This window comes from Palaemon carinicauda, chromosome 31 (assembly GCF_036898095.1).
Source record: "Palaemon carinicauda isolate YSFRI2023 chromosome 31, ASM3689809v2, whole genome shotgun sequence".
NCBI lineage: Eukaryota > Metazoa > Arthropoda > Malacostraca > Decapoda > Palaemonidae > Palaemon > Palaemon carinicauda.
In genome coordinates this window covers 14,737,583-14,881,761 of record NC_090755.1, presented here as the reverse complement: position 1 = coordinate 14,881,761, position 144,179 = coordinate 14,737,583, and the positions used below count along the sequence as shown (strand labels likewise).

The 144,179-nt window shown below is 42.7% G+C and overlaps 1 protein-coding gene and 1 pseudogene across 1 annotated transcript; both read right to left on the bottom strand.

The window, feature by feature from the left end:
* Positions 1–25,843: 25,843 nt before the first annotated feature.
* Positions 25,844–138,411, bottom strand: LOC137624319 (tyrosine-protein phosphatase 10D-like). Its single transcript, XM_068354981.1, has 12 exons — positions 138,224–138,411; positions 122,269–122,382; positions 121,765–121,924; positions 98,202–98,419; positions 97,859–98,054; positions 96,626–96,779; positions 96,201–96,453; positions 95,258–95,386; positions 95,018–95,146; positions 94,582–94,730; positions 53,464–53,699; positions 25,844–26,345 (listed from the first exon to the last, which is right to left on the bottom strand). The coding sequence occupies exons 1-12, from the start codon at positions 138,281–138,283 to the stop codon at positions 26,314–26,316; spliced, it is 1,830 nt and encodes a 609-aa protein (XP_068211082.1). The 5' UTR covers positions 138,284–138,411; the 3' UTR covers positions 25,844–26,313.
* A 4,097-nt stretch (positions 138,412–142,508) lies between these two features.
* On the bottom strand, positions 142,509–142,627 carry LOC137625117 (5S ribosomal RNA; annotated as a pseudogene).
* Positions 142,628–144,179: the final 1,552 nt, after the last annotated feature.

Here is a 144,179-nt window from a genome sequence, read left to right as displayed (position 1 = left end):
TTCTTTAAGTTAAAATTAATGATTAATCTTAACTTAGCTTAAGAACCACTCTTATGACTCCCCCCATACTCATTTTCTCTTTCTTCCACAGGAGGAGCAGATGAAGTGTGACTTCGACTTCTGCGCTGTGAAACGCCCGCACTTCTACGGGCATACGGCTTGCAGGACTCACGCCCCTTGTGCTAACAAGAAAGGGGATCTGAAGTTTTGGGACCCACTGAATTGTACGGTCTGCCAGGCTCAACTAGTTGATGCCTTCCATAACCCTCCCTCAGCGGAGGTCAGGGACACTTCTCGGGAGAAGCTACGCAAGTGGGTGCGTGGCTTCCAGAAGAATGCCACCGGACCGTACCTGGCCACTGAAGAAATGAGGTCACTCCTGTTCCCTAAGGCCTCCCCTGATTCAGTGGTACCCAAGGATGTGATCCCCACTGTCCAAATTACAGTGGAACCTGATGTTGTCATGGCCCAGTCCATGCACGAGTGTCGCCTGGATTCCGAAGATGACGAACATATGTCGGATGTCTCGGAAGACACGGAGAAGACCCTTATGGCTCAAGGAGCTGAAGATGACGAAGACCAGGTGGAATACGCCGAGTCGGAGCAAGAGGTCGCTCCTCCTTCCATCTCCGCTCCTACTCCTACACCGACGGAAGTATCTATCCCGTCTACCTCCACGACCCCGGATCCCTCTTCATCCACTCAAGAAATGATCCGGTTGATTAGAGCCGTCATGGACGACAGGTTAAAGGAGAATCAGGAGTTCATCAGGTCCATGATGGGATCCAGAGAACCGAAGAGGATTTCGGTTAAGGATCTCCCCGCTTGCTCACATGCCAACCCATGGAGGTATGCTGAGCATATGATTATCGCGACCGGCAGGATCTTCGTCAGCGACAAGATCGGCACGGTCCCTTTGGAAGACGTGGAGTTCTTCCCAAACTTCGAGGCCTACCCGGACTGTTACGTCCGACTTCGTTCTGAACCTGCCTCTAAAGAAGAGACCGAACCGAAGGAAGAGATAGTGTTCGATCTCGCGAAGGCCCAGGCTATGCTAGCCAACACGTTCAAGAGTAGGGGTTTTACCTGCTCTAAGCTTCCGGCCCTGAGCAAGAAGCACCCTACTTATGTCGCACCTGAAAATGCGGTACTTCCATTCTTGGAAAAGGCCTTCACTGCGTGCCTTAAAGCTGTGGAAGAGGGGAAAGCCTGCCCTGCACTGGAGGAGTGCAGACCCTTCTCCATAGTTACTCCCCCTGACGCTCGACACTGGAAGGACATCCAGCATACGTTCGTCGTGGGAAAGCTAGATCCTGACGTCGCCGGACGTCAGTTTAACGAAGACCTCCCGAAGCTCAACGATCACCTCCTTCGTCGGGAACAAGATACGAAGGAGAGGCTCGCAGCATCCATGTCCCACCAAGTCCAACTTGAAATTATGGCCTGTGACACCAGAGTACCAGACCACTACATGGTACTTTCCAAATCCCACATGGCAACCGTGATGAAGGACTTGTACCACTTCATGAAGGCTCGGAGAGCCTGTCGTGAATTCGTGTTCGCAGGTGCCACTGTGAAACACGAACCCCGGAGGCTGATTTCCTCCAACATCTGGGGCAGACACCTCTTTCCTTCTGACCTTGTGAAGGAAATCACCGACAAAGCCGCCACGGAGAATAGGAACCTTCTCCACAAGTGGGGCATGTCAAGGAAGAGGAAACCCTCTCAGGACGACGGACCTCAACCTAAGAGGAAGTCCTCAAAACAGAAACCCCAGCAACGTCAACCAAGACGTCAGTTTCCGGGACCCGCTACCTCCCAAGTGGCAGCTCAGCCACAACAGACCTTTCAATTGGTCACCCAACCGGTGTTGTCACAGTCACCGGTCTTCACCCCTGCTTTCGAGCAACAGACGACTACCTTTCGTCCCAAAGGTAGAGGCTCAAACAGAGGTGCAGGCAGAGACGCGTCTCGCCGTCCCTCCAGAGGCAGAGGAGGAAAGGGAGCTAGCGGCCGAGGCAGCAAGCCCTCGGGACACCAGAAGCAATGAAGTGCTTCCGGTGGGAGGAATTCTCCGCCAATTCCAGGATCGTTGGACCTTCGATCCCTGGGCACACAGCATCGTCAAGAAGGGTCTAGGCTGGAGTTGGACTCAACCACCCCCAACATTCCAGCAGTTCTTCCAACAATCAACCCCCCTTCTGGAAGAATATGTCCTAGATCTCTTGAACAAGAAGGTGATAAGGAGGGTAAAGTCCACCAGGTTCCAAGGAAGACTGTTTTGTGTCCCCAAGAAAGACTCCGACAAACTCAGAGTCATTCTGGACTTATCCCCCCTCAACAAGTTCATAGCGAACGACAAGTTCAAGATGCTGACTCTTCAACAAATAAGGACCCTTCTGCCTCGAGGTTCCTACACGGTCTCCATAGACCTGGCGGATGCCTACTGGCACGTTCCAATGAACCATCACGCTTCCTCCTACCTAGGATTTCGACTCCAAAGGAAAAGCTACGCCTTCCGGGCCATGCCCTTCGGCCTCAATGTGGCCCCTCGGATCTTCACAAAGCTGGCGGACGCCATAGTACAACAGCTCCGCCTCCGAAACGTCCAGGTGATGGCCTACCTCGACGACTGGCTAGTCTGGGCTCCATCGCCCGAAGATTGTGTAAAATCTTGCAACAAAGTCACCCAGTACCTAGAACACCTGGGATTCAAGATCAACGAGAAAAAATCTCGCCTCTCTCCAGCTCAGAAGTTCCAGTGGTTAGGAATCCAATGGAACCTTCAGTCACACTGCCTTTCCATCCCCCAGAAGAAAAGGAAGGAAATAGCAGGGTCTGTCAAGCGACTACTGAAATCCAAACGAATTTCAAGACGCCAGCAGGAACGAGTTCTAGGCTCTCTACAGTTCGCCTCAGTAACAAACCCAGTGCTTCGTGCACAGCTAAAGGATGCCGCGGGAGTCTGGAGACGTTCTGCATCCATCGCTCGAAGAGACCTCAAGAGACGGCTCCCAAACAGACTTCGACTTCTCCTCAAGCCGTGGTCGGAAGCAAAGGCCCTGAAAAGGTCCATTCCTCTTCAACACCCTCCTCCATCACTCAACATCCACACGGACGCTTCGCTGGAGGGTTGGGGAGGTCACTCCCACCAAAAACAGGCTCAAGGCACCTGGTCTCCCCTGTTCAAGACGTTCCACATAAACATCTTGGAGGCCATGGCGGTCCTTCTAACTCTGAAGAAATTATCCCCGCCTCCCTCGATCCACATTCGTCTAACCCTAGACAACTCGGTGGTAGTTCGTTGTCTCAATCGCCAAGGCTCAAGATCGCCCCAGATAAATCAGGTGCTTCTCCCAATCTTCCGTCTGGCAGAGAAGAAGAAGTGGCACCTGTCTGCAGTTCACCTACAAGGATTCCGCAACGTGACAGCGGATGCTCTATCTCGAACAAACCCGATAGAGTCGGAATGGTCTCTAGACGCAAGATCGTTCTCCTTCATCTCTCACCAAGTCCCAGAACTTCAGATAGATCTCTTCACAACGAGCGACAACAATCAACTTCCTCTGTATGTGGCCCCGTACGAGGACCCCAAGGCAGAAGCAGTGGATGCCATGTCACTGGACTGGAACAGATGGTCCAAGATCTACCTGTTCCCTCCCACCAACCTTCTGCTGAAAGTCCTCTCCAAACTGAGAACCTTCAAAGGGACAGCGGCCCTAGTGGCTCCCAAGTGGCCCCGGAGCAACTGGTACCCCCTGGTCCTGGAGCTGCAGCCCAAGCTGATCCCTCTCCCGGGCCCAGTTCTCTCCCAACAAGTACAGAAGTCGACTGTCTTCGCTTCATCATCGAAAATCAAGGACCTTCATCTCATGATTTTCTCTCCCTAGCCGCAAAGAAGAGGTTTGGGATCTCGAAGAAAAGTCTGGACTTCCTAGAGGAATACAAGACCGAATCCACAAGACGGCAATACGAATCATCCTGGAGGAAATGGGTCTCCTTCATCAAGACAAAAAATCCTAAAGAAATCACAATTGATTTCTGCATGTCCTTCTTTATTCACCTTCATGGACAGGGATTAGCAGCCAATACGATTTCAACCTGCAAATCGGCCTTGACCAGACCAATTCTATATGCCTTCCAAATTGATCTGTCCAGCGACATCTTCAACAAACTACCGAAAGCATGTGCTCGCCTACGCCCAGCACCCCCACCGAAACCGATCTCCTGGTCATTAGACAAGGTGCTCCATTTCGCCTCCAACTTGGATAATGATTCATGCCCTCTCAAGGATCTGACTCAGAAAGTTATATTTCTCTTTGCTCTTGCTTCGGGAGCTCGAGTCAGCGAAATAGTGACATTATCAAGAGAGGAAGGACACATCCTGTTTACCGATACAGGAGACGTTACCCTCTCCCCTGATCCGACGTTTCTCGCCAAAAATGAATTACCCACCAAAAGATGGGGCCCCTGGAGAATATGCCCCCTGAAGGAAGATGTCTCTCTATGCCCAGTAGAGAGCCTCAAGGTCTATCTTCGCAGAACTTCGAACTTTGGTGGAGGCCAACTCTTCAAAGGAGAAACATCGGGCAGCGACCTGTCACTGAAACAATTAAGAGCGAAAATCACCTACTTCATTCGCAGAGCGGATCCTGACAGTACACCCGCCGGTCATGATCCTAGGAAAGTTGCATCATCTCTGAATTTCTTTCAGAGTATGGACTTTGAAAGCCTTAAAAACTTCACAGGCTGGAAGTCCTCGCGCGTTTTCTTTAAACATTATGCGAAACAAGTGCACGAAGTCAAACATTTTGTGGTAGCCGCAGGTAGTGTTATGAAACCTGCACCTAACTCTGCATAGAACAGTGAGTTACTTGGGACTCTAACTCTTCGGGTGCCTATGTTGACCCTCGAGCGATACATAGTGATGTCGAAAACACTTAGTGCTTTTATAACTGTTCTTATCCCAGGTGAAATGTCATAGTTGTCACACAAGTGCCGCATGCCCTGAGCATGATGTGTTTTTAATCAAAGACTTACGTTCCTCGAGAACAAGTGCCTACTAATAAACTTGAAATTCCTTTTCAGATTCTAGAGCAAGTCTTTATTACTATGTACATTATAATTACTGTAAATGAACTTTACTTATTGCTGCAATTCATTTAATTTCTGCATTTGTGAAATAAAATTTCTATTTTATTACCTGTGCGTCTCAATCAGCTCCTACTTACTATGAAATACATGCCTGTCATAGTTTTATTATCCCCTTTTTTCCTTATGGTTATGGAGAAATTAAGATACTAACTCTTAATTTATATTCACTCTGATTATGTAATGTTCCAATACGAATACTTACTCTTCATACCCTGGAGATGAATCATCCTTCTCAGCACACAGTGCCCAACCACCACTGGTCTGCTTTTCAGAATGTTCCTTTACGAATACCAAACATTCGGCTTCGTCTCCAAGTTCTTCAAGTTTTTCTATCAGGATGAATAGCCCTTCAATACCACTTTGACGTCGGCATGGCCCGTGGGAACTTCACTGCCAAGGGGGGCAGGATGATTCTTCCCTACGGTTCTTTACTAAGATTACTATGCTATTTTGTCAATGCCTTGGCACTTACTAATAGGGGAAAATCTACCACGATACATTGATTCTCTGGTATTCTTCCATCAGGACGCCATGGCTTGAGCCCAAAAAACGGATTTTGAGCGAAGCGAAAAATCTATTTTTGGGTGAGATAGCCATGGCGTCCTGATGGACCCTCCCTGCTACTTCGTCCAGTTTTTTAGGTCCCACCCTGCTCTGCTGTACCATGGTGATGGGCAAGCAACTGGCTTCAGGATAAAGACGGACGTGACGTCATTTAAGCAATGGCGCCCGTTTGTTTACGTCTCGAGTATCAGTAGTAGCCACGAATGAGATTAGCTATGGAACGGCTCCCAGCTATTCTCAGCCCTTACACACCGAAGCATTAACTCTGTTCGGGGTGTAGATAGCTATGTGGCGCGTTAATACATGCGTCCCCTGTTGATATACGATGTCTTAAAGGGAAACCTTTAGGATACTCGCTCCAGAAGTTAGAATTCTGTGATAACCTGTGGTTAAATTCTCTGGGAATATCTTAGTAGTTATTTACCCAAGGAAGCTACCAAAAAGGAACCTTCCATCAGGACGCCATGGCTATCTCACCCAAAAATAGATTTTTCGCTTCGCTCAAAATCCGTTTATCAGGCCAGGCAGCGAAGCCAAGCGTCATGATCAGGCCAGGCGGTGAAGCCAAGCGTCATTATCAGGCCAGGCGGTTAAGCCAAGCGTCTTTATCAGGCCAGGCGGTTAAGCGAAGGGTCATTACAGTATTAGGCTGGGCGATTAAGCCAAGCATCATTATTAGGCCAGGCGGTTAAGCGAAGCGTCATTATTATGCCGAGCAATTAACCCAAGCATCATTATTAGGCCAGGCGGTTAAACCAAGCGTCATGATCAGGCCAGGCAGTTAAGCCAAGCGTCATGATCAGGTCAGGCAGTTAAGCCAAGCGTCATTATCAAGCCAGGCAGTTAAGCCAAGCGTCATGATCAGGTCAGGCGGTTAAGCCAAGCGTCATGATCAGGCCAGGCAGTTAAGCCAAGCGATATGATGAGGCCAGGCGGTTAAGGCAAGCGTCATTATCAGGCCAGGCAGTTAAGCCAAGCGTTATGATCAGGCCAGGCGATTGAGCCAAGTGTCATGATCAGGCCAGGCAGTTAAGCCAAGCGTCATTATCAGGCCAGACGGTTAAGCCAAGCGTTATGATCAGGCCAGGCGGTTAAGCCAAGCGTCATTATCAGGCCAGGCAGTTAAGCCAAGCGTTATGATCAGGCCATGCGGTTAAGCGAAGCGTCTTTATCAGGCCAGGTGTTTAAGCCAAGCGTCATGATCAGGCCAGGCGGTTAAGCCAAACGTCATTATCAGGACAGGCAGTGAAGCCAAGCGTCATGATCAGGCCAGGCGGTGAAGCCAAGCGTCTTTATCAGGCCAGGCGGTTAAGCCAAGCGTCATTATCAGGCCAGGCGGTTAAGCCAAGCGTTATGATCAGGCCAGGCGGTTAAGCCAAGCGTCATGATCAGGTCTGGCGGTGAACCTAAGCGTCATGATCAGGCCAGGCGGTTAAGCCAAGCGTCATGATCAGGCCAGGCGGTAAAGCCAAGCGTCATGATTAGGCCAGGCGGTTAAGCCAAGCGTCATTATCAGGCCAGGCGGTTAAGCCAAGCGTCATTATCAGGACAGGCAGTGAAGCCAAGCGTCATGATCAGGCCAGGCGGTGAAGCCAAGTGTCATTATCAGGCCAGGCGGTTAAGCCAAGCGTCATTATTAGGCCAGGCGGTTAATCCAAGCGTTATGATCAGGCCAGGCGGTTAAGCCAAGCGTCACGATCAGGCCAGGCGGTGAACCCAAGCGTCATGATCAGGCCAGGCGGTTAAGCCAAGCGTCATGATCAGGCCAGGCGGTTAAGCCAAGCGTCATTTTCAGGCCAGGCGGTTAAGCCAAGCGTCTTTATCAGGCCAGGCAGTTAAGCCAAGCGTCCTTATTAGGCCGGGTGATTAAGCCAAGCATTATTATTAGGCCGGGCGATTAAGCCAAGCGTCATGATCAGGCCAGGCGGTGAAGCCAAGCGTCATGATCAGGCCAGGGTTAAGGGTTAAGCCAAGCGTCTTTATCAGGCCAGGCGGTTAAGCCAAGTGTCATTATTAGGCCGGGCGATTAAGCCAAGCATCATTATTAGGCCGGGTGATTAAGCCAAGCGTCATGATCAGGCCAGGCGGTTAAGCTAAGCGTCATTATCAGGCCAGGCAGTTAAGCCAAGCGTCTTTATCAGGCCAGGCAGTTAAGCCAACGTCATTATTAGGCCAGGCGATTAAGCCAAGCATCATTATTAGGCCAGGCAGTTAAGCCAAGCGTCATTATTAGGCCGAGCAATTAACCCAAGCGTCATTATTAGGCCAGGCGGTTAAGCCAAGCGTCATGATCAGGCCAGGCGGTTACGCCAAGCCTCATGATCAGGCCAGGCAGTTAAGCCAAGCGTCTTTATCAGGCCAGGCAGTTAAGCCAAGCGTCATTATTAGGCCAGGTGGTTAAGCCAAGCGTCATTATTAGGCCGAGCAATTAACCCAAACGTCATTATTAGGCCAGGCGGTTAAGCCAAGCGTCATGATCAGGCCAGGCGGTTAAGCCAAGCGTCATGATCAGGCCAGGCGGTTAAGCTTAGCGTCTTTATCAGGCCAGGCAGTTAAGCCAAGCGTAATTATTAGGCCGAGCAATTAACCCAAGCATTATTATTAGGCCAGGCAGTTAAGCCAAGCGTCATGATCAAGCCAGGCGGTTAAGCCAAGCGTCATTATCAGGCCAGGCGGTTAAGCCAAGCGTCTTTATCAGGCCAGGCAGTTAAGCCAAGCGTCATTATTAGGCCTGGCGATAAAGCCAAGCATTATTATTAGGCCTGGCGATAAAGCCAAGCGTCATGATCAGGCCAGGTGGTTAAGCCAAGCGTCATGATCAGGCCAGGCAGTTAAGCCAAGCGTCTTTATCAGACCAGGCGGTTAAGCCAAGCGTCATTATTAGGCCGGGCGATTAAGCCAAGCGTCATGATCAGGCTTGGCGGTTAAGCCAAGCATCATTATTAGGCCGGGCGATTAAGCCAAGCGTCATTATCAGGCCAGGCGGTTAAGCCAAGCGTCTTTATCAGGCCAGGCGGTTAATCGAAGCGTCATTATTAGGCCGGGCGATTAGGCCAAGCATCATTATTAGGCCAGGCGGTTAAGCGAAGCGTCATTATTAAGCCGAGCAATTAACCCAAGCATCATTATTAGGCCAGGCGGTTAAGCCAAGCGTCATGATCAGGCCAGGCGGTTAAGCCAAGCGTCATGATCAGGTCTGGCAGTTAAGCCAAGCATCATTATCAGGCCAGGCAGTTAAGCCAAGCGTCATGATCAGGCCAGGCGGTTAAGCCAAGCGTCATGATCAGGCCAGGCAGTTAAGCCAAGCGTTATGATGAGGCCAGGCGGTTAAGCCAAGCGTCATTATCAGGCCGGGCAGTTAAGCCAAGCGTTATGATCAGGCCAGGCGATTAAGCCAAGCGTCATTATCAGGCCAGGCGGTTAAGCCAAGCGTTATGATCAGGCCAGGCGGTTAAGCCAAGCGTCATTATCAGGCCAGGCGATTAAGCCAAGCGTCATGATCAGGCCAGGCGGTTAAGCCAAGCGTCATTATCAGGCCAGGCAGTTAACCCAAGCGTTATGATCTGGCCAGGCGGTAAGCCAAGCGTCTTTATCAGGCCAGGTGGTTAAGCCAAGCGTCATGATCAGGCCAGGCGGTTAAGCCAAACGTCATTATCAGGCCAGGCAGTGAAGCCAAGCGTCATGATCAGGCCAGGTGGTGAAGCCAAGCGTCTTTATCAGGCCAGGCGGTTAAGCCAAGCGTCATTATTAGGCCAGGCGGTTAAGCCAAGCGTTATTATCAGGCCAGGCGGTTAAGCCAAGCGTCATGATCAGGCCAGGCGATTAAGCCAAGCGTCATGATCAGGCCAGGCGGTTAAACCAAGCGTCTTTATTGGGCCAGGGGGTTAAGCCAAGCGTCATTATTAGGCTGGGCGATTAAGCCAAGCATCATTATTAGGCCGGGCGATTAAGCCAAGCGTCATGATCAGGCCAGGCGGTTAAGCCAAGCGTCATTATTAGGCCGGGGAAGTAAGCCAAGCGTCATGATCAGGCCAGGCGGTTAAGCCAAGCGTCATTATCAGGCCAGGCAGTTAACCCAAGCGTTATGATCTGGCCAGGCGGTTAAGCGAAGCGTCTTTATCAGGCCAGGTGTTTAGGCCAAGCGTCATGATCAGGCCAGGCGGTTAAGCCAAACGTCATTATCAGGCCAGGCAGTGAAGCCAAGCGTCATGATCAGGCCAGGCGGTGAAGCCAAGCGTCTTTATCAGGCCAGGCGGTTAAGCCAAGCGTCATTATCAGGCCAGGCGGTTAAGCCAAGCGTTATGATCAGGCCAGGCGGTTAAGCCAAGCGTCATGATCAGGTCTGGCGGTGAACCTAAGCGTCATGATCAGGCCAGGCGGTTAAGCCAAGCGTCATTATCAGGCCAGGCGGTAAAGCCAAGCGTCATGATTAGGCCAGGCGGTTAAGCCAAGCGTCATTATCAGGCCAGGCGGTCAAGCCAAGCGTCATTATCAGGACAGGCAGTGAAGCCAAGCGTCATGATCAGGCCAGGCGGTGAAGCCAAGTGTCATTATCAGGCCAGGCGGTTAAGCCAAGCGTCTTTATTAGGCCAGGCGGTTAATCCAAGCGTTATGATAAGGCCAGGTGGTTAAGACAAGCGTCTCGATGAGGCCAGGCGGTGAACCCAAGCGTCATGATCAGGCCAGGCGGTTAAGCCAAGCGTCATGATCAGGCCAGGCGGTTAAGCCAAGCGTCATTATCAGGCCAGGCGGTTAAGCCAAGCGTCTTTATCAGGCCAGGCAGTTAAGCCAAGCGTCATTATTAGGCCGGGTGATTAAGCCAAGCATTATTATTAGGCCGGGCGATTAAGCCAAGCGTCATGATCAGGCCAGGCGGTGAAGCCAAGCGTCATGATCAGGCCAGGGTTAAGGGTTAAGCCAAGCGTCTTTATCAGGCCAGGCGGTTAAGCCAAGTGTCATTATTAGGCCGGGCGATTAAGCCAAGCATCATTATTAGGCCGGGCGATTAAGCCAAGCGTCATGATCAGGCCAGGCGGTTAAGCTAAGCGTCATTATCAGGCCAGGCAGTTAGGCCAAGCGTCTTTATCAGGCCAGGCAGTTAAGCCAACGTCATTATTAGGCCAGGCGATTAAGCCAAGCATCATTATTAGGCCAGGCAGTTAAGCCAAGCGTCATTATTAGGCCGAGCAATTAACCCAAGCGTCATTATTAGGCCAGGCGGTTAAGCCAAGCGTCATGATCAGGCCAGGCGGTTACGCCAAGCCTCATGATCAGGCCAGGCGGTTAAGCCAAGTGTCTTTATCAGGCCAGGCAGTTAAGCCAAGCGTCATTATTAGGCCAGGCGGTTAAGCCAAGCGTCATTATTAGGCCGAGCAATTAACCCAAACGTCATTATTAAGCCAGGCGGTTAAGCCAAGCGTCATGATCAGGCCAGGCGGTTAAGCCAAGCGTCATGATCAGGCCAGGCGGTTAAGCTTAGCGTCTTTATCAGGCCAGGCAGTTAAGCCAAGCGTAATTATTAGGCCGAGCAATTAACCCAAGCATTATTATTAGGCCAGGCGGTTAAGCCAAGCGTCATGATCAAGCCAGGCGGGTAAGCCAAGCGTCATTATCAGGCCAGGCGGTTAAGCCAAGCGTCTTTATCAGGCCAGGCAGTTAAGCCAAGCGTCATTATTAGGCTTGGTGATAAAGCCAAGCATTATTATTAGGCCTGGCGATAAAGCCAAGGCGTCATGATCAGGCCATGTGGTTAAGCCAAGCGTCATGATCAGGCCAGGCAGTTAAGCCAAGCGTCTTTATCAGACCAGGCGGTTAAGCCAAGCGTCATTATTAGGCCGGGCGATTAAGCCAAGCGTCATGATCAGGCTTGGCGGTTAAGCCAAGCATCATTATTAGGCCGGGCGATTAAGCCAAGCGTCATTATCAGGCCAGGCAGTTAAGCCAAGCGTCTTTATCAGGCCAGGCGGTTAATCGAAGCGTCATTATTAGGCTGGGCGATTAAGCCAAGCATCATTATTAGGCCAGGCGGTTAAGCGAAGCGTCATTATTAAGCCGAGCAATTAACCCAAGCATCATTATTAGGCCAGGCGGTTAAGCCAAGCGCCATGATCAAGCCAGGCGGTTAAGCCAAGCGTCATGATCAGGTCTGGCAGTTAAGCCAAGCATCATTATCAGGCCAGGCAGTTAAGCCAAGCGTCATGATCAGGCCAGGCGGTTAAGCCAAGCGTCATGATCAGGCCAGGCAGTTAAGCCAAGCGTTATGATGAGGCCAGGCGGTTAAGCCAAGCGTCATTATCAGGCCAGGCAGTTAAGCCAAGCGTTATGATCAGGCCAGGCGATTAAGCCAAGCGTCATTATCAGGCCAGGCAGTTAAGCCAAGCGTTATGATCAGGCCAGGCGGTTAAGCCAAGCGTCATTATCAGGCCAGGCGGTTAAGCCAAGCGTCATGATCAGGCCAGGCGGTTAAGCCAAGCGTCATTATCAGGCCAGGCAGTTAACCCAAGCGTTATGATCTGGCCAGGCGGTTAAGCCAAGCGTCTTTATCAGGCCAGGTGGTTAAGCCAAGCGTCATGATCAGGCCAGGCGGTTAAGCCAAACGTCATTATCAGGCCAGGCAGTGAAGCCAAGCGTCATGATCAGGCCAGGCGGTGAAGCCAAGCGTCTTTATCAGGCCAGGCGGTTAAGTCAAGCGTCATTATTAGGTCAGGCGGTTAAGCCAAGCGTTATGATCAGGCCAGGCGGTTAAGCCAAGCGTCATGATCAGGCTGGGCTGTGAACCTAAGCGTTATGATCAGGCCAGGCGGTTAAGCCAAGCGTTATGATCAGGCCAGGCGGTTAAGCCAAGCGTCATTATCAGGCCAGGCGGTTAAACCAAGCGTTTTCATTAGGCCAGGGGGTTAAGCCAAGCGTCATTATTAGGCTGGGTGATTAAGCCAAGCATCATTATTAGGCCGGGCGATTAAGCCAAGCGTCATGATCAGGCCAGGCGGTTAAGCCAAGCGTCATTATTAGGCCGGGGAATTAAGCCAAGCGTCATGATCAGGCCAGGCGGTTAAAGCCAAGCGTCATTATCAGGCCGAGCAATTAAGCCAAGCGTCATTATTAGGCAAGGCGGTTAAGCCAAGCGTCATGGACAGGCCAGGCGGTTAAGCCAAGCGTCATGATCAGGTCAGGCGGTTAAGCCTAGCGTCTTTATCAGGCCAGGCAGTTAAGCCAAGCGTCATTATCAGGCCAGTTATTTAAGCCAAGCGTCATGATCAGGCTAGGCGGTTAAGCCTAGCGTCATTATCATGCCATTTAGTTAAGCCAAGCGTCATGATCAGGCCAGGCGGTTAAGCCAAGCGTCATTATCAGGCCAGGCGGTTAAGCCTAGCGTCTTTATCAGGCCAGGCAGTTAAGCCAAGCGTCACTATCAGGCCAGTTAGTTAAGCCAAGCGTCATGATCAGGCTAGGCGGTTAAGCCAAGCGTCATGATCAGCCCAGGCAGTTAAGCCAAGCGTCATGATCAGGCCAGGCGGTTAAGCCAAGCGTCATTAGCAGGCTAAGCAGTTAAGCCAAGCGTCATTATTAGGCCAGGCAGTTAAGCCAAGCTTTATGATCAGGCCAGGCAGTTAAGCCATGCGTTATGATGAGGCCAGGCAGTGAAGCCAAGTGTTATGATGAGGCCAGGCGGTTAAGCCAAGCGTCATTATCAGGCCAGGCAGTTAAGCAAGCTTCATTATTAGGCCAGGCAGTTAAGCCAAGCGTTATGATCAGTCCAGGCGGTTAAGCCAAGTGTTATGATGAGGCCAGGCAGTTAAGCCAAGCGTCATTATCAGGCCAGGCAGTTAAGCCAAGCGTCATTTTTAGGCCAGTCAGTTAAGCCAAGTGTCATGATCAGGCCAGGCGGTTAAGCCAAGCGTCATGATCAGGCCAGGCCGTTAAGCCAAGCGTCATGATCAGGCCAGGCGGTTAAGCCAAGCGTCATTATCAGGCCAGGCGGTTAAGCCAAGCGTCATGATCAGGTCAGGCGGTTAAGCCAAGCGTCTTGATCAGGCCAGGCGGTTAAGCCAAGCGTCGTTATCAGGCCAGGCAGTGAAGCCAAGCGTCCTTACGAGGCCAGGCAGTGAAGTCAAGCGTCATTATCAGGCCAGGCAGTGAAGCCAAGTGTCCTTACGAGGCCAGGCAGTGAAGCCAAGCGTCATTATCAGGCCAGGCAGTGAAGCCAAGCGTCCTCACGAGGCCAGGCAGTGAAGCCAAGCGTCATTATCAGGCCATGCAGTGAAACCAAGCGTCCTTATCAGGAATAAAAGGAAAAGGTAGTCCTATAAGGACATCAAGAGAAGTAAGTACATTTCTTTACACTATAATAACGATAGAGAGTGCCTATGACGTTCCTTCATATTATTATATGTCGGATTTCATAGATCTATATTAAGTATAAATAAAGAAAGTAAAAAGTACCAAAATTTGACATTTTCAAGAAAGTAGTCTGAGGTGGTATGGTCATATCATGAGAAGAGATGAACAGTATGTTGGGAGGAGGGTGATGGAAATGGAGGTACAGGGAACGAGAAGGAGAGGGAGACCAAAGTGAAGGTGGATAGACTGTATCAAGGATGACCTCCGATCAAAGGGATTAACCGGTGATGAAGTGTGGGACAGAGGTAGATGGAGAAAGCTGGCCAGAAACATTGACCCCACTTAAAAGTGGGAAAAGATGCAGACAAAGAAGAAGGAGAAAAAAAATAGAAGAAGAAGAAGTTGTACCAATTGTAATTGATACCCCGTAATGTACCAAATGTGGTACACAAGTACCAAAAACGTAACCATGTAGGCCTAATACTGGGTGTCCAATACTCTTGAACTAAGCAGGCAAGTCCGTAGCGTGGGCATTTTACACCGGACAGGATCGCCGCTCCAGTCCAATAGGACAAGCCGTGCGGCCAGTCCTCTTCGTGTATGGCTGGCTTTGGAGACCGTAAGGTGTACCCACTTTTTATCATTCGATTTTACCACAATTTCCTCTCCCTTCCTTTCTTCCATCTTGTTTATCAGTCTCTTCTCTCTTTTACTTCTTCCCCCCTCCCCCACAGTTAGATCTCGGTACTGAATGACCTTCCCGGCCCCAATGCCAGGTCTTATGACTTGAATTCTTTTAATCCAATTCCAATAGCAATGAAAGGGTACTATAATTCTCCTACACGTTTGTTATACAAGAGAACTCTAACCCAAGGAAGTGGAAGACCATGTTACTGAGGCTATGGCACTACCCAAGACTAGAGAACAAAGGTTTGATTTTGGAGTACCCTTCTCTTAGAACAGCTTACCATAGCTAAAGAGTCTCTTCTACCCATAACAAGAGGAAAGTGGCCACTGAACAATTACAGCACAGTAACCCCTTGGATGAAGAAGAATTGTTTGGTAATTTCATTGTGGTCAGGTGTATGAGGACAGAGGAGAATCTGTAAAGAATGGGCCAGACTATTCAGTGTATGTGTAGGCAAAGGGAAAGTGAACCGTAACCAAAGAGAATGACCCAATTTAATACTGTCTGGCCAGTCAAAGGACCCCATAACTCTCTAGTGGTAGTATCTCCACGGATATCTGTTTGAGGCTTGAAGTGAGGATGGCAGGTTCATCCTTGCCAAGATTCTTGGGCAGGATGTGTTGTACTATGCTACCAGTATTTTTATTTCAGAAGCAGGTCTTCTGAAAGCTATTTAGATTTTATAAAGACATCTTAGGTTTTAAATTTAATCTTTTATTATTTATTCCTAACAAAGAATATATGCAGCAATGACTTTTGATGTCAGGATGCCAATCAATCAATCAATCAATTAACCGCTCCTTTTGATTGTTTGTTCAAATAAAAAAATCTTTAGTTCAGTCATGGTTACCAATTGTGATAGATGTGAATATTCCCCCACACGAAGCCATTAGATTATTTAAAACCAATGATGAAGAAGCTTTGAAATTTCCATGTAATCACTGAGTAATTCCCCAAAGAAATAGTGTTCCAAGCCTTGCACTTTACCTGCGGATCAACATTACTGGCAGTGACATGGTAAACTTAGAAAGCCCAAAACTATGAAGTTTGTCCAGTGCCATTTCTCTGAGCGATTATAAGGGTAATTTTATGCATAAGTGCAATTTTTAACCTTTGAATTTAATATTTTTTTTAACTAGTAGCTACAGAAGTTTTACTGGCTTGGACATTACCTGGAACCTAAAACTGTTAACTAGAGGAGTTTTTATTCTAAGGTAACTGAATATTTTGCAGATAACCAGCCACCAATTGGAGGACTAGACATTTTTGTAGAAATAGAAGAGTCAAAGTTTGGCAATTCTAAATACTATACGGACATGACAGGGAAGTTCCTGGTGTGTGGGTTTTTTGGTATTACTCCAACTAATTGTATTAAGGTAAGACAATACAGACTAAGAGCCCCCTGGGATCTAAGGATACAGTTCTTTGGTTAGGTAAGGTTAGGTTAGGTGGGGAACCACAGTTTGTCTATATTTTAGCATGACATAAATTCTGTTAGATTTTTTTGTTTGTTTCTGCTGTTATTATCTTCTGTAACTCTTTAGGTTTTAATTTTATCTCACCCACAACCCCATTCGCCCATTATTGTGTAGAGTTATGTAGGGTGGTGGTAATCAGAAAACGATACTTTTGTTGAAGATAATAACATCAGAATACAATATTACAACAAGAAAATTAACAGAAAAAAAATGGTTTGTCATGCAAAAATGCCTGGATGGGAGACAACTGAAATTTTATCTATTTATTTTTTGAAGTTAAAGAAAATGGGAAAATTTTAATATTGAAATTTTACAAGTAAATGTTGATTAAACTGGGCTTCTGGCAAAGAAACTATTATGAACATAAGGGAAGTATAGAAATGTAAAAATTAGGAAAATTATCTTTATTTGAAATAAATGCTTATTCGGAATTCATGGAGGAGTTTATTTTTTCATTGGTTGGTTATGCTGCAGATTATAAAGGATTGGGGCTGATAGAATTCTTTTTTCTTTTAATATTATGTAACTTTTCACTTCTTCACTTCTTCACAGGAATAGCAGTGAATCTTTGGTATCAGAATATATAACTCTATTTTCTGAAATTTATGTTTTTGGTACTAGGAACATGTACAGTATATTCTTATGAATCATTCATCTTTGGTTTTGTCCTTGTATTAGTGCTTTTATTAGCTTGTCTTTCATGAAAATCTCATTAATAATGTTGTAAAGTTTCAAATTTTTTGGCACAAATTATGTAACCTTGATCATTATTCATATCACCAAAGGTAAGAGTTGGACACTTTCATAATACATTTTTTTCAATATCAAACTTACCCGATGATCATATAGCTGCATCCCTGCTGCCCGACAGAAAAAACCTAAGGGAGGAATACGCCAGCGATCGCTATACAGGTGGGGGTGTACATCAACAGCGCCATCTGTCAAGTAGGTACTCAAGTACTCGATGTCAACAACGAACCAATTTTCCCTCTGTCGTGCCACAGGCAAGACCTACTAAATACGCCGTCCCTAACTGGATTTGTTTTCACAACGATTTGGTGAAGTACACTATTCCAGTTTTGAGCTTTCGCTATGCAGGGGTTTTATCTTCATTTCAAAACTTGAACTCGTTTTGGATAGATTTATTATGGTGACGAAGAGAGTATGGACTCTCTTTCACTTTTAAATGGCCGACCCTTCCCTTAGACGGAAGTGTTGGTGACGAAGAGAGTATGGACTCTCTTTCACTTTTTGCTTAACAAGTTATAGATCTATTTATTTTATATCTCTCCGCCTTTATAGGCCTCTTCGATTAACTTTCCATTTATTATAAACTTATAAAAAATTAATTTTTATGTTTGTTTACATGCGACCTTTCCTAATAGTAGGCGGTCCTTACTTGGAACCGAAGTTAATTAACATTGAGCCCGTCATATCGTATTTTCCTGTTAAGAATTTATACTTTTTTAATTTTAATGTTTTTGAAAGAATTTCTTTGATAGTCTCGTACTGTTTTCAAAGATGAACTAACGTTTAGTTTAGTCTCCGCAGTTGTTGACGTTCAGAACGTTCAACATGCGCTCTATCGTTACGATAGAGAGAGAGTATTTCACGGTTTCACGTTGCAGTAAGAGTAAACCGATTCTAGCGTTTCGTTCATTCTTTCTTAGCTTAAATGGTTTTGATTCTAATAAAGGAACTTTTTATTTGGGAAACCTTTCAGTTTTTTCCTTTAGCAAATAATATGTTTTAACGATATATAATTGGGCTCTTCTCTCAGGTTCTAAGTCAAGAGAGAAGAGAGAAAGATAGAGACGGAGGGAGAGAGAGGAGAATAAACGTTTCGTTCAAGCGGGTAACGTTGTTCTCGTTTTTTTTCTCTTCTCCCTAGTCGCTGTAGGGGAAGAAGGTAAAACGTTTCTAGAGTTTTATTCTTGTTCCCAGGCTTTATGCGGTGAGAGATTTTAAACGTAGTTTATTTGATCTAGTGTTTAGTCTCTTTTCCAGCCACTGAATTCTTTATCTTTCATTATGTTTTTCTGTTGCATTGTAAAACTGTTTTCGCAATTACTACCTTTTAATGAAGGATAGGATTGCGTGTTTTTCAGGTACAAATCACTTAAAGTTTCGATTTCAGTGAAATAAGTGCAAACAGAAAATCAAAAGTGATAAAGTGATATGCGCAAAGTGTTACAGTGTTGCGTTCGAGGGTTCGTCTGTTCGTGCCAGTTGTTCACCTAGTCCGATACCTCTTACAAGCTCCCAAGCCCAGGGGAGAAGTAATGTCGAAGGACTTATGGGTTCCACAGGCCTTGATCGACGAACAGACGTTTCCCTCGGTGGTTTCGGGTGTATCTACACACGTTGCCGACATGATCGCCCCACCCACATAAAGACGAGAGAGCCCATTTATTCCTCGTCTGCAGAAGAGGTTTCTCGCAGAAACCATGGACCAAATCTTGCAGCTTTAAGTGCAAGTCGGTCCCTTCCGCGCAAGTCCAACGGCCTAGGTGTAGCCACTGGGTCAGTTCGGACTCGCTGCAGTCATCCGACGACTGCACACCTCCCAAGAGAGGCAAGGTGGTACCGCAACAGGCAGTAACTCCGTCTGTTGCCGCACCAGCTGTTTTAGACCCTCAGTCACAACGGACAGTAGCTCCGTTTGTTGCCGTCTTTGGTAGACCCTAGTGGTCCATGCTGCAGACTATGCAGTCTCAGCTTGCTTCCTTCATGCAGGAGTATCGTGCTGAGAAGGTTGACACTGCACCTGTTAACCTACAACCTGCCACGGTTGTGCGCTCAGCAGATACTGCGGCTGCCAGCTCCCACACTCCACCTGTGAGAGCTCCACCACCGATGCGCAGTCGACCCTGCCAGACGCATGTTCATGCTGCACCCTCCGTTGACATGCGTGAGCTACCGCATCAGCAGTGGGAAGGTGCTGTCAAGCTGCCGTGTTTTGACGCAATGCGGCATGTTCCGCAACCCACGGCAGTCCCTCCCACGCACCAGCACTCCGCTTTTGTTGTTGCCAGCTCCCACACTCCGACTGCGGAGAAGGTTGACGATGCACCCGTTGGCCTACAGCCTACCACGGTTGTGCGCCCGGCATGGCTGCTTGCTCCCACACTCTTGTTGTGAGAGCTCCTCCACCCATGCGAAGTCGACCCTGCCAGACGTATGCTGACTCCCTCAGACACACGGAGCACTCCGTTGCCGTGCGTGAGCTACCACAAGCTGCCGTGTTTTGACACGGTGTGTCAGCCTCCGCAACACACTGTGGTTACCGCCACTCGCCCGCAGCAAACTAGTCAGTCAGGAGTTGAGGCTTCCCCACACAGCTTTGGTTGTTGCCAACTCACAGACTGTCAAACAGTTACATGACGTTGCCTTCTGGTCTGCTACTAATACACCAGTGCTGTATGTCCTCACGCACCTGTTGTGGTTGACAGTTCAGTTTTTGACAGTTCACAGACTGTCAAGCAGTTTCATAACATTGCCTTCTGGTCTGCTGCTTATGCACCAGTGAAACCCTCACTGAGATAACCTAGCTTTTCTCGGACATGGTTCCTGTAGATGAGAAAGTGCTGTTCTCCCTCCTTCTGATATTCCCTTGAGGACTCTGTCATTTGGAGAGGAGCCTTAAGCTGCTTAGCCTCCTATGGACTTTAATTAAAGCATAACATGCTTCCAGGGAGGGTAAATGGTTTCGCTTCAGTCGCTAACCCCGTCTGTTGCCACACCTGCTCCCATAGACCTTGGGCTTTGTTGCAAGACATGCAGTCCAAGCTTAGTCCTTGATAGAGGATTTTTTACGGAGAAGAACCTTCTTGCCAACAACCTTCCTACCGGTTGGTTGTACGCCCTGTTGACGCTGAGATATCCTACTCACGTCCGCCAGTTGAGATGGTTCCTCCTCCGGTGCGACCCAGTGTGGGTTGCCAGTCGCACGTTGACGTTAAGCGACTCTCGGAGGTGGTTGTGGACGTTCAGTGTGTCACTAGGAAGACGTTCAACAACCAGCAGAGGGGACTTGTTGTGACGCAGTGCGGCAACCTCAGCAACCCGATAAGGGGTTGTCTGCACAACCCATACAGTCTAGACAGTTTCGGGTTGTCGCTGTACTTCCTCGCTTCCCCATGGTTGACAGTTCACAGACTGTGCAGCAGTACCATGATCTTGTGTCCGGCTCCGTCACGCATCCACCAGTGCGACCGGATTCAGCGAGTCAGATGTTGCCCACTCCGTTGCCGTTTCCTCATCAGTTTCGGATGAGGAACCCTCTGATGAGGACATGGCTGAACAAGACGATCAACCCCCAGCCCTGCTATCCATCCAGAAGATGCTGAAGAAGGAACACGGCCCTGTCAGGCTGTGGATGAGTCTGGTTAAGACACTGTCATCCGTGGTTCAATTGGTGTCACTTGGAAGACTACACCTCCGTCCTCTTCGGTTTCATCTAGCTCTTCACTGGAAAAGGACAAGACGCTAGAAGCGGTCTCGATCCCGGTTTCCGGAAGATAAGTCTGGTCTGACTGGATGAAAGGACTTTATCAACCTTTGATAGGGTCTTCCCCTGACTGTTCAGACTCCCAACCACGTTCTCTTCTCAGACGCATCGGACGTAGGCTGGGGTGCGACCTTAGGCGGTAGGGAATGCTCGGGATTATGGAACTCGAGTCAAAGGACAATGCATTTCAACTGCAAGAAGCTTCTGGCAGTACGTCTGACCTGGAAAAGCTTCAGGTCTCTCCTTCAAGGCAAAGTAGTGGAGGTGAACACGGTCAACTCCCTGCTTTGATGTACATCTCCTAGCAAGGAGGGACCTACTCTCTGACATGGTACGAGTTCGCAAGTGACCTCCTCTCCTGTTCAACAGGTCTAGACTTTTCACTAGTAACAAGTTTCTTCCAAGGCAACTTGAATGTCTTAGCAGATTGTCTCAGTAGGAAGGGACAATAATTCCAACTTATTGGACCCTCCACAAGGATGTATGCAAGAGACTTTGGGTCACCTGGGGCCAGCCAACCATAGATCTCTTCGCAACCTCGATGTCCAAGAGGCTCTCAATACTTTGCTCACCTATCCCGGACCCAGCAGTAGTTCTTTTAGATGCCTTTCTACTTGATTGGTCTCATCTAGATCTATATGCATTCCCTCCGTTCTAGATTGTCAACAAGGTACTGCAGAAGTTCGCCTCTCACGAAGGGACAAGTGGACGCTAATTGCTTCCCTCTGGCCCGCGAGAGAATAACTTACCGAGGTACTTCGATGGCTAGTAGACGTTCCCAGAACTCTTCCCCTAAGGGTGGACCTGCTACGTCTGCCACGCGTAAAGAAGGTACTCCAAGGCCTCCACGCTCTTCGTCTCACTGCCTTCAGAGTATCGAAAGACTCTCGAGAACTATAGGTTTTTCGAAGGAGGCAACTAGAGCGATTGCTAGAGCAAGGAGAACATCCACCCTTAGAGTCTACCAATCGAAGTGGGAAATCTTTCGAAACTGGTGCAAGTCAGTATCCGTATCCTCGACCAGTACCTCTGTAACTCAAATAGCTGACTTCCTCTTATATCTGAGGAAAGAGCGATCTCTTTCAGCTCCCACTATCAAGGGTTACGGAAGCATGTTGGCATCAGTCTTCCGTCACAGAGGCTTAGATCTTTCCAACAATAAAGATCTACAGGACCTCCTTAAGTCTTTTGAGACCACGAAGGAGCGTCGTTTGGTTACACCTGGTTGGAATTTAGACGTGGTTCTAAGATTCCTTATGTTAGACAGGTTCGAACCACTTCAATCAGCCTCCCTGAAAGATCTCACCTTTAAGACTCTTTTCCTGATATGCTTAACCACAGCTAAAAGAGTCAGTGAGATTCATGCCTTCAGCAAGAACATCGGCTTCTCATCCGAAACGGCTACATGTTCTACATCTTGGTTTTCTAGCCAAACACGAGCTGCCTTCTCGGCCTTGACCAATATCGTTCGATATTCCAAACTTATCGTATGGTTGGAAATGAACTAAAAAGAGTATTATGTCCTGTAAGAGCTCTTAAGTTCTATTTTAAAACCTTTACGAGGCCCGTCTGAAGCTTTATGGTGTTCAGTTAAGAATTCATCTTTGCCTATGTCAGAGAATTCTTTATCCTATTTTTATCAGACTGTTAATACGAGAAGCTCATTCCCTTCTGAATGAGGAAGACCAAGCTTGGCTGAAGGTAAGGACACACGAAGTTAGAGCTGTCACAACTTCCGTGACCTTTAAACAAAATAGATCTCTGCAAAATATATTCGACGCAACCTATTGGAAAAGCAAATCAGTGTTCGCGTCTTTTATCTTAAGAATGTCCAGTCTCTTTACGAGAACTGCTACACTCTGGGACCATTCGTAGCAACGAGTGCAGTAGTGGTGGGGGCTCCACCACTACAATTCCCTAATTCCAGAACCTTTTTAATCTTTCTCTTGAAATATTTTTGGGTTGTCCGGAAGGCTAAGAAGCCTTTCGCATCCTACTTGATTTGGCGGGTGGTCAAAATCATTTCTTGAGAAGCGCCTAGATTAAAGGTTTTGATGAGGACCTTTAGTATGGGTAGCAACCCTTCATACTTCAGCTCCTAGGAGTCGCTCAGCATCCTATGAGGATCGCGAGGCTCAGTAAGGAAGACGTACTTAAAAAGGCAGAGTAATTGTTCAAGTCGTCTTCCTTACCAGGTACTTATTTATTTTATGCTTGTTATTTTGAATAACTGCTAAAATAAAATACGGAATACTTAGCTCATAATGTCAACTTGTTATGCTGGTCTCTACCCACCCCCCTGGGTGTGAATCAGCTATATGATCATCGGGTAAGTTTGATATTGAAAAATGTTATTTTCCTTAGTAAAATAAATTTTTGAATATACTTACCCGATGATCATAAATTAAAGGACCCACCCTTCCTCCCCAATAGAGAACCAGTGGGACAGAGGAGAAAATTGGTTCGTTGTTGACATCGAGTACTTGAGTACCTACTTGACAGATGGCGCTGTTGATGTACACCCCCACCTGTATAGCGATCGCTGGCGTATTCCTCCCGTAGGTTTTTTCTGTCGGGCAGCAGGGATGCAGCTATATGATCATCGGGTAAGTATATTCAAAAATTTATTTTACTAAGGAAAATAACATTTTATCAGCTTTCAGAGTTAGGTACCTGGGCATTTTCACTCTCCCTGTTAAAAACCATACTTAGTGTTTAAAGTTTTTAGTGTACATTACTTGGATAGGATAGTAAAGATAATTAGTAATCTAGCTGTCACATAGAGATACTGCTGTCTAGTGTTACATATTTATAGTATCATGAAAGCATATCAGGTCTTTACTCTTTAATTCAACTTGAATTTTTAAGGTATATACTAGACCCAAATGATAAATTATTAATGTCTTCATTTCATCCTTCATCTATTTATTTCTTCCAATCTTCTGGTCAAACTTACTGAGAGCAAAATCCAGCTATCTAAAAGTATATTTATAAACTAGTATATTCTTTATACTGTGGATCTTTCAAAATCGCATTATTGCTGTACCACTGAATTAATTTTGGCATATAATGAAGTCAAACCTTCAACAAAAATTTAAAAACACAATTTTAAGTAACATTTTTATTATCAACAATATGTATAAATATGACCATGTACATAGGAGAATCTGTTATATTTGGAAGTAAAGGTGTACATATAAACATGACTCAACTCAGTTATAACATGATATATACTTGATAAGTGAAGAAGTAAGGCTACAACTTCTTGGATCTAAGTTAAGTACCCACTTGTGACTTCTTATTTGAATTTACATAAAAATTTCTTAACTATAAACTAAGATTACTGTACAAATTTAGTCACTAAAATCAATTTATTTTATTATTTATTTAAGAAGGGGACACCCTATTTTTAGTCTTAAGTTATTAGTCCTAAAAACAAAATATCATAATGCTTCAGAACTTCATATTTCCAAATGTACACAAATGTTCTACAACTTCGAATCTCAGTTTATTGAATAACAAAACAATAATTTACAGATACCTCTACTGTACCTCTCGGGAGACATTGTTAATGCCTAATAATTCTTAAAATCTATTTGAAAGAAAGAAAAAATAATTTTGTATAAAAATAGCTTTTTACACTTACATAAACTAATACTTGTATGCCATAAAAATATAGCTAAGTATTTTGATATACATGACATTGCTATTTATCTCTTAGAATATTCATTCTCTTCTAAGTCAAAGGTGGAAAAAAAGAGATAAAGTATTACAGGAATAGAAAATAATGCAAAATATAGTGGCATTATGAAATAAGTAACAACTATACTCATTTTTTTTAATGAGGCACATTTGCACCGACTCGCAGCGGTGCCCTCTTTGCTCGGAAAAGTTTCCTGCTATCTGATTGGTTAGAATTATCTTCTCCAACCAATCAGCGAGCAGGAAACTTTCCCAAGCTAAAAGGGCACCCCTGTGAATCAGTACAAATCTGCCTTACTAAAAAGAATTGACTATAGAGCATTTCTATTTTAATACCACAGTAACAATTACTGTACAATTTTTTATATCAGATATACAATAATATACACCATATATAAAATAAAACTAATCAATAAAAGATTTACATTAATTTTTATTAAAATCATAGAAGCTTGTTTAAAAACTATTAAAATGTAAGTACATCATTTTAACTATATAATACAGCATGCGTTAGTACTGGTACAGTACAAGAAAGATAAAACACAGCCATTTATTTTGTGTTCAATTAACAATTTTATGAAAAAACTCTATTGCGACAATTCCATGAGCGAAAAAAAAAAATTAAATACACATAAACTTATCTTTTGTAAAATAACAACCTTCATACATCAAGTATTTACAATTTACAGTAACTTAAAGGACGGATTCTTTTCCCCACATGCCACAGGAGTGTAAATATGCTTTTGAATTGCACACCATAAATGGCACTTTTTTTGTGATTTTTTTTTCTTTCTAAATTTTGTACCATCTAAATCATTTGATATGTCATCAATGCAATACTAAATAGATCTTCAACAGTTAAGGCAATTTTGTTTCTTGGGATACTAAAAACAACTGAAACTCGGCGATAGCAGTCATGGATTTTTCATAAATTTTCTTAGAGTATATTTCTAGAAATTTTCATAAAATTAGCCATCCCCTGAGTCTGTATGTCTTGGCAATTGGTACTGATAAGGATATGCCTTGTCACATGAATGTTCACTCTTCTTGATTCTGAGTATTAAAGTATTTTATATTTACAAGGAAACTTGAATGATTTCTTATATGAAACAAATGTTAAAGTCCAGCTTAACCATGGTTTCATCTATACCTTACTGAAATGTATGATATCAATTGCTACCATGTGTATTTTAACTACTACAGTATTATTTTTAATACATGTGGAGACAATTTACAATGCATCTCAAAAGATTGATGTGTATTAATCAATATGATAAGTACAAAAATTATAGAAAATGGAACAACATTGAAAAGCTAACAACAGTATGAAATGTACAAAATTTTTGATATTGTGATACTAGTACAGTATTATAAAACTAAAAAATATTGCAACTCTCCATTTGAGATACAACTGCCTTTCAGAAATAAGTCTTATATCATGTAAAGTTAAAATTAGTTTCTATAGGCAAAAAAAAAATTAACATGAAAATTGTAAAATGTTTAAACTGCTACAAAAATATCAATTAGGTCTTACTTTCAGCTAAACTTATTGTTTTTTTCAGGAATGGACATGAAGCAAATGAAGAAAAGTGGAAAATCAACGTTCATATCACAACAGCTAAATTACCGCTGTACAAGTCCTCCATTGGTAAACAATCATTGTCATAGGGCAGGTTTACTTTTGCCCTTAGGTTAGAAGCATCTTCAAGGTAAGGTATATGCACGTTGCTTTTAAGTTGACAGCCATTGTCACTATATGGCTTATGCAACTTCCCAGAAGTTTGACCTTTTAGATTGTATGGATCCTGTGAACTGCCCAAGGGTGGTGAACCATTATCCATATAGGGATTCAATGGCTGCAAACCATAGGCCTCATGTCACATGCCTAAATCAACTATTCCTTCATCATCTGAAACAGGAAAAATTATTAGACTTGTACTGCTAAAAAGGTAGCTAATTCAATACCTAAACGTTCTGTAAAATGAAAAGAATTATGTAGATATTAGATTGCAATTTAGGCTCAAGGAGTAAGCAATTTTTTTCTCACATTAGCAGAGTCTGGCATATAAACCAAGGTATAGTGTATATTCAATATGATATATTTATTAATATAATCACCTAATAAGTTTTCAAGACATAAATGTAATATAATTGAATTTTATGAGTTAGAATGACTTGTGGGAAGGTAATGAACTTTGCTTCAAAAAAAAAAAAAAAAAAAAAAAAAAAAAAAAAAAAAAAAAAAAAAAAAAAAACAATGCCTCATTGACACATCTTAAGAAATTGAAAGATAAAAATTTCATGAACTACCAATTATTGTAATTCAAAGTACACAATATTTCCATAAAGAACACACTTCAGGCAGCATGCATAACTGTAAAAGCATAAACAATTATTAACAATATTTCAAACAATAAAATGGGTTTTGGAAATTCTACAGTTAGGAGGCATATCAAAATTAAAGGCCTATACAAGGTAATTAGATATGATATAAATCACATCAAACTTCTTTAAAACAGCATATAATGAAGCCACAGCAACAGAATTACAGTACAAACTACAGGTTAGGAATTCCACTGTTAATGCTCATTTACAGCTTTAGTGCCAATTATAAAGAGAGTTTCTGTTGGAGTACTATCCTAGTACAAAAAGAAAAAGAAAATTTTTGCAAATTCTACAAATACAAAAATTAACATTGTCACATAACTATGTTAACCTGAATATCAGTCTCTTCTGTATTAGCTATAGCTATGCTATTTGAATTAATTTATTTTATACTCACTAGTAATGCCTTTGCCAGTGGTTCAACTTTAAATATATTAAAACCTCCATTATTCTACATCACATAAATACAGTGGAAACTTTGTTTTGTTAAGAATAGTTATTCCTATGTGGACACAAACTTAAGAGTCATTTAAATGGGTTATTCCTAGTTCCATTTTCTACTTCCAGACAATAATAAAAGAAGGGCTCTGTGTTGCACCATGATTGGTTACTATAGTATCCCCACTGCTGGGCAGTGTTATGTGTGGCTGCTGGTAGGCTTCACTCACCTTCTGATCATTGTTAAGAAAAGAGGTCTTCCCTCTTCTCTTTATGATCAAGACTTGCATAACCACACTGGATTTCCACTTAGAGTGCATAGCGCTTAGTGTCTTCTCTTTATCATTTATTTGTGATACGCTTGTGCTTAACAGGGGCTAATGCCGTGGCAAACAATATTCTGTAGAATCTCCATGTGAGTATTGTAGAAAGTGGCCATACTCCCAGTGGGAGAGATTTATTTCTCGACACAAGAAACCGGCTAAGAGAGATCTTTCGCCTTTTGTCATCTTCTTCCAGTAATGGTAAGTGTAAGCTCTTTTCTGCATCGAAAGATATCCCCCTTCCTGCTCCGTCGTGTTTTGAGCCTTTTTAAGCTCCAGTTACAGAGGACAATGGCCATAATGATAATTTACTGATGATCTTAATTTTTATGCATATCACCTAATAGTGATCATGTGCCTAGTCATCCTGAGTTGATGCCTTTGACATCCATGGATATGGCTGCTGCACTCCCTGAGCCGGATCTAGTCCCAGTATCCTTGGTCCCCTATTATTCAGAAATCTCCCTCACCTCCCACTAGTGTATTGAGTGGTGACTATATGATTAATCTTATCTAGGGTTGACCTTTTGGTTTTTGAAATATCTCCCATCAAGGCGTCAAAAGTCCCGTTCCAGTACTGGGAACACTACAGTCGAGACTGTCATAACCCCCCCCCCAACAGAGGCACTGCTCTCCTTTATGAATTCTCTGGACTTGTCTCTGAACTCCCTAGTACAATGTATTGAGGTTAGTTGGACTGCTCCGGCTGTGGCCACAACCACAAGTTGTCCAGATCCTATTGTGTCTTCTCCTTTCAAGCAAACTACTTAGAAGTCAATAGCAACTAAAACACATTTACTAATTCTGACTCAGCCTGGACGTATTCTCACGCAACCAAGTCTGTGTACTCCATTGTGTCCACGCATGATGACGTCATGGAATGTGCCGCTGTGCCCACGAGTAATGACGTCGTTAAACATGCTGTTGTGCCCATGTTGGCAGTCTTTGATGACATCTTGATCCTTGGGTCTTCTTTCCAGGAACACCTGAAACTGCTAGAACAAATTCTGGCTACTCTCTTGAAGCGCGTACTCAAGATAAAACTCGGGAAGTGTTCTTGGGTTCAAGTGGAGGTTAAGTATCTTGGTCATATGTTTGGACGTTCTGGTATGCGTAAACTGTTAGCAGCTTACATCAAGAAAGTGGAGGACTTCCCTTAACCAACCACTGTGCATGAGCTATGGGGATTCCTGGGACTAATAAACTTCCAACAGAAATTTATCCCCATGTGCTTACAGATAGCCAAACTGTTATCTGCAAAGACTGAAGGATGTAAATCCCAAGGGACCAGAAAACTGAAATGGACTGCAGAAATAGACTATGCCTTTGTGTGCATGAAGGAGCTGATCAAGGAGGACATTATATTGTCATACCCTGACTACTTCGCTGATGTTAAATCCTTGGAGTTTTTCGTTGACACTTCGGGTGAAGGGGCTGGTGCTTGGCTATGTCAGGAGGCCTTGGAGCATTCAGGGGAGTGTAGGGTATGACTCCATGACCTTCCTTGATTGCGAGATCCGTTACTCAACCACTGAGCGTGAGTTGGCTGCGAGATCCGTTACTCAACCATTGAGCGTGAGTTGGCTGCGAGATCCGTTACTCAACCATTGAGCGTGAGTTGGCTACTCTGCGATGGGGAATAAAAACCTTCAGGGCCTTCCTCTATGTTCAGTTCTTCGTGATTCATTCAGATCACCGTCCCCTGATGTATCTTACGACATGAAAAGGATGGACAATCGCCTAGCATGGACACTTGAGGCCCTGTCCGAATTTAACTTTATTATTAAGTACAGTCCAGGTGATCAGAATGCAGCAGCAGACTGGTTATCCCACTGTCCTGCATTAACTGATTGTCTGCTTGCTACTAAACCTACCACTCCCCAAGTTGCCTTCTAGACTGGCCTTGTATAAGGAGGTTTGTGGTGGTCCAGATTTTCTCGTAGAATCCTTGGAGCTAGTCGTCAACTGCTGGATGAAAGGGTCAAGTCTTGCACCGGGCTCTCAGCTGAAGGGAACCAAGCTCCGAGAGGCCTTAGTTCAGCAGTTTCTGAAAGACTGGCCTACTAGGCTTCAAACTGGACAAGACTAGCAGGAATAGTATCAAGGCAATGTGTTTTCCAGGTATAGTCCCAGCTCTGGAGTTGCTCTTGGCAGCATCTATGCTATTGAACCTGGAAATCTGGGTCAATTGGGGTCCCACTTGTCCTGTAGTTTCTTGATCCATCCGTGACTGAGCCTCAGTGTGTGCATCTTCAGTGTCTGTCTGGAGTGCATTCTAACCCTCTGACTGAACTCCCTAATTATGTCCCTTCAACTGACCTGATTCTGGGCGATGAGGCGTAGGTGAAATCTTGTGTGCCTGACACTGAGGGCTTGGTCACTGATGATCAGGAAGCACCAGAGGATTGTCTTGTAATCCAGTATGTAGCTATAATGGCACCTTATCAGTCCAGTTGTACATATGTCTCAACATTCGGCAGTAGGTATAGTAATGATACAGGAAAACTTATTTTGTGCTCTTGTTGATACAGGGGCCCAGGTTTGTCTTGTAAATGAGTCTGTACTGAGCCAACTTGGTATAGAGTACTGTCAGGAGAACAGTTAGAAGAGTTGAATGGTTCCTGCACCAGCATTCTAGGTTACGTTCAGTTAGAGGTGAAGTGTTCTTCCGGATGGAGACTACCGCTGTTTAACCATGCGGTGGTAGCTGCCAAAGACATTAACTTTTGTTTTGTTCTTGGTAGGAATCTAATGGAAGCAGCTTAACTGGCACTAGATTCACCCCTTGAGCAGTTGGTGTATGACCACACTACTGTTCTTCAGTTGTCTCTCAAGGTGCTCTCAGTCCACCAATGCATAATGACACCAATTATGAAGGTGATTGACCCTGAACCTGATTGTGGAGTGTACTCCAGGGATGCTCTTCTATCCTTTTGTCAGGTGGCCAAGATCCAAGGAAATCATAAACAGATCCAAACTGTCATCAAGATGATCTACTCAGGGGTTCCTACATCTCAAGTTCCACACTCCTATCTACCCTATAGGAAATGTTGGTCTGACCTGGAAGTGCACCAGGGTTTGCTAGTGAAGCAGCGGAACCCAGATGGCTGGGTAGTCCCGGTAGTCACCTTCAATGTCCTGATAAATCTAGTTGCAGAGACACACCTCCAGAATGCTCACTGGGGGATCGGGAAAATTACTGCAATGGTCCATCGACTTGTTTGGCACAAATCTTATAAGTGTAATCGGGGATATGTGCCGGTGTTGGGAATGTCAGACTTGTAAGGTTTTGAGGGAGGGGGTTAACCCATTAACCTTGAAGATAGTGACCTCTTCTCCTTTTGAATTGGTTGCTATGGACCTTGTGAGTCTCACAACAACAAGTAATGGTTTTATTGGGTGTCTGATGGTAGTCGATCATTATTCCAAGTGGGTAACGTCAGTACCCATAAGGAATAAGAAGAGCAGTACAATATGACAGGCGCTTGAAGACTGAGTTTTTCCTGTTATTCCTCGTGTTCCAGTAGGGATATTGACTGATATTTCCCAGGAATTTACTGAGTTGTTGGAGTAGTACAATGTTGTATATGGGAAAACAACTCCATATAAACCCTCTAGTAATGGTGCAGTGGAGCGGGTAAACTGTACCATTGGTGAGTTACTGAGGTTGATTTCTGGGGAATCTCGGAAATGGGACCAGTATTTATCCCGAGAAGTTCTCGGCTACAACCATTCCCACCACACTGAGATTTTCTGTACTCCAGCTGAAAACATACTGAAGGGGGCTCATGATGTTGACAGTATCCCGTTGCTGTCAGCAGAAATGAGAGACCCATGGGGAGAAGGACATCCTCGGTACAAACCATTTAAGGAGGGTTCTCTGGTTCTTAAGAATGTGCGCCAGTTGGGACACCTTCTGTCGTACAAGCTCATCCCTAGGTTTGAGGGGGTATTCTGTGTTACTAAGGTACATGAGAATAAGGTCACCTATAAGCTGCAGAGACTGCCTCATGGTGAACTGGTAAAATCTCATCATATCCAGTTAAAGGCCTAGCTTGAACATCCAGTCTATCTGAGGAGGCACTTTCTCTGGTATCCGAGGGGTCCTGATCCTGTAACCGAGACTCAGAATAGTCTGTGAAGTCTCGCAGAGTTCTGGTTCTAGTAGAGGAGATGACTCCTATGGGGTGGCTACAATAGTTGCATCATACCTTTTGTCTCGGTATTGTAACAAGTCCTGACGACAAAGGAAAAGTTACCGTCTTACAAGAACTATTACTCAGCCTATTATTATTATTATTACTTGCTAAGCTACAACCCTAGTTACAAAAGTAGGATGTTATAAGCACAGGGGCCCCAACGGGGAAAATAGCCCAGTGAGGAAAGGAAACAAGTAAAAAAAATATTTTAAGAACAATAGCCCAGTGAGGAAAGGAAACAAGTAAAAAAAATATTTTAAGAACAGTTAACATTAAAATAAATATTTCCTATATAAACTATAAAAACTTTAACAAAATAAGAGGAAGAGAAATTAGATAGAATAGTGTGCCCGAGTGTACCCTCAAACAAGAAAACTTCAGCCCAAGACAGTGGCACTACCCAAGACTAGGGAACAATGGTTTGCTTTTGGAGTGACCTCCTAGAAGAGCTGCTTACCACAGCTAGAGTCTCTTCTACCCTTACCAAGAGGAAAGTAGCCACTGAACAATTACAGTGCAGTAGTTAACCCCTTGAGTGAAGAAGAATTACTTGGTAATCTCAGTATTGTCAGGTGTATGAGGACAGAGGAGAATCTGTAAAGAATAGACCAGACCATTTGGTGTATGTGTAGGTGTAGGCAAAGAGAAAGTGAACCGTAACCAGAGAGAAGGATCCAATGTAGTACTGTCTGTCCAGTCAGAGGACCCCATAATTCTCTAGTGGTAGTATCTCAACGGGTGGCTGGTGCCCTGGCCAACCTACTACCCATTCTTAAGCCAGCTAGGACTTATGAGAGGAAAAGAGTTCTGGATGCTTAGTTACATCCTCCTGTATTGAAGCCTGATTCTATTCGAGATCTTGTGGTCCTCCAACTGGGGGAGAACAGCCCCACTGAAATGTGTGAAAGCCCAATTTTGACTTCCGAATTGGTAGTTCACTCTCCTATGCCCGAATTTCCAACACCCCGATTCTTAGCCTCCTCTTTCCGAGATGAAGGTGTCGTTCATCCTCTAGGGAGTTGGGAATTCTGGGAAGTTTCCAGCATTCTGTTGTTGGAAACACTTTCTGTTGGCTTCAAGAGTTCCAGTCCAGACTGGTCAAAACCTGCTAGTTTAGAAAGCCCTGTAGCTGACTCGGCAGTGTCCATTTATCCTGATTATGACTTTCATGGCTTTTTGCCACTCGATTGTCACGACCGACTTGCCTGAAAATCCCACCTCTAGTGGATTTAGTCCCCCATGGATTAGGTTAAAAGATCCTGTTCCTGACCTACCTTTAGTTCAGCCTCGAGTCATGGAGTGAAAGCCTCATCTCGCTGATCAAACTAATACAGTACTACATAGAGGGAACTGTCCATTCCTGAGTCACCTCAGAATTCAAACCCTTTCCGACATTCTGATGGTAGATTGAAACGCCAGTCGGAACTCAAGGCTGAAGTGGCACAGTTGGGTGTATTTAGCCTGGACCCGACAGCTCTGTTTGGCTCTTCTTTAACAGAGCTTTGCCCTGAGTCATCGCCTGATTTTTCAGGATTTTTATTGTCCTCTTCGAAGTCTACGTCTTCTGTCTCTGGTTCACCTTAGAGAATGTCGATAACCTGCAAATACCAACTGTTATGCGAGGTTATCGATCGATTAAAGATACCCAGCTTGTACCTGGAGAGTCGCCGGCTTAGCCTGTCTTCAGTGATGCGAGAGATTAACATGGCTCATCAGCAGATTGCTGATTCACGGCGCATGTCCCGAGACAGAATTTTGACTCAAGAAGAACTATAAATCTCCCATTGAATTGGGTACTGAACAGTTGTTTTTTATTTCAAGTTTTTGTATATTAATTACTTTTTTATTAGTAATTTTTTTATTCCCACATTGAGGTAGTTAAAAGGTTGTGGAACAGGACACCTTGTATGAGGAGGGCTATATTGAGACACGGTTTCTTTGATTTTTTAATTATTTGTTTATTGTACTGTAATAGTCCAAAATCAATAAGTTTTGTATTCTTTAAAATTGATTTTGGACAACAATGAATGTCAGTTTTCTTTTTCCTGGATAGTTTCATGACCGTGTATGCCTGTAATACTGTAATTTTGCCTGTAATAATAACTGCGTTGTGATGTAAATTCATGTTATTTGAGCATTAATGGAAGGGAAGGGTGACAATCTAATTTTTAGTTTAAGTACTGTATCTCCATTGTATCTGATAGTTTATCATCTATTCCTATCACATTTTTTCTATCGTGAAACTGTCAAATGATGTCCCTAATGTAATATGTATTCATGTGAAATTGAGTAGATTTTGGTGTGGGGTGTTGTCAGTTACGAGACATTATTTTTGGATGGGCTTGAGGGCTAATTGGGGAAATTCAATGAATAAGGGTTTGGGTGAAAAAAAAATCTTATTTTGTATGTTAGGAAAAATACGTATTACTTTCAAAATTGTCACTTTTAATTATCTATTATAGTATTTTTGTTAAGCCACAAGTGACTCCCCCAAAAATAACTTAATCTGTTATTGTTTCTCTTAACAGGTAACTGCAATAATACCCTACACGCAATAGGGAGTCAGAAGAGGAATTTGAAAGTGCTTGGTGAGGACAAGCTATGATTTACGGTGGGGGATTTTTAGGATATTAGTGCAGTGGACACTTACGTGAAAAAAAAATAATACATTAGTGTCTCCATTATCAGAAGGTAGTCAGAGATTCATGTCCAGACTTGGTTAACCCACTGCATAGGTCATGAACAGCAATATTGTGAAGTTCTCCATTAAGCTTGAAGTTTTCTTATGCCACCAGCTCGGAACTCTGTCTTGATTATAACTGCCAAGGTTGTCTGCTGATAACTTTTGTGTCTGGATATTTATTGTAGCTGTGGTGTTGCTTAGTGAGATCATTGGACCACCCAGGCAACAGCAACGTACACACACTGTTGTGTTCAACTATAACATGTAGATTTCTATAGCATGGCTTTAGGAAGTTACTATATATATTTACCCGTCCCTTTTGAGTGTAGCACTGAGGATAACAAGGCTCTTTTAATATATTACATAATTTTTTTTGTCTTTCTGATGTACAGGTGAGAATGCAGAGACAGGTCAGATGAATAATCTTGTCTAATAAACCCTTTGATCCTCCTAACTCAAGCAACAATTCAAATTGCATTTGAATTTAGCCCAAATATATACAGTTAGGTTGGTCTTTAATTATTCTTATATGTATATAGCTGAAATATTTACAGGATTGATTCCCAAGAGGATCTGTAAGGAGATATTCATGTCACTCCTTCTGGTTTTGTAAACCTGCACTTTCATATCATTGTACTGTATCTCTTTTTTTCTTTTTCAATTTTGTTGTAAATGTATGTTGCTGATAATCCTCTTTCAATACGTTTCCTCAAGTGAGATTTTCCCCGTTCCAGTTAGAAGTTATTTTTTTCTTTATCTTTTTCCCCTCCTTATAATATTTCTTCTCTTCTTCTCCTAATGTTCAATTACTTTTAGATAAAAATATATCTTACCTAAAACGCATACTGCTCCTCTTATTTAGGACTCCATGCATAGCACTGCGGAGAGAGATGGGGAACCCAAGAAAAGATAATAGGGAAATATGAGGTTCTAGCTGGATCCCCTTGCCCAATATAAAATCAAGGGGTGGTGCCCAGTGCCCAGTTCATTCTTGATTGCTTACTTTTTGCCCGGATCTTTGGGCATTCCACAGGTTTTCTTTTTTGTGTAGTGAACGTTAGAGTGTAAATGGCAATCGGACACTAGGCAGTCTGTGTGCTACATCTGGCCATAGTCCGCAAACCACCACAACACCCCCATCTGAAACAGATTATGTCACAGTAATTAGATGCCATAGACACGGTCCTGTAGGAGGCACCCTAAGTGGCCTACTTCAGAGAAATCTTTCTCTCACGGATTGAGTTTAGATAGAGAACTCGGTGTCATTCCCTTGCAAACTGCTAGAGGTAGAAACTCGTATAATAGGAGTGAGCATGACTCCTCCCGTTCTTTCTCCGCCTCTCTTCTCTCCATTCACTGAATTTCGTAGAAAGAGGAAGGATGTTCGAAGAAACATTAAATCTTCTAACGAGCCTGTCAAGGTAGAACCAGCAGTTATTCTTAAAAGAGGAACCATCTCGTGATCAGGATATTATCACTATTAATGACCATCCGGAAAACCTTGCTACAAGTGCCGGCAATAGCTCAGCTGATGTAGCCCCCCTCGAGGTTCTGATGTCTGGTTCGGCAGCATCACATTTCATCAATATCATCAGCCTAATCAGTCGCTTGAGTGGTGTAATTGAGCCCTCTCACATGTAACTTGCTGATAAGCAGTGCATTATAGACACTTACTTCCCTCAATTTGAAAGCCTGAAACATAGTTTTTCCATGGCTCTCTCTAATCAGACTCAAGACACACTAGACATATTAAACACTCAAGTCTCTGTCTTGGAGAACTTGCTTAAAACAAGTAGGTCATCTAGGTTGCTTCCCTTGGCACTTTCACGGCAAAAGAGATTTTCTTGGGTCCCGAAATGCAGAATATGGAGGTAGTAGCCATATCGGTCATTCAGGTCTGTTCCTGACTGGACCACTGGTCAGGAGCAGTATCACACTTTTTGACTGAAATCTGTGTGCTGTGACACCCTGAAACAATATAAAAACCTCTCAAAGTCGGGAGCCAAGGCTCGGAAATGCTGACTTCATCAGACAGTCTCCCTTTTGGGGCAACTACGTCCTAAAAAGACGCAACGCCGTCTTAGCTAGATACATTAAACAGTCATTTGAGGAACTCCAACTTGGTGGACTCCCCCTATTCTTTTCACTCCTATCAGATGTGGCTGCTGCCATAGAAAATCAGAAAGTCAGTCAGGCTCCTCTTATGAGGAGAGCTGTGGCAGAGATGATGTCCGTCTATCAACTGCCCCAAAGGAACTCGCCTTTTTAAACAGGTTAACCAGCAAAGACGACTTTTTACTCCTATAGACTGTCAACAACCAAGGAGAGAAGACACTTGGCCCACTTTTTGCCATAAAAGATACTCCTCCTACTGAAGAGGTCGTGGCCGCAGAGGCTCCTGCTAAGGAGGGAATATCCCCCAACTTAGTTACAGTAGGGGGATGCCTATAAAGCCATTGGTGTAGGTGGCAGCTCTTTGGGATCTATCCCTGTACAGTACCAGAAAAACACTGCTTTCAGAATATAGAGTTCCATTAATAGACCCCCCCAACAGCCCAGTCATTGAAGGCTCGGTCAAGAACCTCCTCTTACGAGAGGAGGTGTCCAAGACATTGGCCAACGGAGCCGTGGAGGAAATCTGAGACGATTTTCCAGGCTTCCTCAGCAATCTATTCTTGGTAGAAAAGCTGACGGGAAGTTGGAGACCCATCATAGATTTTTCCCATTTGAATATGCCTTAAAAACAAGATTAAGAAAATGGATACTTCAGCCATTATTCAGGCCATCAGAAAGAGCAACTTACTTCTGACCATAGATCTAAAGGATGAGTACATTCAGGTACCCATCAATCCTGCCTCAAGAAAGTACTCAAGGTTTCCCTTTTGAGACAGAATTTTCCACTTCAAGGTGCTATGTCTGAGCCTGAACTCCTGTCATCGCACCTGAGACATCTGGACGGCTGACTTCTCCCAGCTGTCTCGAACCTTGCCTATAAAACACAGAATCTTCACCTCGACTTCTGCAAGAGTTGGGGATTCAACTAAATCTAAAAAGGTCCAGCCTTGTCCTCCAACAGTCCATCAGATATCTAGGCATGTACAGTATATCAACTCTAACCAGGACAAAGCATTCCCATCTGCCAACAGGGTTGAAAGATTCAGATATGTGGCAGCAACCTTCTTGGAAGAAAAATCACTTCCTGTTCATTCTTAACGCTTCCTAGGGCACCTCACCTCATTGGAGAAATTAATCCTCTTCAGGAGAATACAATGGAATAACTGCTCAGATGATATTGACTGAAAATGAAGTGACTCCCAGAATACTTAAAAGGTTATGTTGTAGAATGTGGGTGTGAGGAGGCAAAACCTGATGAATGGGAGCTAGGAGTGTTGGTGAAAATGCCAAAACAATTACAGAGGCATCACACTTACTTCAGTTTTCATGAAAAGATATAGTATGCTCCTTCTAAAGAGCCTAGAGAGAAGAATTGATGAAAAGCTGAGAGATGTACAAGCAGGATTTAGAAAAGGTAGAAGTTATACTGACCAAATTTTCATTTTAAGGCATGTGGTACAGAAATGTGTAGAATATAGCAATCCACTTTTGATGGCATTTGTGGACTATGAAAAAGCTTTATATAGTGTGCACTGGCCAATTCTGGAGAGGCCTGACGCATTATGGAGGTCCTCTTAAATATGTAAATTAGATTAAGTCTGTTCATGAACATAGCAAGTGCAAAGTTAATGTTAGAAGAGTCCTATCAAATGAATTTCCAGTGAACAGTGGAGTATTCCAAGGGAATGTGTTGTCACGTATGTTGTTTATCTGCATGGATTTTGTAACGCGTGGAATAGTTGGGGATGGTGGAGAAGGATTGGACTAGATTGGTAACAGGAAATTAGCTGATCTAGTGAGCATGCTGATAACGCTGTCCTTATTAGCAGAACACCACAGGACTTGCAAAGCTTGTTTACCAGAATGCATGAAATATCACATGAGGTTGGGCTCAAGATAAATAGAAAAAAGATAGAGATGATGAGAACGGAATATATAATGGAAGATGCAGTATCATTGGAAGGAGAAAGGATTAATGAGGTAGAATCAATTAAATATTTAGGAACTATGATCTCTAATACAGGATCTTTAGAATTTAAGTTTATTGAAAGATTGAAAAAGCAAATCAGACAATGGCTAGGTTAAGTAAAATTTGGAAAGCAAATCGCTTGAAATTACTTATAAAAATCAGGCTATACATCAGTTTAGTGAGATCGATGTTACTGTATATTCATGAGTCGTGGTATGACAATGAAACAATATCTAACAGATTTTGTAGATTCAAGAAGAAAGCCCTCGGAAGTATATTGGGAGTTAAATGGCAGGACAGGATTCAAAATGAAACTATGAGATTACTTGAGTGCCATATATTGATGAGATCATGGCGAGGTGTTGATGGAGATGGTTTGGGCATGCTCTTTGCACTCCCCAAGAGAGATTAGTTCACCAAACGTTTAGCTGGGCTCCACAAAGCAATAGAAGAGTTGGAAGACCCAGGCTTTCATGGCTGAGGACCATGAAGCGTGAAGTGGGAGATGATGAATGGCAAAGTATTTATTTAAAAGCTCAAGATAGAGATGACTGGCGAAATCTAACCGAGGCACTTTGAGTGAATAGGCGTAGGAGATGATGGTTAACGCTATTAAAACAATCAAGACATTTATAATTTGTATAACTGCAACAACTTCAATTCCTGAGAACACCAAGTTTACCAGAAATGTTATAGCTATTAACCAGAAATTTTGTTCATTTGTTGCAATATGATAATTATAAATAGAAACTGGATTTCTCTTTTCCAAGGCAACTTCTGAGAGTATACTTCATTTTTATTTAAATCATGATTTTCTACTCATTTAAATCGATTTAAATCAAACCAATCTTACCTAGTGGGGGAAGTCTTTTGATCTTGTGGGGTTCCCCATCACTAGATACAGTCAAGCCTCCTTATTCGCGATAGTTGGGTTACAGACACAGTCGCGATAAGCAAAAATTCGCGAATAAATGTTACACTAGGATGGGCTAGCTTCTAACCTAAAAACTCACTGCCCCTTGCCACAAGTGGCTGCCTGAGCTGATGATTAACACAGTAAATACTGTAATATTTTTAATTTATTTTCTACAACAGTTTATATTCATATGTACAGTGTACAGAACATTTTCACACATGTACACTACATACTAGACACAGTAAGGTTACAGTACAGTATTGTGTTAAAATAAAGTTTACCGAGTCGTCATTATCCCCTTTCAGTTCTGTATGGCAAAAATTGTTCCTATCTAGTACAGTAATATGTACTGTAACCTAATACTCACTGATACTGCAGAATATATTACTGTAATATATGTACAATAATATTACTACAGTACAGCTTAACTGTACTTATTGTAAATATTCGGTGTTTTCATTCAGACGACTGTAGCCTACGCTAGCATGACACAACTTCCTAAGTGTTTTCTCTTGCACAGTATGTTACTGTATATCTATACTTTCTTAAAAAGAAATACAGCTTATTTTATAAACTGAAATCTTAAATATATGGATAATAATTGCTTCTTCAAAATAAAACAAAAACATTGCATTTGATTGCTTTTGAACAGTCTCTCTCTCTCTCTCTCTCTCTCTCTCTCTCTCTCTCTCTCATATTAATGAAATATATTTCTTTGCAAAGTCTCTATTGAGGCTTTATAATCAAGCACCACAGAGCTAAATATCGTGCATCGGTAACATGAACGAAACTCCGGTTAATGTTATGCGATTCCACTCACAGTATACAAGTAAATAAAATATGAGTGAAGCATTTCAAATAAAACTATTGGAAAATGATAGCTCAAGTAATAATTATTTCTTTCAGTAAATATGAAATAACCTCTGGTAGCCTGCCTTAATAATAAGGGAGTTATTTGATCCGAAAATTGAGGTTGGCGACGAACTACGCAGGGTGCCAAGTTCCTAATCCTTGCCACAATAATTCCAATAAATTAGCGAAATCAATGAATTTGGGAAATGCGAGGAGGAGGAATGAAAAATAGGAATGGGAATACGTGGAATGAGGGATAGGAAAGAGCTTTGGAATGATTAATAAGATGAAAAGGATGAATGAATGCTAGAAAAGTGAGGATACATGAAATAAAAAAATAATGAGAATCAAAAGAGTTGGAAAGATACGTTGTAGATGTGTGTGGGAGAGCAAAGTAAATGTAAGAAATGGATTTGGGAAGAAATTGGGAAAAGGATTAAGGTTATAATAATAAGTGAAGGACAATAATAATGTGAAGGAGATATCATACTAATATGCATGATAGGTTATATCTGTGAGTTAATTCTGAGAAAGTGAATGGTCGTATCAGTGGGATAATATTGTGAAAGTGAATATAGGTTGATGATAGACTTAGCAGTTAGATCAGCTGATTTGAATGTAAACAATGCATGAGATTATAATTCGCTATGTTTTTAATTATAAATATGTTATTAAAATGTGAATATTACATGTATTATTATTGGATACAGTTAAGTGAAACACCAGTTTAATCAAAATCCGTTTTGTTTCAAATATAGCTGTAATTTTTTACCACCGTAAATGGATACACTGTACAGAGAGCTAGGACCAGCTGGGTGTAGAGATAGGTAGTGGCACGTAGTGCTTCCAGTGTAAAGGAGCTCCGGCTCTTCGAAATCATGGCCCAGCTTGAATTTTATTGTAATTTATATGAATTTTTATTTACAGTGAACCCTCGTTTATCGCGGTAGATAGGTTCCAGACGCGGGCGCGATAGGTGAAAATCCGCGAAGTAGTGACATCATATTTACCTATTTATTTAACATGTATATTCGGACTTTTAAAACCTTCCCTTGTACGTAGTACTGTTAACAAACCACCCTTTAATGTACAGAACACTTAATGCATGTACTACAGCACCCTAAACTAAAACAGGCACAAATATTAAAGGCGATTTTATATCATGCGTTTCCTAAACACCTAAAAAGCACGATAAAAAATGGCAACCAATGTTTTGTTTACGTTCATCTCTGATCATAATGAAGAAACAAACTCATTTAGTGTACAGTACACATATATGTATAGGTTAGTTTTTGCATCGATTATATTGATTATACAGTACTGTACTGTATGTTGATTTGTTTATTACCAATGTTTTAGTTTACATATTTTTCTTAGGACTTCCAAATGAAATGTTTTTCTTTATGACGCCGCCTGAAACGACGGCGTGTACGCTCAGTAAACAACCACGCTCAGAACAAACAAGGCATTTAACGCGCATGATGATAGTGATAAATAATGATACAGTACATACAGTATTTACAGAAAGCATTTACAAAATATGTTACCTTACAAATATAAATTATACAGTATTGTACGTAGCAAAGCAGGAAAACAATTTACGAGAGAGAGAGAGAGAGAGAGAGAGAGAGAGAGAGAGAGAGAGAGAGAGAGAGAGATTGTTTTACGTACGTAAATGTAAATTTTAAACAAAAAAAATATGATAGGTTACAACATGTAGACTTTTAAAACATTCCCTTTAACTTAATGCATACAGTACGTACATTACTAAACTATAAAACAGGCAGTAAGAATATTAAAGTAAAAAATAAAGATTGTTACTGTACTCACCACGAAAGAAGTTGAAGAAAAACTTGAATGGTGATGGCGATGAATTTGCTGCACAGTAGAAATGATGATGATGAAGCTGATGATGTGTTCTACTGTGCAGCCAATGATAGTATTTTACGTCTCTTCAGACGGAGGTGTCTTTTCCTGGGACACCTCTTCAACTTCTTCCTGGGAAACTTCAATTTCTTCCGAAGGCGTACTAGCAGGAGGAACTGGCTCTTTTTTGTGAGGCTGGAAGAACATTGTGATCGGAAGTTGTTGCCGCTGCTTCTTTTTTCGATCCAAGAGCATTTTGTAGGGAGTCATTATGTCATCAACCTTGTTGCAGAATTGCATCGAGCGAACCATATCCTCGTCCCACTCTTGCAACATTTCTTTCAACTCCTTCGCGTGGTTGCAGGCCTTGGCAAGCCGTTCTAATGTTAAGCCCGTTTCTTCGACATTTTCTTGGGTCTCTTCCTGGGTATCACTCTCTTCCTCACTTGCCGATTTCGTCAGGTCTTCGAGGTCTGCGTCAGTTAGGGGCTGGGAATGGCAGTCCAACAACTCGTCGACGTCTTCAGTCGTCATGTCGCCAAACCCGTCACCTCCAATTATGGCAGCCAACTGCACAGATTTCCGTATTGCAGAGTGTTGGATTTCCGACGGAGTAAATCCCTTGTCGTCGTAAACAATATCGGGCCACAACTTCTTCCAGCTCGCATTCACGGTTGCAGGTTTCATCTCTTGAAGTGCCTTCTGAATATTCTGCAGGCACGTGGCTATGGTGTACTGCCGCCAGTACGCCTTCAAGTTGAAATCTTCATCCTCGTCATCTTGGGCAGCATCCACACACGCAACGAGGTCCGCCAAGGTATTCTTCGTGTAGAGGGCCTTGAACGCCCTGATAACCCCCTGGTCCATCGGTTGAATTAATGACGTGGTGTTGGGTGGCAGGAACTCAACCTGAATGCCCTCATGCGACAGGTCAGTTGCGTGTCCACCAGCGTTATCCATAAGGAGAAGGATCTTGAATGGCAAGCCCTTCTCTAAGAGATATTTACTGACTTGCGGGATAAAACACTGGTGGAACCAGTTGGAGGTCAGCATCTTCGTAATCCATGCTTTTTGATTATGCATCCAGTACACGGGAAGGAGATTCTTATTTTTATTTTTCAAAGCGCGAGGATTTTTCGACTTATAAATAAGCTCCGGCTTTAACAAAAATCCAGCAGCATTGCCACACATCACGAGAGTAACGCGATCCTTGAATGCCTTAAAGCCAGAGGCTTTGGCTTCCTCTTTGAACAGGAAAGTTCGCGACGGCATTCTCTTCCAAAACAAGCCAGTCTCATCCATATTAAAGACTTGTTCCGGTTTGTATCCACCTTCGGCGATAATATTCTTGAACGTCTGGTTCACGTAAGTTTCAGCAGCGGCAGTGTCAGCGGAAGCAGACTCCCCATGCAGGGAAACGCTTTTCAGGGCGAAGCGTTTCTGAAACTTCGCGAACCATCCTTTGCTTGCGGAAAAACGTTTCTGAGGCTGGGAATCAGTGGATGTCCCTGGTTGAGGATCATCTGCATCATCATCATCTTCAGCATGGTTGCCGTCGTCGTCTTTAGGTTCCTTTGCAGCAAAATTCTCATATAAACTCAAAGCCTTTGTTTGGATGGTGTTCGTATCCAACGCTATGTTCTTCTTCCGGCAGTCGGCAATCCACACAGCTAAAGCACCTTCCATGCGTACGATCGTTTTATTACGCGTTGTAACGACTCGCTTCGCTGATCTGCTAAAGGTGATTGCAGCCGTCTTTCTAATGTTCGCCTCGTCCTTTTTGATATAGCGAACGGTGGATTCGTTGATCCCAAAATGGCGGCCGGCGGCCGCGTAACTTCTACCATCTTTTAACATGTCGAGAAGCGTAACCTTCTCAGCTATCGTCATCATCCTTCGGTGGCGTTTAGGCTCACTACCAGCCTTAAGAGAAGCAGAACGCTTGGGAGCCATTACAGTAGGATTTGACAAAAAGTTCAACTTAAAAAAGTCGCACACAGCACAGATTCACAAACTTAAGAACGTCTACTCAGCGATACGCGGTAAGAGAAAGTGAACGATCCAGCCCCGCGAGAACTTTGATGCTGCGGGTAGAAGATGCGGGCAAAACACCAATCACAGGCTAGATAACAAAACTTGAGTTCTGATTCGTCATCTATCAGCGCTTGAACCAATCACAACCCGTCTTACAGTACTATGATGCGTTGGTTACCTACTCATAGAAGATGCCCCGCGCATACTGAACGTACGTAGATTAAGTACAATACCGTAATAATAATAAATAATGATAATAATACTGTACAGTAATAATAATAATAATACTTTACAGTAATAATAATAATAATAATAATGATAATAATAATAACAATAATAATTTTATTAACAACAACAACAATAATAATAATAATAACAATAATAATAATACACACTTTACGTACGCTATTTTACGCCTCTCTCTCTCTCTCTCTCTCTCTCTCTCTCTCTCTCTCTCTCTCTCTCTCTCTCTCTCTCTCTCTCTCGTACGCTTATTCGAAATGTGATTTTTGCAACAAAGAATATTATTGGATGCAGTACTGTACTACGTACGTATACATACAAAAGATTCATGGAAAAGAAGCACATCCATTACAGTACACACCATTCTAATATGGTATGACTGCATCTGATTTGCGTTTCATGTTCGATTTAATTTTACTACGTACTGAATTATCGTATGATCAAATTCTCTTTTCGTGTTTTATTTCTTTCTGTGCTGAATTATATATCATATGTAATGCAATGAACATCAGTAAGAGCAGATATTACTAATTACAGTATTAATGGAATTACAGGTAACAAAATATCGTATTTGGGGGTCTTCAGATTTCGCGGTATTTTCGAATTTTCCGGAAAATCCGCGATATGTATATATATATGGGTTATGGAAAAACCCCGCGAAGTGGTGAATCCGCGATTGTCGAACCGCGAAGTAGCGAGGGTTCACTGTAATAGGTATTGCATTGTTTTTGGCCATCCCAGTACTGTTGCCAAATATTAGAAATCAAATTCTGAATGTTGAGTAAACAATCATCACAAAGATTTTTATTTTTTTCCTTGGCTCCCCCCCCCAAAAAAAAAAAACGCGAAGCAAGAAACCGCGATTAACGAGGTATGACTGTATGTTCACCATCCACCTGAACACCAAACTGCTGGTGTATTGTTCTCCAGACCAGGACCCAGGGGCAACAATGGAAGATGCCTTCCAGTACCCGTGGGACGGACTAGAGTTACGCATTCCCACTGTGCTGTCTGATTTGTCAGGTCTTGAGCAGGGTCCAAACATCCCTAGAGGTCAGAATAATACTGGGAGCCAAAAAAAGTGGCCAACAGTGGAGTGGTATACAGACCTGCTGGAACTTTTCTTGGAAATTCCAAGAGGTGGTTCTCTGCCAGTATCTCGTTCAAAAGAGAGGCTGTTCGGAACACCTTCCCGGATACATCTGAAAGTAGTCTACAGCAGTCTATCAAGCCAAGTGAAAAACATTCTGTGATTGATGTCGTAGGGGAATATTGCTTCACTCAAGGCCACTATTCCCCTGATTACCGACATTTTAGCATTCCTAAGGAAAGAGAAATCCCTTTCAGCCACTACTGTGAATGGCTACCACTAGACCTTGAGCGCCAAGTTTTCAAACTACTGTAATTAGGTACTTGAAAAGACCCCTATGAACACATACATAAAACTTTAGACAGGGATCTCGCCTTTCTCCTTGCCTTTAGCTTCAGCCAAGTACGTAAGTGAAATAAATGGTCTATCCTAACTAATGTCATATTCAAAAGGGTGGAAGGAACTATCAATTTCTTATGTTCCAGAGTTTGTGGCCAAACCTCAAGATCCAGTAGTTTAGGATGCTAGATTTGACTCACGATATAGTTCCTCAAAAGAGGTAACTGATGACCAGGATAAGCTTTACTTTACCCCAAAAGGGAAGTCAGATAGCATCTGAAAAGAACAACCTACCTTAGACCCAAGATTCCAGATCTATTTGTGAGCACAGGCCTCTCCAATAAGAAGGTATCCACAAAAATTTATTTCCTCCATGGCTAAGAGAAACCATTATGAGAGCATAAAAATCCTTGGGGGAAGTATCACAAAGGGACCCTATTTAGAGCACATGATGTTCATGGTTTTGCTGCAACCCTGGTGTTCTGCAAGAACCACTCAGTAGCCCAAGTTCGAGAGCTGTTGTCAGAAAAAGACATAACACTTTAACGGATCACTACCGAAAAGATTGTTCTCACAGATCTTTAAACACTTTTTCTTTAAGCTCTATTGTTGCAGCTCAACAAATAGTTTAGCTTAAGCTCTTACAGGATACCTAATTGCTCATCATGCATCCGTTAATTCTCTACATTATAGATTTAATGTGGATCAAATCTGATAGTACAGTACTCACAAGACAGATCTAGAGTACTTGCTTGGATGACACCCTAATGCAGCTAAGAATAACACGTTCTCATTTATATATGATTATATTTGATGCTTGATATTCATATGGCTTTATCTCTGCCTTAGACTGAAACTAAAGTACATTGACACTACAACCCTGCCTCTTTACGAGCTGGTTGGACTGTGTTGACGTATTCACTTGCTTATCTCTACATGTAACTGTCATAAAGAGAGTGAATACCTATTAACTTTGACTTCACTCACCTTGGGAAGACTCCTATCTAAATGACTCAGAAGTTTGTATCCGCATTGGAATAACTTACAAATTTTAAAAATATTTTGTATTTTTCTTAGCTATACAAATGTAAGTCATTTAAGCAAAGGTCCTGCCTCAACCACCCCATAAGTCATTGACCAAAATAGAGTGAAGTCTACCAGCAGCCACGCATAACACTACCCAGCTGTGGGGTAACTAATCCTTATGCAACACAGCCCTTTTTCTTTTATTATTGTCTGGTCATAGAAAATGGAAGTACTGTAGGAGTAACCCATTTAAGTGAATCAGGTTTGTATAGCTAGGAAAAATACAATTCATTTTGAAAGCTTGAACTATTTTCAATTGAAAATATATTTTTCATAAACAAATCTTATAAGCTATTTGGAGGAAAATGCATTTCTATGTGGTTTTATAAATTTTCAGGATGGATATTCCCTTCAAATCCTATATGTGAAAATAATTCACTTGATGCAGATATAAATTTGCATTATGTATTATAATTACACTTCCAGAAATGTTCTACAGGATTTATAAAATTGTTTTCATCCAATTACATTTAGTTTCAGGCAGGGGGGAGTAACCTAGTTGGATCCAGATCTGGTGCCTGGAGGTACAGGCCATTTTCTAAATCTTCTTCTGATACAATATACAATGCAAAGCAACATCATATTTTAGACTAGCCATAAGTGGAAGTATGTGGAGCATTAATAGATGGTCTTGGCCATTAAACTCTCATTGCAACTAACCCTGCAACCTAGATACTCTTTTAATATTGCATCGTGGACATTAACTTTATGTATATACATTGTGGATATTGCCTTTTCATTAAAAATCTCAATTAGGGTAAAATGAAATTCCTCTTTACATGATATACTACTCATAAAACTGAACCTTCCGAAGTTACCAATTTGCTATTCGCCTATACTGTATTTATACTTTTACCAGATGTTTAAAAATAATTGACTTTACCCTATACATATATTGAAAAGAAGTCTTTCCTTGGGAGTTCATACTGCAATCATACAATCATAGCAATTGTCACCAGAAAATCAGGATTTGAATAGAGGTTGATTAGAGGGACCAAAAGGCTATGAAACATATGGCAAGAGTGGGTCATAATGGGAAAAGTAACCAGAAAGTAACATCATTCGTGGCAGTGAAAATTACTTCTCATGATCCCCAAGAACAAGACATGACAACAAGAAGGGTTTCATAGGAATACTGTACTAGGGAGAATAATAAATCATCACAAAAAGAGATGAAGAACTACTGAAAAGTAAATTAGATCTAGTACATTGTTAAAAGATGAGAAATTAGTAATCTGATCAGAAACTGAATTCTATTCTAGGCTAGTTGTGTATTATATCAGTCATTCAGGTGTAATGCTCGGTAACTAATTTATAGCTAAGGTTTTACAAAATAGAGAATAACTCAAAAAGCACTCAACTTGGGGAGAACACCATCCGAGAGAAACCCAATTAGAAACTCCAAAAATAGGTAAAATCATGTGTCAACTCTTTTAAGAGCCAGGAGGTGATTTGCAAAAAAAAAAAAACTAGAAACCCACAAACATGAAATACCATAACTACAATAAGATAAGAACTTTGGCTATTGATATAACAAGTCAAACATGCTGACAAACTGGATTATAATACCCCCCAGTAATGCATACAAGAACACTGAAGAGGTCAATAGAAAAGACTTTTAAAATTAGCAGTAGCACAGCAAGCCTATATAAAGAATAATAGAGGATATAATCCCTAGCTTCTCAGCAAGGCATCAATGAACATGGTCACATTAAGAGGAAGGGAGTCCAAATGCAGTTCAACTTCAAAACAAGTAAAAAAACTGATGTGAAAACTTGCAGATTCTATAGCTGAAACACTAAATAACATACTCTAACTTAATGGAGATGGTAAATATTGAGTAACTTGTGCAAGGAAATTTAGGAAGAAAGTTGCACTTACATCCATTGCAATAGCAAATACTGTAATTATAAATGGGCACAATGGCTAACCATGAAACAAATGTAAATCTGAATGATAAAACACTGATCATGCTTGGTTAAATTATGTAGTTGAAACTAGAATGTGCCCCAGACCATCACAAATATACAGATATACTGCAGCCACTGGCCAAGTGTCCCAGACTACTTTTGATCTAAGGTAGAGTTCAGTGTGCTAATACTGTATGCATCCAGGCATGAGAATTGAACCTAACTATTTTTCCTCCTAATAATGACCGGTTCTATATCAAGTTGCACTTATTGTGGTAGATCTCAGAAACATTGCCTAAGTGCAAGTACATATTTGTATATACTGTGTCTGTTTATTAATTTAAATATTGTTCATATAGGTGTATATGAAATGTAATTTTTACAAGATCTTGTTTCTTCTAGTTAATATCGTAATATAGTTCCTTGGTCCCTCCATCCAAACGAACTACCAAAGGAAGTCCATAAAAATAAAATAGTAGTGGACTTCCAGATCCAGATATTAAAAATACAGGTCTGGATTCTTACTGCGATCAATATGATAGAATTACTAAATTACCTTGTATCAGAAGCAAGCCAAGATTAGGTTCACTACACAAAATAGCCTTCAGGAAACAATTATTTACATACATATTCTTTTGGTTAAATATTTTTAAAATATTGATGCCTAAGGGTGGTGGGATAAAAATATATTGTTTACATGAAATTTACTTCTACTACCAAGGCTGTATGTTGCATTTATGGATAGCTTACGATAGAGTTAATAGGGAAGCAATGTGGAGTGTGATGAGGTTAAAGGATGGAAGGTTGTTGCAAGCAGTGAAAAGTTTATATATAGGCAGTAAAGTGTGTGTTGGGATAGGAAATGAATTGAGTGAGTGGTTTCCAACGCGAGTGGGACAGACAGGGATGTATGATGTCGCAATGGTTCTTCAATGTCACTGTTGATGGAGTTGTGAGAGAGGTGAATGCTTGAGTGTTTGGTAGAGGATTGAAACTAATGATAAAAGAGAGTGATCATGAGTGGGAGATGAATCAGTTGTTGTTTGCGAAGGATATGGTATTGATAGCAGATTCGGAGGAGAAGCTAGGTTAAATAGTGACAGAGTTTGGGAGGGTGTGTGAGAGAAGGAAGTTGAGAGTTAATATGGGTAAAAGTAAGGTTATGAGATGCACGAGAAGGTAGGGTAATGCTAGGTTGAATGTAATGTTGAATGGAGTTTTACTTGAGAAGTAGATCAGTTTAAGTATGCTGAAAATGGTGGAGTGGAAGCACAAAGAGTGAATGAAGGATTTAAAGTGTTAGGGGAAGTGAAGGGATTGGTAAAGAACAGTGTTAGGAATGAATGTAGAGAGAGTTCTGTATGAGAAAAGGATTGTACCAACTGTGATGCATGGATCGGAGTTGTGGCGAATGAAAGCGATAGAGAGACAGAAATTGAATATGTTCGAGATGAAGTGGCTGAGGAATATGGCTGGTGTATATTGATTAGATAAGGTTAGGAATGAAATGGCGAGAGTAAGAACGAGTGTAAGAAATTAATTAGCAGAGTAAATATGAATGTAATGCCGTAGTTTGGCTATGTAGAGAGAATGGAAAATGCCCATCTCCTGAAGAAGGTGATGAATTCAAGAGGTGATGGGAGAAGTATAAGAGGAAGGCCAAGGTTTAGGTGCAGGAATTATTATTATTATTATCTAAGCTACAACCCTAGTTGGAAAGGCAGGATGCTATAAGCCCAGGGGCTCCAACAGAAAAAATAGCCCAGTGAGGAAAGGCAAAAAGAAAAAAGAAAATATTTTAAGAACAGCAACATTGAAATAAATATTCCCTATATAAACTATAAAAACTTTAACAAAACAAGAGGAAGAGAAATAAAATAGAATAGTGTCCCCGAGTGTACCCTCAAGCAAGAGAACTCGGGTTAAAGACAGTGGAAGACCATGGTACAGAGGCTATGGCACTTCCCAAGACTAGAGAAGAATGGCTTGATTTTGGAGTGTCCTTCTAGAAGAGTTGCTTACCATAACTAAAGTGTCTCTTCTACCCTTATTGAGAGGAAAGTGGCCACTGGACAATTACAGTGCAGTAGTTAACCCCTTAAGAGAAGGATTGTCAGGTAATCTCAGTGTTGTCAGGTGTATGAGGACAGAGAAGATTATGAAAAGAATACGCCAGACTATTCGGTGTAAGTGTAGGCAAAGGGAAAATGAACCATAGCCAGAGAGAAGGATCCAATGTAGTACTGTCTAGCCAGTCAAAGGACCCCATAACTCTCTAGCGGTAGTATCCCAACGGGTGGCTGGTGCCCTGGCTCCAGGAGATTGGAGAATAGATGTGAGAGATGAAAAAGCATTATAGAAATAGGAATGAATGGTGGGCGATTGTGACGCAGTTCCGACAGGCCCTGCTGCTTCCTCCGATCACCTTGGTGACCGCTGAGGTAGTGGTAGTAAGGGATTCAGCATATGAAGCTTTATTTATGGTGAATAATGGGGCACACTAGCAGCACCAACCAAACTCGGCTTAATCCCCCCACAGGCTGGGAGGAGAAAAGTCCCCTTTCGTTGTTTGTTTTTTGGTCGGCTACCCCAAAAAATTGGGGGAAGTGTATTGGTAGATGGATGGACCAAGGCTGAAAGCTTTATCAAATTATCTATTAATGGCAAAAAGAAAACTTTACATACCCTGAAATATAAGGGTCTTAAAATATATTTTAGCATCTCGCCCATCAACAGCTATTTTTATGACTATCTACCTGTTAATGCAAAATAACACTAAGTACATGTCACACAAAATACAAAATAGTTAGGATAAAAGTATAAAAAATCAGCATGGTATTTTCTCTCACTTTTTACATAATCTATTTAAAGAAACTGAAATCTGTAATGCTACTTATTTCAAGGAAAGTTCATCAATACCATACTAAATTTTTGCAATTTGCTAAGAAAGCTGATTACCCCAGTAGAAAATTGGATGCTTTAATCTGGAGTGTACAAACGCCTGATATGCTTTGGCAAGTATGCTGACCATCATCTTTTCTTAGATCCAGTACCAAAAATCTGCATACCATTAAGCCCTGAGCCACCAAATGAGATTATCATCAAAGGCTAGACATTCAAAATATATATTTACACATAAAACTAATTAAATGGGAGTCATGCTTATACCTGAATCAGATCTGACTGATCAAAATGAACTTTTTTTTACTTTTGCAAATTATAGATGACTGCATATGCCTTCATGACAGGGATTTTGTAATTAAAGTTCATTGAGTAAATCAGATTTCAAATTCAAGGTTTCGTAAGAAAAACTAAGATAAATTCACTTATAAAATATTACTGTAATATATAACTTTGGTAAATGCAGACAAGGTAAAACCCTATGTAGGTCAAGAACACTGGTTAGTAAAAACACATGAAATGACATAGTAAATGATAGAGTACAAACCAGAGGTGCTATCACTATTGTTCCTCCCTCTAGGTTTATTGAATAAATTTGAGATCACTATCTTTTATGCTGCATTGCGTATTTTTTTATTTTCTATGAAAAATATTTTTTAATCGCATGTTCAGAAGTTCATATATGTAACTATTATGTCGATTACTAAGTATATGTTCTTGATTATTGTGTTCATAGATTATAGATTGTTAATGACACTGCTTATTTCGTATATACTATCTATAAAGTAATTTTTTCTTGCTTGTGGTTAGAGTGCATGAGCCTGAATAATAATGTAAAATATTATTTGTAAGAAAACTAATCATAAGTTATTATATCCCTATTATGAATCCTTTCAGAAACTAGCATAACATATTCTTTCATAAGCTTATTTGGAAATTTTGCATGTGTCAAACATCTAAGCTTTTAATCACTTTATACCCAACATGAAACAAAGAGAAGGCAGGACTTTACAATTAATAGAAGCCTATTAACTGAACATTTTCACACAAATTAATCTTTAAATCTATCAGAGGACATTTTGATACATTTATATTGATCTAATAAACAAAAATCTCCTAAAATCAAATATGTGAATCATTCTAATAAAGGCCAGCACATCAGGCTGGATTGAATTAGACAGTTGATGTGAAGCATCACCTAGCTGATATAGTTTACCATAGAGTCTCAAAGAGAGCATCCCAGACCATAGCATACTAAGGTGAAGGCTATCAAAGTAATGAAGAGTGAGACTTATTCTAACTCTTTAATGTTTGAAGTTGAAAAGTAGAGTGCTTCATCAGAGAAGCACAGGTGAACCCCAGATGAACACTTTAGTTATCAGTCTAATGTTCTGTACTTAAATTTTTCAAAATGGTAAAAGTACATGAGATACATTAGCTTTGACAAGTCTTGAAAACTGTCTGATAAAACTTAATGCCATTAGAATGTTTAATTTACAATAACATCTAGACAGCACAAGCATAAATTTTGCAGCCAGAACAATAAAAAATCGATCTGAATGAACAATGTGCATAGATATAAACAAGATGTTCAAAAGGAACATACAATCTGCCCAGCAATTAATCCCTTTACAAACAACTGCTAAATAGAGCACAAAAATCAAAACTAAACACTTACCGTCAAAACCCGGATTATCGTGAATTTCTTTTGGAGAATATTCTTTATCCCTTTGATGTAATACAGATAACAGACATTGGTGGATACAAATGTATTGTTGCTCTGCCTGTACCATGGATACACGTTCCCTTCTCATATTATATACAATTCCAAAAATATCTACTTCATCTGTTGTTTCCATAGTGAATAGCAGTTTGTCAATAGCAATGAAAGTACCTGACCGACCAACTCCAGCACTGAAAAGAAATGTTAATTTTTATTTTCAATTGAATCATGTCTAAAATACTACAACATTTAAATTCTCCCTCTCATCTATCTATCTATCTATCTATCTATCTATCTATCTATATATATATATATATATATATATATATATATATTACCTATTTATATACATACTGTATATAGATAGATTGATGTGTGTGCATGCGTGTCAAATTGATTACAATGCACACTGACATACCTTAAAGGTCAAGTATTTATTTTAATAAACCTCCCATGATGTTTATATTGATTTGTCTCAAAAATGCAGTTTATCAACAAAAATTCCCAATTGCTTTCCTCTCAATAGACACGTCTCTAGTAAAGTAATGAGACACTCGAGCGGTTTAAGGCAAGAAGAAAAGTGCTAGGGCCTCTTTGTTATTTCAGTTTCTCTGTCGACATTGGTTCTACTGAACATACACTTCTTCCAGACTGATAAGTTTGATTGCATTTTAAGCTGTCCTCCTCTGAATTTGTTAGTGATTACTGCATAGGGATAGCACTGTGATTTAAACTATTGTGAGGAGTCCAATTACCTCACTGTTTCTTAGAAATAAAGTATGTTTCAAGTTGAGTGCTAAAGAAACTTGCTTTCACTTCAGGAGGAAATCCAGAAAAGGCTATGCTAGTTGTTTATAGTAGATAGGGTGACAATTATAACATTCCAGCCAAGTATTGAAAGTGATGGGATTCAAAGCTCTTAACTTATTTAGCTTCCTTTGTTTATCCTCAGAAGGTCAGTAAATCTTCCCTTGTAGGCTGTTATTCTGATCTTCCCTACCCAGTTGCTAACACCAACTTGATTTCCTAAGTTGTGTGTAGTGGTAATAATGTTCCATTCAGTAAGGCTTCTTAATGTTCACAGCACCTTACAGATTCAAAATAATCTCGCAAAGCAGCCTCCAACTAAACCCTTGCACTTCTGCATTCCAAGTCACTATTTTAGACAACACATTACAAGGCAGAAGACAGTTATTAGTCCGGGTCCTTATATTCATCCAGTCGCTAAAAAAAGGGCTCTTAAGCAAACTAGTTTTTAATTTGTGAAAGGCTTTTCACATTGTATGATTCTTTTAACATTTTAATGTTGTTGGTTATTGGCTGCACCATTTTTTTTTTATGTTGGTGCATTTCATTCTTTGTAAACTCGGCCACTAGCTCATCAAAGATCAAAATTAGCAGGTAAATGTAAGTACTACTTTTACTACCAGAATGAGTCTTACTATGAAGAAGACTTAAAAGAAAAATAGAAGGATTACGAGTATGTCTATTCAGAGAAAGATATATAGGAAAGATAAATAACTTTGATAGCACATGTAGGGAAAAAGACAAATACATACATGCATATACCAAGGCACTTCCCCCAATTTTGGGGGCTAGCCGACATCAAACAAATGAAACAAAAAAAAAGACATCTCTCTATGTTCCTCTCAGCCTGACAAGGGACTCAACCGAGTTCGGCTGGTACTGCTAGGGTGGCACAGCCCAACCTCCCACATTATCCACCACCGATGAAGCTTCATAATGCTGAATCCCCTACTGCTGCTACCTCCACAGTCATCCAAGGTACCGGAGGAAGCAGCAGGGCCTACCGGAACTGCGTCACAATCGCTCGGCATTCATTCCTATTTCTAGCACGCTCTCTTGCCTCTCTCACATCTATCCTCCTATCACCCAGAGCTTCCTTCACTCCATCCATCCACCCAAACCTTGGCCTTCCTCTTGTACTTCTCCCATCAACTCTAGAATTCATCACCTTCTTTAGCAGACAGCCATTTTCCATTCTCTCAACATGGCCAAACCACCTCAACACATTCACATCCAATCTAGCTGCTAACTCATTTCTTACACCCGTTCCCACCCTCACTACTTCGTTCCTAACCCTATCTACTCGAGATACACCAGCCATACTCCTTAGACACTTCATCTCAAACATTCAATTTCTGTCTCTCCGTCACTTTCATTCCCCACAACTCTGATCCATATATCACAGTTGGTACAATCACTTTCTCATACAGAACTCTCTTTACATTCATGCCCAACCCTCTATTTTTTACTACTCCCTTAACTGCCCCCAACACTTTGCATCCTTCATTCACTCTCTGACGTACATCTGCTTCCACTCCAACATTTTCTGCAACAACAGACCCCAAGTACTTAAACTGATCCACCTCCTCAAGTAACTCTCCATTCAACATGATATTCAACCTCGCACCACCTTCCCTTCTCATACATCTCATAACCTTACTCTTACCCGCATTAACTCTCGACTTCCTTCTCTCACGAACCCTTCCAAATTCTGTCACTAATCTGCCAAGCTTCTCTTCCGCGTCTGCAACCAGTACAGTATCATCCGCAAACATCAACTGATTAACCTCCCATTCATGGTCATTCTCGTCTACCAGTTTCAATCCTCGTCCAAGCACTCGGCATTCACCTCTATCACCACTCCATCAACATACAAATTAAACAACCATGGTGACATCACACATCCCTGTCTCAGTCCCACTCTCACCGGAAACCAATCGCTCACTTCATTTCTTATTCTAGCAAGCAGTGAAAAGTTTCTACAAAGGTAGTAAAACCTTTGTAGAAACTTTTCACTGCTTGCAATAACCTTCCACCAACTCCATATAACCTCATCACATTCCACATTGCTTCCCTATCAACACTATCATACGCTTTCTCCAGATCCATAAACACAACATACACCTTACCTTTTGCTAAATATTTCTTGCATATCTGCCTAACTTTAAAAATCTGATTCATACAATCCCTACCTCTTCTAAAACCACCCTGTACTTCTAAGATTGCATTCTCTGTTTTATCCTTAATCCTATTAATCAGTACTCTACCATACACTTTTCCAACTATACTCAACAAACTAATACCCCTTGAATTACAACACTCATGCATATCTCCCTTACCCTTATATAGTGGTACAATACACGCACAAACCCAATCTACTGGTACCATTGACAACACAAAACACATATTAAACAATCTCGCCAACCATTCAAGTACAGTCACACCCCCTTCCTTCAACATCTCAGCTCTCACACCATCCATACCAGATGCTTTTCCTACTCTCGTTTCATCTAGTGCTCTCCTCACTTCCTCTCTTGTAATCTCTCTCTCATTCTCATCTCCCATCACCGGCACCTCAACACCTGCAACAGCAATTATATCTACCTCCCTCTTATCCTCAACATTCAGTAAACTTTCAAAATACTCCATCCACCTTTTCCTTGCCTCCTCTCCTTTTAACAACCTTCCATAAATTCAAATAAAATAAAATAAAGAAATAGGAAAAACTAAAATACATTGCATGTATACTAGAGGCACTGTTACAAAGGCTTTCCTTCAACCCTGAACCTGAGTAAATGAGTAGCAGATTCCATACCAGTTATAAGCAACTGGTGTGAAGTGCATTATGCTAAAGTCTATTTTTTTTTACGGGTAAATGAGAATGACGAAAGCACTGAGCTATATCCTGAATGTCTTGAAAAATATCCCTTTTTAAGTCATATGTAACTTTAGAGGTAAAAAAATAACCTAGTAAGTTGTTTAAGGTAAGTTTTGATGCTGTCTTTCCCTCAAGTATTCGGAGATGGCTGATTCCAAGACTAGGTATACATCTTTATTCTACTTTTGTTTAGTCTTTAAAGGGTGCGACTCATGACCTCTCCTTGGAATTTTGGAAATTCTGATTTTTGCATATTTGGCTAGAGAACACATATGTTTCATGTTTCATATAGTATTTTTAATGAGAAATTGTTTTATGGCTAAAACATCCTTTTCTTATACAGTATTACACAAGCATATTCGATCCCTTATGCAACCTTTTTCTGAAGGGTATTTATTTATTGTATTTTTCTTCAAGAATTTGAGGGGAAAATATTTTTGTCATTATCCCATGGATATCAACAGCAAGATTTTCTCATAACATCAGGAAGCAATTATCATTTTCTTCTTTTCTCAGTGGTATTGTAAATGAACGTTTGCTAAACTGTACATTTCTCTAAGTTATATTCATCATATTTTGCCTGCTTGTTTATATATTTAACATTTTTATATTATGGTTATGCTAAAAGATGCAGAAAGTGCCAGATGATAACTAAATACAGTACACCTAAAGCGTAAGATTTACATCAAAATTATGCAGACGAGGGTATATTATGCTAACACTATCTTACTAATGTGGACATTTTGTACATGTAGCGTATATATTTCTGATTTGAGGGAAGGAAATTGCCACTTCTTGGTAATTAACCCAGCAATATGATGATTATGTCCTTATGATCTCCAGCGATGAGGAAATTTAATGCTTACAGCCCATAAATATTTACAGTATACTAAAGAATATTCAACTGATCTCTACAAAAACAAAAACTTTGAAGGCTGTATTTGTTTGTCTGCTCTATTATATATTTACAATATTTATATTACGGATTAGAGGCCCCCTGTGGCCGCGGGGGCATAAAAACAATTAGAATAGCGCCAACGTTATCCCTGCATGTCGTAAGAGGCGACTAAAAGGGACGGGACGAGGGGGCTGGGAACCCCCACTCCTGTATCTACATCCTGTGAGACATCGACAAAGAGATGGAGCTGGGGGGAGAGTGACTGCTCTCCACACTCTAGTTTTGGGGTGTTTGGATGTGCGTGGATGTAGTACAATAGAGAGTAAAAGATGTGAAATTGGAAGTATGTTTAGGAATAGAAGGATGGATGTATTGGCCTTGTGTGAGACAAAGATAAAAGGAAAGGGTGAAGTGATGTTTGGTGAAATGTCTGGTAGAGTGTCTGGGATTGAAAGGGGGAAGAGCGAGAGAGGGTGTGGCTTTATTGCTGAGTGAATGGATGACAGGTAAAGTAGTGGAATGGAAGGAGATATCATCTAGGTTAATGTGGGTAAGGGTTAGGTTGGGTTGGGAATGTTGGGCGTTTGTCAGTGCGTAAGGGCCAGGTAGTGAGAAAAGTGAAGAAGAGCGGAATGAGTTCTGGAATGAATTAACTAGGTGTGTAGAAGGACTGGGTAGAAGGAATTATGTAGTTGTCATGGGTGACTTAAATGCTAGAGTGGGCGCTGGAGAGGTAGAAGGTGTCATTGGGAAGTATGGCGTACCAGGTGAAAATGAGAGTAGAGAGAGACTGGTAGATATGTGTGTTGAGCAAGAGATGGTGATAAGTAATAGCTTTATCAAAAAGAAAGATAAAAATAAGTATACATGGGTAAGAGTGGCAAATGGAAGAGTAGTAGAAAGGGCATTAATGGATTATGTGTTGATAACTAAAAGAACGTTTGGAAGATTGAAAGACGTGCACGTGTTTAGGGGTATGGCTAACTGTATGTCTGATAATTTTTTGGTGGAAGGAAAATTAGTTGTAGCAAAAGAGTGGGGGAATAGAGTAGGTGGATGTAAAAGGGAGCTAGTGAGGGTTGAAGAGCTAATAAAACCGGGGGTAAAAAGTAAATATCAGGAAAGGTTGAAAATGACATATGACGAAGTGAAAGTAAGAGAACCTGGTAATTTAGAGGAGGGGTGGAAGTTAGCAAAAGAAAATTTTGTAGGGATTGCAAGTGATGTGTGTGGCAAGAAGGTTGTTGGAGGCAGCATGAGGAAGGGCAGTGAATGGTGGAATGAAGGAGTGAAGGTAAAAGTGGAAGAGAAAAAGAGGGCTTTTGAAGAATGGCTGCAGAGTAATAGTATAGAGAAGTATGAAAAATATAGAGAGAAAAATGTGGAAGTAAAGCGCAAGGTACGTGAGGCAAAGAGGGCAGCTGACCTGAGGTGGGGTCAGGGATTGGGTCATTCATATGAAGAGAATAAGAAGTTTTGGAAAGAAGTGAAGAGAGTAAGGAAGGCTGGCTCAAGAATTGAAGAGACAGTGAAAGATGGAAATGGAAGGTTGTTAAAAGGAGAGGAGGCAAGGAAAAGATGGGAGGAATATTTTGAAAGTTTACTGAATGTTGAGGATAATAGGGAGGCAGATATAATTGCTGTTGCAGGTGTTGAGGTGCCAGTGATGGGAGATGAGAATGAGAGAGGGATTACAATAGATAAAGTGAGGAGAGCACTAGATGAAATGAGAGAAGGAAAAGCATCTGGTATGGATGGTATGAGAGCTGAGATGTTGAAGGAAGGGGGTGTGACTGTACTTCAATGGTTGGTGAGATTGTTTAATGTGTGTTTTGTGTTGTCAATGGTACCAGTAGATTGGGTTTGTGCATGTATTGTACCACTATATAAGGGTAAGGGAGATGTGCATGAGTGTTGTAATTCAAGAGGTATTAGTTTGTTGAGTGTAGTTGGAAAAGTGTATGGTAGAGTAATGATTAATAGGATTAAGGATAAAACAGAGAATGCAATCTTAGAAGTACAGGGTGGTTTTAGAAAAGGTAGGGGTTGTATGAATCAGATTTTTACAGTAAGGCAGATATGCGAGAAATATTTAGCAAAAGGTAAGGAGGTGTATGTTGTGTTTATGGATCTGGAGAAAGCGTATGATAGAGTTGATAGGGAAGCATTGTGGAATGTGATGAGGTTATATAGAGTTGGTGGAAGGTTATTGCAAGCAGTGAAAAGTTTCTACAAAGGTAGTAAAGCATGTGTTAGGATAGGAAATAAAGTGAGTGATTGGTTCCCGGTGAGAGTGGGGCTGAGACAGGGTTGTGTGATGTCGCCGTGGTTGTTTAACTTGTATGTTGATGGAGTGGTGAGAGAGGTGAATGCTCGAGTGCTTGGACGAGGATTAAAACTGGTAAACGAGAATGACCATGAATGAGAGGTAAATCAGTTGTTGTTTGCGGATGATACTGTACTGGTTGCAGACACAGAAGAGAAGCTTGGGCGATTAGTGTCAAAATTTGGAAGAGTCTGTGAGAGAAGGAAGTTGAGAGTTGATGTGGGTAAGAGTAAGGTTATGAGATGTACGAGAAGGGAAGGTGGTGCAAGGTGGAATGTCATGTTGAATGGAGAGTTACTTGAGGAGGTGGATCAGTTTAAGTACTTGGGGTCTGTTGTTGCAGCAAATGGTGGAGTGGAAGCAGATGTACGTCAGAGAGTGAATGAAGGTTGCAAAGTGTTTGGGGGCAGTTAAGGGAGTAGTAAAAAATAGAGGGTTGGGCATGAATGTAAAGAGAGTTCTATATGAGAAAGTGATTGTACCAACTGTGATGTATGGATCGGAGTTGTGGGGAATGAAAGTGATGGAGAGACAGAAATTGAACGTGTTTGAGATGAAGTGTCTAAGGAGTATGGCTGGTGTATCTCGAGTAGATAGGGTTAGGAACGAAGTAGTGAGGGTGGGAATGGGTGTAAGAAATGAGTTAGCAGCTAGAGTGGATGTGAATGTGTTGAGGTGGTTTGGCCATGTTGAGAGAATGGAAAATGGCTGTCTGCTAAAGGTGATGAATGCAAGAGTTGATGGGAGAAGTATAAGAGGAAGGTCAAGGTTTGTGTGGATGGATGGAGTGAAGGAAGCTCTGGGTGATAGGAGGAGAGATGTGAGAGAGGCAAGAGAGCGTGCTAGAAATAGGAATGAATGGCGAGCGATTGTGACGCAGTTCCGGTAGGCCCTGCTGGTTCCTCCGATGCCTTAGATGACCGCGGAGGTAGCAGCAGTAGGTGATTCAGTATTATGAAGCTTCATCTGTGGTGGATAACGGGGGAGGGAGGGCTGTGGCACCCTAGCAGTACCAGCTGAACTCAGTTGAGTCCCTTGTCAGGCTGGGAGGAACGTAGAGAGTAGAGGTCCCCTTTTTTGTTTTTGTTTCATTTGTTGATGTCGGCTACCCCCCAAAATTGGGGGAAGTGCCTTGGTATATGTATGTATGTATATTACGGATATATTGAAAGATGCCTAAAGTGTCAAACAACTAAATATGCATAATAAGTAAAATTTCTCCAGAAAGGTACTGTACATAGATGAGAATATACTATATTATACTAGCAATGTTTCACTCATGTGGCCCTATGGAACATGAGGAGTACAGTAGAATATATATACTAATGGATTTGAGGGAAGGGCTATCTAATCCTTTGTAAATAACAATGAAATATGTTGATCATGTCTTTATGATCCCCAGTGGTGTGGAAAATTATAGCTATAAGACAATTTTTATACATATTAAAGTTTTATTCAACCAATCTAAAAAAAAAAAAAAAAACTTTGAAGCCTGGTTTCTCAATACATGAAATTTTAGGGGGAAAATTGCTACTTTTTTTGTATATTTATTAATTTTTATTATTTAAACATGAAAGGATGGGAAATTTTATTCAACATGAAAAATGGTTACCTTTGAAAGTGTCTTCTATACATTGATAAAATAATACATTTAAAAATCACTGGATTGGTGGTAGTAATTTAGCAGACCTAGAATATGTTGATGATGCTGTTTTGATTTGTATAAGACCAATCAGATACCTAATCTTGTTCTAGTGTCAATTTAATTTCTTGCTTTAAATCCATAAGTAGCCTACTAGTAATAAATGAAAATCTTTAAATGCAGTGTTTGTAAGCTGGTGCTGTTTGTGGGTAATACTGCGATATACTGTAGGAAGTGTTCTTGAAATATTTTCCTTTACATTTTCTATAATATATATTATTTTTAAGGTTATAGAAGGCTTACTTCTAACAGTAAAGGTTAGGCTAGTTATTTATAGAGGAAATGATGACGGCAATGCTACTAGGGCCTTGGTCTTTGCAATAGCCTAATGAGTTTAGTTTGTTACTTATGATAAAAACTTGACATTTTCAACTTCTTTGTGTAAGCTCTAAAATCAATAGCAGTTCTAGTGGTGAAAGGCACATCCAAGGTTTGAGATGCTCTTATAGAGCCTCAAATTATTTGTTCCCTTTTTAATTATTCTGTTTTAGATTTTCTAAATTAGTTAAAATGCATCATTGAAGAAATATGTGTTGTTCGTTTCCAGGCTCGGCCGCTAGCTCATCTCATGATTTTGTTTTACAGGGTAGATTCAGGGATTGCTTTAATGAATACCTTCACATAAAACACTTAATTTAACTTATGTAGTAAGTAGCCAATCAAAAACAGTTTATTAAGTTCTTCAAAATATACTATTAAAAAGATAATTAAAAGTCTTTGAGATCAACGACTTATTTCTATCCAAATAAGGGTAAGTAGTTCATTTTGGGTAAGATATCACAAATTTTTAAGTAATTTGTATTTTTCCTAACATACTTACCTAGAACTACTTTCTTAGGAGTTACTGGTAACTCTTTCCCAACCGACCAGAATTTTGTGTAGTTTACCCTATTCCCGTTTTCTATAGGGGTAACCTCAGGCAGAGTGATACGCGCCCTGAGGCGACCCGGGGTCGGAGAACGTGCTAGCTCAGGTCATGCTCCTCAGTAAGTTTCGTCGGAAAGGTTCTCCTCAGCCCTGCAGGGCCCTCGGGGAAGGATGGGTGGGCCATAACCCGAAAGTAGTTCTAGGTAAGTATGTTAGGAAAAATACAAATTACTTAAAAATTTTCAATATCAAACTTACCCGATGATCATATAGCTGCATCCCTGCTGCCCGACAGAAAAAACCTACGGGCGGAATACGCCAGCGATCGCTATACTGTTGGGGGTGTACATCAACAGCGCCATCTGTCAAGTAGGTACTCAAGTACTCGATGTCAACAAAGAACCAATTTTCCCTCTGTCGTGCCACAGGCAAGACCTACTAAATACGCCGTCCCTAACTGGATTTGTTTTCACAATGATTTGGTGAAGTACACTATTCCAGTTTTGAGCTTTCGCTATGCAGGGGTTTTATCTTCATTTCAAAACTTGAACTCGTTTTGGATAGATTTAATTATGGTGACGAAGAGAGTATGGACTCTCTTTCACTTTTAAATGGCCGACCCTTCCCTTAGGCGGAAGTGTTGGTGTCGAAGAGAGTATGGACTCTCTTTCACTTTTAAATGGCCGACCCTTCCCTTAGACGGAAGTGTGTTTAGGTTTTTGGTAATTTTGCTTAACAAGTTATAGATCTTTTTATTTTATATCTCTCCGCCTTCATAGGCCTCTTCGATTAACTTTCCATTTATTATAAACTTATAAAAATTAATTTTTATGTTTGTTTATATGCGACCTTTCCTAATAGTAGGCGGTCCTTACTTGGAACCGAAGTTAATTAACATTGAGCCCGTCATATCGTATTTACCTTTTAAGAATTTAATACTTTTTGATTTTAATGTTTTATGAAAGAATTTCTTTGATAGTCTCGTACTGTTTTCAAAGATGAACTAACGTTTAGTTTAGTCTCCGCAGTTGTTGACGTTCAGAACGTTCAACATGCGCTCTATCGTTACGATAGAGAGAGAGTATTTCACGGTTTCACGGTGCAGTAAGAGTAAACCGATTCTAGCGTTTCGTTCATTCTTTCTTAGCTTATATGGTTTAAATTCTAAATAAAGGAACTTTTTATTTGGGAAACCTTTCAGTTTTTTCCTTTAGCAAATAATATGTTTTAACGATATATAATTGGGCTCTTCTCTCAGGTTCTAAGTCAAGAGAGAAGAGAGAGAGAGATAGAGACGGAGGGAGAGAGAGGAGAATAAACGTTTCGTTCAAGCGGGTAACGTTGTTCTCGTTTTTTACTCTTCTCCCTAGTCGCTGTAGGGGAAGAAGGTAAAACGTTTCTAGAGTTTTATTCTTGTTCCCAGGCTTTATGCGGTGAGAGATTTTAAACGTAGTTTATTTGATCTAGTGTTTAGTCTCTTTTCCAGCCACTGAATTCTTTATCTTTAATTATGTTTTTCTGTTGCATTGTAATACTGTTTTCGCAATTACTTCCTTTTAATGAAGGATAGGATTGCGTGTTTCAGGTAGAAATCAGTTAAAGTTTCGATTTCAGTGAAATAAGTGCAAACAGAAAATCAAAAGTGATAAAGTGATATGCGCAAAGTGTTACAGTGTTGCGTTCGAGAGTTCGTCTGTTCGTGCCAGTTGTTCACCTAGTCCGGGACCTCTTACAAGCTCCCAAGCCCAGGGGAGAAGTAATGTCGAACGACTTATGGGTTCCACAGGCCTTGATCGACGAACAGACGTTTCCCTCCGTGGTTTCGGGTGTATCTACACACGTTGCCCACGTGATCGCCCCACCCACACAAAGACGAGAGAGCCCATTTATTCCTCGTCTGCGGAAGAGGTTTCTCGTAGAAACCATGGACCAAATCTTGCAGCTTTTTAAGTGCAAGTCGGTCCCTTCCGCGCTAGTCCAACGGCCTAGGTGTAGCCACTGGGTCAGTTCGGACTCGCTGCAGTCATCCGACGACTGCACACCTCCCAAGAGAGGCAAGGCGGTACCGTAACAGGCAGTAACTCCGTCTGTTGCCGCACCAGCTGTATTAGACCCTCAGTCACAACGGACAGTAGCTCCGTTTGTTGCCGTCTTTTGTAGACCCTAGTGGTCTTTACTGCAGTCTATGCAGACTCAGTTAGCTGCGGTTATGCAGGAGTTTCGTGCGGAGAAGGTTTACACTGCTCTCGTTAGCCTACAACCTGCCACGGTTGTGCGCCCAGCTCACGCTGAGGCTGCCTGCTCCCACACTCCGGCTGCGGAGAGCTCCACCTCCGATGCGCGATCGACCCTGCCAGACGCATGTTAACGTTAGCCGACGTGCGGCTCCCTCCGTTAACATGCGTGAGCTACCGCATCAGCAGTGGGAAGGTGGAGTCAAGCTGCCGTGTTTTGACGCAATGCGGCATGCTCCGCAACCCACGGCAGTCCCCACCACGCACCACCACTCCGCTTTGGTTGTTGCCTGCTCCCACACTCCGACTGCGGAGAAGGTTGACGATGCACCCGTTGGCCTACAGCCTGCCACGGTTGTGCGCCCAGCATGGCTGCCTGCTCCCACACTCTTGTTGTGAGAGCTCCTCCACCCATGCGCAGTCGACCCTGCCAGACGCATGCTGACTCCCACAGACACACGGAGCACTCCGTTGCCGTGCGTGAGCTACCACAAGCTGCCGTGTTTTGACACGGTGTGTTAGCCTCCGCAACCCACTGTGGTTACCGCCACTCGCCCGCAGCAGACTTGTCAGTCAGGAGTTGAGGCTTCCCCACACAGCTTTGGTTGTTGCCAGCTCACAGACTGTCAAGCAGTTACTTGACGTTGCCTTCTGGTCTGCTACTGAGGCACCAGTGCTGTATGTCCTCACGCACCTGTTGTGGTTGTCAGTTCAGTTTTTGACAGTTCACAGACTGTCAAGCAGTTACATAACGTTGCCTTCTGGTCTGCTGCTTATGCACCAGTGAAACCCTCACTGAGATAACCTAGCTTTTCTCGGACATGGTTCCTGTAGATGAGAAAGTGCTGTTCTCCCTCCTTCTGATATTCCCTTGAGGACTCTGTCATTTGGAGAGGAGCCTTAAGCTGCTTAGCCTCCTATGGACTTTAATTAAAGCATAACATGCTTCCAGGGATGGTAAATGGTTCCGCTTCAGTCACTAACCCCGTCTGTTGCCACACCTGCTCCCATAGACCCTAATGGGCTTTGTTGCAAGACATGCAGTCCAAGCTTAGTCCTTGATAGAGGATTTTTTACGGAGAAGAACCTTCTAGCCAACAACCTTCCTACCGGTTGGTTGTACGCCCTGTTGACGCTGAGGTTTCCTACTCACGTCCGCCAGTTGAGATGGTTCCTCCACCGGTGCGACCCAGTGTGGGTTGCCAGTCGCACGTTGACGTTAAGCGACTCTCGGAGGTGGTTGTGGACGTTCAGTGTGTCACTAGTAAGACGTTCAACAACCAGCAGAGGTGACTTGTTGTGACGCAGTGCGGCAACCTCAGCAACCCGGTAGGGGGTTGTCTGCACAACCCAGACAGTCTAGACTGTTTCGGGTTGTCGCTGTACTTCCTCGCGTCCCCATGGTTGACAGTTCACAGACTGTGCAGCAGTACCATGATCTTGTGTCCGGCTCCGTCACGCATCCACCAGTGCGACCGGATTCAGCGAGTCAGACGTTGCCCACTCCGTTGCCGTTTCCTCATCAGTTTCGGATGAGGAACCCTCTGATGAGGACATGGCTGAACAAGACGATCAACCCCCAGCCCTGCTATCCATCCAGAAGATGCTGAAGAAGGAACACGGCCCTGTCAGGCTGTGGATGAGTCTGGTTAGGACACTGTCATCCGTGGTTCAATTGGTGTCACTTGGAAGACTACACCTCCGTCCTCTTCGGTTTCATCTAGCTCTTCACTGGAAAAGGACAAGACGCTAGAAGCGGTCTCGATCCCGGTTTCCGGAAGATAAGTCTGGTCTGACTTGATGAAAGGACTTTATCAACCTTTGAAAGGGTCTTCCCCTGACTGTTCAGACTCCCAACCACGTTCTCTTCTCAGACGCATCGGACGTAGGCTGGGGTGCGACCCTAGGCGGTAGGGAATGCTCGGGATTATGGAACTCGAGTCAAAGGATGATGCATTTCACTGCAAGAAGCTTCTGGCAGTACGTCTGACCTGGAAAAGCTTCAGGTCTCTCTTTCAAGGCAAAGTGGTGGAGGTGAACACGGTCAACTCCCTGCTTTGATGTACATCTCCTAGCAAGGAGGGACCTACTCTCTGATATGGTACGAGTTCGCAAGTGACCTCCTCTCCTGTTCAACAGGTCTAGACTTTTCACTAGTAACGAGTTTCATCCAAGGCAACTTGAATGTCTTAGCAGATTGTCTCAGTAGGAAGGGACAATAATTCCAACATATTGGACCCTCCACAAGGATGTATGCAAGAGACTTTGGGTCACCTGGGGCCAGCCAACCATAGATCTCTTCGCAACCTCGATGTCCAAGAGGCTCTCAATACTTTGCTCACCTATCCCGGACCCAGCAGTAGTTCTTATAGATGCCTTTCTACTAGATTGGTCTCATCTAGATCTATATGCATTCCCTCCGTTCTAGATTGTCAACAAGGTACTGCAGAAGTTCGCCTCTCACGAAGGGACAAAGTTGTCGCTAGTTGCTTCCCTCTGGCCCGCGAGAGAATAACTTACCGAGGTACTTCGATGGCTGGTAGACGTTCCCAGAACACTTCCCCTAAGGGTGGACCTGCTACGTCTGCCACGCGTAAAGAAGGTACTCCAAGGCCTCCACGCTCTTCGTCTGACTGCCTTCAGAATATCGAAAGACTCTCGAGAACTAGAGGTTTTTCGAAGGAGGCAACCAGAGCGATTGCTAGAGCAAGGAGAACATCCACCCTTAGAGTCTACCAATCGAAGTGGGAAATCTTCCGAAACTGGTGCAAGTCAGTATCCGTATCCTCGACCAGTACCTCTGTAACTCAAATAGCTGACTTCCTCTTATTTCTGAGGAAAGAGCGTTCTCTTTCAGCTCCCACTATCAAGGGTTACAGAAGCATGTTGGCATCAGTCTTCCGTCACAGAGGCTTAGATCTTTCCAACAATAAAGATCTACAGGACCTCCTTAAGTCTTTTGAGACCACGAAGGAGCGTCGTTTGGTTACACCTGGTTGGAATTTAGACGTGGTTCTAAGATTCCTTATGTCAGACAGGTTCGAACCACTTCAATCAGCCTCCCTGAAGATCTCACCTTTAAGACTCTTTTCCTGATATGCTTAACTACAGCTAAAAGAGTCAGTGAGATTCATGCCTTCAGCAAGAACATCGGATTCTCATCCGAAACGGCTACATGTTCTACATCTTGGTTTTCTAGCCAAACACGAGCTGCCTTCTCGGCCTTGACCAATATCGTTCGATATTCCAAACTTATCGTATGGTTGGAAATGAACTAGAAAGAGTATTATGTCCTGTAAGAGCTCTTAAGTTCTATTTTTAAACCTTTACGAGGCCCGTCTGAAGCTTTATGGTGTTCAGTTAAGAATCCATCTTTGCCTATGTCAGAGAATTCTTTATCCTATTTTATCAGACTGTTAATACGAGAAGCTCATTCCCTTCTGAATGAGGAAGACCAAGCTTGGCTGAAGGTAAGGACACACGAAGTTAGAGCTGTCACAACTTCCGTGGCCTTTAAACAAAATAGATCTCTGCAAAATATATTCGACGCAACCTATTGGAAAAGCTAATCAGTGTTCGCGTCTTTTATCTTAAGAATGTCCAGTCTCTTTACGAGAACTGCTACACTCTGGGACCATTCGTAGCAACGAGTGCAGTAGTGGTGGGGGCTCCACCACTACAATTCCCTAATTCCAGAACCTTTTTAATCTTTCTCTTGAAATATTTTTGGGTTGTCCGGAAGGCTAAGAAGCCTTTCGCATCCTACTTGATTTGGCGGGTGGTCAAAATCATTTCTTGAGAAGCGCCTAGATTAGAGGTTTTGATGAGGACCTTTAGTATGGGTTGCAACCCTTCATACTTCAGCTCCTAGGAGTCGCTCAGCATCCTATGAGGATCGCGAGGCTCAGTAAGGAAGACGTACTTTAAAAGGCAGAGTAATTGTTCAAGTCGTCTTCCTTACCAGGTACTTATTTATTTTATGCTTGTTATTTTGAGTAACTGCTAAAATGAAATACGGAATACTTAGCTCATAATGTCAACTTGTAATGCTGGTCTCTACCCACCCCCCTGGGTGTGAATCAGCTATATGATCATCGGGTAAGTTTGATATTGAAAAATGTTATTTTCCTTAGTAAAATAAATTTTTGAATATACTTACCCGATGATCATAAATTAAAGGACCCACCCTTCCTCCCCAATAGAGAACCAGTGGGACAGAGGAGAAAATTGGTTCTTTGTTGACATCGAGTACTTGAGTACCTACTTGACAGATGGCGCTGTTGATGTACACCCCCACCTGTATAGCGATCGCTGGCGTATTCCGCCCGTAGGTTTTTTCTGTCGGGCAGCAGGGATGCAGCTATATGATCATCGGGTAAGTATATTCAAAAATTTATTTTACTAAGGAAAATAACATTTTGTGATTTGTTCCAACACAGAGTACTTACCTAGAACTACTTTCTTAGGAGACTTAAACTTTAGAAGGTGGGAGTGTCCTGGCAGGGACTAGGGACCGAAGGTTGGAAGCACGTGGGGAAAAGGAACCTAGATAGGGGACTAGGTTCCGACGACCACTACTAGAAAACTGTATGAAAATAGGGGAAACTACCCAAAAAACTATCTTAGTGTCTAAGTGGCTTACCTCTGTACAAACACTTCCGAGACGTATTCCTTGCTGAAGACGTATATCCTGGCCGCAAGGGCCTTTCTGGGCTCCGACCCGTGCCACCCAGTGAAATGCTCCTTTTACATAATTTCTAAGGTAAAAACTGCTATGAATTTACCAGAGAAAAATTTTTATAGGAATGCTAGGTTGAACCCAGCTCGCTCACCTTAATAAGGTGTCGGTATAATACTGGGGTGCTGAATAAATCACAACCAGAGGCCTCGCACCATTTAAATATCTCCTGTCAACATCCCCGAACAGCGAGGTGCCGTTCAACATCCTACTACTACTTGCAATCCCACGCCAGTGACGACACTCCTTTTTATAGCACGCGCTATCAAACACTTATTTTGCCTTGGTGTGTGAATTTCGCTGGTTTTACCTGGATTTACCTCAAGATGTCGGACTCCACTGTCACTCCATCTAAGTTAAGTACCAGATCTATAAGTTTTGAGATTTTGGAGGGGGCCTTGCCCTGTTTTGCTTATATTATAACAGTTTTATTTTTCACGACCCCGCGTGGGTCTTTCATGGCGCTCGGCTTCCTCCTATCTCTCTCTCGTGTCGTTCTTAACGCTTTTCAATGAGTCCTCCATACTGATTGTTTCTCGTTATGAACTTTCTGGGTATCCACGGTTCACATACCATATTGATGTCCTGTTATTACGATAACAGTTATTAAGATATACGTGAGCGTATTCTCGTTAGGTTGGCATGCCTGGTCGCCTTCGGGCGTTTCTATTCCATTATTATTACTTGGATTATTTACGTTCGCACGCCACAGACTTGCTTCTCATTTTTAACGTCATTCGTTTTTCTTGCATTAGCTCGAGGGTCTTTCATAAGTCAGCTATTAGTTTTTCCTTTTGTTAGCACTTCACTGACTCTGTGTTATGTTGGTAGCCCTGCCTACTCCCAGCGCTGTCAGGCTTGGTTTCTCCTGTCTCATGTTCGTTCCCTCGTTTGTTTTACGATTGATGTATAGTTATTTTATTATTATTATCATCCAGCATGCCTTCCTATCTTATTTTACCATGTGTTGTTTATTATAGTGTTATTAGTCTTTCCGCGTGATCATATCAATCGTGGGTCTGGCAGGTTGGTATACCTGCTATCGTCCCACTCCTAGCCTCCCTCCCGCTGATACCCCACCCCAGGGTTACCTCCCTCTCTCTCTCTCCCAATCGAGTTAGAGTCACTATGTTGCGTTATGTTCCCCTCCCAGGGCCTTTCGCTTTCTTTGCACGGGCGGTTCCCGTTGATCTGTGAGGCTTGCTATTATTATACATTAACGTACATTACTACACTTTTGTACTACTCTACCCGGTCATAGTCGTTTTCTTTCCGTCGCTCGTTTGGCCAACGATCGACGGGAAGTTTTCTGCTCGGTCCGTGGTACCTTGTCATGTTATATTATTTTATTCAGTTTTGTACATGCTACTCCCTCTCGGTCCCGCACTTCACGGATCCATTAAAGATCCCTTCCCCCGACCTTCCCTTCCCTCTTTTGATATGATCACGGTTACGGTCTGACTTATTTTCATTCATAATACAATCAAAATAAATCTTTTATCATGATATTGATATATTTAAGCACTCCGGGCCCCCCGGGCCCCTAATTTGCTTTCATTCAAGATACTTGATGTATATATATAAAATTTTTTTATCATGATATTGATATATATAGATATTTTAAGCTCCGGGGCCTCCGGGCCCCTATTTGCTTTTATTCAAGATACTTGATGTATATATAAAACATTTTTATCAGGATATTGATATATAAAAAAATCCTTTATCATGATATTGATATAATTTAAGCACCCGGGGCCCCCGAGCCCCTATTTGCTTTCATTCAAGATACTTGATGTATATATATAAAACATTTTTATCATGATATTGATATATAAATCTTTTATCATGATATTGATATAATTTAAGCACCCGGGGCCCCCGAGCCCCCATTTGCTTTCATTCAAGATACTTGATGTATATATATAAAACAATTTTATCATGATATTGATATGTAAATCCTTTATCATGATATTGATATAATTTAAGCACCCCTTGGCCCCCGGGCCCCTATTTGCTTTCATTCAAGATACTTGAGATATATATATAAAACATTTTTATCATGGTATTGATATATATATATATATATATATATATATATATATATATATATATATATATATATATATATATATATATATATATATATATATATATATATATATATATATATATATATATTTTAAGCAACGGGGCCTCCGGGCCCCTAATTTGCTTTCCTTTAAGATACTCGTGTATCTTTTATCTTACAGACTGTACGCTGTGCGATGACGGCATGTGCCGCTGTCCTCTATCAACCCTGCGGCCATGACCTGTGTCGTTCAGACGCCCACTGTTCTGTCCAAGTGGATGACTTAGCTGTTTGGCATCCGGACAATTGTGTAGTCTGCTACACAATGACCTCCACTCTAACATCTGACTCGATGAGTGCATTTTCATTGATACAGACTTGTAGGGAGTTACGATTAATTTCAATGGTTTACATTAATTAAGATTATTAATTTTAAGGCCACAAGTCCTCTGGACTTCCCTCATGCCTTTCACTTCGTGTCTACGAAGTCTTTAGACTTCTCCACTTTTCTTTGGCACAAATATCCCTCGCTAATAGTCTGTTCTCCTTCAGTGCTCCCAACTTGAAAAAGATACAGCTCAGGCTACCCTCAAGATCTGGATTGACGGGTTCGCCCGCAACGTGAAGGCCAAACAGCCTTATATCCTCTCTGAGGAATGGTGTTCCCGTCTCTACCCCCATGCTAAAACTTCAGCTGCGGTCCCCAAAGAGTTGGCGTATCCTATCATCGAGAGGTTCGAATCCCTTCTTCTGGCCCCGGAACAAGAAGAGACGGGTGGCACCCTAATTGAGGACGTCGCTACCCTCAACCTCGATGTGGAACCCATGGCTCTGGATGATCCCGACGCAGGTAGGGACGTAGGTGAGTCAGGTGGTTCCCGGGCTAAGATTCCTACCCCTAGCCCGGCTTTCTCTTCTACTTCAGAACACACTTCTTTTCGAGGTTTTCCGGGGACAACCGGGACTGATCTCAGTCGACGGCCTGTTATCCCCAAGGTGAAGGCCCATCGTAAGCCTTTATATAAGACCCACAAGTCTTCGAAATCAACAGCTTCGAAGGCTAAATCTTCCTCCACCAGAGTCTCTCATGACTCAATTGATGTGCCTTCAACCTCTCACGGAGTAGCCTCCGTTCCGGCACCTGTTCCCCCCCGGTGGAATCATTTAACCCAGTGGATTTTTCCGATAAGATGTTTGCTCGTTTTGAGTCAATGCTATCGTCTCATACGCAGTAATCACAAGAGAGAATAGCTTCTATGGAGAGCCTAGTTCAGGGACTCATGCGCTCGGGGCTGCCACCGCCACAACAGCAATACCCCATCCCCGACGCCTCCAAGCTTCCTCCTTTCAATAAGAATAACCCTTGGAGGTTAGCATTGCATGCCCCCTTCTCGGAGGGTATGTTGTCAATCGAAGGTTTTGGTACCCAGCCTCTTGCGGATTATGAATTCTACCCGCCGGGTCTTGAATTCCCCTTCCCCGGCTACGCTCGCCTCATGGAAGAGGCTCTGATTCGATTGGATAAGGTCCCAAAGGAAACTGTTCATTTTCCTAAAGAACAGGCACAGTCTGTCTTGGTCTGCATGTTCAATGAGTGGGACTGCTTGAACACAATGATTACGGCCTACAAAAGTTTATATACTATGTTTGTGGCCGACGACCAGACCCCTACCCCATGTGCGACCAAGATCATAGAGACGGTCTTTCAGGCTATCAAGGAAGAGAAGCCTTTACCTCACCTCAGGGAGACCGACTTACCCTCCCTTCTCTTTCCGGGAGACATTGAATGTTGGCGGAACGCCCCAGCTACCTTCTCGGTAGGTAAGTTGAGCCCGGACTGTGCCTCGACGCAGTTCAGCGAACGGCTTCCCAAACTCCCGGAGTCTCTCATCAAATTGGAATATGAGTCAAGGTGTAGATTCAGCAGATCCCTTAATTCAGTTGCCCTTTCTGAATTGACCGTCGCCACTTACAACGAGGAGGACCTCCTTAAGGTCCTCACTAAGTCGCTTTTGCAAAAATTCATGGCTGACGCCTATGATTTTGCAAACGCCAGGACCCGTTGTCGACGACACGTTCTATCCGAAGCCATGATTAGGCACGAACCTAATAGGCTCATCAAAGCTCCAGTCTGGGGCCCGGATCCTTTCCCAGAGGACTTAGTTAACTCGGTCCTTAGCGAGGCAGCTAGAGCCAACCAAAACCTCAAGGTTAGGTGGGACCTGGTTTCAAAGAGGAAATATGAGCCTACTAGTACCCCAATTCGAGGTAGGAAGAGATTGAGGCCCTTCCAATCTTCCCAATTCAGGCAACCTCTGCAAGTGGTTCAACCGGTCTCAGTCCACGGAAGAACTACGTTCCTTCACAAAAGATCTGCTACTAAAGAATGCAATCCAAAGCATACGTCGCTTAAGATTTCAAGGACGCTTGTTCAGCGTGCCAAAGAAAGGCTCAGACAAACGGAGAGTAATCCTGGACCTGTCTTGTTTAAATTCCTTCATTCGTTGCGACAAATTCCATATGCTTACCGTCTCGCAGGTGCGGACCTTACTTCCCCGTGGGGCCGTCACCACCTCCATCGATCTTACAGATGCCTACTATCACGTTCCAATAGCAAGGCATTTTCGTCCTTTTCTGGGCTTCAAGCTAGGCAAACAAGCCTATGCATTCAAAGTGATGTCATTCGGGCTCAACGTAGCACCCAGAATCTTCACCAAACTAGCAGAGACAGTAATTCAAGAGCTTCGTACTCAGGGGATACAGGTAGTGGCCTATCTAGACGATTGGCTAATCTGGTCAGGCAATGCCCAGATTTCCCGCATAGCAACGAACAAAGTCCTCACCTTCCTTTGACAACTGGGATTCTAAGTCAACCTCGGGAAATCCCGCCTGGTCCCGGAGACCAAGTTTCAATGGCTGGGACTACAAGGGGACCTGTGCTCCCATACGCTGTGCCTCCCCAAAGCCAAAAGGAAGGAGATAGCGAACAATACAAAACAATTTCTCAGGGAAAAGTTGACCTCCAGAAGGAACCAAGAGAGGATCCTAGGTTCCTTACAGTTCGCCTCCGTGACAGACATCGTCCTGAGGTCCAAACTCAAGGACATAAACAGAGTGTGGCGCTCCAAGTTGACCTCCAGAAGGAACCAAGAGAGGATCCTAGGTTCCTTACAGTTCGCCTCCGTGACAGACATCGTCCTGAGGTCCAAACTCAAGGACATAAACAGAGTGCGGCGCTCCAGAGCAACCGCAAAACGCCGAAACAGACGTGCTCGCCTTTCCCCAATCCTGAGAAAAAGTCTGCAGCCTTGGACGAAGATCGAGAATCTTTCCAAGTCGGTTCCCTTACAACACAAGAAAATCCAAGGGTTATGGTCACCGATCTTCCAACAAATGCCCGTCAACGTCCTAGAGGCCATGGCAGTCTTCCTCACTTTAAAACGTCTCAATCCAGCCAGGAATCTCCATATCAGACTGGTTCTCGACAGTGCAGTCATAGTACACTGCCTCAATAGAGAAGGCTCCAGATCAGCCCAAATAAACCACATCATGTTGAAGATTTTCTCCATGGCAGCAATGCACAAGTGGCACCTGTCAGCAGTCCATCTAGCAGGAGTCCGGAATGTGGTAGCGGACTCACTTTCCCGGACGACTCCGCTAGAGTCGGAATGGTCACTAGACAATCGATCTTTCCAGTGGATACTATCTCAAGTCCCGGGTCTCCAGGTGGATCTGTTTGCGACGGAATCCAATCGCAAACTAGATTATTACGTAACCCCCAACCTGGACCCTCAGGCTTATGCCACGGACTCTATAATTCTAGATTGGAATACCTGGAAGACGATTTATGTTTCCTCCGGTGAATCTCCTGCTGAAAGTTCTGCACTAACTCAGATCCTTCAAAGGTCAAGTGGCTCTCGTAGCCCCCAACTGCCCCAAGAGCAATTGGTTCCCCTTGTTGCTAGAACTAGGTCTCCGCCCCCGGCGGATTCCCAATCCGAAGGGCCGAAATAACCGGGACAAGGGCAAACCCGGCCAAGGGCGAACCTGTCCAAGGATTTCCTAGAACAGTCCTTCAGGTAATGCTCCGTGACCGTGGACTGTCTGGACCAGGTACAGTACCCGCTTTCAGGATTTGGCCCACGGCCATGTTCTTTTCAAACGCTAGGGAGGTGCTAAGACCCCTAATATCATGAGGCCTTGGCTTGCCTGAGAGAGGGGTTCCTGAAGCATCGTAAGCCCTCTTGATCACTTGGCGTAGCCAGAAGGAGATTGAATTCTTGGAGACTGGTTTCTTCACCCGCCCGGTCGAAACGAATAAACTCTTGATCTCAGGTCGGAGCCTGGATGTCCTTTCAAGGTATTTCCTTACTGCTCTGACCGGGCATAAGAGCAAGTCTTTAGGGTTGTCTGACCGAGGGATCGCTGGCACCGAAAAGCCCTCGAACCGAGAATCCTAACAATCCGTGTTCTGTGTTTTGGCCACAAAGCTAGGAACGAACTTAAACGAAGCCTTACGCCACCCCTTTGAGTGTGAGACCTCGTATGATAGTCTGTGTAACTCACTAACTCTCTTTGCCGAAGCCAGGGCCTAGAGGAAGACTGTTTTGAGGGTGAGTTCCTTATCCAGGATGTCCTTGAGGGGCTCGAAGGGCAGTTCTGACAGGGCTTTGAGTACTCTAGCTAGGTCCCACTGCAGTACCCTCACCTCTTGTGGGGGACATGACTGCTCAAAACTCCTGATGAGCATCGAGATGTGTCGGGAGGCTCCTAAATCAATGCCCTTTAGGAGGAAGACCTGACCTAATGCTGCATGTACTCCTTTTATGGCTGGAATGGAAGAGCCCACATCGTCTCTGAGGTACACCAGGAAGTCCGTTATGTCGTGAATCAAAGCCCCCAAGGGTTTGATATCCCGGGAAGTGCACCATTTTGAGAAGACTGCCCATTTTGCCTGGTAGACTGCGATTGAGGAACACCTTAAGTAACCTGACATCCTCGCCGCGGTCCTTGATGAGTATCCATCCTTCTTCCGGAGCCGCTCGATAACCTCCACGCGTGAAGGCGGAAGGACCGAAGGTTTTCGTGAAACCTTCGGAAGTGGGGCTCACGAAGGAGGCCTGGCCTGTCTGGAAGCGGCCAAGGAGGAAGAAGGGCCAGTTCTTTTAGGTCCGCAAACCACTCTCTCTCCGGCCACCAAGGCGCAACCAAAGTCATCTGGAGGTTGGCTGTTGTTCTCACCCTGTTGAGGACTTGCCTGATCATCCCGAAGGGAGGGAAGGCGTACATATCGAGGCCGTCCCAAGGGTGTTGGAAGGCGTCCTCGAACGCCGCTGACTGATCTGGGACTGGAGAACAGAACACGGGGAGCTGGGCGTTCAGACGTGTGGCGAAAAGGTCCCCTACCGGAGAGCCTCCCTTCAGTATGACTGCTCGAGCTACTCCCGGGTGTAGAGTCCACTCTGACCCTATCACCTGGCCTACTCTGCTGAGGCCGTCTGCCAGGACGTCCTTCTTTCCTGGGATGAACCTTGCTGTGATTTCGATCCCTTCTTTTGCAGCCCATTCTAATAGTTCTGTCGATAACGCGCATAGCTCCTTCGACTTTAGACCCCCTTGCTTCTTTACGTAGGCTACTACCGTGGCGTTGTCGCACATTAACGCCACGGTGTTCCCCCAGAGGAGGTGAACGAATTCCTGACTCGCCCTCAGTACGGCCATCATCTCTAGAATGTTTATGTGTCGCGTTGCTTCCTCGCACGACCATTTTCCTCTTGTCGACTTGTCGAGTAGGTGAGCCCCCCAACCTTCCCTCGATGCGTCCGTGAACAATAGCACCTCCGGAGGGTCGGGTGCGCAGGGCATCCGCTTCTCGGTGTTCGTTCTGTCGTGCCACCACTGTAGGACCACCTTCACTTCTGGGGAGACCAGAACCACCTTGTGAGGATTTCTGCCTTTGGTCCAGTGTTCCTTCAGGTTCCATTGCACTGCCCGGAGTTTGAGTCTCCCCTGTGGTACTAACTTCTCTAACGACACTAGGTGGCCTAGCAACTTCTGCCAATCCTTGGCCCTCCTGGGTTGGTCCGTCAGGAAGGGTTGCAGAACTCGCTCCAGGGGTTCCAACCTCCCCAATGAGGGGAAGGCTCTCACTAATCGGGTGTCCAGGACCATCCCCAAGTAAGTCATCCTGGTGGTGGGACTCAACTGGGACTTTTCTAAGTTGACTGTGACACCCAATTCCTTGCAGAGACGGAGCAACTCTGCGCCTTGCTCCCTCAGTTCTTCCCTTGAGGCTGAAAGAAGCAACCAATCGTCCAGGTATCGGATCAGACGGATGCCCTGCTCGTGTGCCCATACGGAGACCGTCGTGAAAACTCTTGTAAACACTTGAGGGGCTGTCGACAGTCTGAAGCAAAGGGTCTTGAATTGCAGGACTCGGGTATCCCACTTTATCCTGAGGAACTTCCTGCTGGAGGGGTGAACGGGGATTTGGAAGTAAGCGTCCTTGAGATCCAGGGATATCATGAAGTCCCCTTCTCTCAAGGCGGCCAACACTGTCCTCGCAGTGTCCATCTTGAAGTCGGTTTTCGCCTCAAACTTGTTGAGGGCCGACAGGTCTATTACTGGCCTCCACCCCCCTGTCGCCTTCTCCACCAGGAAGAGCCTGCTGTAGAACCCCGGGCCGGGATTTCGACTGGTTCCAACACTCCCTTGGAGATCATGGACGATACCTGTTCTTGCAACGCCGCCCGTTTCAAGGGGTCCTTGGGTATCATCCACTCGGCCTGTAGGGCCGGAATGAAAGGGGGAGGTTCTGCTAGGAAGGGTAGTCTGTAACCTTCCGTCAGGACTGTCACTATCCAGGGATCCGCACCGTAATCCCTCCATGCTTGCCAAGAGTGTTTGAGGCATCCCCCTACTTGAGGCTCCTGTAGGAGTAGGGGGCCTCGCCTCCTATCTCCTTCTGGAGGAGCAGCCGGACCGACCTCTCCTTGAGTTGCCGAAGGACGGTCTAAGGTTTGACTGAGGGGCCGTGTTGCTTGAAGCCAAGGGTCCGAAGAAGCCTCTCTTCTGGGTTGGGCAGGGGATGCACGGGATGAGTGAGGGACGTCCAAAGAGGGTCTCCTGTGTGGTGGGCGTCTCATGGGGGGAGGTCTATGCTCTCCCACGTCCTTCATTTTCCTCACCCTCTCCATCGTCTCTTCCACTAGCTTGAGGGGGAAGATTGACTCGTCCCACACCTCGAATTCCTCAACTTTCTCGCTTCCTGGTCGGGGAGATTCCTCACTAACTTGCTGAGGACTGTATCCCTCTTCCTCAGGACCCAATTGGTGGCCTGGGAGAGAGATTGATAAGATAAAAACTTTAGGGCTTTGCCCACTGAGCTAATCATCTCTTTCAATAAGGACTGGTTCTCTGGGAGGGAGAGATCATGTGACGACTGAAAGCCTACCAAAGTGCAGGCCCACCAGTCTAACCAGGAGGACACGTAAACCAAGTCTTGAGCCATGTCCTCCATCATGGAAGTCTCCGTAGGGGAAAAGCACACCGGGGCCGTGGACGCTCAGTCTTCAGCGGCACCCTGGTTCAACGAGGTAATGGCTGACTCCACTGCGCGGGGCCCCCCACGGCGACCTTCTAGTACGTAGAACCTCTTCTGCGTCCTTAGCCCTGGGAGCAGCTTCGAGGAACTTTGGCTCCTAGGGGCATCTGCCAGGCCGTCCAAGAATTTGTCTATGTGCTCCATACCCAGCTTGACGTCAGGAGCTAAGGGTAGAGCTAAGGAGGGCTTCTGTTGCGCTGGATTCTCCACAAGCCTACTGAGTCCGGAGAGCCAGGTCTGTTCCGTCGCGGGCTTGGGCTCATCTAGCCGATGGTGTCGTCTTATGAGGGCCAACACTTTGCGATAGGAGGAGACGTCATCCGATGAGCACTCTCCTCCTTCTACTAGGGCCTCCGTCACCAGTCCCTCCGCACGAGTATCTTCGGTGACGGTGGGGGGGGGGTAACGTTAGACGGGCCTGCCCGTGGCACGGGCGGACTCGCAGAGGCGAAGGTATCCGTCATGGGATTACCTTGCCCTGCGGGGTTTCTCGTGTCCGTGGGATAATCTCGGGCCGCCGGGCGCCCTTAGTGCTTAATGAAGTCAGCCAAGGTGCCCGCGGCTGGCGCCACGCCCTCCATCTGGTGGAGCGCCTCCCTCCACAGGGTTGATGTAGCGGAGGCCTTCGTGGACTTAGGCGCGTCACGGTGGGCTTGGATCGACCTCCCCTGATGGGACTCTGGTCCGTAGGAGGAGAAGGAGGGGCGAGACGGTGGAGATGAGGCTCTAGGGAGCCAACCGTAAGCAGCCGCGGCTGTGGTAACCTTAAACAGCTCGCTCCGGGGCACCGTGATGTTCACCCAATCCTTCGATCTACTCCTTTTAGCTTTCTTCTTGGAGGGTCTGGACTCTTTCTTGTTTTGTCTGGAATGGGAGCGGGACTTCTTCTTTTTCCGGGACCTCTCCCGCTTCCTCTTCGTGGACTTGGCTCCGTCCTCCGATGACGATGAATCCAAGGACGAGGAGGAGGAGAGGGAATCCGCCGACTCGCCTCAGACGTCCAACGCAGCAGGGGGAACTCCATGTCGAATCTCTGGTGTCGCGGGCTGAAGAAAGACGGGCGGGAGCGTTGACGAGGGCGGCGGGGGAGACCGAGGCACCTTCTTACGGGCGAACCAATGAACGAACTCCTCCTCTAGTCTGAAGGGTGACCTGAAGGGCGTCCCAAATGGCGGGGTCCGAATTAGACGAACTTCCTTTCTCGGCGTCTCCCCCGGCGGCCGAAGCACCTGAAACACATACCCATGACGCTGGGGAAGCGGTAGCACCCGACTTCCCCCACATAGGGTCTTCAGTAGAGACGGGCCTTGCGGGCACCAGGACCTTGTCTCCCACATACATTCCCGCACCTCCCTCAGGCCCCTCACATGCCTGTATCACACCAGAATCTTCCCCCACAGACAATTCAGACTCCTGGGGAAGGGCAATGGGTCGCTTCCCCGCAATGGACTTACCTCGTCCCCTACTCTGGGTAGGGGAAGATGGAAGGGAGCCTCGTTCCGACGAGGCATCTGGAGACACCAAAGAAGAAAACACGTTGGCTTTCTTGGGCGACTTCTTGGCCGCCTTCTTCTTCTTCGTGCTATAAAGAACCCACTGGATCTCGCTCCAGGACTCGCACTCCGAGCACGTGGTGGTAGGGGAGCACACCTGGCCCCTACATGACGAACACAGCAAGTGGGGGTCAACCTCGGGCTTGGAGAGGAAAGCCCCACAAGACTTACCGGCCCCAGGCCCAGGGCAACGGCGGGGATGCTCCATAACGAAACACTAACACACCAAGAGACACAGGGACACAGAGGAAAGGATAAGGGTAAGGACACGTGGGGACCGCGTGATAGACACAAAGGGTCGCACTGGGTAAGAGAGAGCGTGGCGAGATGGTAATCACGTCGCGACCAGAAACTTACTGAGGAGCACGACCTGAGCTAGCACGCTCTCCGACCCCGGGTCGCCTCAGGGCGCGTATCACTCCGCCTGAGGTTACCCCCATAGAAAACGGGAATAGGGTAAACTACACAAAATTCTGGTCGGTTGGGAAAGAGTTACCAGTAACTCCTAAGAAAGTAGTTCTAGGTAAGTACTCTGTGTTGGAACAAATATAAATTTGTTACCCCAAATGCCCACCCTCCTTCCCACTGACGCATGTTGTTAAGAGGATGGGTATAATTCGACAATCAAAACTGAAATAACAAAGGGGCCCTGGTACTTTGCTTCTTGCCACTAACTGCTAGTGCGTATTATTTCTGGTAAAGCCTTCTATCCCACAAGATGAATTGTTTCCAATCTAGCCCTGGATTACAATCTGTTTCCTGCCCTTGAACCCATCAGCAAGAAAATTACAGATTACTCTAACAAATTCCTTGATGAATTCTTTCAAATCTTTTGACATATGTACATAGATTTTTTTAAAGATTTTAACTTCAAATTATGATTAATCTATTCATCGGTTACTTCAAGTAGCCAGTTACCTAAATAAGGCTAGGTCACAATAACTAATTTTAAATATTAAACTTAGCCGGTGAATATATAATAGCTGACGTCTCCGACGGCTCGACAGATTCCAAAAAACTCGCGAGCGATCGCCGTGAAGGTTGCGGGTGTGCCCACCAGCGCCGACTATCGGCCAGATACCGCATATACTTGTCAATTTCTCCAGTTCTTCTCTATCGGTCTTGTCGACAAGTTGGTTCCGCTCGCTTTATGACCTCGAGTTTTCGACCGAATTGGTGAAGTACTTGGTTTTGGTTTTATTGCTTTTGCCGTGTTGGATTATTCAATACTATCTTCAAAAGAAATGCTTTTGAAAGGAGAGGAAAAGTGTTTTGCCCTTGCTTTTTTTTTTAATCTCTGGTTTTTCCATAGAGAAAAGATGGCCGACCCTTCCCTCAGTGTACGGAAGTGTGTTAAAGGCTTTTAGTAATTATTTTATCACTTTATAAATTATTGTTGATATTTATAGATTTACCTCTATATATATTTTTTTTTATATCTCACCCGCCTTTATTAGGCCTCTTCGATTAGCTTTCCATTTATACTAAACATCAAGATAAATTTTATGTTTTTGTTTATATGCGGCCTTTACCTATAATTTGTAGGCGGTCCTAACTTGGAAAACGAAGTTAAACAACGTTGAGCCCATTCAACTTTTATTTTTGTTTAGTTTAAAACAGTTGCTCTGTAAGAGTGATGAAATGAATATTTTTTAGAAAATATTTTAAGAAATATATTCTTTGAATAGTCTTCGTGCTGTTTTTTCAAAGATGAACTAACGTTTGGTTTATTTATGCTACGCAGTTTGCGCTCTATCGTTACGATAGAGAAAGAGAGAATCACGGTTTCACTTTGCAGAAAGAGTAAATCGATTTTGACGTTTTGTTCATTCTTCTTTCAAACTGAAGTGTTTTAGATACTAATTTAAAGGAACTTGTTAATTTTCAATTTCTTAGTCCTTTCAGTTTTTTCCTTTAGTCAAATAACCTGTTATTGACGAAGGGTGAGTGGTCCATTCTCTTGTGAGTGACAAGAGAGAGAGAGAGAGAGAGACGGGGAGGGAGAGAGAGAGAGAGAACGATCCGATCTTTATTCTCGTCCCAAGTCTCTGTACAAGGAGTTTGGGAGTGAGTAACGTTCTCGATTCAGTTTTTTTTTTTTTTTTACTCTCGTCCCAAGTCTCTGTACGGGGGAGAGGATAAAACGTTTTAGTTTTTATTCTCGTCCCAAGGCACTGTACGGTGAGAGATTGAAAACGTAGTCCTTAGTGAACTAGTGTTTAGTCTCCTCCCCAGTCACTGATCTTTTTAACTTTATATATTTCCATTTTATTTGATATATATGTATATGTTTATTGATTTTTGCATGTGTGTTTCATTTTGTACTAATGTGCTTACATTATACGACTCATTTCGCAATTCTAACCTTTTGATGTAAGGGAGAATTGCGTGCTTCAGGTAGAAATCAGTTTTATTCATGTTTAATGTGAAATTATTGAAAAATACGATATCAGTGAAGTAAGTGCAAAACAACATATTCTGTGTTGCGGAGGGTTCGTTTGTTCGTGCTTGTCACTTGCCTAGTCCGAGACCTCTTTCAGGCTCCCCTGCACCAGGGAGAAGGAATGTCGTAGGACCTAAGGGAGTGAGGAGTGTAAACCAACGAACAGACGTTCCCTCAAAGGTATCAGACGTTGCTCGGCAAGCACGTCCTTGCCATAAGACAGGAGAGACGAAGTTCTCCTCGTTTTCCGATGATTCGTCTCTTTAAAAACCTTGGCGTAAGGTTTCGAGACGGTTGAAACGTTAATTAGTTCCTTCAGAACAAGTTCAACGTCCTAGCTGTAGTTATCATGAGAGTCCCGTTCATAGCGATGACGTTCATGTACAGACATTTCCGACGTCACGATCTATTCAGAGTGCGCAGCGTGACGTTGAGCTGCAGTCACCGCAGACTCGACGTGACGTTGAACGGTGGACACCGTAGACACGACGTGACGTCGAGCGTCAGTCACCGTAGTCACGATATAGCATCGAACAGCAGTCACTGCTGTTTACTACGTGACGTTTGAACGTCAGCCACTGCAGTCACAGGTTGATCCGAAGTTAGATATGCTGTTAAAGCTTTCTTCTTCAATAGAAGCTTTCGATCCTGTTCCTGTGCGAAAGGATCCTTTGCTTTTTGTACGTCACGGTTCTGGGATACGTGATTCGGGTCTTCAACCTTCTAGACGAGCTTTGTTACGCCACGCTGACGTTATCTCTAGTGACAGCTTTGCTGTTAAGTGAGATGCGGAGCATAAATCTCGATGTAACTTTGATCACTTTGAACGTCAGCCACCGCAGTCACAGCGTGACGTTGACATGCAGACACCGCAGACACGACGTGACGTTGAGCGGTAGACACCGTAGACATGACGTGACGTCGAGGGTCAGTCATCGTAGTCACGATATAGCATCGAACAGCAGTCACCGCTGTTACTACGGGACGTTTGAACGTCAGTTACTTCTGTCACGACGTGTAGTAGAATAACATTCTCTGCAGTCACAACGTGACATCGACCCTCCAACTTTAACTTCTGTTCATATACAAGTTGATGTAGCCTGTCAGGCTTTTCCTTCACGTCATTCTAAATATAAATCTCCTTCTCGCAAGACTTTAGATTTATCAGATGATGTGCCTTCTGAAGAAGTAGATGACCCCCTTTCAACTAATGTACCTTTGGGGAGTCATTCAGAAGAGGAGTAACCTAGGGTGGTCCAACAATCCCTTGTTTTTTAATTATGAATTTCTTTAGTGAAATTTTGTCCTACTCGTTTTGTAATGGCTGCTCCGCTGTCTGAGTTTACTCTTGGCATGACTTTCTTCGACTCCTACATTTACGAAGTCAGTTCTCTCTTGTTCTTCCAAGCCATGAGACGCTCCAAGATTTTATGGTCTGCTTCAGAGCTAGACCATCTCCTGTTAGGAGTTTTTTCGAGCGTTTGAAGTTTTTTATTTGTTGGATTGGTCACTGGGAGCCTTAAGTAAGAAGGTCTCTCCAGTTGTCAACGTATTGCTATACAATTATGTCATGCATGAACAAGGCTATCAGGGATGGCTCCAATGATCTGGCAGCCACGTTCACTGCAGGAGTACTTAAGATGTAAGTGCGCTCAATGCGTTCATTGTCAAGACAAAGTTCACGATGAAGACTACCAAATCTGTCTTGGCAGCAGTAAGGGAAGGCGACTGGATGGTCTCTCTCGACCTTCAGGATGCATACTTCTACATCCCGATTCATCCAAACTTTCAACAACATCTGAGGTTTGTGGACGGGAAAGTAATGTACCAATTTCGAGCACTGTGCTTCGGCCTCATTCCTGCTCCTCTTGTTTTTACAAGGCCCCTGCAAAATGTAGCAAGCTTTCTACATTTTTTTTTTGGAGGATTCAGAGCCTCCCTTTATTTTGACGACTGGCTAATCAGGGCGTCGTCATTAAATCGCTGTCTGGAAGGCCTCTAATGGACATTAGACCTAACCAAGGAGCTAGGTCTCATAGTGAACGTAGAGAAGTCGTAACTTACAGTACTCCATCCCAGACTATTCTTTATTTGGGAATGGAGATACAGTGTCGGATTTTTTCGGGCCTTTTTGTCTCCCACAAGAATGGAACAAGCTCTGTTAAAAGTCCTTCACTTGCAAGAGAAAAACAGTTGCTTTGTAAGAGTTTGAACGAGCCTCGTGGGAACTCTTTCATCGCTGGAGTAGTTTATCTCTCTGGGGAGACTCAACCTTTGCCCTCTCCAATTTCACCTAAACCATTGGAACAAGGAGAAGGGCTTAGAGAGTATCTCTTTCCCAATCTCCAACTCAGTCTAGACATGTCTGACTTGGTGGGACAGCAACATCAGACTTCGAGAAGGTCTTTCTCTTGCAATCAAGAACCCAAACCATGTGTTGTATTCAGATGCATCGGATTTGGGTTAGGGAGCTCCACTGGACAGTCTGGAATGCTCGGGTCTTTGATCCACGGATCAGAAGGAACTCCATTTAAGGCAAGTAACATCTCTCCTTTGGCGAGATTTGTGCAAGGAAAAATGAATGTCTTGGCGGACTGCCTCAGCAGAAGAGGACAAGTCATCTCCATGGAGTGGACGTTGCATAAGACTGTGTGCGAGAAGCTATGGATGACATGGGGTCAACCCACCATAGATCTTTTTGCGACTTCACTGACAAAGAGGCTCTCGACTTACTGCTTTCCAGCTCCAGATCCAGAGGCAGCCCACATAGACGCTTTCCTGCTGGACTGGTCTCACCTGGACGTTTATGCCTTTCCACCTTTCAAGATCCTAAACAAGGTGCTGCAGAAGTTCACCTCTCACGAAGGGACCAGGTTGACATTGGTTGCTCCACTCTGGCCCGCGAGAGAGTGGTTCACAGAGGTACTTCTATGGCTGGTAGACGTTCCAAGAAGTCTGCCGTTTACGGATGGATCTCTTGCGACAGCCTCACGTAAAGAGATTTCATCAAAGCCTCCCCACGCTTCGTCTAACTGCCTTCAGACTATCGAAAGACACTCTTGAGCTCGAGGGTTTTCGAAGGAGGCAGCTAGAGCGATCGCGAGGGCTAGAAGATCCTTTACCATCAGGATCTATCAATCGAAATGGGAGGTATTTAGAGACTGGTGCAAGTCCTCCTCTATTTCCTCTTCCAAGTGCCTCTGTAGCGCAGTTTGCGGATTTTCTGCCTTATCTGAGAAACGGTCGCTCCCTCTCTGCATCCACCATTAAAGGCTACAGAAGCATGTTAGCTTCTGTTTTCAGGCATAAGGGTTTGGATCTTTCTAATAACAAAGATCTCCAAGACCTGCTTAAGTCTTTCGAGACTTCCAAGGAGCGTCATATTTCGACTCCTGCTTGGAACTTGGACGTGGTCCTACAGTTCCTTATGTCAGACAGGTTTGAACCATTAGAATCAGCCTCCCTGAAGGATCTTACCCTCAAGACACTTTTTTTGGTGAGCTTGGCTTCGGCTAAAAGGGTTAGTGAGATATATGCTTTTAGCAAGAACATCGGCTTCTCCGCTAATAAAGCAGTATGCGCTCTTCAACTTGGTTTTTTGGCCAAGAATGAACTTCCGTCTCGTCCTTGGCCTAAATCATTTGAAATCCCGTCTTTCTGAGATTGTGGGGAATGAAGTTGAAAGAGTGCTGTGCCCCGTTAGAGCTCTTAAATTTTGTTTATCCAGAACTAAACCGCGATGAGGTTGTTCAGAGGCTTTATGGTGCTCCGTTAAAAAGCCCTCTTTGCCCATGTCTAAGAATGCGTGGTCTTATTTTATTAGACTTTTGATTCGGGAGGCACACTCTCAATTAAGTGAGAAGGATCATAATTTACTTAAAGTCAAGGCTCATGAAGTTAGAGCGATAGCAACTTCTGTAGCGTTTAAGCAAAATAGATCCATTAAAAGTATTATGGACGCGACCTTTTGGAGAGGCAAGTCGGTTTTCGCTTCATATTACTTGAAAGATGTCCAGACTCTATGAGGACTGCTACACACTGGGACCATTCGTAGCAGCGAGTGCAGTAGTGGGTGAAGGCTCTACCACTACATTCCCTTAATCCCAATATCCTTTTAATCTACTCTTGAAATTTTTAATCTTATTTTGGGTTGTACGGGAGACTAAGAAGTCTTTCGCAATCTTTTTGATTTGGCGGGTGGTCAAAATATTGTTTCTTGAGAGCGCCCAGATTAAGGGTATTGATGAGGTCCTGTTATAGGGGTGTTCACCCTGGATATAGCAGCTCCTGAGAGTCTTTCAGCATCCTAAGAGGATCGCTGGGCTTCGTGAGGATAGCGGACTAATGAGGCAGAGTAATTATCAGAGTCAGCTTCCTTACCAGGTACCTATACTTAAGTCTGTTTTTTGAATAGTTGTCAAAAACTCTTGAGCATATACGCCTTTATTGTATTAATACTGGTCTCTACCCACCACCATGGGTGTGAATCAGCTATTATTATTATATATTCACCGGCTAAGTTTAATATTTAAAAATATTTTGATTATAAAATAAATTTTTGAATATACTTACCCGGTGAATATATAAATTAAAGGCTCTCCCTTCCTCCCCGATAGAGACCCAGCGGACTGAGAAGAACTGGAGAAATTGACAAGTATATGCGGTATCTGGCCGATAGTCGGCGCTGGTGGGCACACCCGCAACCTTCACGGCGATCGCTCGCGAGTTTTTTGGAATCTGTCGAGCCGTCGGAGACGTCAGCTATTATATATTCACCGGGTAAGTACAGTGATACCTCGGTAGTCGAACGACTCTATACTCGAACAATTCGGAGTTCGACCAAAATTTTCGAGAAATTTTTGCTGCGGTGCTCGACCAAAAATTCGGTACTCGACCAGCCGAACACGTGACGACCGCATGGGCTTTGTGATGATCGCGCCATCTCGGCCACTCTCGCTTGTTCGGGAAGCATCAGTTCTCTCGAGAGCGTCACTCAGACAACGCACGATCAGCATTCGTTGTGATTTAGTGATTTTCAGTGCTTTTAATTGCTTTTTTAGCTTTCATAATGAGTCCCAAGAAAGTAATGAGTGTTAAGGGGAAGGAGAAGAGGAAAACAGTGCGAACAACGATCGAGTTGAAGAAGGAAATCATAGCGAAATATGAGAATGGTGTACGAGTGTCCGATTTAGCGGTAGAATACGGAATGGCGAAGTCGACCATTTCTACGTTTTTAAAGCATAAAGAAATGATTAAGAAGGCGAATGTTGCAACGGGAGTTACGGCGGTAACTAAGCAAAGGCCACAAGTGATTGAGGAGATGGAAAAGTTGCTTTTAATATTTATTAAAGAAAAACAGTTGGCCGGGGAAAGTGTTAGTGAAGCGTTCATTTGTGAAAAAGCGTTGCATATCTATGAAGAATTAGTGAAGAAAAGTCCGAGTACCAGTGAAAGTGATTCATTTACATTTAAAGCGAGCAGGGGTTGGTTTGAAAAGTTTCGTAATAGAACAGGTATTCATCGTGTTACTAGGCATGGGGAGGCAGCTAGTTCGGATCAAATTGCAGCCGATAAATACGTGGGGGAATTCGATCGGTACATAAATGAACAAAATTTGATCGCACAACAAGTCTTTAATTGTGATGAGACTGGGTTATTTTGGAAGAAAATGCCAGCCAATACGTACATTACCAAGGACGAGACGAAGATGCCAGGTCACAAGCCAATGAAAGATAGGCTAACATTGTTGCTGTGTGCAAATGCAAGTGGCGATTGCAAGATCAAACCCTTGTTAGTGTACCACTCGGACAACCCCCGGGTGTTCAAACGAAATAATATTTGTAAAAGTGCACTACCAGTTATGTGGCGCTCGAACACTAAATCTTGGGTCACAAGACAATTCTTTACTGAGTGGATAAACGAAGTGTTTGCCCCCCAGGTTAAGGCTTACCTCATTGAAAAGAGCTTGCCAATGAAATGTCTTCTGGTTATGGACAATGCTCCTGCACATCCTCCAGGTCTCGAGGATGACTTGAAAGAAGAATACAGCTTTATCAAAATCAAATTCTTGCCCCCCAATACTACTCCCATACTCCAGCCCATGGACCAACAGGTCATTTCAAACTTCAAAAAACTCTATACCAAGGCCCTTTTCAGAAAGTGTTTTGAAGTGACCAGTGACACGAAGTTGACCCTAAAGGAATTCTGGAAGGAACACTTCAGCATCCTCAACTCTGTTAACATGATTGACCAAGCTTGGCGAGGTGTGACCTATAGGACATTGAACTCTGCCTGGCGTAAGCTGTGGCCATCATGTGTCACAGAGAGGGAGTTTGAAGGTTTCCAACCAGAGGCGGGTCCAAGCACTGCTACCCCTGTAATTTCTGATGACACTGATGTCGTTGAGGAAATTGTTGTCATGGGCAGGAGTTTGGGGCTTGAGGTCGACAAGGATGATATTGATGAGCTTGTAGAAAGCCATTCTACCGAGTTGACTGTGGAGGAATTGTTGCACCTGCAACAACAACAGCAGCAGGATCTGATTGTGGAGCAGGAATCTTCAGAAGAGGATGAGGTAAGGGAGGATGTTCCAAGTTCTCTCATCAATGAAATTTGTTCCAAGTGGGCAGATGTGCAGGCTTTTGCTGAAAAATACCACCCAGAAATTGCAGTAGCAAACCGGGCAGTGCATATGTTTAATGATAGTGTCATGTATCATTTTCGAAGAATACTGCAGAGGAGGAAGAAACAATTAACAATAGACCAGTTTTTCACAAAAGAAAAGAAAGCTGCTACATCAAAGCCTGTTTCTCCTCCAAAGAAGAGACAAAGAAGAGAAGAAACCCCTGAAATAGATCTGCCCACCCTTTCATTGGAGAGAGAAACAACTCCTGAAGGAGAACTACCCCGCCACATCATGGAAGGGGACTCTCCTTCCAAGCAGTAACCTCCCCCTTCCATCCTCTCCACATCCATCCCTGTATGCCATCGAACCGCTGCTCAAAGGTATGTTCACTACAGTACAGAAAATGGTTTAAAATTGTTTTATTTTAGTACAGTAAATGGTTTAAAATTGTTTTATAGGATTTTCTGACCAATTTCATACACATTTAGATAATTATTGTTGTTTAGGTACACGTTTTATTAATATTTTGGGCCTGTTCGAGTGCTTGGGAACGGAATAGAATATATACCATTATTTCTTATGGGGAAAAAAAATTCGGTACTCGAACAAATCGGAGGTCGAACACGGATCTCGAACGGATTATGGTCGAGTACCGAGGTATCACTGTATATTCAAAAATTTATTTTATAATCAAAATATCATTTTTAGTTGCTTTTTATCCCTTGACTACCTTTTTAAAGACCAGTCGAGTTTACAAGGGCTTCCGGGGCTGTATCAGCCTTTGTGTGTTTTAGGATTAAGAAAATATTACAAACATGTTCCTCAATGGTGGAACAGTCTCTAAGGGAATATCTTACTTTTTTTCTTCCTTTATTTTTAGGTAGTAGGTTGGCCAGGGCACCAGCCACCTATTGAGATACTACCACTAGAGAGTTATGGGGTCCTTAGACTGGCCGGACAATACTACATTGGATCCTTCTCTCTGGTTACGGTTCATTTTCCCTTTGCCTAAATACACATTGAGGCCTATTATTTACATATTCTCCTCTGTCCTCATACACTTGACAACAGAGATTACCAAACAATTCTTCTTCACCCAAGGGATTACTGCACTGTAATTATTCAGTGGCCACTTTCCTCTCAATAAGGGTAGAAGAGACTCTTTAGTTATAGTAAGCAACTCTTCTAGGAGAAGGACACTTCAAAATCAAACCATTGTTCTCTAGTCTTGGGTAGTGCCATAGCCTCTGTACCATGGTCTTCCACTGTCTTGGGTTAGAGATCTCCTGCATGAGGGTACACTCGGGCACACTATTCTATCTTGTTTCTCTTCCTCTTGTTTACAGTTTATAGGAGATATTTATATTAATTTTACTGTTCTTAGAATATTTAATTTTTCATTGTCTCCTTTCCTCACTGGGCTATTTTCCCTGTTTGAGCCCTTGGGCTTATAACATCCTGCTTTTCCAACTAGGGTTGTAGCTTAGCAAGTAATAATAATAATAATCTGTTGTAGACATAGATTTAATTGATATAATAGTCACTTAGTTGGATATCGTAAGTCAACCCTATCAGTTCCTCCAGATTTTTTTAAACAATCGGTGCGCTGTTGCACATAGAAATTGCTTTTGGATGATCTTGATCCACATTCTCTTTGTGTTTTGTACTGTGGACAATTTTTACTATGGAAATATTGTGAGGAGTACATAGGCCTTACAGTGCCTCTCTAGGAAGTATTTTATATTATCAGATTAGAAGTAAATGAAACCTTCAGCTAAGCAGAAAGAGTCAAGTTCTTTCATACAAATGGTCACCACATCTGTCAGTACCATGTCTAGAACTTGGAAATGGTGGGGTCGTCAGTGTATAGTTATGTTTGCAATGACACCGAACAGAGATAAAGGCTTATTATCCTTCTGTTCTGGATCCCTTAACATAGAAAATTGATGCCTGGTTACATGATAGACAAATCATGATCTTAACAGTTTCCATCATTTTCCATGATTTAGCAGGTGTGAAACAAACTCTTCATAACTGCAAAATTACTCTTAATAGAGCCACTCCGTTCTGGCCACAAGGGCAATGGTATGCAAATCTGTGGCCTCTGTTTCCAGGGTGTCCAAGAAGGTTGCCGTACATTCCAATGTGGTCAATAACAAATTTCAAATGTGATTCATCAAACAAAAAAAGAAAAAAAACCATCTATGTTTCTTCTAACCAACTCGAGACTATCCATCGCATTCTCAGAACCAAGGGTTTTTACAGCCCTCTGGATGGATTAAAAGACAGTATATCATTATTTTGCATTAAAAACACAGCCATGTTTATTTCTAAGGGTGCTAATTTAAGAATGTATAAATAACTAGAATTAGATAGTATAATGGTTATAATTTTTGCATTGTCCTTTAATGAAAAGAATTTTCAATCTTAACCTTTAAGGATTATAGATCAATGCTTAATTTTGTACTTTAGCATCTGTTTCAGCTATGACAGCAGTTGTGTTTTAAGCTTTTAGAATTTAAAAGCCTACAGTAATAGAGTATTTTTGGGCATTTGGAAGTGATTTTCAGTATTTCAAAGGTTTTACTTTTAAACTGATAGAATATATTTCATATATAAAGTTAAGGATTAAAACTTTTCTTGATTAGCATTAGCATAAGATAATTGCATAATAAGCTGCAAGCACTATTCTCTAAGGTAGACTTTGGGAGTATAAGATGATTTTATCTCTTTTGCTTTCGTTCAAGAGCAAAAATTTTAAAACTAGAGTCTTTAAATTTTTTCACTTACCCTTTTTGGAAATGGTTACAATCATTTCATCAGAAAATAGATTATTTTCCAATAAGAGCTATTTAGTATTTTATGGACAAACTATAGACATTAAAGGTAGTGTTCCTTTATTTGTTATGTGGAATTAGAATTTCAAATCGTCTTCAGTCCAAAAATGCAATGTTATTTCTAGTTTCGTCCCAGAAACTATGAAAATCTGGATACAAATCTTATAAAAGCCTTGAATTACTGCAGAAATCTTTCTTTGAAAAGTTTTAGCGGCAGATTAATGGTGTAACATGGTCGCATTTGCTAAAAATGATCTCGAGGAATCCCTGGTTTTATTATCGAGATTGATATCTAGTTCCCAGTGTGGCAGCTGGTGATGCGGTCTTGTAACTTCTCGAGTTCAGTTGATTGATGATTTTCTTATTTTCAAAATATTTCAAATTCTTCATAAGAATTAATCTGAAGTCATGCACTGTAGGGATGGTTTGTTGATATTAATGTAGCCCAGATAAACCTAGAATTCTAATTATTTTATAATGTATTATTCTATGATCCTCCTATCCCTTTCTTTAACTGGTGTTCCACCTCCAACAGAGTGTGAGAGTCAGCAGTATAAACATCATGGGAGTTTCAAAGAAATACAAAGAATTTTATTAAAATTTCTTATTACGCTACTCGCCTGATGTTCATATAGATACCCATCCTCCTTCCCACTGACTCATGCTGTCAAGAGGATGGTTATAATTCAACTTCTAAACTGAAATTACAAAGAGGCCCCAATGCTTTGCTTCTTGTAATTAACTGCTAGTGTGTCATAATTATTTACCAGAAGCATGTCTATTGAAATGAAAGTAACTGGGATTTTAGAAAAAAAATTATTAGGGGTAAATGTTGATAGATTAAGTTACTGGAGAAGCAATATGAACATCAGGTGAGTATAATACAAATTTCCAATTTTTATCCATCTCAAATACATGGTTTTATTTCTTTTAAGATGTCAAAAATTCTGTTTTCCATATTATCCTATATAGAAAATTTTTCTAAATATATACATATGGGTGTGGTGCCATTAGTGCATCACATGTGGAATACTGTTGGTATTACTTAAGGGGGTTTGCAGCATAACCTCTGCCCCTTGTTGCACTTACTTTATATCCTTCTACTTTACCTCTATTTCTGCTTCCTCTCTTCCTTCCTGCTTTCCAACCTCTTCTAGCTTCTACTTAATAGTACAACTGCTGGGTTTTCTCCTAGTTTAACTTGGGCTTCACAGGCTCTATTGCCTAGCTCAACAACCCAAATTCATAAATACAACCCATAAACGTACTAAATACCTTCGGAGGATGAGAAATCTTATTTATTTGAATTCTACAGTTGAAAATAATCCTTATATGGTAATTCCATTACCCATATTATTTTATAGATAAATTGTGCTGAAAAAATACCTATAGAGAATAAATAATACAGAATCAAAGGGGTTGAAAGATTGAAAAAATATTTATAATGATCCTTATTGATGAGTTAGAAATAATATCAATATTTTACATCCTTACCTGCAATGCACTATAATTGGTTTTGGATCAGGTCCTATTATTTGTCTAAATTCTCGTACAAAGCTAACTAAAGTGTGGGGAGGATCTGGAACTCCAAAATCCGGCCACGTGGTGAAATGGAAGTGACGGACTATTCGACAAACCTCCCCCTGGTCAGGAAAGATATAATATCATAAGTCCATATTACTATGAAAAACTACTATCTAAAAACCTTTAGTTTCATGTATTCTGAAGTCAAATCTCTTATACTGATTAATAACATATTAACAGTTTTATAATATTAGTTTTCTGGGCTCAACCTGTGTCGTTCCGTGAAATGCTCCTTATAGCACCTTTCACTGGGCGACACAGGTCCCTCACCCAGAAATAGATTTTTCCTTTGTCAAAATCCCTTATTTACCTTTAGGGGTTTAATGTACTATATATGACTGCTTACCTTAGAAACATTAAATTCAGAAATATTCCAGTCGGGGAACTGTTGTTCTTTAACAATGGCAACTCTTATGTCACCATAATATATAGGTCTCCTATCATATGGCCAATAGTGGTGGCACCTTTCTCTTCCCTGTAAGAAACAAGACAATGTGTTGAAATTTCTAGTTGGAAACTTTAAGAAAAATATATTATACAGTATGATGCATCGACTGGTCCTAAGGCTTTTATATAAGATAATTACCCTCTCTATGCACTGTGTCAACATTATAATTGCACGTGAATTGCTTTCCCAACACATTCTCCAGAAGTCATCACAAGTTGAAGGCAATGGACCTTGGGTAACAATAAATTCACGAGGAGAATTGTAGCCCTGAAAAAAAAGATACTACTGTATTTGAAAACGTAAACTAAAAATACATACATTATTATTTTTATCATCTGCTTTATCGTTACAATCCAATGTGCAGACCTTTTCATGTTTAAATATTGGAAATAGATATTTAAAAATGAAGATACATTTTTCTTGGAAAATTTCATACTTTGAAAAATAGGACATCACATTTTTCTTGTAGAGGTTGATTAAATAAACTACAGTATGTACAAGTAAGGACCTTTCAATGTTGAGAACTGAAGATTAACTCTAATGAACTGACTGACTGTAAAGAAATATTTAATTTATCTGTAGTAAACACCACTCAAACTAAAATGGAAAATGATTATTGAGTTGGAATTAACATACTTCATGTTATCATGTAATCAAATATTCAAATAGCTTAGTTTAAAAATGTGCAACTGTTTTTATTAACAAATAAGAAAATTATCAGATTATCAAAAATTCATAATGAATTTGAACTTCATTATCTTCTAACCTGAAGTAACAATTTATCCAAATGGAAATTACTTCTGCTTATTACAAAAAATGAATAATTAAATTAATTGCCTACATGTTTTTCTGTCTGTATGTGTGTATACAATATAATCATTGGTCTAGTAAATTTTTCATTCAAAGTACCATAACGGTTCTAAGAGAATATTAAAAAAAAAAACACTTGTGGAGTTTAAAGCTCCTATTATCCATGGAATGGATCACAGATAACTGTACTACACTGTAAAACTAAGAATTATGTAATGAAAAGGTTACCAATGTGTGTGACCAATTCAGGTATGCTGGAATAATAACTTACAGAAACATAATTAGCATTTATGTAATCCGATCCTTCCTCATCATCGGTGGGTTGAAGTTTTACTCTTGTGATATCATAAGGCAAGATATTAGTGAATCTGTTTTTAGGTCTATTCACAGGGAGATCAGCAGCAGTTCTTGGTAGGTCATGTCCAACATACTTCAAGGCTTCATATTCTTCAGCAAAACGGTAATCTGAGTCTGCTGACATGAATTCATAGTAGGCTTCAAAGTTCTTTAGCTTTATTGGCCTCCTGTCAATAAAAATATTTTTTAAGCAATTTTAGTACAATTGTGACATCACTACTCTGATAATTTTAAACATTATCCTCATGAAAAAATTATCAAAACTTTCTTTATATTTAATGTGGTATAGTCAATGAATAATATACAGGAAAATAAAACATGCTCAACTCAATACTGTACCTTGTTTTAATATCAGGGAGCCCCAGATCAATATCTGAACTTCTTTTTTGGAGGCGACACGATATGCGTCTCATTGTCATCACAGCTACTATAACCAGTATTATGACAACAATCGGTATTACCACAGCCATGACAATGCTTCCACTTTCAGAATCTGAAAAGCAAATGGTAGATAACAGACATTGTATCGGTAATTAAAAAAATAGTGAATTTCTTGAAGATATTTATGAGCTTTTTTAATGCCTAGAGGCAATACAAAATGTGCACTAATTACAATAATTCAACCAATAAATTTCTCCCAAGTGACATCTGACAGATTTATACATTCTGCCCTGTAAATCAGAACATAAAATAATATGTTGTCATTTTAATGCACTTTGAAGGCACATTTCTCCCTTAAAAATGCATAGAATCAGTCCCATTTTTAATATTCCACAAAATAATGTATTGTGAATATTAAGATTAATAAAAAGAGGATCCTATAAAAATTAATTTTTTAAAAAATAAGATGCTAAGTCACCTATTAGAAATTCTGACGATTAGTTTTTTCCTACACAGTGAAGTAATTAATATGGTTAAAAGGTAAGTCTTTTCTCACCATCACTTTAATGGAAACCAAGCTTACATATTTTGATTTCATAATTACAATCCTTAACGTGGAGATAAGCACAATGTTACTGCTGCGCGCATCCCGTTTTCACTTCTTCGCACCTGCTTTTGACCCGTTTCCCTCCCTGCACAATGCAGTAATGTAAAACAAACAAATATACATGACAGCTTTATAGCTAATCCATGTAAACTATTCAGTGATAAATCCCTTGCATAGTACAGTAATTCTAATAATGAAAATTATTAAAAGAGTTTCATACATACATTAAACTGTAAGTAATATTTGATATGATGCTAATGAAAAATAGACATCCTCTCTCTCTCTCTCTCTCTCTCTCTCTCTCTCTCTCTCTCTCTCTCTCTCTCTCTCTCTCTCTCTCTCTCATGTCAAAATGAAAGCATGTATTTTCTTGCAGGACTAAGCTGACTGACTATTAATGAAATTCTTTTATCTTTTAAATATGCTGCCCAACTGAAATTTTGATGAATATTAAAACTAGGCTTTTTTTTTCTTGCTGAAATCTATGTTTGCACTGAGTAAATCGCTAAATATTGGGTTATAACTTTGACATCAGCCTTTTCATTTCAATTATTTGATAATCAGCTATGTGAAACTGAACTTGCCTGTTGTTATCTGCTCACTGAAGCGGGTATCCGAAAATTTGACGTCTGTAGTAAAAGCTCTAATCTTGACTCTATATCTGGTTCCAGGTTTGAGGGGGCCATTACAGTACCCTTCTGCTTTCATACAATCACTTTCATTTCCAATGACAAATTCTACATATTCTGTTGAATTGAATGGATAGTATGGTTCATTTACCTGAAAAATTTGCCACTGGTTAAAAAATGTTAACTAGACAGTAATGGTATGAAAGAAGTATCTGTAAAATCTCTCCATAAATTTCATATACAAAGACTGTCCAAAGTACTACACTAAACCCAAAATAAATGAAATCCAATAGCTTACTTGATATGGAGGCCAAACATTATAACCTTGAACATCTTTCCATCCAGGCAACTCAAGGTTATCAGAGACTTTGTCAGCATCTTCGGCCACAATGACACTATATCCAGTTATATTTCCATTCTTATTTAAGAAATAATTTTCTCGGAAACTAATCCTAATTGTACTTGAAGTATGCGAAACTTCAGTGGGGAAAACGTTTCCATTACGTATTGGAGGTGCTGTAAATGGGTAAGTCAAGTTAAAGGCAATCAAACAAAACATTTAATATCCATGTCAAATTCCTATGTTCTTTTACAAAAATATTTCTATGAATCTCCCCTGGTATTCATTGCTTCTTCTCCAGAAGATCGTTTTAATCGACACTTACCAGTGAAAGAAAATGTTTAAATTCAATGTTCCCATTTTCTATCCCTTCAAAAATACTGTACATGCCCTTAGTAAAGGAAGGAACATTCTAGCGGTAAATGGTAACTGACGCGCCAATATCTTAGTCTTTTCAGGGTCTCGGTCATGTTGGTTGTGATCACAGTCTCCAGATTGTTTGCTTATTACTGCATGTTAAGATTTCTTCCCAAGGTTTTGTTAGTGATTACTGTGTGGAGTGTGGACAAGATTTGTTTCTAGATCATGATAAACACACCCTTTATGTAGTGTGGGGGGGGGGCAATAATTATTGTGAAAAGTGAGTTTCCATCATGGTACCTTTCCTGGAAAAGTAGATTTCAATAGTTTCCGATCAAGTTAACAGTTCAAAGCAAAAAGGAAAATTGCAGTTAGTTCAGGGGGAAAAGCCAGGGAAGACTAAGTTATTTGACTACAGCAGAAATGACAATGATAATGACACCCCTCCATCAGCCAACTTTCAATAGTGATGAGCTTCATAAGCTCTTGGCATCGCTAGCTTCTTTCTTAAAGTTCAGAACCACTGTGAATCCCCTCTTTAAAGAGATAATTCTATTCTTACCCAGCCTGTTGGCAACCCTACCCTAACTCCCTCCCTAAGTTGGGTCTAGTGTTAATGGTGTTTCTTTCAGTAAGGATTCTAAAAATTCACTGCGCAGTACAGATTTGAAAGCTTCTCACAGAGCCACAAATTCTTTAATTATTTCAACGCTTCTGGTGCTAAACCCTTGCAGGTCAACATCATAGTCACAATATAAGACAACTAGATTGCAAAGTAGTAGACGGAGTAATCCTTATATCCCTCCACTTCCTAAAGTAGGGGCTCTTAAACAACCTCATGTTACTTATGTGGATGACGTGGCATATCACATGATTCTATCAATTCTTTCAGCAAGTTAGAAGGTAGCCATTAGAATTTAAAATGTGGCAACCCTACCTAACCACTGTAGTGGGTAGGTAGGGGTTGGCTGGGGGGTACCCCGCCACCCATATCTACTCACAGCTTGGTGAGATACATCCCTTTCTTATTACAGGCAGGATTTTTTGGGGACAATTGATGGCGGGACAATGTATATAAATAACAACAGGTTTGTATAGTTAGGGAAAAATACAAATTTCCAAATTTGTCATTTGTTCTTTCACTAACAAACCTTACGTTATTTATGTGGATGACTCGCCTTCAGGTGGGTGGTAAATCTGACTACTGGCTTAGTAATTGACTAGGGTTTTCCATGTACAGTATTAGACTGTATCAGAGGAGAACCTTGACACCTCGCTAACAAATACAAAGTGAGCGTGATAGTGGCCTCAGCAACATGTGAGATAGTATATGAACGTCTAAGAATATTTTGAGTTTAAATAGGAATACTGTGTTATATATAAATATTATGAATAATACAGTATATAGACATTTACCAATGCTTACCACGTGGGAAGCATTGACGATGTGTACAAGTATATTACAGTAAACTATACTAGGTTACACAAGGGAAATTGTTATTACCAGCAGAGGTTGAAGCCTGCTTGCAGAGTGACCCATGGCACTGTTCCCCAAGAGAGGGGAAGATGCAGAAAGGAAAAGAGCCAGACATACTTTCATTCATCCCAGACTTAACCAGAGTAACCAATACCCCCAACTATCTGCTACTTGTCCAATAAGGAGCCCAAAGTATCCTTAAACCACTTGTAGTACAGCCACCACAGGACTGACAGAGAATGTATCGAGTTCTGTGGGTCACGTCTTGAAAACATTGGGCGGTGAAGGTCGTCTGACACTTCCACACGCCCGCTTGTAACACTTGCAACACAGAAAAATTGCGTTTAAAGGCCAGGGACGTACTGATGAACTGATGGCCCTGACATTATGAGCTCTAGGTCTTCGAGCTGGAGGAGGGTCAGGATTCAGAGCATAGTCTATAACTTTGCGAATCCATGAAGAGATGGTGTTCTTGGTGATCCTCCTCTTGACTCTACCTGAACTAATAAATAGGGCTGATAGTTAGGACCGAGTTGTTGCAGTGCGTTTAAGATAATATCTCAAACACCTCACTGGGCATAATAACAATTGAACTGGGTCATTAGTTACAGAACTTAGACTCCTAATCTGAAAGGGCCCGAATCTAGGATCCAGTACACCCAGATTTTGAGTCTTTGCAATAAACTCCGGGATGAAGATAAGTGTCACCCCCCTTTCCCTTGAATGGGCGATGTTGTATGAGAGACCATGACATTCACTAACACTCTTTTCTGAGGCTAAAGCGAGTAGGAAAGCTGTCTTTAAAGTGAGGTTACGGTCTGTTGCATGGCATAAAGGTTCGTAAGGAGGGCCTTTCAAGGATCTCAGAATGGGAACCCAAGTTCCAAGGAGGAAATCTTATCTCCGACTGGGGACAAGTGATCTCATAACTTCACTATTATTATTATTATTATTATTATTATTATTATTATTATTATTATTATTACTAGCCAAGCTACAACCCTACTTGGAAAAGCAAGATGCTATAAGCCCAAGGGCTCCAATAGGGAAAAATAGCCCAGTGAGGAAAGGAAATAAGGAAATAAATAAATGATGAGAACAAATTAACAGTAACTCATTCTAAAAACAGTAACAATGTCAAAACAGATATGTCATATATAAACTATTAACGTCAAAACAGATATGTCATATATAAAACTATAAAAAGACTCATGTCAGCCGGGTCAAAATAAAAACATGTGCTGTAACTTTGAACTTTTGAAGTTCTACTGATTCAATTACCAGATTAGGAAGATCATTCCACAACTTGGTCACAGCTGGAATAAAACTTCTAGAATACTGTGTAGTATTGAGCCTCATGATGGAGAAGCCCTGGCTATTAGAATTAACTGCCTGCCTAGTATTACGAACAGGATAGAATAGTCCAGGAAGATCTGAATGTAAAGGATGTTCAATTCACTACCAGATTAGGAAGATCATTCCACAACTTGGTCACAGCTGGAATAAAACTTCTAGAATACTGTGTAGTATTGAGCCTCATGATGGAGAAGCCCTGGCTATTAGAATTAACTGCCTGCCTAGTATTACGAACAGGATAGAATACTCCAGGAAGATCTGAATGTAAAGGATGTTCAGAGTTATGAAAAATCTTATGCAACACGCATAATGAACTAATTGAACAAATCTTATGCAACACGCATAATGAATAATTGAACGACGGTGGCAAAGATTAATATCTAGATCAGGAATAAGAAATTTAATAGACCGTAAGTTTCTGTCCAACAAATTAAGATGAGAATCAGCAGCTGAAGACCAGACAGGAGAACAATACTCAAAACAAGGTAGAATGAAAGAATTAAAACACTTCTTCAGAATAGATTGATCACCGAAAATCTTGAAAGACGTTCTCAATAAACCAATATTTTGTGCAATTGAAGAAGACACAGACCTAATGTGTTTCTCAAAAGTAAATTTGCTGTCGAGAATCACACCTAAAATTTTAAGAGTCATACAAATTTAAAGAAACATTATCAATACTCAAATCCGGATGTTGAGGAGCCACCGTCCTTGACCTACTTACAATCATACTTTGAGTTTTGTTAGGATTCAACTTCATACCCCATAATTTGCACCATGCACTAATATTAGCTAGATTAAGGGATTTACCAACCTCATATCTACATTCAGGGGATGGAATTGATGCAAAGAGTAGCATCATGTGCATATGCAACAAGCTTGTTTTCTAGGACAAACCACACGTCATGTGTATATAGTATGAAAAGTAATGGGCCAAGAACACTACCCAGTGGAACACCGGATATCACATTCCTATACTCACTATGGTGCCCAGCAACAACAACTCTTTGAGATCTATTACTTAAAAAATTAATAATAATGCCAAGAAACGACCCACCCACTCCCAACTGTTCAAGTTCGAAAACAAGGGCCTCATGATTACCCACCCACTCCCAACTGTTCAAGTTCGAAAACAAGGGCCTCATGATTAACACGGTCATAGGCAGCACTAAAATCAAGGCCAATCATACGAACTTCCTGACCACAATCAAAGGATTTCTGTACAGCATTGGAGATTGTAAGAAGGGCATCACATGCTCCAAGGCCTTTACGAAAACAAATTGCAAACTAGGGAATAGATAATTACCTTCAGCAAACCTATTAAGACGTTTTGCCAGAAGACGTTCAAAAACTTTAGATAATGTGGGAGTTATGGAAATTGGGCAGTAATCAGTTGGACTTGAGCTACCACAAACACATTTACATAGAGGAGTAACATTATCAATTCTCCAACAAGAGCTAAAAGCTCCTTTTCTTATCAACTTGTGCAAAATAACAGATAACTTTGGAGCTAAGAAATCTGCAGTCTATAAAAAACAAAGGAAAAATACCATTTGGGTCTACACCTCCATAGGCATCAAGGTCCATCAACAGAGCTATAATTTCACGAGATTGAAAAGCTAAACTAGTTAGTTTAGCCTCAGGAAAACAGGAATGAGGAAGTTCAAGTTTTTCATTACTCTGTTTACTTTCAAAAACATCAGCCAAAAGGGTTGCCGTTTCCTTTGGACAGTGAGTGACTGAGCCATCTGGTTTAAGTAAAGGAGGAACTGTTGCATCTACACCAATGAGTGCAGGTTTAAGGAAAGCTTCAACAAAGAGGAAAGATCTACTCCATTCAATCCAAAGGCTAAGCTTAAGGCTGAGTGATAGCCTTTCACCACCGAGACTGAAAGGAGTTTTCCTCTCGAAGGTATACAAGAAACTCTGCTATTATTGAAATAGTGGCATCGACGGAAGAGATATCCCTTCCCTTCCACGACACCAATTACAGAAGACTGTCCATTTTAGTTGGTATACGGAGGCTGAGGATTTCCGTAAATATGCAGACATCCTTTCTGCAACTTGTGAAAAGCTACTCTGAGAGAGGAGACGCTGGATAGTCTCCAGACGTGAAGTCGAAGAGACAAGACGGCCTTGTGAAAAATGTTTACATGTGGTTGTTTAAGTATATCTGGTCGTGGAGGTAGCTCTCTTGGGAGATTTACTATGAGTTGTATAAGGTCCGAGAACCATTCTGCATGATGCCATAGTGGTGCCATGAGGGTCATTACCAAGTTATTGGATGTTCTGGTCTTGTTGAGCATTTTTCTCATCAGACAGAACGGGGGAAATGTGTACACATCGGTGTCCCACCGTTGTTGGAATGAATCCTGCCATAGAGCTTGAGGGTCTGGGACTGGGGAGCAGTACAACAGTAGCCTTAAGTTCAGGGACGTTGCGAACATGTCCACAGTCAGGGAACACCACAAAGTCAGGGCTTTGTTGGCTAACAGAGGATTCCAAGACCATTCATAGCCCACTATCTCAATCGCCCTGCTCAAGTTGCCCATGTGTACATTCCTCAAGCCAGAAATGAAGCGAGCTGATAGGGTCACCAAATATTCTTCTGCCCATCGTAGAATCTCTACTGCAAGATGACATAGGGGCTGCGAAAAGGTACCGTCTAGTTTGTTTATGTAAGCCACCACTGTAGTGTTGTCACTCATCAACACTACAGAGTGACCCGTCAGCAACTGATGGAACTGATGAAGAGCTAGAAAAGCTGCTTTCATCTCTAAAAGATTTATGTGCTGGTACCTTTCGGACTCAGACCACAGGCCTGAGACCGTGAGATGCCGCAAGTGGGCCCCCCATCTTTCTTTTGATGCGTCTGTAAAGATCATCAGGTCTGGAAGAGGGACGAGAAGATCTAGCCCTCTGCGAAGGTTCTCATCTGCCACTCACCATTACAGATCCGTTATTTGGTCCCTTCCTATAGGAACTAATGTGTCCAGAGAGCCGGTGTGCTGGTTCCACACGGACTTTAGCTGCCATTGCATGGATCTTATCCTGAGGCTGCCGTTAGGAACAAGAAGTATCAGGGAGGTCAAATGGCGTAGAAGGCATAACCACTGCCGGGCTAAAAGATTTTCCCATCTGAGGAAGGGTTATGCCACTTCTCTCAGCCTGTGTACTTTATCGTCTGATGGAAAGACTTTTTGAAGGTTGGTGTCTCTATTCATACCGAGATAAACCAATCTCTGAGATGGAAGCAGTGATGAGTTCTTAAAATTTTTCATGATCCCCAGATCCTGACTAAACTTGAGAAGCATGTCCAGTGATGAAGAAGGGTCATCTCTGAGTCTGCTAAAATCAAACAGTCGTTGAGGTATTTTAGGAGACGAATGCTGTTCTTATGAGCTCAAGATGACACAAGGGCGAACACCTTGGTGACGACCTGGGGTGCTGTTGCGAGATCGAAGCAGAGAACTTTGAACTGGTGACGTTTGTTCTCGTGTATGAATTTGAGATACTTCCTTGCAGATGGATGGATTGGGATTTGGTAGTGTGTGTCCTGGAGATCCAATGTGCACATGAAATCCTTTATTCTTACTGCCTGGATGACCGTGTGTACCATCTCCATCCTGAACACAGTTTGCAGAACAAACTTGTTCAAGGGAGAGAGATCTATGACTGGTCTCCTGCCTCCAGACACCTTTTTCACAAGAAAGAGTCGACTGTAGAAACCTGAAGATCCGTCTAGAACCTCTTGGAGAGTGCCTTTCTGCAGCATGATCTGGACTTGTGCTTAACGGCATTGGATCCCGAGTCAGAGGAGGGGGAGATTGAATAAACAGGACACTATACCCTATGCCGATTACTGCAATCGTCCAGGGATCCGTCCCGTGGAACTGCCACCTCTGCCAGAGGTGTCGCAGACATCCTCCCACTGGTGGACTGATAAGAGGATTGCCCTCCCTAGCGGGAGTGGCTACCGCCTCTCTTTCCTCTGAAGGACTTGCTCCCTTTCTGCTCTTTGGCTTGAAAGGGTTGCTTAGACACCTTTGCAGGTCCTGAGGACCTGGACATTGAGGGATCCAAAGTGCTAGGTTAAACTCTGGAGGTTGAGGATCCCTCCCACAGGACTGAGAAGTCATGGCCCTCTGGAGGAAAGAATCCTTGGAGAATTTTCTCCACCTGTCAGCTGCTCTCTCTACCTCCTCTGGGTTGAAGCGAGTGGATCCCTCGAGAGTTGATTTTTTAAGGCATGTAACCTCAATTTTCAGCATCTACCCGTGGAACCTCCCAATTATGGTATCCCTTCACTTTACAATAGCATTCGCCCACAAGTTAACCGTGTGGTGCAAAAGGAACACTAAAGTTTGGGTACCCGAGAGTAGGAAGGACTCCAGTGACCGCCTTGTAGACTCCTTGGATAGGTCCTCGGAGCGTACAATGTGGCCTAACAAACCCAACCATAGGTCGAGCCACGAAGCAGCCTGCATGGCATACTTTGCGCCTCTCTCTATGTTGAGAGCCTCAGATGGCGAAAGGGAGGCTCTCAATAAAGAAAGTTTTTGAACTGAAAGACTCCTAGTAAGAGATTCTACTGAGGGGTCGAGAGTCAGGCTACGAAAGGGGCTTTTTCTCGACCTCAGAATACTTCCTTTGCAGGATGAAAGGAAGTGGGAGAGCCCTAGATGAAGAACCTGCTCTCACAGAACTGAATGCGCCTGCTATCTGGAAGATAGCCTTCCTCCTGGCTGCTGTCAAACCGTTCAACCAGGGCAAGATTGCACTGGTCTTAGGTGGTCTCTGGGTCCCAAATAGTTGGTCCAGGATCATGTCCTTGCCTTTCTGGGGAGTGGTAACAGGATCTGACAGCTTATTAACTGCCCTCATGCATGCTAGGACTTGTCAGAAGGCATGTTATGACTCCTTGGGCTCAGCCTCGGAGTGGAACTTTGGACTTGCTGCCCTGGGGAGGTATTCCTCGTCAATGTTCATGAACTCGTCCACATCCAAGCTTTTATGCATAGGAGCCTTAGATAGGTCGAAGTCGTCAACTGGGCCATGAGAGGGACCCACCTCAGAGGATCTCCTTTCCGGCCTCAGAGTTTCCTCACTCTCGCGTTCTTGGGAATCGTTTTAAACTCCCTCCAGGAAGGGAAGTGCTCTTCCTGGATGGAAGATTTAGAAAGAGCATGCGGTTCCTTTGGATTACGAGACTCGGGAACAGCGGATTGTTCTTCCACCGGTGGTTTGGAAAAGCGGACGTTGGTGCAGAATAACAATTTCAACAGGTTGAGGCTGGAAGGGTCGAACGGTGATCTCCCGAGGTGAGCCAAGATCCTTCTTAAAATGAAGATGGATCAAGTCGGCATGAGGTGGAGTACCACGCTTCATTCAACTCTTTTGCCTAGTGGTAAGGCTGTCTCCTAGGTGAATCGCCGTCAGAGGGAGTTGTCCTGAGACTTTTGATGAGTCAGAACGACCTCTTTCCTCGGCACTGGGTCTAGGTGGAGAAGACAGCTGTACCGAAGGAACGGCACTGCCTTGGGCAGACCTGCTCCTGTGGTGGCTGTGGAGGTGCTGGAAGACCCAAGCCAAGCAAGGACTTCTGAAGGAAGTTTGCCAACTTTTCACAAATCTGGGGTCTCCTTCGGAAGCCCTGGAGGAGGAGAACGTCTTTTAGTGGAATGGCGTTTAAAAGCCTGAAACTCTCAAGGAGACAGTCTCGTTAGCATGAGGAGATTCTTTTTGGTAGTCCATAGAACACAATCAGGTGAAATTGGAACACCCGCAAACTTATTCAGGGGTTCCTTAAACTCTTCAGGGAAGGAAATTGGCCTGCTTCTAAATGTTACAGCTGCGGAGGTCGTTGGCGGAGGTGTTGCGTCCGCGCTCACTCATGAAATCGGAACCTCAACACGTGAAATACATGTGGAGTCTGCAGATTCACCCGTGATATCAGGAGATTCATGCATCAAAGGATGTGATTCACTAGTTGAAGGGCGTAATTCACGCGCCAAAGGAATCATTTCACAAATGATAAACGGTGAGCTAGGAGGAGGGAGCCTCGGGGGCTCCTGTGGCACTGTAGGGCCCCACACTCGCTACAGGCGGAGATGGAAGCCTCGGAACCGGGGCAACGCATTGCGTTGGCGAGTGTTGTGACAGAGCATAACGCGTTAGTGAGCGTCACGCAAGGAAACGCTTACCTAAGACACCCCAGGCATGAAGGGCAGAAAGGGTAGCGTAGTTGGACGCTTCTCTGGGCACTGTTCATCGGGAGGTCCTTGAACAGTCATAGTTCGTCTTAGAGATTGGGCAGCTCGAGTTGTAGAGCGCCGTGTGGATCTTGGATGAGAGAGCCTACATTGTCCTCGTGAAGAGGATCCTCTGGATCTTGATCACGAATGCTTGGTTCACGATCGTCAGCATCCTGCTCGTGAGTGCCTCGCTCGTGATTGTAAACACCTTGCTCATGATCGTGAGCGTCATCCTTGCGATCGTGAGCGTCTAGCTTATGAACGCCAGCGTCCAGATCGTAATACTGATCGTCTAGCTTGTGATGCTCACGATCGTGAGCACTTTGCTCCTGAATGTGAGCGTCTTCTGGCAGAAGAGCATTGAAACTGTGATGACCTGCGGTCTTTCAAGCGTGATTGCATAGCTCTAGATTTGGAATGCCTTCGTGAAGAAGAACGCTGAGACCGTGATAACCTGTGGTCATTTGAGCGCGAGCGTTCTTTGAATTGATCCCTGGTTCATCGGGAACGACGCCCAGAGGAAGATTGTCCAGAAGGACAAGAAGGCGACGCCCAGAGGAAGATTGTCCTGAAGAACGAGAAGGTGGAGGCTCTCGTCCAGGCGATCAGCAAGCAGATGAAGCGCTGAACATAGGAAGATCATCTTTCCTAACGTCCACAGCAGGCGAGGGGTGCATGCGTGAACTGGAGCATTTCCTGTGGGAAGAAACAAGAGACTGCGTGTTAGGTGACGACATGGTCCCAGGATGGTGAGAAGACTCGTCCTCAGCAGGAGGCCGTTGGAGGTGCGAGCAAGGACGTTGACCTCGTCAACACGTGGAAGGGCCAGGAGAAGGCAATGGATGGACTAAGCAGACGTCCAGGGCATAGATGTTGAAGCCACTGGCGAAGGGTCTCTTCGTGCCCTTAGCTGAAAGAGTTGCAGCTGTGCCTCCTTCAAAGGGTAAGAAAAAACCCCCAGAGATGGCCAAGCCCGCAACACATCTGCAAGAGAGAATGGCTCCCCAGTGGCTGGAGGTGAAGGTGCTACTCTAGTGGAAGCATCAATAACCCCCAAGTTCCCTGAGGTTGCCAAGGAGTTAAGCGGTCCGCGCTCCAACTCGATCGCCCCCGAAAGAAAGCAAGTGAGGAGGAGTTTCAGAGATAGATCCAGGAGTGCGAGAAGAAGCCCGAGGTCTTTTCGCCCCAGAGGAGGACCCTGGGGGAGAAAGGTCTCGCTTGGCTTCCTTCTTCCTGTGACGCACCAAATTTCTCCCAGTGGGAGGCAGGCCACTCCCTACACTCGTAGCAGGGCGAACCCTACTCGCACAGACAGGTCGGGCACACAGAGTGCGGGTCGGTATAAACCGACAACATGAAGGTGCCACAAGGGCGACCCTCGCGACCAGGACAGTATACATGGGAGGGTCAGGGACTAATACAGTCACACCTGTAAGAGAAAAAAAATGAGTGTAAAGCAAATGTCTGTATGGCTAAGCCTTGAGGAGGAGAGAGCGGAGACGTCCGATCTCCACCAGCCAAAAGAAAAAAAGTGATGTAGCTCACCAAGCTGCGAGTAGATATAGGTGACTGGGTACCCCTCGGCAATTCCCTACCTACCCACTACGGTGGTTAGGTAGGGTTGCCACCTTGCATTTAAAGTCTAAAGGCTACCTTCCACCTTCACCAAAAGAATATCCACATAAATAACGTAAGGTTTGTTAGTGAAGGGACAAAGTCAATTACCTGTCAAGTTAGTGATGAGTTTATAGATCTCAAATTATTAAACTTTGTTATTCTCAGAAGGCCAGCAGGCCATCTCTTTTGGGAAACTCGTCCTACTTTTATACCCACTTGGTTACACTAGCCTGACTTTCATAGTTGGTCTAGTGGTCCTTATTACAAAGTGTTCCTTCAGTAAGGGTTATGAATGTCCACTGCGCCTTACAGAGTTGAATTCCTCTTGTATTGTTTTGCATTTTCAATTATTTTAGATCCTTTTGCAGCTAAACCCTTGCTGTTCCACATCCCAAGTAGCTCATTTAGACATCTAGATTGCAAGGCAAAAGACCAAGTAGATAAGCTGGATCCTTATTACCCTCCTCTCACTAAAGCAAGCATCCTTATGGGGGTACCATAACCTTTGTATAGCTGATATACCTTCAAAATATCAAAATTAAGGTTTAAGCTAATTTACATTCTATAACCATTGAAATTTAGCCTTTTAAGTATATTTAAGCTGTCCATAGCCTGTAGCTCCATCCAGGTGGTTTAAAAGGACAACAAATAAAACCCATTTAAAGGGACACAAGTGAGTATATGCCTCACACTTGTAGCAACACGGCTTACTTTTTCCTTTTTCCCAGATATTTTGTGTGATTATGTAGCGACTTTTGAGTTTCTCTTTACAAATCTCAAAACACCATATGACAATCTACAACTGGAAGAAAATCGGTAACCCCAGATCTTTGAAAGTGGGACTATAAATTTTTGTTGCACATTGATTAGCACTGTGATGCCAATCTAGCAGTAAGACTGTTAAAACTAACCCCCCCTTAAAAAAAAATAGTTTGATAGAAAAAGAGAGAAGAATGGCAACAATGGTAGATCTCAACACGTTGTCAAGACAAGTTGGCAGCAATAATCTGTTGTAAATGTTAAAATTACAAGAATATTTGTCATTTATAGAATCAATATACATTGAAAAATTCTATGTGAGAATAACACTTAGTGTGAAATAAGCATTGTACTGTACTGAAAATTTCAAGTGTTGTACTGGTATGGTACTAAAAACTTAAAAGTGCTATAACTCAAAACACTTTTTTTTAGATAAAAATATTTTCCAAAATTTAAAAAATAATCAAAGTTTCTTGAAACTACTCGGGTTATTTTGCTTATTTTGATAACGTGAAAATTTCATTAAGAAAAATGCTATTAGTGTGACATTACGTGCAACGTACGTTTTATGAATTCGAATTATACAGGCCTTTATCTATTTTATCTATATTCGATCTTATGAAAATCAAAAGGTAAAATTTTTTGTATGATATTTGAGTGTCTACATACATAATTAGGTGAGTCTAGGATAAATAATACGACCACAATAAGTCTATGACATCATTCGATGGTCGTACGGACAGTTTCTGACATCATTCGATGGACATATAGATACATCAGATTCTTATGCTCACATAAGGTGTTGAAGTACTATACTGGGTTGAATACTGTACTTGTACATACATATATCAAGGCACTTCCCCCAATTTTGGGGGGTAGCCGATATCAAACAAATGAAACAAAAAAGGGTACGTCTCCTCTCTATGTTCCTCCTAGCCTGACAAGGGACTCAACCGAGTTCGGCTGGTACTGCTAGGGTGGCACAGCCCACCCTCCCACATTATCCACCACCGATGAAGCTTCATAATGCTGACTCCCATACTGCTGCTACCTCCGCAGTCATCCAAGGCACCGGAGGAAGCAGCAGGGCCTACCGGAACTGCGTCACAATCGCTCGCCATTCATTCCTATTTCTAGCATGCTCTCTTGCCTCGCTCACATTTATCCTATCACCCAGAACTTCCTTCACTCCATCGATCTACCCAAACCTTGGCCTTCCTCTTGTACTTCTCCAATCAACTCTTGCATTCATCACCTTCTTTAGCAGACAGCCATTTTCCATTCTCTCAACATGGCCAAACCACCTCAACACATTCATAGCCACTCTAGCTGCTAACTCATTTCTTACACCCATTCTCACCCTCACTACTTCATTCCTAACCCTATCTACTCGAGATATACCAGCCATACTCCTTAGACACTTCATCTCAAACACATGCAATTTCTGTCTCTCCGTCACTTTCATTCCCCACAACTCCGATCTATACATCACAGTTGGTACAATCACTTTCTCATACAGAACTCTTTACATTCATTCCCAACCCTCTATTTTTTCCTAATCCCTTAACTGCCCCCAACACTTTGCATCCTTCATTCACTCTCTGGCGTACATCTGCTTCCACTCCACCATTTGCTGCAATAACAGACCCAAAGTACTTAAACTGACCCACCTCCTCAAGTAACTCTCCATTCAACATGAAATTCAACCTCGCACCACCTTCCCTTCTCATACATCTCATAACCTTACTCTTACCCACATTAACTCTCAACTTCCTTCTCTCACACACCCTTCCAAATTCTATCACTAATCGGCCAAGCTTCTCTTCCGCGTCTGGAACCAGTACAGTATCATCCGCAAACAACAACTGATTTACTTCCCATTCATGGTCATTCTCGTCTACCAGTTTCAATCCTCGTCCAAGCACTCAAGCATTCACCTCTCACCACTCCATCAACATACAAATTAAACAACCATGGTGACATCACACATCCCTGTCTCAGTCCCACTCTCACCGGAAACCAATTGCTCACTTCATTTTTTATCCTAACTCATGCTTTACTACCCTTGTAGAAACTTTTCACTGCTTGCAACAACCTTTCACCAACTCCATATAACGTCATCACATTCCACATTGCTTCCCTATCAACTCTATCATACGCTTTCTCCAGATCCATAAACGCAACATACACATCCTTACCATTTGCTAAATATTTCTCGCATATCTGCCTAACTGTAAAAATCTGATTCATACAACCCCTACCTCTTCTAAAACCACCCTGTACTTCTAAGATTGCATTCTCTGTTTTATCCTTAATCCTATTAATCAGTACTCTACCATACACTTTTCCAACTACACTCAACAAACTAATACCCCTTGAATTACAACACTCATGCACATCTCCCTTACCCTTGTATAGTGGTACAATACACACACCTAATCTACTGGTACCACTGACAACACAAAACACATATTAAACAATCTCACCTACCATTCACGTACAGTCACACCCCCTTCCTTCAACATCTCAGCTCTCACACCATCCATACCAGATGCTTTTCCTACCCTTGTTTCATCTAGTGCTCTCCTCACTTCCTCTCTTGTAATATCTCTTTCATTCTCATCTCCCATCACCGGCACCTCAACACCTGCAACAGCAATTATATCTGCCTCCCTATTATCCTCAACATTCAGTAAACTTTCAAAATACTCCGCCCACCTTTTCCTTGCCTCCTCTCTTTTCAGCAACCTTCCATTTCCATCTATCACGGTTTCTTCAATTCTTGAACCAGCCTTCCTTACTCTCTTCACTTGTTTCCAAAACTTCTTCTTATTCTCTTCATATGAATGACCCAATCCCTGACCCCACCTCAGGTCAGCTGCCCTCTTTGCCTCACTTACCTTGCACTTTACCTCCACATTTTTCTCTCTATATCTTTCATACTTCTCTACACTATTACTCTGCAGCCATTCTTCAAAAGCCCTCTTCTTCTCTTCCACTTTTACCTTCACTCCTTCATTCCACCATTCACTGCCCTTCCTCATGCTGCCTCCAACAAACTTCTTGCCGCATACCATTCACGTACAGTCACACCCCCTTCCTTCAACATCTCAGCTCTCACACCATCCATACCAGATGCTTTTCCTACTCTTGTTTCATCTAGTGCTCTCCTAACTTCCTCTCTTGTAATATCTCTTTCATTCTCATCTCCCATCACCGGCACCTCAACACCTGCAACAGCAATTATATCTGCCTCCCTATTATCCTCAACATTCAGTAAACTTTCAAAATACTCCGCCCACCTTTTCCTTGCCTCCTCTCTTTTCAGCAACCTTCCATTTCCATCTATCACGGTTTCTTCAATTCTTGAACCAGCCTTCCTTACTCTCTTCACTTGTTTCCAAAACTTCTTCTTATTCTCTTCATATGAATGACCCAATCCCTGACCCCACCTCAGGTCAGCTGCCCTCTTTGCCTCACTTACCTTGCACTTTACCTCCACATTTTTCTCTCTATATCTTTCATACTTCTCTACACTATTACTCTGCAGCCATTCTTCAAAAGCCCTCTTCTTCTCTTCCACTTTTACCTTCACTCCTTCATTCCACCATTCACTGCCCTTCCTCATGCTGCCTCCAACAAACTTCTTGCCGCATACCATTCACGTACAGTCACACCCCCTTCCTTCAACATCTCAGCTCTCACACCATCCATACCAGATGCTTTTCCTACTCTTGTTTCATCTAGTGCTCTCCTAACTTCCTCTCTTGTAATATCTCTTTCATTCTCATCTCCCATCACCGGCACCTCAACACCTGCAACAGCAATTATATCTGCCTCCCTATTATCCTCAACATTCAGTAAACTTTCAAAATACTCCGCCCACCTTTTCCTTGCCTCCTCTCTTTTCAGCAACCTTCCATTTCCATCTATCACGGTTTCTTCAATTCTTGAACCAGCCTTCCTTACTCTCTTCACTTGTTTCCAAAACTTCTTCTTATTCTCTTCATATGAATGACCCAATCCCTGACCCCACCTCAGGTCAGCTGCCCTCTTTGCCTCACTTACCTTGCACTTTACCTCCACATTTTTCTCTCTATATCTTTCATACTTCTCTACACTATTACTCTGCAGCCATTCTTCAAAAGCCCTCTTCTTCTCTTCCACTTTTACCTTCACTCCTTCATTCCACCATTCACTGCCCTTCCTCATGCTGCCTCCAACAAACTTCTTGCCGCATACCATTCACGTACAGTCACACCCCCTTCCTTCAACATCTCAGCTCTCACACCATCCATACCAGATGCTTTTCCTACTCTTGTTTCATCTAGTGCTCTCCTCACTTCCTCTCTTGTAATATCTCTTTCATTCTCATCTCCCATCACCGGCACCTCAACACCTGCAACAGCAATTATATCTGCCTCCCTATTATCCTCAACATTCAGTAAACTTTCAAAATACTCCGCCCACCTTTTCCTTGCCTCCTCTCTTTTCAGCAACCTTCCATTTCCATCTATCACGGTTTCTTCAATTCTTGAACCAGATGCTTTTCCTACTCTTGTTTCATCTAGTGCTCTCCTCACTTCCTCTCTTGTAATATCTCTTTCATTCTCATCTCCCATCACCGGCACCTCAACACCTGCAACAGCAATTATATCTGCCTCCCTATTATCCTCAACATTCAGTAAACTTTCAAAATACTCCGCCCACCTTTTCCTTGCCTCCTCTCTTTTCAGCAACCTTCCATTTCCATCTATCACGGTTTCTTCAATTCTTGAACCAGATGCTTTTCCTACTCTTGTTTCATCTAGTGCTCTCCTCACTTCCTCTCTTGTAATATCTCTTTCATTCTCATCTCCCATCACCGGCACCTCAACACCTGCAACAGCAATTATATCTGCCTCCCTATTATCCTCAACATTCAGTAAACTTTCAAAATACTCCGCCCACCTTTTCCTTGCCTCCTCTCTTTTCAGCAACCTTCCATTTCCATCTATCACGGTTTCTTCAATTCTTGAACCAGCCTTCCTTACTCTCTTCACTTGTTTCCAAAACTTCTTCTTATTCTCTTCATATGAATGACCCAATCCCTGACCCCACCTCAGGTCAGCTGCCCTCTTTGCCTCACTTACCTTGCACTTTACCTCCACATTTTTCTCTCTATATCTTTCATACTTCTCTACACTATTACTCTGCAGCCATTCTTCAAAAGCCCTCTTCTTCTCTTCCACTTTTACCTTCACTCCTTCATTCCACCATTCACTGCCCTTCCTCATGCTGCCTCCAACAAACTTCTTGCCGCATACCATTCACGTACAGTCACACCCCCTTCCTTCAACATCTCAGCTCTCACACCATCCATACCAGATGCTTTTCCTACTCTTGTTTCATCTAGTGCTCTCCTAACTTCCTCTCTTGTAATATCTCTTTCATTCTCATCTCCCATCACCGGCACCTCAACACCTGCAACAGCAATTATATCTGCCTCCCTATTATCCTCAACATTCAGTAAACTTTCAAAATACTCCGCCCACCTTTTCCTTGCCTCCTCTCTTTTCAGCAACCTTCCATTTCCATCTATCACGGTTTCTTCAATTCTTGAACCAGCCTTCCTTACTCTCTTCACTTGTTTCCAAAACTTCTTCTTATTCTCTTCATATGAATGACCCAATCCCTGACCCCACCTCAGGTCAGCTGCCCTCTTTGCCTCACTTACCTTGCACTTTACCTCCACATTTTTCTCTCTATATCTTTCATACTTCTCTACACTATTACTCTGCAGCCATTCTTCAAAAGCCCTCTTCTTCTCTTCCACTTTTACCTTCACTCCTTCATTCCACCATTCACTGCCCTTCCTCATGCTGCCTCCAACAAACTTCTTGCCGCATACCATTCACGTACAGTCACACCCCCTTCCTTCAACATCTCAGCTCTCACACCATCCATACCAGATGCTTTTCCTACTCTTGTTTCATCTAGTGCTCTCCTCACTTCCTCTCTTGTAATATCTCTTTCATTCTCATCTCCCATCACCGGCACCTCAACACCTGCAACAGCAATTATATCTGCCTCCCTATTATCCTCAACATTCAGTAAACTTTCAAAATACTCCGCCCACCTTTTCCTTGCCTCCTCTCTTTTCAGCAACCTTCCATTTCCATCTATCACGGTTTCTTCAATTCTTGAACCAGATGCTTTTCCTACTCTTGTTTCATCTAGTGCTCTCCTCACTTCCTCTCTTGTAATATCTCTTTCATTCTCATCTCCCATCACCGGCACCTCAACACCTGCAACAGCAATTATATCTGCCTCCCTATTATCCTCAACATTCAGTAAACTTTCAAAATACTCCGCCCACCTTTTCCTTGCCTCCTCTCTTTTCAGCAACCTTCCATTTCCATCTATCACGGTTTCTTCAATTCTTGAACCAGCCTTCCTTACTCTCTTCACTTGTTTCCAAAACTTCTTCTTATTCTCTTCATATGAATGACCCAATCCCTGACCCCACCTCAGGTCAGCTGCCCTCTTTGCCTCACTTACCTTGCACTTTACCTCCACATTTTTCTCTCTATATCTTTCATACTTCTCTACACTATTACTCTGCAGCCATTCTTCAAAAGCCCTCTTCTTCTCTTCCACTTTTACCTTCACTCCTTCATTCCACCATTCACTGCCCTTCCTCATGCTGCCTCCAACAAACTTCTTGCCGCATACCATTCACGTACAGTCACACCCCCTTCCTTCAACATCTCAGCTCTCACACCATCCATACCAGATGCTTTTCCTACTCTTGTTTCATCTAGTGCTCTCCTCACTTCCTCTCTTGTAATATCTCTTTCATTCTCATCTCCCATCACCGGCACCTCAACACCTGCAACAGCAATTATATCTGCCTCCCTATTATCCTCAACATTCAGTAAACTTTCAAAATACTCCGCCCACCTTTTCCTTGCCTCCTCTCTTTTCAGCAACCTTCCATTTCCATCTATCACGGTTTCTTCAATTCTTGAACCAGCCTTCCTTACTCTCTTCACTTGTTTCCAAAACTTCTTCTTATTCTCTTCATATGAATGACCCAATCCCTGACCCCACCTCAGGTCAGCTGCTCTCTTTGCCTCACTTACCTTGCACTTTACCTCCACATTTTTCTCTCTATATCTTTCATACTTCTCTACACTATTACTCTGCAGCCATTCTTCAAAAGCCCTCTTCTTCTCTTCCACTTTTACCTTCACTCCTTCATTCCACCATTCACTGCCCTTCCTCATGCTGCCTCCAACAAACTTCTTGCCGCATACATCACTTGCAATCCCTACAAATTTTTCTTTTACTATCTTATACTCCTCTAAATTACCAGTTTCTCTTACTTTCACTTCGTCATATGCCATTTTCAACTTTTCTTGATATTTACTTTTTACCCCCGGTTTTATTAGCTCTTCAACCCTCACTAGCTCCCTTTTACATCAACCTACTCTATTCCCCCACTCTTTTGCTACAACTAATTTTCCTTCCACCAAAAAATGATCAGACATACTGTTAGCCATACCCCTAAACACGTGCACGCCTTTCAATCTTCCAAACATTCTTTTAGTTATCAACACATAATCCATTAGCGCCCTTTCTACCACTCTTCCATTTGCCACTCTTACCCATGTATACTTGTTTTTATCTTTCTTTTTGAAAAATCTAAAACTTATCACCATCTCTTGCTCAACACACATATCTACCAGTCTCTCACCACTCTCATTTTCACCTGGTATGCCATACTTCCCAATGACACCTTCTACCTCTCCAGCGCCCACTCTAGCATTTAAGTCACCCATGACAACTACATAATTCCTTCTACCCAGTCCCTCTACACACCTAGTTAATCCATTCCAGAACTCATTCCACTCTTCTTCACTTTTCTCACAACCTGGCCCATACGCACTCACAAAAGCCCAACATTCCCTACCCAACTGAACCCTTACCCAAATTACTTGTCTTTTAATAATATTTTTGCATCAGACCCTGAGTACCCTCTTAAGTAACACCGTTCCTATTATGGGGCATTCAATAGAAAGAATATCAAAACAATATAGGTTTTGAAATTCCATTTTATAGAGATTTTAGGAAATAAAGAATACACCGTAAATATACAAGATAAAAGCGAATGAACAGGAGTGAATACGACCGTTTTGCAGAATGTCACCACACAAATGAAAAATTTTACAGTAGTATAGGATGTAGATAATTTTGGTAATCTTCCATGGATTTATTATGCATTCCAGAAAAAAATGTATAGAGAAGAAAAGTTTTTTTTTACCATTATTTATGATTTCCCCACTCTAAACCCCTAGTTCCCAACTTGGTAGTTTCCATTACCAATGGATAAATTATGGTATATCTCACTAACTATTTATTAGCCCCTAATTTAAAAAATGTTGTCTTGACTGGAACTATGATAAAATCAATTTTTGTTGTTGGTGATGTATCAGATAAAGCTTAGTGATCATGTAACCTTCCGGATGACAATGAATTTCTCTTCGCATGCAATCTTGGCCACTAACTTATCATGGGTTTCCTTTAGCTGGGTAAATTCCTACCCTAGTGCTTTTATTACCCTTACGAATCTGGTTATATAGAAGATGTAAGCATTATGGGTTATCTGTATTCAGTGAAGAATTTTATTTAAAAACAATAAATGTAATAAAAAATTTTTACATTGCTATTATTCAGGAGGTGACATTAAATAGGCATAGGCAATGTCTCGCCCATCAGCCTTCGCACAGGCGCAGCACCAATGTGCCAGTTGGAAACAATGAGGTGTAAGTTAAGTGCTCCTAAAATCTTATAAAACTACCCTACAAACCTGTTAATTCCCATTTTTGTTGTGGATAAGATTTGTTAAATTGTTACCACTACTGTATTACGAAGAATGGCTACTAATTTTAGTTTCGTTTAATCTCTAAGTCTCTGATGCCTCAAAGACGTTGTGACTTTTATCAGGCTAGTCTGTTACCTAAGGTCGCTTAAAATTTCATTATAGCGCCCTCCTTATGACTAATAAACAATAATCTTAATACTGTATTCAGGGTTTACAAGGTCAACGGCCATACCTCACTGAAAAGGCCTCTCCTCGTACGATCAGCAAAGTTAAGTAATGTTAGGTCTAGTTGGCACTTGAATGGGTAACTGCCTAGGAATATCAAATGCTGTTGGTAATAATTTTCTAATTTACTAATTGCGGTTTTAGGATAATAAGCTTGGAAGTGTTTATGAAATCCTTTTCTTTACAGTTAATTCTAGTGTTTTAGAAAGTTTTATTTTAACAAACCTAGGCTTGGTTATTTTATTGGAAATGATGACACTACTTCCACTCCAAGCTTTATTTCTACTACAGCCTATGTAGACAGGCTTTCTTTTTGCTGCAGCCTATATACAGTGAGTTTTGTTATTAGGAATTTAATGCCAATAACTCCTTTTGTAGTACCTCAGAAATTCATTTAATTCTTGGTTAGGAGTAATATTTCATGCCTAACCTAACCAGTTTCAAACCCTAACCTAACACCTCAAGTGGCAACTAGCAGTTTTAATGCACTTTTCTGCAAAGTCTAGGGATACAAGGTATCTACCAGATCAGAGTTCTTTTTGCACAACCTTGAACTCTGTATTTACTTTACCCACCAGAGATAACATTAGTTTCCTACATTTCTAGTTGAGCTTATAGACACCTAGAATATGTGAGGCTTAAAACCGATATGGTAGCTTGGATCTTTATATCTCATCTCAAGACAACGTAAGTACCTCCAAACCTTTGCTTATCCCTTATCACCGAGATGTTAATCTAGATAGTTTGGTACTCCTCTTGTGAAGTAAGTGCTCTTTATTTCTTATCATTCCCACCACTTGACATGGTTGAGAGAGTTAACAAATCCAGGATGTCTTCAAATATCAGGATGATGCTAATAGCTTTTTTCTGCCCACAGAGGGAATCTTTCTCAGATCTGTGGCACCTGCTGTTGGAGTGTCCAAGAAGGCTGCCGTACAAAGCCAATCTGCTCAAACAACCCTTCTTAAAAGTGGTTCATCCAAACACATCTGTGCTACATCTAATTGCATGGAGACTATGCGCTGTGTCCTCGGAAACAAAAGACTTCCAAAACTGTCTGTATTGTTCTAAAAGACAGTACTGTAAATCAATTTTCCATATTAAAGACAAATGATTATTTATTTTGATTGGTGCAAAGCTAAGAGTCTGTCAATGAGGACTAGCTTGAATAAAATATCAAATTATGGTTTTTTATGTTAAGAAACATTCATTTTTTACCATTAAGGGATATAAATCCATGCTTAATTCAGTGCTCAAGCATCTGGGATTAAATTGTCCATTTCAGGTATTATAGCAAATGAATAGGAGTATTGAAAGGCCTCCAGTAGTAAGGTAAATTTTCTGGAATTTGGATGTGGTTTTACCATATTTAAAATATTATAATTTTGAACAGTTAGAATCCTTCTCTAAGTGACCTCACAGCTAAAACCCTGTCAAAGTAACCTACAGGGAACAAGATGATTTTGTCTCTTATGTCTTTCTTCAGAAACCCAAAAGTATTTTAAGGCTAAGAGTTTGCCTCAAATTTTTCATATCTCATCTCTGTAAATGGATGAAAGCATTTCAGCATAAACAGATTTCTTTGTCCACTAAAAGCTGTTAAGTATTATTTGGAGAAATATTCAGGTATTAGAGGTAATATACTGTACCAAATTTGTTTTGTGGGTTTAATGTCCCTAATTTCCCTATGACCAATTGAAGTTTGGTCTCGGTTGCTCACGAAGAATTAGATCCATATCTAATAACAGGTTTTAAAGTGAAGGTACATAATTTTAGTAGTGCAGCTACTTCCCTTAAATTTTGTCGAAAACTGTCTTTGGAAAGAGTTTCAGCTTCAACTCATTGGCATACCAAGGGTGTTTTTGTTAAACATTATCTTAAAGAATCCTGGTTTATTTATGAAAGTTGCTAGACTCTAGGCCCTTAATGTAGAGCTGTGATCTAATTAATATTGTCTTCAGTTTAATTATAACCGTCTTATCTATGAGCGTATGAAGGGTTCAATTTAAAAAATTTATTTGGTACAAAGCAAAAGCATCCTTTAGATCAAGAACAATCATTTAAAGACAAGCTACAGTCAAGTACTTTACATAGCTTTAGTAAAAAATCTGAAGACCAATATTTTACTTTTAGATAAATTCATCCTATTTTTTCCATCACTAGCATCCACCTCCAGCAGTGTGCAGGTGTCAGCAATATAAACATAAGGAGAGGTTCATAGAAATAAACAGAACTCTAATAAAATTTATTATTTCTATACTCACCTGATGTATAGTTACAGTATATACAATTTCCCCTCCTCCCCAATGTCTCATAATATCTAGAGAACAGGGATAACTTACAACTTGAATGTTCCTTCCATTAATAAGGGCATGTATCAATTGAAGGGAAAGAAAATAGGAAAATGTTTAAAATCTTCTAAAAATTTTATGGGTATATGTCGATTAAACCGAGCTTCTAAGGAGAAGCAATATGAACATCAGGAGATTATAGAAATAAGAAATTTTAATACTACAGTACAGTATATTAGAATTCTGTTTTTCATGGAAACTAAAATTACTGAACTGAAATAATCTACTAAAGAGATCTAATATTTATAACACTTACGGCCGATGGGCATTGTTTCTTCAATAACCCTGACTTGTCCTGGGCCTTTCTTATTTCTGGCTTCAATCTTGAAGGTGTAAGTTTCCCCTGGAATAAGACCACTAATGTTGCCCCTGAATTCGTCAGGTTTAAACTTTTTTTCATTCATTTCAGATGAATTCTGGAAAATAAGATAGATACAATACATTAAGTAAAATATGTAATACAGTAGAGGTAAATATACAGGATGCATATAATGGCATTTAGAAATAATATAAGTGCATATAATGGCATTTATAACTAACATGATTACACCAAAAATCTATCTTCACCCTAAAAATAGTTAACTATAAACTGTAGGACTGACCTTCATCTAAAAGTTAATTTGAAGATCCTTCAAGAATCTCTCCAAATTAGTTTATTTTTTATTAAAAAAACTCACTTAATCTTACACAGATTATTATATCTGTACATTCAATGCTGTGAATCAATTATTTAACACTTGCTTCCACTGTTAAAACTTACCTTGATTCCATATTTAATGATGAATTCAGAAAGAACCCCATTTTCTTCTTGAGGAAGAGACCATTCTAACACCACATAACGGGGTTCTTTAACAATTGCAGTAAAATTCCCAACCTATGAAAATGAAACATTGTTAATGTTGTCAATACTCTATTCCTTACTGAAAAACACATAGTTAATCTAATATACTGTATACTTAAACTTGATCCTTCAATTTAGGGCTTCTTACATACTTAATAATTTTTTTTTTCAATTCACTGTGGTGTATATCAGGTTGCATCCCTTTCAGATTCCTCTTATGCTTTTAATTATGTGTATTATATTATAAAGGCCAACAGAGCAAGACTAAGTAAACTCAAAAGTAAACCAATATATGTGATGCCATTATCAATTGCATGACATCAAACCAAGCACTATGATGCCATGAAAAATGTTATTTTTATTAGTAAAATAAATTTTTGAATATACTTACCCGATAATCATGTAGCTGTCAACTCCGTTGCCCGACAGAATTCTATGGAGGGATACGCCAGCTATCACAATACTAGAAGGGGGTGTACTCACCAGCGCCACCTGTGGCCAGGTACTATAGTACTTCTTGTTGACACCTCCTCAATTTTTCCTCGGTCCACTGGTTCTCTATGGGGAGGAAGGGAGGGTCAATTAAATCATGATTATCGGGTAAGTATATTCAAAAATTTATTTTACTAATAAAAATAACATTTTTCAATATTAAACTTACCCGATAATCATGTAGCTGATTCACACCCAGGGGGGTGGGTGAAAACCAGTGTACAAGATTAAAGGATAGCTAAGTATCCCATATTTCATATAACAGTTATCTCAAATAACAATGAAATAATAAGTACCTGGTAAGGAAGTCGACTTGAACCGTTACTCTGCCTCTTTTTTAAGTTCGTCTTCCTTACTGAGCGCAGCGTTCCTCTTGGAGGCTGAATCAACTCAAAGGTGCTAAAGTATATAGGGCTGCAACCCCTACTAAAGGACCTCTACACAACCTCTAACCCAGGCGCTTCTCAAGAATGAATTGACCACCCGCCAAATCAAAAGGATGCGGAAGGCTTCTTAGCCTACCGTAACAACCATAAAAACAACAATAAAAGCATTCAAGAGAAAGGTTAAAAAAGGTTATGGGATTAAGGGAATGTAGTGGCTGAGCCCTCACCTACTACTGCACTCGCTGCTACGAATGGTCCCAGGGTGTAGCAGTTCTCGTAAAGAGACTGGACATCTTTAAGATAAAATGATGCAAACACTGACTTGCTCCTCCAATAGGTTGCATCCATTATGCTCTGCAGAGAACGGTTTTTATTAAAGGCCATCGAAGTAGCTATGGCTCTTACTTCGTGGGTCCTTACCTTCAGCAAAGCAAGGTCTTCCTCCTTTAAGTGAGAATGGGCTTCTCTAATCAGAAGCCTTATATAATACGAAACCCCGTTCTTGGACATGGGCCTCGAAGGTTTCTTGATGGCACACCATAAGGCTTCTGACTGTCCTCGAATAGGTTTTGACCTATTAAGATAATATTTGAGAGCTCTGACAGGGCAAAGAACTCTCTCTAGCTCGTTACCTACCATGTTGGAGAGGCTAGGTATTTCAAACGATCTAGGCCAAGGACGCGAAGGAAGTTCATTCTTAGCTAAGAATCCGAGCTGTAAAGAACATGTTGCAGATTCGGTCGTGAAACCAATGTTCTTGCTGAAGGCATGAACCTCACTGACTCTTTTAGCTGTTGCAAGGCAGACGAGAAAAAGAGTCTTGAGGGTAAGGTCCTTGAAGGAAGCTGACTGGAGAGGTTCGAACCTAGGTGACATAAGGAACCTTAAGACTACGTCTAGATTCCAGCCTGGAGTGGGTAGACGACGCTCTTTAGAAGTCTCAAAAGACTTAAGGATGTCTTGAAGGTCCTTGTTGGAAGAAAGGTCCAAACCTCTGTGGCGGAGAACTGAAGCCAACATACTCCTGTACCCTTTAATCGTAGGGGCTGAAAGGGATCTCTCATTCCTAAGATGTAATAGGAAGTCAGCTATTTGGGTCACAGAGGTATTGGTAGAGGATACTGCATTGGCTCTACACCAGCTCCGGAAGACTTCCCACTTAGATTGGTAGACTCTACGAGTGGAAACCCTTCTTGCTCTGGCAATCGCACTGGCTGCCTCCTTCGAAAAGCCTCTAGCTCTAGCGAATCTTTCGACAGTCTGAAGGCAGTCAGCCGAAGAGCGTGGAGGTTTGGGTGCAACCTGTCTACGTGAGGTTGACGTAGAAGGTCCACTCTTAGAGGGAGAGTCCTGGGGACGTCGACCAGCCATTGAAGTACCTCTGTGAACCATTCTCTTGCAGGCCAAAGGGGAACAACCAGCGTCAGCCGTGTCCCTTCGTGCGAGATGAACTTCTGAAGGACTTTGTTTATTATCTTGAACGGTGGAAATGCGTAAAGGTCGAGATGGGACCAGTTCAGCAGAAAAGCATCCACATGAACTGCTGCTGGGTCTGGAACTGGGGAACAGTACAACGGAAGTCTCTTGGTCATGGAGGTGGCAAACAGATCTATGGTAGGCTGACCCCACAAGGTCCAAAGTCTGTTGCACACACTCTTGTGGAGGGTCCATTCCGTGGGAATGACCTGATCCCTTCTGCTTAGGCGATCTGCTGAGACGTTCATGTTGCCCTGAATGAACCTCGTGACTAAAGTGAGGTTTTGACTTCTTGACCAAATGAGGTGGTCCCTTGCGATCTCGTATAGGCTCCTCGAATGGGTCCCTCCTTGCTTGGAGATGTAAGCCAAGGCTGTGGTGTTGTCGGAGTTCACCTCCACCACCTTGCCTAGCAGGAGGGACTTGAAGTTCAACAGGGCTAAATGAACTGCTAGTAGCTCCTTGCAGTTGATGTGGAGCGTTCCCTGTTCCTCGTTCCACGTTCCCGAGCACTCCTGTCCGTTCAAGGTCGCGCCCCAGCCCGAGTCCGATGCATCTGAGAAGAGATGAAGATTGGGGGTCTGAATAGCCAACGATAGGCCCTCCCTGAGAAGGAGATTGGTCTTCCACCACAAGAGAGTGGTCTTCATCTCTTTGGTGACTGGGATAGAGACTGCTTCGAGAGTCAAACCCTTGTCCCAATGAGCTGCAAGATGGAATTGAAGAGGGCGGAGGTGGAGTCTCCCTAGCTCTACGAACAGGGCCAGCGATGAAAGGGTCCCTGTGAGACTCATCCACTGTCTCACCGAGCAACTGCTCCTCTTCATCATGCTCATGATGCAATCTAGGGCTTGGCTTATCCTTGGGGCCGATGGAAAAGCCCGAAAATCCTGACTCCGAATCTCCATTCCCAGGTACACAATGGATTGGGAGGGAATGAGCTGAGACTTTTCTAGGTTGACTAACAGACCCAGTTCTTTGATTAAGTCCAAAGTCCAGTTGAGACTCTCCAGACAGCGACGACTCGTGGAGGCTCTCAACAGCCAGTCGTCTAAGTAAAGGGAGGCTCTGATGTCCGATAAGTGGAGGAATTTTGCTATATTCCTCATCAGATGCGTAAACACCATAGGAGCTGTGCTTAGGCCAAAACACAGGGCTTGGAATTGGTAGACAACCTTTCCAAAAACGAATCTCAGGAAAGGTTGGGAGTCTGGATGAATAGGAACGTGAAAGTAGGCATCTTTCAGGTCCAACGAGACCATCCAGTCCTCCTGCCTGACCGCTGCTAGGACCGACTTCGTCGTCTCCATCGTGAACGTCTGCTTGGTGACATACGCATTGAGCGCGCTGACGTCCAGCACCGGTCTCCAACCTCCTGTCTTCTTGGCCACCAGAAAGAGACGGTTGTAGAAGCCCGGGGATTGATGGTCCCGGACTATAACCACTGCCTTCTTCTGTAAAAGGAGCGACACCTCCTGGTGCAACGCTAGCCTCTTGTCCTTTTCTTTGTATTTGGGAGAGAGGTTGATGGGAGATGTGGTCAGAGGGGGTTTGCGGCAGAATGGTATCCTGTAACCCTCCCTCAGCCAACTGACAGACTGGGCGTCTGCACCTCTCTTTTCCCAGGCTTGCCAGAAGATCTTGAGTCTGGCTCCTACTGCTGTCTGGAGATGAGGAGAGTCAGTTTTTTCCTTTAGAAGCCTTGGAACCTTTCCTAGACTTGCTCCTGGAAGAGTCTGGACGGGAGCTTCCTCGGCTGGGGGCTCTACCACGAAAGGGCGGAATGAACCTCGTAGCAGGAGTATCAGCCACTGGGGTGCGATAAGTCCTGGGGACTGAGGTAGCAACCTTAGTCTTACGAGCCGATGAGGCCACAAGATCATGGGTGTCCTTTTGTATCAGGGCAGCAGACAAGTCCTTAACAAGCTCTTCGGGAAAAAGGAACTTCGAGAGCGGAGCGAAAAGGAGTTGAGACCTTTGACAAGGTGTGATGCTGGAGGAAAGGAAGGTACAAAGCTGCTCCCTTTTCTTAAGAACCCCTGACACAAACATCGATGCAAGCTCGCCAGATCCATCCCTAATGGCCTTATCCATGCAGGACATTAAGAGCATGGCAGAATCCTTGTCCGCAGGGGAGGTCTTCTTGCTGAGGGCCCCCAGGCACCAGTCTAGGAAGTTGAACATCTCAAATGCTCTAAAAACACCCTTCAGGAAGTGATCAAGGTCTGAGAAGGTCCAGCAAACCTTAGAGCGCCTCATTGCTGTTCTACGAGGAGAGTCTACCAGACTTGAGAAGTCAGCCTGGGCAGAGGCAGGTACTCCCAAGCCTGGTTCCTCTCCTGTGGCATACCAAACGCCCGCTTTAGAAGTGAGCTTAGTCGGAGGAAACATAAACGAAGTCTTTCCAAGTTGTTGCTTAGACTGCAACCACTCCCCTAAAATCCTTAACGCTCTCTTAGAGGACCTTGCTAAGACGAGCTTAGTATAAGTAGACTTAGCTGGCTGCATGCCCAGCGAAAACTCAGATGGCGGAGAGCGGGGGATAGCAGAGACAAAGTGGTCTGGGTATACCTCTCTAAAAAGAGCCAAGACCTTACGAAAGTCAATAGGAGGCGGAGAAGACTTGGATTCATCCACGTCTGATGAGGGATCCAGGTGTGCAGCCTCATCATCAGAAACCTCATCACCAGAGTGTAGCGAAGAGATAGGTAAGGTATGCTGAACAGCAGAATCAGCACGAGCTGGAACAACAATACTTGTGGTTTCCTCCTCAAGACTCTGTTGAGGGAACACCTGAGGCTCAGGCTGCAAAGGCTGATCCAAAGAAGTAGCAGAAGGTAGGCGCATGGGTGGAGGCGGCTGACTCTTGGCATGAGTGTCTGAACTCAAGAGTTGCGCTTGCTGTGTGGTTGGTGGATGCGCAGTAGCAGGTTCCTGAGGAACGAGTTGAGGTTCCTGAGGTGTGAGCTGTGAGCGATGAGGTAGTGGCTGCGCAGAACGCAGTAATTGTCTCGCGAGTTGAGGTTCCTGAGGCGCAAGGCTAAGGTGTTGAGGTGCTTGCCTTGAGGAGGGTTGAGCTCGCTGCAGCGAGAGCTGAGGAGTCTGACTCATGGATGGGAGAGGTTGTTGTACCTCAAGAGAGTGTTGCCTCACTGGTGGAACTGCAAGTGGAAGCGGAGGAAGTAAGGTATAAGCTTCCTGTTCCCATTGCTGAGGTTGCCTTAAGGAAGGCGGAGGGAGCTGCACACCACTGGAAACAGTCAACTCAGAGCGTGGTAAGGTATCCTGAGGAGCCTCAACATCGTACGCCTGGCAGGCAGTACTGCGGTTAGGCGGAGCGATCGCAGGAGGAGGTGTAACCTTCTCAGCCTGACACTCACGCATCAAGACCGTAAGTTGTGACTGCATGGACTGCAGTAGAGTCAACTTGGGGTCGGCAGACACTAAGGTCTGCTGAGGTAAAGCCTTAACAGCAGAGGTCTGTTGCGGCAGCACCTTACTCCTCTTAGGAGGAGTGCATTCAACTGATGACTGCGGCGAGTCAGAGCTGATCCAATGACTGCAGCCAGGTTGAGCTCTTGAGGTCTGGACTCTGCGTTTGAGTGGTCTTGAGACCTGAGTCCAACGTTTCTTCCCTGACAATTCTTCAGCAGACGAGTAAAAGACGGGCTCAATCGTCTGCAGGTGGGAGTGACGGTCTCTGGAAGACACGCCCGCAACCACCGAGGATACTTCTGTGCGCCGATCAAGGCCTGCCGAACCCTTTTGCCCTTCGACATTGCTTCTCCCCTGGGCTTGGGAGCTTGCAAGAGGTCCCGGACTGGGAGGACGACTGGCACGCACAGAAGTACCCTCACGCACCACACTGACACTGACACTAGCACTTGGCACTGCACTGACACTAGCACTCGTCACAGCACTGGCACTAATACCACCCACTGCACTCTTGACCTTAAGTTCCTTGACTTCGGCCATAAGAGACTTATGATCACTAACCACTGACTCTACTTTGTCACCTAAAGCCTGAATGGCACGCAAAACAACAGACATATCAGGTTGAGGGCAAATAGTAGGTTCGGGGGTAGCCACTACAGGGGGAGGAAAAGGTAGGGGATCATGAGGTGAGGAAAAAAGTGAAGAGCGAGAAGAACTCCTCCTAACTCTTTCTCTCTCTAACTTGGTTGAATACTTAAGAAATCGGACAAAATCAAGTTCCGAAAGTCCGGCGCATTCCTCACATCGATCTTCTAACTGACAGGGCCTTTCCCTACAGTCAGAACAAGCGGTGTGAGGATCTACCGAGGCCTTCGGAATACGCCTATTACAAGACCTACATCGTCTATGGGGTGGGGCTTGTGAAATGTCAGACATCTTGAATCAAAAGAGCTAGCCAATTGGGGATTCCAAATCAAGCAAAAGATCGTTAACCGTTAATCAGGACTAAATAATAGCTATCTAAGCTAATATAGAAGTTTTCCAGTAAAGCGACAGCCGAAATCTGAGAGAAATACTTCACCAAAAGCCGTGAAAATACTCCAAGATCATAAGCGTATCCCAGAACGTCTTGCCGGAAGCACGACAGAGGAAAAATTGAGGAGGTGTCAACAAGAAGTACTATAGTACCTGGCCACAGGTGGCGCTGGTGAGTACACCCCCTTCTAGTATTGTGATAGCTGGCGTATCCCTCCATAGAATTCTGTCGGGCAACGGAGTTGACAGCTACATGATTATCGGGCAAGTTTAATATTGAAAATTGCATACATCCAATTTTATTCTCTTAAGCCATACCTGTAAGAACAAAGCTAAGAAAATTGTGATAACTAGTAGCGAAAATATGAGTACACATACAGAACATAGTTCAGGTCCACTTGGACCCATGTTAGTTCCTATAGCTTCTGTCTCTTGCTACCTTGTAACTTTGTGCCCCTCCCTTTTTGTTATCTCTTTATGAAGTAAAAAATTACGGACAAATAAAATTTTGCTTTTTATATTGTATATACAAATTTTATATACTAAATTATTCCAACTTTTCTCTTAACCTCTAAGCATCTTGACTTAAAATTTTTCTAACAGAACTATCAATTATAAATTATCTACTTTTTTAGAAAGCAGGAATCACAATTTCATGAAAAAGTCTTAATACAGCAATACCTTGACATGCGAGCATCCCAACATATGAGCATTTCCAGATACGAGCAAGCTGCCGAGCAAATTTTTGCATTGAGATACGAACACAAACTTGAGGTACGAGCAAGCTTACAGATGCTGACGCTAGGTGGCTGAGCACGTGGGAGCTGCTCTCAAGGCCCACATCGCTCATTCATTTTGCGTGATCTTCAACGTCTGAACACATCTCTGAGCATTGCCTGTACTGTTTGCATTATTTACCTAGTTTTAACATTAATTTGTGGACAATTAACCTCATAAGTCATGAGTCCAAAGCAAGCGAGTGGAAACCAGGGAAGTGATAAGAAAAAGCGCATGATGAGGATAGCGATGAAATTTGAAATTATTAAGAAACATGAGAGTGGTGTATGAGTAACTGAGCTGGCCCGCCATTATGAGAGGAGAACTGTACATTGACAATATGTACAATCCTCAACCAGAAGGATGCTATCAAGAGCAAGAAGCCTTCGAAAGGCCTAACCATCACGTCAAAGCTACGGACGAATGTGAATGATGAGATGGTAAAGGCTTCTGTTGGTCTGGATAAAAGAAAAGCAGTTGCCAGGAGATAGCGTGAACGAGACGATCATCTGTGAGAAGGCCAGCGCAATCTACGAAGACTTGAAACAAAGGGAAGCAGCTGAGAGTGGGGAGACATCAACAACAGTGGAGACCTTCAAAGCCAGCCGTGGCTAGATTGATAACTTCAAAAAGCGAACTGGATACACTCGGTTGGAAGGCATGGGAAAGCTGCGAGTTCTGACGTGAAAGCCGCAGAGGAGACACGGAACGTTCTGCCTCACTTGTTGCTGAAAAAGGTTACATCCCCCAACAAGTCTTAAACTGCAATGAAACTGGTTTTTTCTGGAAGAAGATACCTAGGACATTCATCACAGCGGAGGAGAAGAAACTGCCGGGCCATAAACCCACGAAGGATTAATTGACTTTAGCCCTGTGTGCCAATGCCAGCGGTGACTGTAATATCAAGCCACTGCTGGTATACCACTCCAAAAACCCCCATGCCTTCAAGAGGCAAAGGATCTTGAAAGAAAAACTTCAAGTCATGAGGGGCGCAAATTCGAAGACTTGGTTTACAAGGTATTTTTTCACAGAATGGGTTAATTTGTGCTTTGATCCGGCAGTCAAGAAGTATTTGTTGGAGAAAAACCTGCCGGTGAAATGTTTTCTCATCCCAGACGGCCCCTGATCACCCTCCTGGTCTTGAAGAGTACATTGCTGATGGATTAATGTTCATCAGGGTCCTCTATCTCCTGCCCAACACCACGCCACTCCTCCAGCCTATGGACCAACAGGTAATTTCAAACATCAAGAAACTGTACACAAAACATTTGTTTAAGAAATGCTTCGATGTCACAGACATCACCAATCTCACCCTTCGTGAATTTTGGAAGGATCATTTTAACATTGTTCATTGTTTGAAAATTATTGATGAAGCATGGCAGGGTGTAATGCGAAGCACCTTAAATTCAGGGAGAAAAAACTGTGGCCAGATTCTGTAGCTGAAAGGGACTTAGAAGGGTTAGATACGCCGCAGCCTGACCGGGGACCCTTTGTGTTAGAAGAGATCATGTCTCTTGGAAAGGTCATGGAGCTGGAGGTAGATGAGTTTTGTTAATGGCCTTGTTGAGGAGCATCAAGAAGAGCTCACGACGGAGGAATTGATAGAGTTCCAGGCGATGCAACATACGTAGGTGTTGCAAGAGCTCAGTAGTGGGGAGGAGGAAGAACTGGAAGAACTCCTTTCTACGAGGGAAATTAAAGAAGTGTTGGCTAAGTGGCAGGATGTCTGATTTCGTTGAAAAGAGACACCCTGATTAATTGTCTTGGGGTCGGGCTTCAGCTCTTTTCGACAACACTTGCTTAAATCATTTCTGCAACACCTTGAAAGGAAAATAGAAACAAACCTCCTTGGATAATTTTTTTTTTTCAAGGCCTGCAACAAGTAAAAAGGAAGGCGAAGCAAAAGGAGTGAAAATAAGCAAGGAACAGTAAAAATATAGATTTAAGATTAAAATTTATTTTAGAATTAAGTGTAAGCTAATTTCATTCCCGTAAATAAAGTTTAAATGTAAGATACATATTGTAAGCAACAGTGTAAATAGCAAACGTATACCGTTCAATTCGCTCCCTCCCTTCCTCCTCCGCACACACTGCTATTAGCTGCTACCGTCTGTCTCGGAGGTAAGAACTCCATAATAAAGCCACATTTTATTGCGGGATCACAGTCCAACAATCAGTTTTGCCATTTTGTGAGTGCAGGTTGCAAATTGGAACAATTAAAAACATGTTTTTCCATTGTTATGTCATTGATTTGGGTGTTTTTAAGAGGGTGGAAATGGATTAATTTTTTTCAGTTATTTTGTAGGAAAAATTGATTTGAAATACGAGTAAATTGACATAAGAGGTCGGTCCTGGAACGCATTATGCTCTTATGTCAAGGTATTACTGTAAAGTTAATGACCTGCTTACTGGAACTAGCTTTATTTTAGCATAATTTTTTCATGTGATATGCGCCATTTAAAGTTTTGTTTCACTAGGAATGTCTGTTGTCAATGGTAGTGCTTTCATCTTGACTTTTTTTAATTAATGCTCATTGTTTTTATCAATTTATTTTCTAATATTGTTGATTCAGACTGTTATATTTGATACCTTCCTCATTCAGGATTACTGTAAGTTCCTTTAAATATGTAATTTTCTTTTTATTTCCCAAGTTTGCTTAATTTGGGCCATTTTTGATTTGTTGTCACAGCACATTATTCATCAATGTATTCCCAAATATGTGAGCAATTGGCCACTAAAGAGATGGAGATGGGGCCCTCTCACAAGACAAAAGCTTTGATCTAACATGTGGTCATGGGTGAAATTTCGTTGTTAGGGATGTGAAGTGTTTAATCTTGATACAGTCAGTGTAGAAAATACTAATATTATCACATTACTGTTTCCTTTCAACTTTTTATCTTTAATGCCATTAGGAAATCTACAGTATGTAGTCTTCTGAAAACTCAGATCTACAATATATTGCGTAATTGAAGACGTGGTGAGGAGGCACTTGAGTATCATCTGAAGCGGAGGGTGTAAAATAACACAATAATACTGCTCGAGTTTCATTGCCAACTTTGATCAGCAGATTTCAGCCATAGCATTTCAAATTTCCTTGTGAATTGCGTCCAAATTTTTTCTAGGCATTTATAGACCTTGATAATGGTACTACACTCTTCCTTATATGAGATAACATACCAAATATGTTCAGGTATGATCCTAGGAAGCATTTCCTGAACTTCACAATACAAGGAAGAGCTCTTGGATACACAATCAAATTCCAAATCTAAAATATTTCGAGCAATTATGCAATTTCACTCGACAGAGAAGGTAAGAAAATCTACCATTTTTTCAATGAGAAAAAGCAATCTTAGGTTGGGAATGGTCAACATATTATGTGATGTAACTCTCAAAATCTTGGTTGTCTTTTGAGAGCTTTAATTTAGTTCTCAATCTCTTAAAAAAAAGTTTTAAAAGAATAAACAAGTTTTCATATTTCACTTTACAAATAATGGCCTCACAATATACAACTCTTAACATTTTCATTTATACTGCACAAGAGTTCTTAATCCTCTGGCCTCTTGGGGGAAGTTGGAATGGAAGGTTCCAGCGTGCAAGAACTGGATGTACAAGTATCTAAAGAGTGATCTTTTAGGTGCAGGAGTCATCATCAGGAATAAAAGACATAGCCAGAGCAGAAAAGTCACAAAGACTTTTCTTACCAGTGTAGCAGTGGTTCATCAACAACATCTCGGGCTGGCATTGGGATCCTAGGGGTACGGGAAACATTATTAATGTTATTCATTTTTTGGGGGGGATAATAATAAAAAATGAACAAACAAAAAATGAGTTATAGGGAACTTTTTTCACTGTAACATCCTAAAAGAGACCCCACTTGCATTTCATGGAATCATTTCCTCCACTAATGACCCAAGTGAGAATGGCGAGAGTCCTATCTCAAAAGGCAGCCCACCCCTGGAATCAGAGGGCCAATTTTTGGCAATGAGATAATTATGAACGCTAGTATGGATATATTGACATTCCTTTGGTCCCAGAAATCTGGACAGTGAAAAGAGGAAGAAATACTGAACATGAATTGGAGGAGGTTGAAATAATGACAAGAAATAGAAAAAGTATTTGAGAGTTTTCAGTCAAACTGAAGAACAATTTATTCCCCAGTTCGAGAGTCCTCTTGTCTGTTATAATGCTTCAGCAAGGAAACCATATTTTGTGTTGAAGCAGAATGACTCCAATGACTCCTTTAAGGCATTCTCTTGTTAAGAGGGAGCAATGGAGTGGAGGGTTAAGGTCAGAGGTTATTATGAAAAGTCTTCCCACATTTAGCTAGCACACATGGAATTCCATAAGATACTGTAAATTCACTCCGAGTGAAGATGGCTTGGATATTACTGTTATGGTGAAACCATTATCTAAGATTCCTAAAACACAAGAAGTATAATAGATATTGAACCGTGATACTTTAAGTGTCTTGGCAAAATTATAAATATAAGGAATAAGCATAATTGTATAGGAATATTGTTAAATGATACTACAAAATGTATTTACACAGTGAACACTAGCCTCTTATTGTACAGATTGATTTTTTTTCTATCATAACCGAAGCGTGACTGGAGCGAGAGCGGAAAGCGACCGGACCGATAGTGTGAATCAGCCCTTAACCTTGTTGCATTACTTGTACAGTATAGTACTTATCCCTCTCTTTCCTTCAATTGTGCCCCACCTTCAACAGTGTGTGGCAATCAACAATACAACCATCAGGGGAGATTCATAGAAATTATTAGAATTTTAATAATAAAATTTCTTATTCTATGCTCCCCATTGACTCATGGTATAGAGAAGAGAGGGATTGTCAATTCTGAAACTGAAGACTAGATTGACTTACAGCAACCTGGGCTTTTCACCACTTACCGCTAGAGGGTCCCATTCCCTTGTTAAGGGCAAAGGAAAATTTGAAAACTTTAAAATTTTACAGGTATGTGTTGATTAAATCAGGCTTCTGGTGAAGAAGCAATATGAACAACAGGGGAGTATAGAACTAAATTTTATGACCAAAATTCTATTTCTGGGCTCAATCCCTGTGCCGCGCAGTGAAATGCTCCTTAAGCACCATTTCAAAGGAATATAACTGCTAATATTACCAGAGAAAAAATGTAAAGGAATGCTAGGTTGAACTAGCTCGCTCACCTAATGGTGTCGGTATAGACTGGGGCGAAATACCAGAGGTCTCGTACCATTTAGATTTCTCCTCTTCGAAATCCCCCAATAGTGAGGTGCCGTTCAACCTCCCCTGCCTCGCAGACCAGTACTACTAACTCAACCCACGCTTGCCCAACACTCCTTTCAAGCACCTGTTTGATATAAGTCCAAGTTTTTTATTTCGTGTGTTTCATTGGATTTATCATCAACTTTCTCTCGATGGCCGATTCCCAAGATACCCCATCGAAGTTAAGTACCTTATCCATGAGTTTTTAACGAGATTGGGCAGTGTCATCTTTGTTTTTATTATTTAGAAGTGTTTATATATGAGCGGCGTCCCCGTTCTTTCTTTCGCCTCTGCCCTTTGTCTCGTTAGTTCGTCCGTCTTTTATATTCGTTCGATCCTTTAGGAGTTTTTTCCTTATATTCATTTAGTACACCAACTTTATGCTTTCATATAGCAATATTCATTTAGTACACCGACTTTATGCTTTCATATAGCATTTATTTTATGTTATCCTATGATATCGGTGTTAGCGTTTCATCAGGAGTAGGTTATGTTGGTATGCGATATGGGATATAATAAGTCCTATACGGACGATAATAGCATGAGGTACCGTAGGGGAGGACACTCCTAATATAAGTGCTCATTCTAACAACCGTAATTAAAAGCAAGGTTACACCAAGGTGCAGATATACCGACTAATCACGTGTGATAGTCCCCGGTGGTCCCGGCCTTCCCCCTCCCCGACCGATGGCGACGGGAGGGGGGAGACGAAACCGCCCGGTATGAATGAATGAGACTAAGTCATACCCCGTTGGTATACTCAGTCCTCAATATGTCGGAACGTTGATGGAAGACTGAGGTACAAGCATACTTGACCCGTAAATCATAACCAACAACCATCGAGTGAGAGGAAGGGTGTACACTGAAGGGGGGGGGGGATGGAATAACCTCCCCAACTTGTTGGGGGGGGGTGTAATGGTACAGGGAAATCGCCAGTGCGCAGTGGTAGACAGGGCTACCAACTGGAGATCCCCTAATCATGACATGAAAATCCCAAAAATATGATCATAACGGAGTAAGCAATAAATATAATATCAATGCACAAATACATAAAAATAATTAATGAATTAAAAGCGAAATCACGTAAGTAAGGTTAGGCATGCAGAAAAAATATGGCGAGAGAGGGACTCGGGCGAGTGGTAGGGGAGGAAGCATGACGCCATCAGCAGATGGAAAGCAGGGGTACCAACCTAGTTACTGAAGCGGTAGATCGAACAGTAAAAACAACAAAATACGCGAGAGTCCCACTCGAACCAAACGTAAAACTAGGTGGAGCGTAATAAAACAAAAGGTTTTACTAATAATAAGTGAGATGGTCGAAATTAAAGCTCCTAGAACTAGCGAAACAATCTCAATGTTGACGCTATCCACCAACACGCACGAATGCAGGCATACCAACATAACCTACTCCTGATGAAACGCTAACACCGATATCATAGGATAACATAAAATAAATGCTATATGAAAGCATAAAGTCGGTGTACTAAATGAATATTGCTATATGAAAGCATAAAGTTGGTGTACTAAATGAATATAAGGAAAAAACTCCTAAAGGATCAAACGAATATAAAAGACGGACGAACTAACGAGACAAAGGGCAGAGGCGAAAGAAAGAACGGGGACGCCGCTCATATATAAACACTTCTAAATAATAAAAACAAAGATGACACTGCCCAATCTCGTTAAAAACTCATGGATAAGGTACTTAACTTCGATGGGGTATCTTGGGAATCGGCCATCGAGAGAAAGTTGATGATAAATCCAATGAAACACACGAAATAAAAAACTTGGACTTATATCAAACAGGTGCTTGAAAGGAGTGTTGGGCAAGCGTGGGTTGAGTTAGTAGTACTGGTCTGCGAGGCAGGGGAGGTTGAACGGCACCTCACTATTGGGGGATTTCGAAGAGGAGAAATCTAAATGGTACGAGACCTCTGGTATTTCGCCCCAGTCTATACCGACACCATTAGGTGAGCGAGCTAGTTCAACCTAGCATTCCTTTACATTTTTTCTCTGGTAATATTAGCAGTTATATTCCTTTGAAATGGTGCTTAAGGAGCATTTCACTGGGCGGCACAGGTCTCTCGCCCAGAAATAGATTTTTCCTTCGTCAAAATCCCTTTTTTGGCAAACAACTGTGTGTTGTCAGCTAAAACATAAAGCAAATAACAGCTTACTACAAAAAAGACAAATAAATGCCAGAAATTGACCCTGAACATTTTCATTTACTGATATGGTGAATTTCTAAAGACGAGGTTACTAACGTCATAAAATGTCTTCCAACACTAAATTCGTTTTATCCTATGGAAAGTATATGTTTACCCATAACATTCAAGACAATCATCATTATAGTAAACATATATTTAAGGTAATCCCTATAATTCTTACCTAGAGCTAAGAAAGTATAACTTTATTGAGTCTTCATTTTTACTGTCCACATAGGGAATGATTATCTAACTAGATAGTATACTTTCTAGCATTCATAAGTTTAATATTAAAAAAAAACCATATATGTACTGTATTTAATGACTTTTACAGTTCATAGCAAATTTATATACTTTTATATACTTTTCATTTACTTCTACCTCTTAATATCACAGAATGCATGCACAATGTTTATATTTTGACGTTGATTACCTCTCTCTTAACATTTTATACATTAAATCCTGGGGAGTTATTTTTGTGAAAGCGACACACACACACACACACACACACACACACACACACACACACACACACACTCTCTCTCTCTCTCTCTCTCTCTCTCTCTCTCTCTCTCTCTCTCCTTCCTTGAAGTCTCATAAATTAATAAAATTTGTTTGGTGATATCTACTGCCCACCTATCAAGTACATTCTCTTTGAATAGTGACTTTTAAAGAAAGTGCATCGAGACAATACTAGCATTAGCTTTCTCAACTTCAAAAGCCTGAATTAGTCAAAATATGAAATAAAATAAAATATTTTACGAGTAGTGAAACATCGTTAAAACTTGTATATAGTAGTAACTCACTTGTCCAGGAATACTTTCACTTGTTGCAAAGGTGGCTGATACTGTTGTTGACTGCTTCATTATGTGTTTCACATCCCCTGCTAGAGTTAGTACGGTGAAGGTGTAGTTGTGATAAGGTCGCAGACGAGTCAGACTAATAGAAGGATGGTCTGTTTGATTGCTGAGTAGGCCTTCTTCTGTCAGATACTCGACCTGTATTGTAAATAAGACAAATTTTATTAGCATGAAGGAAACTTCCATTATTTCACTTTTTTTAAACTAGCTGAATGAGATCACTGAGTTACATTTTCCTTTTGCAGACAGTTCATTTAAAGGATTTGTTCCCATTAAAGATGAAATTTTTACCAAAGCAAGGTCAATTAATAATAATAATAATAATAATAATAATAATAATAATAATAATAATAATAATAATAATAATAATGATAAAAATAATAATATAAACATTAGACAATATTGTGAATGTAGGTAGCATTCATTTCATCAAAAGTGAACATGACGTAGATGCACAAATTGGAAAAAATCATTAGTAATAGAAAAGTCACATGTTGATAGCTTCAAGTAACAAGCTATAGTATATAACATAAGTGCTCTTTGAAAACAATAGTTCTTTAATTGAGAATACAATCAATACCAACTGTGCTCATGTTGATAACAATTAACCCTTTTGAGATTCCTGGTGTTATCTAAAACTAGTGTTTAAAACTGGTTTAGCAATACAAGTAACTCTCCTTAAACGGCTCCTACTTTTAGGGGTGATGTAAGTTAAATAATTTCCTTCAATGCAACTTAATGCTCTTAGATAGGTTTTATTCACATGTGAAAAATATAGAAATATGTTGGATTCCTGCTCATGTCGGCATTTCTGGAAATGAAAAGGCAGATGCTGCAGCTAAATTGTCAATAAATTTACCAAAACAAGATATTAACTACCAGGGAATGATTATGTAACCATCATAAAAAAATTCACAGCAACAAGATGGCAAACTCGGTGGAGTAATGAATATAACCATAATATATTAAAACAAATAAAGCCAAGTGTTTTTCAATGGGAATCCTCAAATAAAATAGAAGCAGAATTGAAGGAATTTTAGCAAGGTTACATATACTGTAGGTCATACTTAATTGACTCATGGATTTTTAATGTGCACACCTCATGAAGCAGTTCTCAGGTGCAGTGATGTGACACTTTTTTTAAGCATACTGTACAACATATTTTTAGCAATTGTAAAGTTTTTTATAGAGAGATATTTATGTTTTTTGCAGAAAAAATTTTACGGACATTTTATCAGACTCGGAAAATTTTTACTTTTTTTTTTGAGAAACATAGGTTTTATAAGCCATATTTAAATTTCTATTTACCTCAGACTTTTATATAAAGATTATATTTTTATCATATAATTTCTATATATTCATTTTGAATTTTATCAGCTTTTATCTAAAAATTATGTTTATCCTATATTTTCTATACATTTACTTTATATTTTATTATTAGCATTAATATAAGTTTTTTACCTCCTGAATTTACTAGGGCCATCTCTGTAAGAGTCGAGCTTGACTCATTGGGCTGTTTAATCTCTTCCTTTTAATAATATGACAAATTCGGAGATAATTTGTATTTTTCTTAACCATACAAACCTTAGCTATTTACATTGGGTTTACCTTTTAGCGTAGCTGAAATGGCGAGCCATTAGAATTTAACGAGGGTGTATTACCCCCGCGCTAGTTAGCAGGGGGGTAGGGGAGTGGTAGCTAGCTACCCCTCCCCCCCTCACACACCGGTGAACTGCTTCACTTCACTTAGAGGTAGGACTTGTCTTGGGGGACAGGGCTGGCGGGCAAATATATGTAAATAGCTAAGGTTTGTATGGTTAGGAAAAATACAAATTATCTCCGAATTTGTCATTTGTTCTGTAACCGAAATACAAACCACGCTATTTACATTGAGTGACTTACCCCTTAGGAAGGGTGGAAAGTCCCCAGCCATACTGGCTTTGGCTTTACCCGGGGACTCAGAATCCGAGTGAGTCGCACTCGAGAAAAGGAGTCCCTGCACCTCACAAGTTCCTTGCTCCGCAAGGAAACGTGTGGCCTACATAAGCTTGTGTGTGAAGGAAGAAGTGTGACCCGTTCTAGGCAGTTGACCTGGAGTTCCAGTAGGAACTCTGGGTTAGGACGTTCCCAATACCACCTCGTCAGGGTATGGGGGACGCGACAGTATTGACTCAATACTCAGAACACAAGGAAGCATGGTTTACCTGCAGAGGTTTGAGGTAAGCTATGCAGAGACCAGGATGCTGCATCCCAGTAGAGGGGATGATGAAGAAAGAAGTAAGGGCCAGACATACTTCTTTCATTCATGCAGACTAAAACCTAATAACAAAGCCCTCAACCTTCTGCTACCTGTCCAAAAAGGAGCCTGAGGTTAGACCAGCTGTTGTGTAGCCACCACAGAGCGATAGAAACGTATCGATACTCCTGTGGGTCACGTCCTGCAGGAAGCGGGCTGCGAAGGTCATTAGACGCTTCCAGACTCCAGCTTGTAGCACCTGCGTCACAGAGTAGTATTACTCGAAGGCGAGGGACGTTGCGATGTATCCGACATCGTGCTGTAAGGCGACGTGACGGGGGAGAGTCTGGATTCAGGTCGAGATGAATGTCCTTGAGTCCGAGCTGAAGAGGTATACTGGTGACTCTCCCCCGTGTCCTTCTTGTGCTCCCAACCCGGCTGCACGTGAGGACAAGCTGCAGCTGTTCCCAAAGATAACCCCTCGATTCCTTTACTGACAAGAAGGAGAATGTTTGGGTCATCTGATACAGAATGGTGACTCGAAATCTTGAAGGAATTGGACCGAAGGGCCGGGACCTCAAGATTCTGAGTCTAGCCAACAACTCAGGAGCCAACCTGAATGTTGCTTTCCCCCATTCCTTAGAAAGGGCGGAGTCGTGCGAGACCAAGAAGATTGCTTACACACTGGCCGAGGCCAGAGTGAGCAGGAGCCCCAAGACGGAATACGATCAGAGGCCTGACGTAATGGGTCTTGAGAAGATCTCTTAAGGGACTAAAAAGTCCGAACCATGCTCCATGTTGGAGGTTTCACTCCGACTGGGGGCAGGGACATTCTCAGCTTCGCATGAGCGAGGAAAGGTCCAGCAGGAAGGAAAAAGTTTATTCCTTTCAGCCTGAAGGCCAGGGAAAGGCTGAGCGACAGGCTTCACTGCCGAGAGCAGAAAGGAGTTTCCTCCCGCCGAAAAGCAATAAGTTCGTTATTGCTGGAGAAGAGGCCTCTTCTTGAGGAGGAGGCGTAGTGTCTCCAGGCGTGAAGCCGAAGCGATGCCCCAGCTCGTGAAAGATGTTGCAGTGTGGTTGTTTGAGTAGCCTGTGCCATGGGAGAAGCTCTCCCGGGAGTTCCGTCAGGGGAAGCAGAGGGTCCGGAAACCGTTCCGCGTATAGTCCCAGTGGAGCTCTCAGGGCCATCGAAAGGTTGACAGACAACCTGGTCTTGTTGAGACCCATTCTCAACAGACAACAAAGGAGGGAAGACGTAGGCGTCGATGTTGTGCCACCATCACCGGAATGCATCTTGCCAAAGTGTCTTGGGGTCTGAGACTGGGGGAAGAACAGCGGAAGCTTGAAGTTCCAAGCAGTCGCGATCAGGTCCCCCAGGCCAGGACTTGCTGGTTACTAAAGGCCAAAGACCCCCAGGTACACTCTATCTGCGAGGCTCTGCTCAGATAGTCGGAGAGAACATTCCTCTGCCCGGATTGAGCGAGCCGATAGTGGTATTGAGAGGATCTCAAATCATCTCAGTATCTCTACTGCAAGATGCGAAAGTATGAAAATGCGTCCCTTGCTGGTTGGAATACGCCAGTACCATGAAGTCGTTGCGCACGGAGCGACTCGGCAGGAGCTGTAGGATCTGTAGAGGGGCCAGACTACGGCCCCTAAGTCTGCCTGAATGATGGAGAGGTATCCTTCAGGTCCGGACCATAAGCCTGAACCAGAACATCCACCCCCCCCCCCCTTTCTTTGACGAGTCCGAGAACAGCATAAAAAATGTGGGGAAAGGATGAGAATATTCACTCCCATCAAGAGGTTCCATAGGTCAACACCCATTGCAGGTCTAAACGTTCCGCGACCGTTCGGGACTTTAGACGGGTCAATGAGGAAAGGAGAACTAGGAAACGTTCCAAGGTAGGGCTGAAAGCTATGCTTGACTGAGAACAGGTACTGCGAGTCTCCTCAGCCTTGCCACAGTCAACTGAAGGGAAGGCTCGGAGGAGGAGGCAACAGCATCTGGCGTCCCCAGGCGGTCACCCATCCAAGTACCGACTAGACCCGACGTTGCTTAACCTCGCTGGACGGACGAGAAGAGGGGTTTCCAACGTGGTAAGGCCGTTGACTCAATATCATGGCTAGATACTCCAGATGTTGAGGCAGAAGTAGAGAAGGCTCCTGGCAAATTACCATGATCCCTCACTCATGGTAAGGATCCGGAAGCTTGTCTCGGCGTTGAAGAAGGTCGAACCCGAGCCTACCGGAGTTGACCAGACCTCCAAAAGGCGAAGGAGGCGGAACCCTGCTCCTGAGCGGCCATGAGGAAAGCAGGGAGAGTTCTCTGGGGAAAAACCTGCGATGCCGCGGCGGGGTCGCCACACCGCATCTTAAGTCTAGGCTGAATTCCAAGAGCTTCCTGGAAAATGGATGGAATGGAAACTGAAAGTACCCGTCCTTCCGATCCAGGGCCTAAGGAGTCCTGCCGCCTCGTTACCAGCCAGATCGATTCTGCTGTTCCACGCTGGACGAAGTTTGTTCGACAAACTTGATCAGAGCTGAGAGGTCGACTACGGAATTCCCATCTCAGATGCTTTCCTACGAGAAAGGATCAACTGAAGAAGCCGGGGGGGTGAAGCCGTCGACGACCCTATGGAGGACCTACTCCTAAGGCATGGATCATTCTGCCCAAACGGGCAAAACTCTTGCTGACCCCATGGCATAGAGGTTCAGTGACACTGAATTCGCTGACAGAGACGGCAGGCGCAATATCCTTGGCTGATCACGGAGATCGTGCAGGAATCGGCATCCGGAAGCTGTTATCCGGATGAGTAACCTTAGGCATCCTCCCAGCGTGAGACCTGCAAGAGGGGGTTGCCAATCCTAGAGTTCGTCAACTCTGTCGCTCCCTCTAGGATTATGCCCCCCTGGGAGAGCCTCCCGTGCTACCTGTTCCTAACAGGAGGGTACTGCTATTGGACACCTTGTCTTAGCTGCCGTAGCCGGTCCAATAACTTAGGCCGACGAGGCTGAGAGAAAGAGGCGCTGGAGGCCTGGAGGGTCTGGAAGAAAGCACCTTGGAGGAGTGAAAACGGAAGTCGACTTCCTCCGCACAACCGCTGTCCATGTCTCTGTCCTTGGGCACAAACAAGCTCTTCCCAAGGATGGAAGAGTGTCTGAGCTTGTCGACATCCACGGATGAGACACCCGAGAGGAAGCCCTCGGTCATTGCGTCTAAATGATCCAACATCGAGCTTGCCCGTAAGTTCGAAACTTGGCGATGAAACACCAAGGTGCTTGAGCCCGAGAGGAGGAAAGTACCCATGATCTTCCTGGAGCTTCCTTGTACAAAACCTCGGGTCGCAACCGAGGAGGGAAAGGACCTGGTAAGCCCCTTTCATGAGATAGAGAAGAGGAAGGGGTAAACCAGTCACCCCTTGGCTGATGGAGAAATCTCGAACGGAAAGCTCCCTGGCAAAACCCTTCCAGGGAATGACGAGGAAGGGCTAACCCAGGTTCTGGAAAGAAGAATGTTGCTCAGACCTCCCTGAAGATTCTTCCTGCTCTTGCATGTGCCATGCTCTGCGTTTACGGGGTGAGGACCGTGTTCTGGAAATACGCTCCAGAAGACTCGCCAGGCTGGCCATGTTGCGAAACCCCGACTGGAATCGCGGTCGCAAT

Bases quoted from the DNA above. Each gene is read 5' to 3' on its own strand.
- LOC137624319 (XM_068354981.1), bottom strand. From the start codon at position 138,283: ATGAAGCAGTCAACAACAGTATCAGCCACCTTTGCAACAAGTGAAAGT. The intron at 98,420-121,764 runs GTAAGTGTTATA...ACCCATTTACAG, and splicing joins AGAAACAATGCCCATCGGCC to CACCTCCAATACGTAATGGA. The intron at 95,147-95,257 runs GTAATTATCTTA...TGTTTCTTACAG, and splicing joins TGACACAGTGCATAGAGAGG to GGAAGAGAAAGGTGCCACCA.